This window comes from Ochotona curzoniae, unplaced genomic scaffold, assembly GCF_017591425.1.
Source record: "Ochotona curzoniae isolate NIBS_2020 unplaced genomic scaffold, NIBS_Ocur_1.0 contig_1, whole genome shotgun sequence".
Taxonomy (NCBI): Eukaryota; Metazoa; Chordata; class Mammalia; order Lagomorpha; family Ochotonidae; genus Ochotona; species Ochotona curzoniae.
In genome coordinates this window covers 27,541,764-27,660,006 of record NW_024464918.1, presented here as the reverse complement: position 1 = coordinate 27,660,006, position 118,243 = coordinate 27,541,764, and the positions used below count along the sequence as shown (strand labels likewise).

At 51.8% G+C, this 118,243-nt stretch overlaps 3 protein-coding genes and 1 long non-coding RNA gene across 12 annotated transcripts; 2 read left to right on the top strand and 2 right to left on the bottom strand.

Moving 5' to 3' along the window:
- Positions 1-7,757: 7,757 nt before the first annotated feature.
- Positions 7,758-17,881, bottom strand: LOC121147559. Of its 2 annotated transcripts, none has more exons than XR_005882416.1 (2): positions 17,808-17,881; positions 7,758-7,990 (listed from the first exon to the last, which is right to left on the bottom strand). It is a non-coding gene; the product is annotated as an uncharacterized LOC121147559 (long non-coding RNA). The 2 variants fall into 2 exon arrangements; XR_005882408.1 differs by lacking the exon at positions 17,808-17,881 and adding an exon at positions 16,017-16,378.
- Positions 16,397-55,713, top strand: ANXA6 (annexin A6). Of its 2 annotated transcripts, XM_040967328.1 has the most exons (26): positions 16,397-16,513; positions 24,666-24,709; positions 29,047-29,137; positions 30,094-30,188; positions 30,601-30,714; positions 31,596-31,686; positions 32,400-32,479; positions 34,472-34,528; positions 35,216-35,309; positions 35,700-35,795; positions 36,728-36,786; positions 37,596-37,718; positions 39,120-39,178; positions 40,542-40,620; positions 42,507-42,588; positions 43,823-43,917; positions 44,500-44,613; positions 44,704-44,794; positions 45,435-45,514; positions 45,892-45,945; positions 49,441-49,458; positions 50,119-50,212; positions 51,256-51,351; positions 52,886-52,944; positions 53,237-53,359; positions 54,971-55,713. In XM_040967328.1, exons 2-26 carry the CDS (start codon positions 24,692-24,694, stop codon positions 55,028-55,030), a joined length of 2,022 nt encoding a protein of 673 aa, XP_040823262.1. In that variant the 5' UTR covers positions 16,397-16,513; positions 24,666-24,691; the 3' UTR covers positions 55,031-55,713. The 2 variants fall into 2 exon arrangements, with proteins under 2 accessions (XP_040823262.1, XP_040823321.1); XM_040967387.1 differs by lacking the exon at positions 49,441-49,458 and having other exon boundaries at positions 16,415-16,513.
- A 7,244-nt stretch (positions 55,714-62,957) lies between these two features.
- TNIP1 (TNFAIP3 interacting protein 1) lies at positions 62,958-110,931 on the top strand. Of its 5 annotated transcripts, XM_040966736.1 has the most exons (19): positions 62,958-63,454; positions 67,549-67,633; positions 88,116-88,287; positions 89,332-89,454; positions 90,688-90,773; positions 92,164-92,247; positions 94,690-94,881; positions 95,911-96,005; positions 96,666-96,789; positions 99,908-99,997; positions 102,013-102,078; positions 102,266-102,397; positions 103,599-103,727; positions 105,629-105,760; positions 106,156-106,281; positions 106,810-106,875; positions 107,247-107,438; positions 108,556-108,646; positions 110,231-110,931. In XM_040966736.1, exons 3-19 carry the CDS (start codon positions 88,152-88,154, stop codon positions 110,263-110,265), a joined length of 1,899 nt encoding a protein of 632 aa, XP_040822670.1. In that variant the 5' UTR covers positions 62,958-63,454; positions 67,549-67,633; positions 88,116-88,151; the 3' UTR covers positions 110,266-110,931. The 5 variants fall into 5 exon arrangements, with proteins under 5 accessions (XP_040822670.1, XP_040822746.1, XP_040822831.1 ...); XM_040966812.1 differs by lacking the exon at positions 67,549-67,633; XM_040966649.1 differs by lacking the exons at positions 62,958-63,454; positions 67,549-67,633 and adding an exon at positions 72,433-72,791.
- Positions 110,932-111,553: 622 nt separating this feature from the next.
- On the bottom strand, positions 111,554-117,130 carry GPX3 (glutathione peroxidase 3). 3 transcript variants are annotated; one of them, XM_040967148.1, is made up of 6 exons: positions 117,035-117,130; positions 116,663-116,680; positions 114,090-114,243; positions 112,945-113,062; positions 112,668-112,767; positions 111,554-112,325 (listed from the first exon to the last, which is right to left on the bottom strand). In XM_040967148.1, the coding sequence occupies exons 1-6, from the start codon at positions 117,128-117,130 to the stop codon at positions 112,104-112,106; spliced, it is 708 nt and encodes a 235-aa protein (XP_040823082.1). In that variant the 3' UTR covers positions 111,554-112,103. The 3 variants fall into 3 exon arrangements, with proteins under 3 accessions (XP_040823082.1, XP_040823021.1, XP_040823156.1); XM_040967087.1 differs by lacking the exon at positions 116,663-116,680 and having other exon boundaries at positions 112,945-113,094; positions 114,044-114,243; positions 117,044-117,130; XM_040967222.1 differs by lacking the exon at positions 116,663-116,680 and having other exon boundaries at positions 117,044-117,130.
- Between the last annotated feature and the right edge of the window lie 1,113 nt (positions 117,131-118,243).

The following is a 118,243-nucleotide window of genomic DNA, read 5'->3' as shown; positions in this document are numbered from 1 at the left end:
AGCTGGACTAGATCAAGTGTGGGCATAACATCCCTCTGGGCAGGCCAGTTATGGAAACTAACAAGAACATGCTGAATCTTATTTATTTGGTTTCTATGTTTTTCTAGGAGAGGACTAAGAACTTCTGCCATTTGTTTTGTTTTGAATAAATCCTGGGGCCTCAGTGGCCTACCAGCAGTTCTGGGCTTCCTCCTCAGGGCCTGGAACCCAGCAGCCCTGGCCTTTTGCCTGAGGTTGGGAGAAGACCAGATGGAAACATGGCTTTCAGATGGGGTGGAGTGAGGCAGAGGATTCAGGGTTTGAATGAGAAGGTATTTACTGTTCTATGGGGGCACTGGAAATGCTGAGGTCCCTACAAGAACTGAACCCCTGCTCTAGCCAGGGAGTAATTTAGGAAGGCTCTGGGGAGTCCCTAGGGCTTTGAGTCACACAGACCTGGGTGGTGACTGATGCTGTGTCCTGCAGGTTGATGACCTAGCAGGTATAGATGCCATCATCCCTGGCTCGAGCCTCTTGCACATAAAGGGTTCTCCCTGTTACTTGCTGTACCTGGTCCTCCCAGTGGACCACATCAGACTACTCGCAGCTGTACAGGGGTCAGCCCAGCTCCCGGGGACCGAAATAACTGTCCATCAGGTGCCATCTCTGCCTTGGGTCCCAGCAGGTGAAAAGAACTGTGTATCCTTCCAGGGAGAGAGAAGTGACTTGCTCAAGGTCACGCTTTGTCCTAGTGCCAGAGCAAGCTTTCAGGGCCAAGTTCTTGGTAAAAAAAAATCTCTCAGCTTCTCAGGCCATGAAGCCTGCACATACACTTAAGCCTCATTTTCACGTGGCTGGGGTTAGCTTGAATGTTACCTAGGGGATGAGTTCCTGACCACACCATGTTGAGCAGATCTACCCATTGGCCTGTTCTGTCCTTACTGTAGCACTTTGCAATCCCTCTATTTTCCACTTCCTCTTCCCTGCTTAGACAGTCACTATGCAGATAACAAAAGCCATTTCTCATTTTGACTTAACTTTGTGACCTCAGTACCTGGTACGTGTCTAGCACGTGGTAGATGCTCCATACTTACTGTTCGATAAATGAGCAAAGGTCCCTCTTGGTTCTCCTTCTAGGTCCTCATTTCCACTTCCCTCTGCCAGCACACCAACACACCATAAACACAGGTGCATGCAGCCGCCTCTTACTTTCTGCCATGGGTATTCCTGTCTAAAGTCTACAGTGATCACCAACTCACCCAGAACTCTGCATGACACACTGAAGCTCTCTCCCTCAGTCAGAACAATGTTGTGGACACTTGGACAATGGGTTTGGAGGAGGAAGATGGGTCTACTGTGAATAAGCAGGAGGAGAAAATGTACACAAATGTATTGACCTCACTGTTAGAATGGTTGGACTGATGGCAGGTAGATAGAGGAAGGCAAGGAATTAATATAATGTTTAACTTGAGAGAGGATAAATGGATTAAGATGGCTGATTAGGATTTGTGGGTATGTGATTGAGTTTAGATAATTCGTGAAGGATGGATGGATAAGTGGATGGAATAGTTGGGCTTGGTTGAGAGCTGTTGGGTGAAAAGGCTGAGCTGACACAGGGGAGCGCTGTGGCTTATCTGCTGTCTGCCTGGACAAATGACTGACTACAATGGACTGTTGTTGAAAGTTGCTTGGGTTATGGGGCTTGAAACAACCACAGACTGCAAACCCAAGGTTCCCAGGGAGGTGTTTCTCCCTTCACCCTCCCATTCTGTGCCCACTCAGAGCCCACGGCCCACGCACAGTTGGATGTAGAGCAGCAGAGATTTGTGTCACACCATGCAGGCAGGCCAGGCAGAAAAGGGAGCTGGCTCGGGGGCAGTGGATGTTGAAACCCTTCTTCATATCAAAGAAGATGTCCATCTCATCCACTGGGACTTCCTCAGAGCAGAGTTCAGGGTGCAGCATCCCTCAGGCTAGGGGTTGGGCATCTGGCAGGGAAGTAGGGCTGGCTGATGGGTGCGCGGTAGAACCACCGCACAGTAATGCTGTTTAGGTACAAAGATCTGGGAATGAAGGAGAGAGAACTAAGCAGGCAACAAAGATTTGTTGCTTCTCTACACTTCCCAGGGGTAAGAGGAAATTGAAACCACACTTTGCTCATCCTCACACACTCTGCCAAGGGGTCCTAGACTAAGGATGCTAGAAGACAAACCTGCTCGCCTCAGCTCTGCTTTGGATGTCTGTGTGTTTTCTTTCTCTTTCCCCATTTCTAGTCTTCCTTGTGCACCATGAAGGATCCAGACTCTTGGGTCTCAAAGAGTCGTTCTGGGCAGCACACATTCCAGCAAACAGTGAATTGAAGTCCAGGTTTCTGGTTTGATTCCTAGTCCTGCCACCTACTTGCTATGAGATCTTCAACAACTCACTTTCTTCCGTGAGCCTTGGCTCTTTTCCTGTGTCACCTGGAAGCCATAATCCCATTCTGGCCTACTTTGCAGAACTGATAAGCAGCAAATGAGATATTGGATACAAGGCACCAGGTCCATGGGAAGCAAACATTCATCAGGTTCTTTCAAAGTGCTTTTTACGGGCCCAGCAGCGTGGTCTAGTGGCGTGGCCTAGTGGCTAAAGTCCTCGCCTTGAACGTGCCGGCATCCCATATGGGCGTCGGTTATAATCCCAGCAGCTCCACTTCCCATCCAGCTCCCTGCTGGTGGCCTGGGAAAGAAGTTTAGGACGGGCCCAAAGCTTTGGGACCCTGCACCCATGTGGCAGACCCGGAAGAAGTTCCTGGTTCCCAGCTTCGGATCGGCGCAGCACCGGCTGCTGCAGTCACTTGGGGAGTGAATCATTGGACGGAAGATCTTCCTCTCCGTCTCTCCTCCTCTCTGTATATCTGACTTTGTAATAAAAATAAATAAAATCTTAAAAAAAAAAAACAAAGTGCTTTTAACAAGACAATGTTGGGTCAGAGCCTTGCATGTGCAATGCTGCCATGAGCAAGAATTATCTGGGGCTGGGTTTGTAGAGCAGTTTTTCCCAATAGAACCTTCTGTGACAATGGAAATGTTCTGTATTTGTGTTGCCCAATAAGGAATCTGAGTCTACTCTCAGTCTGAAGCATATTTTCTAAGGTTTCCAAATACAAATACTATAAATATTTTTTTAAAGGAACAACAGGCACTTTTAATCATCTACATTTTCACTTTGGAATATGTTGTGGTTACCTTTCCAGGTCAATAAACACATGTGAACTGACATTTCCAATGACTTACGTGGTATTTTATGGTAAGGAAGTTCCATGATTAATCTCCTTACTGTGGAGTATATAGGTTAATTTACTGCCTTAGCGAAAATAAACAATTGTGGAGTAAACAGCCATGCATGAACCTTTAAGGAGATTCCATTCTGAGGAGGAGAACTGACTATGGCCTACGAAGGGGACTCTACACACTGTGCTATCCAAGCTACCCCTGATATTTAAAAACTTGCCTAGAACATGCTCTAAATTCCCCTTAAGATTCGATTCTCTAGTACATAAGATTCAATACTTAGCTACACCAAAGTTACCAGTGACAGTCTTACATTGCCATCCCTTCTGTTTCATCTCCCTATTTCAACCATTGAATACTGCAAAGTTAGGATTATTCTGATTCTTCCCATGTGGAAGTGGAGTTCCCCTCCCAAAGGTGCTGTCCCAAAGGTTCAGAGACCTAGCACATAGGTCTAGACCTGGAACATACAACATCAGGTCTGGCTGACTCTGGATTCCATGGGAATTCTTGAGCCTGTCCAGTGAAGAGTGACTCTGCCTGCCAAGAACTACTAGTGTAGAATAAGAGAGGAGCTGGGAGGCCCCCCTGATTGTATTGCTTGTTTGATTGTTCTAATTGCCAGGCTGTTGGAGCAGCTGTCAGGAGGAAGTCTCTGGACTCTAGTCACCTTCCTGCTTGGGACTGGAGTTGAAATCTGACCAAGGGTTGGCTTCCAGAGCTAGACCTATTCTAGCCCAGTTCTCACGGGGCCCACTGAAAACCCTGATTCACAAGTGTTGCTATAAATACACCTTCCTTAGAAGGTGGGGAGAAGGGTTCACCTTCTGTCACTGAGTGGCTATCAGGCCTTCTGGGAGCCATCACAAGACATCTCCAACTCTAATGCTCCCAGGTTATGACCACCTGGGCAAGCTTACATAAGGGGCCCAGTTTGGTCTCAAGCTGATGATGGATATGGTTATCACTGAACTCACTGGGCAGCCAGGCCCTGAGCAACATGCTGCCATGTATCATCGCATGCAGGAGTCACAGAGCCCCGTCTAGAAGCCTTCACTGAGTATCATGGCAGTTGTCATTGTCACCAAATCAGAAGCAATCCGTGGGATGCTACTGGCTCAGGTTTCAGTTTCCTCACATGTAAAATAAAAAGATTGAACTAAATCAGAGATTTTCAAGTCTAAAAATAAGCCAATCAGGGGCCTGGCGTGGTAGCCTAGTAGCTAAAGTCCTTGCCTTGCATGCACCAGGATCCCATTTGGGTTCCAGTTTGTATCCACTTCCCGTCTAGCTCTCTTCCTGTAGTTTGAGAAAGCAGTAGAGGACAGTCCAAAGCCTTGGGACTTTGCACCCATTTGGGAGACCCAGAAGAAGCTCCTGGCTCCTTGCTTTGGATCAGCTCAGCTCCAGCTGTTGTGGCCATTGGGGAGTGAACCAGCAGATGGAAGATCTTTCTCTGTCTCTCCTTGTCTCTGTAAATCTTCCTTTGCAATAAGAATAAATAAATCTTAAAAAAAAGTCAATCAGGGTTGATGCGGTAGCATTTCAGGTTAATCTTCCATCCATAGTGCCAGCATCTGATATGGTTACCAGATTGAGTCCCAGCTGCTGCAATTTGATCTACTTTGATCTCTGATCCCTGCTGGATCCCTGAAAGAGCAGTGGAAAATGGTCCAAGGCCTTTGGCCCCTGCACCCCTATAGGAGACCTGGAGGAAGCCCCTGGCTCTTGGCTTTGGACAAGCCCAGCTCTAGCTTTTGTGACCATGTAGGGGGTGAAATGGTGGATGGAAGATCTCTCTGTCTTTCCTTCTCTCTCTCTCTCTCTAACTGACTTTTAAGTAAAATAATACATCTTTTTTAAAAAGTAAAAACAAACACCAAGCCAATCAGTAGAGAGATTATGGATAGAAAAACCCTTCCTTGACATCCTGAAAAGTCAATGTTATTAAAAACAAGAAATGAGGAACAGGCATTGTGGGGCAGTGGGTTAAGCAGCCATGCCAGCACAGGTTCAAGTCCCAGCTATTCCACATCTGACTCAGTTCCCTGGGAATCTACCCACTATCAAGTGCTGGGCTACAAATCTTTCAAGCCCTTCCATAAGAAAGCCCTAAAATCATCCACTGTGGTTAGCAAAAGATGCTTCAAGTCCAAAAACCTAGGAATCAACACCCATTCTTAAGGGTATGTAACCTTAGAAGAATGGCCTCAGGATCTTTAACATCAAGGTCATAATGCGCCTTTTATCAAGTATGTATGGAGCAGGCTCTTTACACACACACACACACACACACGAACATTCCATCTATATAACTACCCTATAGGACCCAGTGTGATAGCTTGATTGGTTAATCCACCCCTTGCAAGTGCTGAGATCCAGTATGAGTACTGGTTTGTGTCCCAGCTGCTCCATTTCCTATCCAGCTCCCTGCTTATGACCTAGGGAAGCAGTAGAGGATAATCCAAAATCTTGGGATCCTGCACCCATTTGGGAGACCCAGAAGAAGCTCCTGGCTCCTCACTTTGGATCAGCTCAGCTCCAGCTGTTGTGGCCACCTGGGGAGTGAATCAACAGAGGGAAGATCTTTCTTTCTGTCAAGCCTGCCTTTCCAATAAAAAAAAAAAATACATATGTTTTTAAAAATTAAAAAACTACCCTATAATTTTGAAATTACTGTTTTCCCATTTTGCTCCCAAATAAACTGAGTCTTACAGACTTAGGCCTGTTAAATCTTCTCAGTAAGTGGAAGGGCCAGGATTTGTTCAATTCTCTTCCAAAGTTCCACTCTCTCCAAACCATGACATGAGTCCCAGCTGGATGGGCTTAAATGCTAGCCTTGATTTCCAGCTCAGAGAAGCCTTTTAGGTCTGCAAAAGCCTTAGAAGCACAACAAGCTATCTCACTGTACGAAGAGATCTTTGGCTTCCTTCCCAGGTGCCAACCCTGAGGTGGGGCAAGGGTGGGGTGGGGGGAGTCTCTGGGACTGAGACCTTGGGAATGAACAAGACTGATTGATTGTTTGCTTTTTCACTCATCACATATTGACTGAGCATTTACTCTGCCAAGAATGGGGTCATGAAGAAGACAGGCACGAGCAGAGGCCACCAATAAAAATATGATTACTACTTGGGAGCCGTGCCATAAGCGAAAAGAACAGGATTCCAGGCTGACCAAGACACAGGGTGGGCAGAGGGCAGATGAGAAAGGAATTTCTAGGAAATGCTTTTGAGGGAGAAAGCCACAGGAAGAGCTAGCAGGAGTGAGTCCAGCTTGGAGAAAGGACTTAGTTTCAGGCAGACAGAATTCCATGTGCAAATGGAATCTTTCAAGAGTGAGTCAGGCTGTCTTGGAATCCTAGAGCGTCTTATAGAACATTGAATCTTAATAGCCAAGAATATTAAAACCAGACACAGACTCCTCCATGGGTCAGTGGAACCTGAGGGTGCCAGAGACGCGGAACCCCTGCAGGGAGACCAAAGGGGACTGGGTGACATAGATCCCTCTTTCCTACTGTCCAGAGGCAAAGCTGAGCATGAGGTCCCAGAAGCCAGAACTAATCTCAGACCTTACTATGAATAAATGTGGACCCTTTCCATTTAGTTTATTTTTATTGTTTTGAGCTAGTTGCTATAAATGAGTGGGATCGGTGAAGCCCCACAGTAATCTCTTAAGACAGATACCTTTGGAAGTCTCCTGTAATATACCTGAGAAAATAGAAACTCACATTTCAAAAAAAGAAGCAAGCAGCAGTTCATGGTCACTCGGCTAGAATGCGGTAAAACCAGAAACCCCATGCTTTTTGTTTATTTGCTTCTTAATTTATAGACTGTGCTGTGAGATACTGTCTTCCCCTGGTTTTTCTAATGGCAGCAGCTTTCAGACCTGCAGTGTCACAGGGACCCCACCTGGCCTTTCCAGAACTTTTCTTATGGAGTTCAGGGTCAACTGTGGAACCAGAGCTCTGCCCGGAAGGTCACCCACATCCAGACAAACCCGTGAGAATCTCCATGTGCTATTAACGCTGAAGCAATGAGTTTGTTTGTGAGATTCAAGGGACAGCCTGATTTGGAGTCTGGAAACTCGAATTCCAGTTAGAGTTCAGGGCCATGCTACCGGGACAAGTCGTGGAGGCTCCCTGGGTTTAGCCTCCACATTTCTGAGATAAGATCGCAGGACCTGTCTGTACCCCTTGATTGTGAAGGAACAGTGGATGCTACCATGTGTCCTGGACCGTGGTAAACAGTCGCATACCACATGACAAAGGTGTGGTCAGCAGTGGGACGCAGGGGCAAGTCTGGTGGTGGGCCCCTTGGATGATAATGTACTGAAAAGCTCCTATCTCCCAGAGACGGCTGTGGCTGTCATCACATCACATCACGGGGCATTCCTCACGTGTCAGAGGCGACTCTGATGAGAACGAGCCTACTGCATTGCCAGACGTATAAAGGTCTGTCACGTGCAGTTACGCAGTGTTTGGTAATGATAATGAGCAACTGACTTTTGTATTTACTATATTGCATGTTTTATCCTCAGCACATACTCTTTCTACTTGTAAAAATAATTTGCTATAAAACAGGGTGCTATGTTAGCCAGCAGTCCTCTCATCCATTCTGTGCTTACTTTGTTTCTCGATTGCATCATCTTCTTCTTGTGCTGATTTAATCTTATGTTGCTTTGGTCATCACGGTCCCTGAGTGCACAAAAGCCACTGCAGATGTTGCCATCAGGAGGTTGACCTAGAAACAAAGTGAAAAAGTGATAAAGGCCCAGGAAGATTGGGAAATCCGCGAGGGGCTAAGGACGCACATCCCATTCCACCTTAGCCATAAGCTTGACCAACAAGATCAAGGTGACAAAAGCTGTTACAGGATCAGCATTACTGAGCAATGCAACTAGGAAACACTTGAGAAGGGGCTAGATGGGTACAGAGAACCTTCTGATGACCTAGATTAAAGACCAAACACAGAAACATCTCACTCCACTTTGCTCATCTTGGCCAAAGCAGAAGCTTGTGCCACTGAAAGAAAACTCTGGATGCAACCACGAACTGGAATTTACCACTAAGCTCTGAGTGGCTTCCACAATTCAAGAATCATGTTCCCCAGATAATGTGAAGAGACTGGCAAGTCTTTAGGGGCTGATGTAAAGCAGCCTTGCAGGGAAAAATTTCTCACTATAGCACATCTTCAGTACGGGTACAACCTCATCATCCAGGGAAATGGACATAGAAAACACAATGCCAGGTGCCAGCGTTGAGGGCAATTCAGCAGGCTGCAAAATGAAACCCTTTGTGACGTGGCACAGGGGACACCCAGGCAGAGACTTCAAGCATGTCACATGTCACACACTGCCTGTGCCTTACAGGAGCAACAAAACGTTGACCCAGCTCCTCCTCTAAGACGCCTTCCTGAATTGCTCTGCAGTTGAAGTGGAGAAATATTGCTTGGATGAGTATGTGTGTCCTGCTGTTGCCGACTGATCTGGCCTGCATCACCTCCCCTTGCTGGCAAGCTTCATGTCTACATCAAGCACTATTCCCCACTGCCACCCCCAAATACCATCTCTTTGATCCAACCCATGGATGACAGAGTTCCAGCAGCTTGTGAGGCCCAGTAGCTGAGGAGCACCTTGATTCAGGCTATTGGTACAAATGAGGAATGCATTGGTGCAATTCAGGAAGGATGAGAACATCCATGATTGCATGAAGAACACTGCCTGGGCTAGGGGTGATATCACCAAGGAATGTGTGAATGGGACTTAAAAGAAAACACTCAAGAGATATGCCTGCGACTTCAAAGGGCTGGCCGAGGGAGAGGCTGCAAAACCCAACAGAGCTGTCTGTAGCTGAGGTGGCAAACAACATGACCCTGGGTGTGCATGAACACCACACTGAAGCACTCCAGGAGGTGGACCCTAAGGAGCTGACAAGTGAGGGGCTGTGGGAACTAGAACAGGAAGCACAGCTGGAAAAGAGACGAGAGAAATGGAAACTGTAGCAGAAAGAAAAAGATGACTCTTCCGCCCCAACTTTGCCCTACTCTTAGAAAAATTCACAATGCAGTTGTTAGCAAGAACTTCACAGACTTCAATGAGTTCCTTACAAAGTTGGAAAATTTGGGGGCAAGCTTTGGTACAGCCATAAAGACACAGTAAACACATTAAAACATGGCTTGGGATGCCCAACTCCCACATCTCTGAGACTGAGGGTCTGACCCCTGCTCAGCTTATGACCCAGCTTCCTGATAATGGCACACCAGGGACAGAGTGGATGATGGCTCAAGCACTTGATGGCCATTCATATGAGACAGCCAGGTGGAAGTTTGGACTCCCGGCTTTGGCCTGGTCCAGCTCTGGCTGTTGTAGTCATCTGGTGAATCAACAGCTGGAAGATCTCTCAATGTGGCTATCTCTTTTCTTCTCTTTATCTCTCTTGCTCTCTTGGTCATTTTACCTTTCAAATCAATGTAATTTTTTTGTAGTTTGCAAACATAGACCTCAACACCAGAGAATGTTCATGGTGTATTATCTGCTTACCAGCAAATCTATCACTAAAAAAGAGGCAAATTAAGGGGCCAGCATTGTGACATAACAGGTAAAGTAGCTTCCTGAGTTGCTGGCATTTCATATGGACACCAGCTCCATCCCAGCCCCCTGCTAATGGCCCAGGAAAAGCAGTAGAAGATAGCTCAAGTGTTTGGGCACCTGCCATCCACATGGGAGACCTAGAAGAAGCTCTTGGCTTCTGACTTTGACCTGGCTCAACTCCAGAAAATTGATATCCCTCTTTTCTTCCGAAATTCTTTCAAAAAAAGGAGAAGGGGGAAAACAAGAATGAAGCAATACATTGTGTTACAATCCCCTATGGTATTCAGCACCATAACATGCCACAGAGGTTTGTAATCTAAGAACAATAAGGTGTGCCGCACGGCCTAGCTGTGTGACTGGCTACAGCATTTGGATTTGTGTTAGTACACTCCATGATGCTTGCACAATGATGGAATGCCCTGACAACACCTCTCTCAGAACGTATCACCATCATTAAGTGAGGCATGACTGCATCCTAGTGACTCAGAGTCAGTGACTTCCTCTTTACATTCAAATGAGCATAAAGCAATCTCCTGTCAGTGCAGGACAATTTGCTAGTATTTATCAAAATCTTAGGAACATACGTGACTATTGCATTTGGAATCCAGGGTTTAGGAAACAATCTCAAAACCTTGCTGATCTGTACAACCTAGATACTCCAAAACAGGCAAACGGAGAAATTAAATGTGCTATTTCCTTTCAATGGAAGTGGACAGCTATTTAAGATGCCTTGAAGAAGACCAAGGTTTTTCTTTTTTTTTTTTTTAACACAAAAAGGATGTTCATACTAAACAGTTGTTTAAAATACATTTATTTTAGGGTCCTGTGCGGTGGCCTAGTGGCTAAAGTCCTCACCTTGAATGCGCTGGGATCCCATATGAGTGCCGATTCTAATCCCGGCAGCCCTGCTTCCCATCCAGCTCCCTGCCTGGGAAAACAGTCAAAGACGGCCCAAGGCCTTGGAATCCTATACCCACATGGGAGACCTGGAAGAACCTTCTGGCTTCAGATCAGCTGAGCTCCAGCCATTTAAGTCATTTGGGAAGTGGATCATGGGACGGAAGATCTTCCTCTCTGTCTCTCCTCCTCTCTGTATACCTGATTTTCCAATAATATTTGAGAGGCAGAATGTGAGATAGAGAGAGAAAGACTGTGCATCTACTTGCTTACTGCTCAAATACCCAAACAGCTAGGACTTGGCCAGGGTGAAGACAAGAGCCCAGGAATTTCATCTGGAGCTTGCATGTGGGTTTCGGGAACCCAAGTATGTAGCCTCCTGGGCTCATTCATAGGAAGCTTGATCAGAAGTATAGAATAGAGGCTGGCAGCATGACACAGCAGGCTAAGCCTCTACCCTTGGCACTGGCATCTCATAGGGGCACCAGATCAAGTTCCAGCTGCAATCCTTCCCACCCTGCTCCTTGCTTATGGCCGGAGAAAGCAACAGAGGACAGTTCAAGTCCTTAGGCCCTGTACCCATGTGGGAGACCCGGAAGAAGCTCCTCAATCCTGGCTTCAGATTGTCTCAGCTCCAGCTGTTGTGGCCATTTGGGGAATGAACCAGTGGATGGAAGATCTTTCTTTCCGTAAAACCTACCTTTCAGGTGCAGAGTAGCTGGGGCTTGAACCAGGCACTGTGATATGGGGTGATATTAACCCAAGCACTGATTAATCCACTGGACCACAATGCCAGCCACAAAGTTAAGTTTTTAAATGACAAATTAATATTACCAATAACTTCCTATTTTTCTTTCTTCTGTAAATAAGAGTCTAAGCGTGCTGCTTCTATCATTGTTGATATTGTTATATAATTTAAAAATGATACATTAGCCAAGTGCTTTTGATGGTAGAATTACAGCTTTGTCATCCTTAAATTATCTACAGTGAAGGCTTACTATTTTTATAACATGGAGAACTATTTGAAATGTGGTTCTGTGATTTTTAAAAAAGGCTTATTTTATTTCTATTGCAAATTCAGATATAGAGAGAAAGGAGGAGAGACAGAGAGGGAGCTCTTCCGTCCGATGATTCACTCCCCAAGTGACTGCAATGGCTGGAGGTGCGCTGATCCAAAGCCAGGAGTTCCTTCCGGGTCTCCCACATGGGTGCAGGGTTCCAAGGCTTTGGGCCATCCTGGACTGCTTTCCCAGGACACAAGCAGGGAGCCGGATGGGAAGTAGAGCTGCACTCATATGGAATCCTGGCACCTTCAAGGTAAGGGCTTTTAGCCACTAGGCCACCGCGAAGGCCCAGTTGTGTAATTTTTTAAAGCATACTGCTTCTCCATCTGTCCACCCCCTTTTTATGTCAAAAATTAAGTGTCCCCAAATTGCTGAGACTGCTCCCTGCCGAGTGGTTGGAAATGCCTCATTTTCTCATGGTCCCAGAGGAATAAGGGCTTCCCGTGAGCAATAAGCCGAATCCCTTGGCGCTGCTTCCTCTGGGGAGCAGGAGCCCAAAGCCTTTCTCAGAGACAGTGCACACCTGTGGATGCAGGCCCCGTAGACCTACAGCCCGCCGATAGGTGGCAGTAGCTCACCATGTCCTGCTTTTCTAGAGTCTGCTTAGCAATTCTGAACCAGAACCAGAAACAGGAGGTGAACACACCGGAATCTCAGGCCCTTGACCTGCCTGAGTTATGATGTCACATCCTCTCTCCCTGCCCTTGATGTCCCCACCACACACTCACACAAAGACACCTCTGCAAGTGTCACTGTGTGGAGGATGGTGCCTGGGGCACTGCCAAAAAAGATGAAGTCATTGGAATGTTTGTTTTCCTGCAGGGTTATTCTTTACACAGGCAAGGAGGCCGTGGGACACCTGCTTACCTCCTATTCTACAACATGGCCTGTTTCCTTTTTGTACTTCAAATATGCAGTATTGGGCCTAGAGCTTTCTCTGAATTTCAAAATGTTTTCCTAGGACTGATTCCTAGAGGTGGGACCACCAGCTCCAAGAGCACAAGCAGTGTGCTTTATTCCTACTCACTACTGCGGCTCAGGGATTTAGGCCCCGGGCTTTGCTTTCAAGAGGGTCTGGGTTCCAGTTCACTCAGTCAGTTGGTTTAGAATTGAACAAAAGCAGTGATTTCTCTGAGCTTGAGTTACTTTCACTGCAAATTAAGAGTGCCAGCAGCTCCCATGCCCAAACACTAGACCCCATTCTCTTTCCAAATAGTGCCATAGTAACTCTCTCCTTTCTCTTATATATCCAATTTTCACTTTCCAGTTGGTCATTCCCATTAGCATACAAATAAACTGCTATCTCTTCCATCCTTGAAAAAATTATTTATTAGAGTTACAAAGAGAGAGAATCTTCCATCTGCTGATTCATACCCCAAATGGTTACAATGGCCAGGACTGTAGCAAGCTGAAGCCAAGAAAGAGTCCAGAGCTTCTTCCAGGTTTCCCACATGAGCGCAGTGGTACAACAAGACCTTGGGCCACCTTCCACTGCTTTCCCAGGCGCATTAGCAGGAAGCATCTGGGAGTCAGATCAGTGCCCATATGGGAAGCTTGTGTCACAGGCAGCCACTTTACCTGCTACACCATAGTGCTAATTCCAAATCAAGCACTTTTTTTTTTAACAAATCTTATCTAGAATACATAAGGAAATATTACAACTCAACAACACAAAAAGATAAGTAACTCAATTAAAAAATGAGGGAGGGACTTGAATAGATATTTATCCAAAGAAGATTACAAACCAGTGAATAAAACCAGGAAAAGATGTTCCATAACACTAGTCAGGAGGGAACCCAAACCACCGTTAGTTAGATACTCTTTCATAATGACTAGGACAGCAATAAACCAAAAAACTAAATTTGCATGTTGTCAAGGATGTGAAGAGATTAGAACCCCGTTAAGCTGTTGGTGGGAACACAAAATGGTGTTTCTACTGTGAAGAAGAGTTTGACAGCTACTTGAAGTCAAACTTGGAGTTAGCAAATGACCCTTTGCTAAATGTAATTCCACCCTTGCATACATACACAAGAGAACTTTGAGAAAACATTCTCAAACAAGTGTACACAGGAGTTTAGTCTTCACAACAGTCAAGACGCAGAGGTAAACTCAATGTCCACCAACAGGTGGCCGGATGAGGGCCACATACTCTGTGTGTCGGGGAAAGTCACTCAAGCCACTAAAGGAAAGGAAACGCTGACTCCCGGTGCAGTGGGTGAATGTCAGACGTGACGCCCAATGGAAGGAGTCAGACCCAGAGGACACAGAGGGTACGAGTTCCTTTACACGAAATGTTCACAACAGGCAAATCCACAGAGGCAGAAAGCAAGTCAGGGTGACCAAGGACTCAAGACAGTCCAAAGAGGCAGGGACTGCCTCACAGGCATGGGGTTCTCTTGGGGAGGGATGAAACAGGTTTGGTAGAGCCAGTGGCTGCACCGCGCTGAGGAGGCACTGGTCACAGCTCTCTGCTCAGCTCCCCGCCACGAGCCCCAAGGCCCCTCCCCACAGTGGAGCTTCCACTCCGGCTGTTTCTGTGGCTGAGCATTCTTTCCACAGATCGCTTTTCCTGCTAACTCCTAATTCCCTCCACATCTTTGCGAAGATTTTTACCATCCCAGTGAGACCTCTGCCAACAACCCATCATACAACCCCAACATAGAACTACAACCTCCGTCACTCTGGGACTCTGTCTGCTTTCACTTCTTGTGCACAGCATGGGTCGCTTAACATGGGAGGAGGCATCAACAAGTTTATGGAGCTCTCACATCATTTTCCTAGAAACACTTCTGGAAGCCCTCCCACCACCAGTGTCTTGCCCTACTATATGCCTGCTATTCATTTTTCATTTGCAAGAATGCAGACTGGGGCCCGGCGTGGTGGCGCAAGTGGTTAAGGTCCTCGCCTTGCACGCCCGGGATCCCATATGGGCGCCGGTTCTATCCCGGCGGCCCCGCTTCCCTTCCAGCTCCCTGCCTGTGGCCCGGGAAAGCAGCCGAGGACGGCCCAAAGCCTTGGGACCCTGCACCCGCGTGGGAGACCCGGAAGAGGCTCCTGGCTTCTGATCGGCATAGTATCGGCCATTGCGCTCACTTGGGGAGTGAATCATCGGACGGAAGATCTTCCTCTCTGTCTCTCCTCTCTGTATATCCGCCTTTCCAATAAAAAAATGATAAAAATAAATCTTTAAAAAAAAAAAAAAAGAATGCAGACTGCACGAGGGCAGAGATGTTTATTTCGTGTGCTGATAAGGCTCCTAAAATAGTGGCTGGGCCCAAAGTAGTTGCTGCATAAATATTTATTAAATGAACTGCGGGGATGAAATGCGGGCATTTCCAGGAACAGTGTCAGGTTCAAGGAGTGGCAGCTACTGTGGTGGTGCTGCAGGAGACTCCGCCCGCATCCACAGGTCCTGTCCTACCCCATGTCTGAAGCTATGGCTTTGACCCACGGCTGAGTTTCACTTAGGACAATCGTTTTCACTTCTTACTGTCCCACTACAGTCTTCACACCCTTTTGGCTACAACTCAACATCTCTCTGCTTCACAGGCCTGGGGTCCCCTAAGTCACTGCAGGGCCAGCCCTCTGAAGTCTCCACACACAACACCTGGAAACAGCCATCGGTCTCCCAGAGTAGAAGACCCGCCCCAGTTCCCACGTGTTCACTTCCATCCTCCTAGCTCAAGGGCTAGCTTACAGCAGGTGCTCAATAAATACTGGTTGGAAGAATGGAAGAGTGGAAGGACTGACCTTCCAATTATGAACCAGGGATAGGGTCCTAGGACAACCCGGAAGCAATTTCCAACATCCTGTCTTTCAATTAAGCAGACTGAAAATCAGAAGGGTCCCTTAGAACATCCTGAGACTCAGCAGTGAGGGGCAACCCCCTCCATCTGTGCCCCAAGTAACATTTCTGAGGTGCCAGAAACGGGACCTCTAGGGCAGCTTCTCCCCCCTCCAGGAAGTCTTACAAAACCCGAGCAACAATTCTGTATTCTCTGGATGCCAGAGAGCGCATCCTTTATCCTGACCACAACGGCTAGAGTCTGTTTGCCTGCCTGCCTCCAAGTGGCCCACCCATCTCCCTTCAGCAGCAGCTGAAATCACCAGGCCCACATTCACAGCTCCTCTCCGCGACCTACGACCCGTAACCTGGGTCAAGGAACTGGACTTCTCCAGGTTCTCTTCCAAAAAGTGAGAAAATAATGTCACTGACCTGACAGAGTTGTTGAGGAATGGAATTTGATCAGACAGATAAGTTGCCTGGGGCCTCAGTATTGGCAAGCTTAGATTTTCTGTTTCTCAACTAAGCTTTGGCAAGTTGTAGGAATTTGGAGGAGAAAGCAATCTGGAATTGGCGTCTGGAACTGAGAGCCCCGGCTTTTACCTCAGCGATAGCCACACGAGCTTGGCCAAACCTCCCTGTGCTCTCTCCAGTCTCAGGTCCGGGGTCTGAGGACACACGCAAGCAGCCCCGGCCTGGTGACATTCTAACATCCCGGGCGCCAAGGAACGCGGGGTGGGGGGCGGGGGAGAGGCGGCCGAGCGGGATTGGCCTGCGCGCGCCACGTGTCCGGCGTGGAGCCCACGACTGTCCGCCCGGCCCGCCCCTGCGCTGCGGCTGCTCCTGCTGCTCGGCTAACGGGCTGCGACCCAGCGAGCTGCGCGTCCGCGATCCGTGCGTCCGTCCGCCTCCAGGGCCTCCGCCGCGCGGTGAGTGCAGGGCCGGCGGGGAAAGGGGCTCGCCCCAAGGGCACCCTGCTCCCGGGGCTGCAGGGGAGCGGGGACGAGCGACCAACGCCCAGTCATCGGCTGGTCGCTGACCCCGGCCGGGTCCCGGGAAGGGGCTGCGGGTAGGTCGGGGCCCTCCGAGGCGCCGGAGCGCGCCGTCAGTCGAGGGTGTCGCGGGCTGGGTGTGTCTGGCGGCGCGCGGTGAAGCTCACCTCGGGCCGCCGACGGTCAGCGTCCTGGCTGGTTGGCGGGGGAAGGGAGGTGAGGGACAGCAGAGCCAAGGGGAGTCCCGCTTCCGCCGAGGGTGTGGTCGAGGGAAGGGGCTCCAGGGCAGCGGCCTGGTGGGCCCACTGAACAAACACTAAGGAGTTAAAGGCGCATTGAGGGCTGGACGTCGGGGCAAGGACCCTTAGGGAAGAATGACCATGGCCAAAGGTGGGGTCTGAAGAGCCGGCCCTCCAGTGGTGGCGTCCGTCCGACTTGGCTGGTGTGTGGTGCAGTGTTGGGGGAGTGTGCTATGTGTGCAGGACCACCTCCTTATGACTCTACTGAACACTGCTGGCCTGTGAGGGGCTCTTATGGGGATCCGGGGCCCCCTCTTCTTTCTGCCTCCTCCCAAGCACATTTCTATGCCTTGCCTAGACTTGGAGGCTTCAGTGTCCCCCAAACACTAGCACCTGAGTGAAGCACCCTGCATCCCAACTTTGGGGTGTGATCTTGAGCTGGTGGCTCTCTCTTATCTTTTTCCTCCTCTGAATCTAGAGCTGACCCTCCTCCCAACTCCCCAGGCCCCTTCCAGGGAATCAAGAATGGCTGTGGAGATGTATTTCCTTGTCAACCCCTTGGGAGGAGACCAGGTTTGGGAATGTTGATTACAGATTTGGGAATTTGGCTCCACCCTTGCAGGCCCTGCTTGGAGGGGTTGGGGAAAAGGATTCCTGGGCGTCCTCCCTCCCCCCTTTGTCTAAGCCCCCAGTGGGTCTTGCCTGACAATTCCAAATTTGGGCATATGGCTCCAGGGTTTGTCAAGGAGCACTACTTTCACCCTCGCATCTGCTCCTTTCCACTTCTTCCTTCCTTCTCTGCCCAAACATGCCTCAGATTGCGGGGACCCCACCCCACCAAGCCCCTGTGGAACCTGGCAGGCGCTTAGCCAGGCAGCAAGCCCTGGCCTGGGATCCTGTCCTCATGTTCCTAGGTGTGCAAGGATCCTTCAGCAAGCCTTTTACCTCTCCCAAGCCCTTGGTGATGACCGGTATCTAGCGGATCTGCTGACCTGGCTGCCGCTTGCACGTGGGGTTCAACTGGTAGGATTCTGGAAGCTGGGTGGGGCTGGAAGAAGGCGGGCCTGCAGAGGCTGCAGTGGCCGGTGCAGCTGAGCCTGTCACTCAGGCATCTTCCTCTGCCTTCTGCCCTTTGTTCGCAAGGCGCCACCAACCGCTAGGATAAAGAAAACAGTTGTGGTGTCAGGGGGAGGCCCACAGCTGTGGTCAGGTGGAATGTGGGTGTGTGGGTGCAGAAGAGGGGACTGTGGGTGGGAAGCCCAGGGCCTGGCTTCTTAGGGCTGCTGCCCTGGGGGTAGGGTAGGAGTGGGTGGGCCTCTGCAGTGCTGGGAAGCTGCCAGCGCCCAGAGCATCTGCAGTGCAGCACCCAGAGGGCGCCCTGGGACACTGGGCCCCAGCCCCAGGCTCTGCCCTGCCACTCACCAGCCAGGTGCCTGACCACACATGCTACCCCTCTAGGCCTTCTTTTCCTCCTCTTGTAAGGGATGAGACATGGGCTTGAGACACCTAGCTGGTAAATGGGTGTGTCTGGATAGCTCTTTGCACTATACTGTCCTAGCATCTTAGCTGCACCCTACCCAGCCTCTTTGAAGAGACTTCCTGGGTGGGGCAAAGCACAGGATGTGGTCCCTGCCTTGGTGCTGAGCAAGTGTGCCCCCACTCCCCTTAATTGCTGGCAAGCTTTTTGGTTGGGAGTACAGCTGTGTTCTCATTTCTCCCACCTACCCACCCCCCCACCCACCCACCACCAGAGTTGAGATCCCCTTGCCCAGAGACTGGTTATGAAAGGATGAAATCGTGAGCTCCTGGAGCTGTAGGGCCCCATCCATCAGCCAGGATGAGATTGACACCTCCCTGGGGTTGTGAGCTGCAGATGCAGGTGTGAGAAGGCCTTGCAAACTGTAGAGTACAGCTGGGGCTGCCCTTGTCATCTCAGAAGGGTGTGGTGCTGGGGGAGGCAGGCGACCCAAGTCTCAGGGTGCCTGTCTGTAAACTGGTTGTGCTCGCACTCCTTCCTGACCTTGCAATTTGTGAAAAGCTGTTATCACACCCATCTTGCAGATGGGGACACTACAGCCCTTAGACGTTTATAAACGCTTAGACAGTGCTGCCTAGGAATTGGGTGGCGTTTTGAGCACTGGACTCTTAGTTCTTTTCATCCTTGCTACAACTTCTGCGAGGCACATACATGGAGCATTTATCCCCATTTTACGTAATGAAGCAGCCACAGAGAGGTGACCTACTCTCCCGGAGCCACACAGTTGCTGCCAAGTACCTACAAGGAGCCTGACTCTGGCTGCATAGGTGAGACACTGCTCCCATATAAGTGGCCTAAATGGGGCTTGGATCCAGGACAGGCCACTTTCAGTCTTAGGGCAGCCATCTGGTCTCCTGGGGCCTTGTGCAGCCCTAGGATCAATGGTTCCAGGTCAAGAGCAGGGAAAGACACCGCTCTCTAAGAAACCCTAGTGCGGGGAGCTGGGGGGCGGGGTGTGTGTCCGGGCACATGGCCAGTGATGGCATTTACGCTGGCCGACTGGCCCAGAGTCGGCGCTCCTGGAGAGTGGTGGGGCTGGTGCTGGGAGTCTGACTGAGGGCTGTGGTCAGGGGAAATCAGCAAGAAACAGAGTTTGAAGACCACTAGGTTAGAAGCTTCCACTCATTCTGATTTTTCAAGAGTGTTGCTAAAGAGCTACTGGGTGCCTATACATGTCACTCAGCAGCCCCTATGAGCCACTGTGGCTGGGACTGCAACAAATGGTTCTAAAAAGCATAAAATCACAGCTCACAGAAAAATATTGTGTGTTAAAGATTTCATGCCACTCATTCGCCATTGACTAGGCCAGGCAGATGTTATTACCAAAACAGAGCCAAGAGACACCCTTTCATTGAAAGGAATGTTTGATCAGAGGCAAAACCGGTTTTTCTACCTGAAAGGGAGGGAGATAAGCTGGACCTTTACCAGACAGGACAAAATCGGCAGGTTTTAGAGTTACTTGGCATTGCAGTGGTTATGTGCAGCTTACCCAGCTGTGGGGTAGCCCCAAGGCATGAAAGCCACTGTCAGAAACCTCACAGGGAAGTTGGACCAAAGTACAGTCTTTTTCCCTGCAATACCTTGAAGATCATGCCAGACAAAAGAAGGTGGTGGCAGAGTACCCAGGGGATTCGGAGGAGGAAGGGGTCCCTTTTGGTTTCTTCGAAGAGCAGATAGCAGTGGCTCCCAGCCTCCACAGCCACACGTCGGAATCGCCGAGGAAAGTCTGTGGAAATTGCAAGAGCCCAGGCCTCACCCCAGAACAGCTGAGTCACCTACTCACTCACTGGGACTTGGCCTTGGGTGATTTGGGAAAACTCCCCAGGTCATGTTCTTGAAGCCACAACTGAAGTGCACTGCTTCTAGAAGACTGGCTAGGGCCTCGGAGAGGAAGAGTAGGGGAGTAGGGGAGAGAAGTAGGGGTCTTCCAGGGCCCCCAGTGCCGAGCTAGGAGGTCTGTGTTGGAATGTGCCTTTGGACGGCTGTGAGTGAAGGAGAGGTCACTGTTGGCCCTGTCCACACTAGCCTTTGACTAGCCTAGTTTGCAATGTCCTCCTCTCTGCCTGCTTTAGTCCATGAAATGAGTAGACAGTGTACAGACAAGCAGGTGGAAAAAAAAAAAAAACATACGGACTCAGACACTATCCAAAACGTGGGACCTAAAGAGGAGAAACTGACCCTTCCACAGACAGGGCTTGGGAGGAAGCAGGGTGGCGGAAGGTTGGGAAAGCAGGTGCACAGCAGCAAGGCTCTGTGCAGCAGCCAGCTGTGGTCATCTCTGTTGGGGTGGATATCAGACCCCCAAGTCTCCTGCTGGACAGAACAAGGGAGGAGAGAGAAAAGCTTCCTCTGCATCCACTGTGTCCTGGATGGATGCAGGAGGCCAAAGGGCTGCTTCCAGGGCCATTCCGGGACCTCTGATTCTGCAAAACCAGCTCCAAAGAAATGCATCTGAAGGGGATACTTTCATCTCCCACAGCAGTTGGGTAATTTCTCATCCTGTGTGATTTTCTAGCTTATTTCTTGATTTTTTTGAAATTATCCCCCACTTCCCACCTCTGGTTTCACTCCATTACACTCATGTTTTGACTTCCTCCCTGTGAAAGTGTGTTTTATCCCTCCAAAGCCACAGGTTACCTTCCATGGACAGAAATGCTTTCTCTGACACCGGCATTGCTGTTTTCCCTAGCAAACGTGTCCTCATTTCCTCTGCTGACTCCGCTTCTGATGGCGGGCTTTTGTCAGTTTCCATCTCCAAGTTGTGTGTTTTACCTTGTAATTTGTGCAGTGAACGTCAGAAAGGAGCTACCAGAAAGCATGATAGCCTTGTGAGGTGCCCAGTAGGCTGTCTGACCCTGCACCCCACTGCAGAGACCGTTACTGTTCTATCAATGTTGGGGATAACAGAAGTCACCATTGATGAAACATTTTGTACCAGCCCATGCTAAGTATTTTATCTGCCTGACTTCATTGAATTTTCACAAAAACCTTACGTTTATCAAGGCAAAGAGAAATTGCATAACTCAGCTAGGAATTTGCAATGTCAAGTTGGCTGCATGGCTTGTGTTCATGTCAAGGCCAGGCTTGTTCCACAGATTGTAGTCAGATTGTGATAATGAAAGTTACCATTTATTAAGGCTCCCCCCACAACCACCCCCGGCCCAGGCCCTGGGCTGAGGGCTTTACCTGGGTTATTTTCTTTATCTCTCAGTCCCAGTGGGTTATTTCTGGATACAGAACCTGGGCTTAGTTTAACCACACCTACGTTCCAGCCAGGTGGGGGTCAGCTGTGCCTCCCAGCCCATGCTTGCGAGTGAGCTGGATGAAACCCGACTACTCCCCAGCTCTCCAGTTGAGCAGGGGTGAGCTGCTCCCCACTTAGAGCCAACCCAAAGGGGAAGGAAGGAGACGGCCTGACCGCAGGCTGGGGGCAGCCACAGTTGCACGGAGCATCCTGGCTGCAGGACCAGGCTTTCTGAGATGATTAGCTGTGATGAGCCCGATGGGTCTCCAGGTTGCCTGGAAGGATAGAGGTCTGACCTAGAATGGCCATGTTTGCCAAGTCTTAAGCACCCATTTTAACCAAGATGGGGGGATTGCACACTGGGGATGAATCCTGTGGCCGGGGAAGAGCCCTCCTAGGACTGATAACTCTTTCTGAAATCTCTAAAAGCCTTCCACATCTGCTCTGGTCTTTCCCAACGAGAAAGTGATGTAGTATACCCACTTTTGGATGATGAAACTAAGGCCCAGGTAGGGAACCTGCTTATCAGAGGTGACCCAGGAGCAGATTGGAAACCTGAAGCCTGCTCTTCTTTGACTCCTCCTTGCAATGAGGACCCGCAAGGTAGAAGTGTTGACTGCTCTGCAAGCCCTAGAGGGTGGGGATGTTGACTGCTCTCCAGGTCTTGGAGGTTATGGGGACGGGGGTCACCTTTCCGCCCTGAAATGCTTTTACCACGTCTGAGGGGGCTTGGAGCATGGGGTGTGCCAGGTTGCTCTGGGATTTTGTGTATGGGGTAGAAAATGTTAAGCTGATTTTGCACAATAGGGGCTGGTTTGCTCCAGCAGGGCTAGAGCCCCCAACCCCTCCAAAAGGCAGAGCACACAGTGCACCTGCGCTTTTCAGAGCTTACCCGAGGCCCTGGGAGGGGCTGCTCGACTGGAGCCGCAGTCTGACCAGGTAGTGTTGGAGGAAGCTTGTCTGTACGTCCACACCACACACCACACCACACACACACACACACACACACACACACACACACACACACACACTCCAGAACTGCTCTCCAAAGGCTTGGAGCCCCTTCCTTGGGGCCATCCTTCCTTGGAAAGGGGCCCTACTCCAGATGGGCCTGGACTGCAGCCAGCAGCTGAAGTTTCCAGCAGCAAGGCCAAGAGAAAATGCTTTAAGGCTGGGAGGGTTGAGGGGACAGCTGCAGAGTGCATCCCCACTCTGTCAGCTGACTTCCTGTCCCTCACTCAGTCCCCTGATTCTCTGCTGGCCTTGGGGTTTCCTCACTCTCTGCCCCCACTGGCCACAGAGCCTGGGGAAGCCCAGAGCTGGCATCCAGCCCAGTTCTGGGGCAGATGTGGGTCCTCTTTCCTGAAACACACACTGGAAGGGGGTATTGAGAGGCCCCTCCCTGGTGGCCAGGAAACGGTTTCCTCCAGCAGCTCTGGGCTGTTTGTAGCGGCTGCAGACCCAATGCTTGCCCAGGCATTCAGGCACTGGAGACCCTGGTGGGCAGCTGACAACTCTGTCACCCTAGGGCAAGCAGTGCTGCCATCATAGCTTATAGCAGGTACCTGTGGTGGGAGGGCAAGTCCTGGTTTTGTGCTTGGAATGACTCTCATCTCAGAAGTGAGCCATGAGCCTGGTGGCTATTAGCTAGCTAGTGAGTGACAACGGTACCTTTGAATCCTAATCTGTCAGACTGCAGGTTCATGTTGTCTCCCGTGTGTAAGCCTGTCTCCAGCGACCCCCATGTGAGGGCTGGGTTGTGGACTGACTGACCTCTCCCAGACTTGTCTGCCTGTTTTCAGGGATAGAGAGTATTGGGGAGCCTGAAGTCAGAGGTGAGGCTAAGTCCCACGGATTTACTTTTACTTTGAAAAAGCAATATAAAGACATCTTAAAAGATCAAAGAGAAAGCAGTAGTCCTTTGTTCATCCTCTTTCAGCTCCAGGTCAGTGCCCAGCTTCCATTTTCACGTCTCTGCTGACAGTGCCCTCAGCCCAGCTCCCCTAGCCCCTTCTTATCCCCTTTCCAGGTTTATCACACCCCTTTTGCCATTGATTTTTAGGTGATGTCTCTGTATTCTTTGTTTCTTCACTATAGGCTTTGCCTCCGAGTAGCCCATGCCCCATTCTGTAGCCATCTTCCATGAGCTTGTCCTTTTTGCTCAGATCCCACACAGTGACCATGTTCCATCACAAAAATCCAGGCTTGGGAGCAGCCTCAGGCGCTGACTCCTGACCTCACATCTCCCAAGTTGTGTTACATCAGCCACTCTGAGTTCTGCTTGCTACCCCTTACTCACACGGTCCTAAGTGCCCCGGGGAGACCTGCCATCCACCTTGGATGGCACTTCATCACCCTTACAGGGCCAGTTTTGCTTTTTTCCTTCATTCTTGCCACAGCCCAGACCGCACTGACTATTCGTACCCTGATGGAGCTAGATCAGGAGAGCAAGATATTGCAACCTTGGGTCCTAGAGCATTGCTGACCCAGAGTGACTGCTACGTGAATGCCCGTTGATTTGTCTGGGATAGCCATCAGAGAGGGGAGGAAGGGTGGCTCAAGCCTTATCTGCAGACCAAAGTACCTGGCTGCAGCCCTAGACAGCATGGACTTCCAACTCTGGAAGTTGCTGACTTCAATTCTAAGGGCTGTGACCCGGGACCATATCAGCCTCTTTTGCCTCCTCTGTTAAAAAAAAAAAAAAAAAAAAAAAGGTGGGGCAAGGGGGAATCTGATGGTTGCAAGGATGGCCATGGGAGTGCAGGGAGCTGACACTAGGGCAGGTGCTCTGCACAGCCTGGAGGAGGTGTGTGGTCAGTGTGGTCATGCTCTCTACTTCTCCCTCTTCTACTCCAAGCCTGTTTCCCATCCTGCTGTGACTGACTGAACACCAGCCAGTCTTGCATTGTCCATTGGGAAAAACGTGCCTGACCTGACCCAGATCTTTGGGTGTGAGTTCTCCTGCAGGGCTGGAGACAGCTGGCCCCCAGCAGGTGATGGACTCTGGAGGAAGGCCAGTGAGACACCTAGTGTCCTAGAAAGCTCACAAGCTCTCTTTCTTCTCCACAGTGGTGTCTGCTGCAGAACCTGAGACCATGGCCAAACCAGCGCAGGTAAGGGGCTTTGTTTTCCTGACATGTGGGCTCTGGCTTCCCCAGGTCTGGGATGTTCCCTAAGGCCTGTTTGAAGCCCCTGGTGTCTTCAGTTTGAAAAGGGTGGGAGAGGTGCAGGGGCCTTATTGCTCATTGCTGTTACGAGGGACACTTCTTTGCACACAAGTCATCAATGACAACACACAGCAGCCCAAGCAAAAAGGCTTATCTGTTAGCTGTTGCATCCGGGGATCCAAGGAGAGTCCCAGGACTCTGCCTCTATGGGCTGGCTTTGGGGTGGATTTCTTGTTGAGAAGTTTCTTGCTTCCCTTGGTGTGCTGGCTACCAGGAGCCTCCAGGCTTTTGGGTGGCTGCCTTGGGAGCACAGAGCAAGGCAGTGGGACTTCTTCTCATTGGTTCCAGGGGAAGCCCCAAGTTTGGTTTTCCTGGGCTGAGCCGGGGTCATGTGCCCAGTTTTAGAACCAGCAGGTGGAGTTCGTTCCACCTGAATTGCATGGTCCAAGAGTGGTTCTCCGAAAAGGGGAACAGACAGTGGGACAGGCAAAAAAGAGAGTGGAGAGGCCTCCATATTCTGACGGTGCAAGAGTTATCTGGCACAACCTTTGGGGATTACATTTCCAAGCCTTGTTTGCATATGCTATCCTGCACTGTCTGACTTTGCTGGGAAGTAGGAGTTGAGATGTTATCAGTGCATTTATTCCCCACCGTACACCTGCTGGCAGAGTTGAGGGGAGGATCCCTCTCTGATGGAGTTTGCTGAAAGTGATCCCAATCAGCCGGCCCTCCAGAAAGAAGCACGGTCCGTGTGACAGTGGCGACAGAAGGGGAGAGAGTGAGAGATGCCCGCTGCAGCCCCTTTAGTCCTTTCCTCCAACTGTGGAACAAATGGCCCAGAACACAGACACAGGGCAGTGAGCATTCTCTTTTGGGTCTCATTTCTGCCTAGGAAAGCAGTAAAACTCAGTGATGACTAAAGCTATCCCTGTTCTCGTGACTTGCTGGGCCTGAAGGGTATTCACAAGTTTTTAAGAGCACAGAGTGTTATGTGATGCAGGATCAGACCCTCAAAACAAATAACTATTAGAAAACTAAAGCAAAAAACCCTACCCAGCTCTGGCCTTCTTGCAGCTGCCGAGATCCACACTTTGCACAGTGGCCTCGCTGGTAGGAGGAGAGAGTGTTAGTGGTTATGGCAGCAATCCAAGGCGGAACTTGGCTTGTGCCCCATTTCCTAGGTCCGCTATATCAGGGCGGCTTCCTGAGAGGCTTTGGAGGTGCTGGATTCTAGATGACTCAAGTGGACAGGCCAGGCCCTGGGAAAACAGCGAAGCCCTGGACCTAGGGAAAGATCATTGAACTTCTGGTCCACGGTTCTCAGGCCATGCCATCTGCCTGCCTGCTCAGTGGTTTCTTGTCATGGCAAATCGGGGGTAGGACGCCCTGCAACCTGCAAGCCCATCTCAGGGTTGGCTCCCTCCTCCAGCACTGTGAGATGGAGTGGCCCATGCACAGTGCTGTGGTGGGGACATTCAAGAGGGCAGCCCACCCAGGTTGGGAGAGTGGCAGATACTGCCTGTGAAATAAAGTGCTGGGAGGTGGGGGATGGGAAACAAGGGGTTGAGATTTGGTCAAGGTGAGCAGAGCTGGCCCAGAAGGTCAGGAGGTGAGGGAGAAAGTAGTGTGCTCATTCACCAAGTAAAGGTGAAATGTGTTGTACAAGGGATGGGGGAGCAGAGGAGGTTAGAGAAGATGATACCCAACAAGTGAGAGAGAGGTCTTGCGTCTGCAGAGCTGGAATCTGTTTGCTGCTTTCAGTTACACAAGTCCTTCCACCCTCCCACATGCACACATACACTGTGTGTGCACACACTATGCAAACACCATGCACACACATACCTGTGCGTGGCACACACACACTGAACACACACTAAGCAAATACACACGCACACAGCCAGCAACTCCCTCATCTCTGGTCCCATCACCCCCAGTTCCTTCCTCTGTACAGACTGTACTGTTCTCTCCATTTCTCTCTCTAAAAGAAGGGAAGTTGAGGTCCAAAGACATGAGGAGATAGTTTGGTGTCACAAGAGGTTGCAGGAGGAATGGCTCTGTGGTCTCAGTTCCCACAGGGATGTTCTGGGGCAGGGCAAGAGGGGCAGGTGTTTGCCTGGAACCCCTGGAAACTGCAGAGGCGAGACCTGGGGCAGTGCTACAAAAGGCCTCCTTGCTGCAGAGTCCTGCTCAGGAAGCCTTTGCTAGGGGAGTGGCTGCCTCAGCACCAGGGAGGCCCCAGGACTCCTGCCTCAGCAACAGCCTGGGTGGGGCCCAAGACCACAGCGCCCCAGGGCCTGGGCTGATCCCCAGCTGGCACCTGGGCCTGCTAAATATTTCAGGGTGGAAAGTCCCCTCTCTGTTGTTCCCTCCCTTGACCTTGGGTACCTGCAGCCAGGAACCTATCTGCTGAGGTGCAGCAGGCAGTCAGGGAGAGGGGGCAGTTGTGCAAGTGGCCCTTAGAGATGTTCCATTGCCGATGCAGGTGTAAGAATGACTGACGGAGGGGGATGCGGGCCTAACAAATAAGAGCCGCCTTTGTGTCGCTAAAGAGGACAGGGTACCCATCACTGACCTGTATTTCTAGAGGCAGGGACCACCTGGAGAACTAAGGTGGCAGGAAATCACACTTGGATAATATTACGATCTTTGTGCTAAGCATCATACGAGACCCTGGCTTATAGTGTCTCTGAGCTTGTCTCCCTGTGGACATTTTGCTGTGTATAGCTCATTAGACAGTCTTTCCCAGAAGGCTTTGCCCTGCCTTCCATCAGCCTCAGCCCCTTCCCCCTGCAGCAGCGCCCTCAAAGTAGTCCTCAGAGCCCTCTCAGCTCCTGCTTCTTCGGCCAGCCCAGAAGCTGACCTCATCTGCTCTGCCTTTCCCATGGGGCTGGCCTGAGGGAATCTAGAGGGAGGCAAAAGGGTTTGCAAGACCCCTATGGACCACCTATAACTCTTCCTTCCTGTACTTTCAGTCACCCTGGCTTGGAGCCTCCTGTGTTGTGTATGAGCAGTGAGCAAGGAGGGCCTACGACTTGCGCTTGGGGCTCCCAGATCAACCTGCCGGCCTGGGGCGGAGTCCCCCATGGGCCTCACTCAGACCACCGCCTCTCTGGTCTGCAGGGAGGCTGGTCTGGGGGAGCTGTGGCAGGCCAGCTGCTGCCTTGTGCTCGTTCTGCCGCTCGCAAGATTCAGCCTGCGTTATTACCCTTTCTTTCTCTGCCCAGGGCTGAGATCGAGTTGCAGGACATTCACCCGTGGCGGGGACGAGGGCTGTGTCCCTTTTCTGCTCACCCGCCTGAGAGAGCTTTAAATAGCAGTTCCACACCCACGCCTGCATACCTCAGAGGAACCGGCCTCTGCAGACATAAACTAAGAAGTGCCCAGCTGTCTGCCAGGGCCTGCAGTGCAGGCAGCAGGTGGCATGGGAGAACCACTGCCAACTTCTGTCTTAGGGTGTCTGCGGTAGACTCCCCGGTAATCTGAATGCTTTCACACCCCAGCAGGTCAGGGGAGAAGGTCTGTTTCTCTTTCTCGCTTAGCCTGCAGCCCTGAGCTCTGCTATATGCTTGGTGTCTGGCTGTGGCGTGCACAGCTCTCCTGGACCCCGCACCTGTCAGGGCCATATGGCTGACCCACATCTGACTTCTCTGTGAACCAGCCCCATTGTGCTTTCAGGTTCAAGCTCAATATCTCAGATCCTCTGGCTGTCTGCCCCTTCTTTGCTTCCCTGCAGAGAACAAGCCAGCATGTCCTCAGACACAGTTCACAGCTCAGAGTACTGGGCCCCCAGGGCAGTGTTGTGTGCCTGTGTTCAACCTGAGGCTGGCCCGAGAACCCACTCTCAGTAGCTGGCAGCTGCCAGGAAAGTGGAGCCGGGGAGGTACCTGGTTCTCATGACCAAGCCTTGCAAGCCACTTTCCTTCTCCAGGGCTTAGCCTCCTCACCTCTGCCCTGGAGGTGCTTCTAGAAATTGCTGGAAAAAACCACCTTGGTAGAAGAGCCATAAAGCATGAGGGGCTCTGGTTCTCCTTCTAGGGGGCACTTCTGTTCCCTCCACTCAGCCAGGCTGTCAGATCCTGTCCGGGGTCCCCTAGGGCAGAGCCCAGAGCCTTGGCCAGACCTCAGAGAACAGGGAACAGTCCTATCGCAGGTGGATGGGTGTGTCATCCAGCCACAGGAGCTCAGCCTGGACTGGTGTTAGGTGTCTGGCCTGAGTCTGGGGCTGGGGACCTGGCTGAGGCCCAGGGCCAGCAGCTCACCCTCCTCTGCTCTTCCCTCCACAGGGTGCCAAGTACCGGGGCTCTGTGCACGACTTCCCAGACTTTGACCCCAACCAGGATGCTGAAGCTCTGTACACTGCCATGAAGGGCATCGGTGGGTGTCAAGCTTCAGGGTGCAGGTAGTAGGTGGGAGGGTCCCCAGGGGGTGCTGGGGTATTTCTGCCTGTGGGCTCACTGCCCTTCTCATGGGATGTGAGTGCACTTGTTCTGTTTTTTTTTTTTAATCTCTTTATTATTTCTCATTTTAAAAAATATTTTTATAAGATTTATTTTTATTGGAAACTCAGATATACAGAGGAGGAGAGACAGAGAGGAAGATCTTCTGTCCATTGATTCACTCCCCAAGCAGTTGTAATGGCTGGAGCTGTGCTGAACCAAACCTAGGAGCCTGGAGCCTCTTCAGGTCTCCCGAGTGGGTGCAGGGTCCCAATCTTTGAGCCACCCTTGACTGCTTTCCCAGGCCACACATAGCAGGGAGCTGGATAGGATGTGGGGCTGCTGGGATCAGCGCCCATAGGGGATCCCAGCCTGTGCAAGGCGAAGACTTTAGCCACTAGGCTACTGTGCCAGACCCTATTTCTCATTTTATCAGAACATATTTCAGACCAATAAAAAGGCATCAAGAATATTAAAGCTTTCAAAACTCCAGGCCTTCCAGCCTACAGAAGACAGTGTATTTGGTGCGTGTTAGCTGAGGTCTACTTAGCAGGTTCTCTACCCACGGCCTCACTCCCTGCCTGTGGTGCTTGCTGCTCACTTTCAGCCTGTGGATGAGCAGGTCCCCATTCTAGAGATGGGGACGCTTGGGTTTCCCCACCCAGGCTCACTGGAAGACCTTGGTAAACCCATGCCCCTTGCTGCAGCTTCTGTTGCTGATTTGTGCAGTGAGCAGCTGGATCAGGGTGCCCATAGGCCCTCCACCTGGCACCACCCCCCTGGGAGCAGAAGACTGAGTGGAGCCTTGCAGGGAACTTCTGGTCTGTATGTGAGGGAGGAGCCAGTCATGGAGGGCATCCTGGAAGCAGGGTGATAGACACCTCCCTTTTGCAGGCAGTGACAAGGAGGCCATCCTGGAGCTGATCACCTCCCGAAGCAACAGGCAGAGGCAGGAGATCTGCCAGAGCTATAAATCGCTCTACGGCAAGGTAACCATGGCAACCCTTGGCAGGTGGGGCAAGATGGGGCTGATCATTCACTTGTAGGGTAGGTCATTCTGGGTGTTTCCTGCGTGGTGGGCCTACTCTTCCTGCTTTTGTAGCCTCAGTTATGTCTAGGACAGCACCTGCCCAGTTCTGGGCTCCATGAAAGCTGTTAGGGCTAGGCTGCATTACATGGTGGGACCCATGTAATGTAGACACGCATTTGGAGGAGAGACCGTGGCAGGGGAGGGGTTAGTGCTAACTGCGCAGACAACAGCGCCTGCCTCCCAGAGTGGCAGCAGCGTGGCATTGCTTAGCCAGGTACCTCAGAGCAAGCACTCATTGCATGGGATCCTCATGGTTGTGACAAAACCCCCTCCCCTTCGTGCTCTACCGCCTCCTCTCCCCAACCCCTCAGGACCTCATTGCCGACTTGAAGTATGAACTGACAGGGAAGTTCGAGCGGCTCATCGTGGGCCTGATGAGGCCACTTGCCTATTGTGATGCCAAAGAAATTAAAGACGCTGTCTCGGTAAGATGGACAAGTATGTCCCTATGTGTGTGTGTGTGATGTGTGGTGGCGGAATGGTTCATGGGAAGCTTGCAGGCTTCATAGCCAGCAGCCCCATCCAGCAAATGTGTCTCTCTTCAAGAGGCACCAAACCCAAACCCTACCCGGGACCACCACCCCGATTTCCTGCAGACACAGATGAAGGATGGATGTGAGCATGAAGCAGACCCCATGCCAGGGGCTCATAGTTCAGCCCTTACACTGAAGCCTTCTACGCTCTAAGAAGCAGGAGGCAGGGATGTGGAGACGAATTTTGTCCAACAGGGCAGAGGCCAAGGGTACAATAAAGAGATCAACAGGGCATGATTCAGGCCCAGGTGGCTTTCAAGGGCGCAGTGAAAGGTGGAGAATCAAATGGAGCCCAAAAACTTGAAGAAGATTCAATGGCTGGGCATATGGAAGTCACTCTGGGGAGGCAGAATGGCAGGAAGAGTGGAGGGGTGATCCCAGGGTGTAGGGAGCAGGTTGGGCTGATTGAGGCCAAGAGGTGCTCTCTAGGAGGAAGGGGCAAATGAAAGCCTGGGAGTGTAGCCAGCACTTGACCGGTCTCAGTGTGCCATGTGACCTTTGCTTCTGACAAGCTCTCCTGTGTGAACCCATTTCCTAAATGGATGTACTTGGCAGCGTGAGAGGCTCCTCCTTCCTCACTCTTCCTGGGAGTTTGGTGGAACAACTGATAACATCTCTGATCTCGCAGATGAGAACACTGATGCCGCAGGCAGATGCAGATGTGTTTTGGGGTCTCAGGGCAGCAACTCCTGATGGATACCAGGGAGCTGCTGAGGGACCACCCTGAGCCCTGGCTGGGGGGCTCATGTGCCATATTTCTTCTCTTCACCCAGGGCATCGGCACAGATGAGAAGTGCCTCATTGAGATCTTGGCATCCCGGACAAATGAGCAGATCCACCAGCTGGTGGCAGCCTACAAGGATGGTGAGCCTGCCAGTCAGGTCCTGTGGTGTAGGAACTGAGGATGGCCACCAGCCTGTCCAGCCTGCGTCCTCCCTCCTACCCCTCAGCCTGCTCATCTGTCTGGCCAAAAAACACCTGCTGTGTGCAGGCCAGTGCTCTGAGCACTGGGGCTGTGGGAATGGCGCCCCATGCCCCAAGCGCAAAGATAAATGAAATAGATGGGTAATAGGTAGGGGGATGTGGTGATGACCTTAGCAGCACAGTGAAGCTGGTTTTAGACACGTGGTCAAGGTAAGCATGTCTTGGGGGAAGAAGTCAGGAGCCAGTTCTGAAAGGAGGCTCTGGCAGAGGGAATGGCAGATCTGAGTGCTAGGGGCAGGGTTGGCTCCCATAGCCAGTGTGAGAAGCACAAGTCGGAAGCATCTCCCAGGATCCCATGTGCACTGAGAAGAAGGGGTGTTGTGTCTCGAACTGGGGCTGGTAGTTAGCCACGCTTGCTGCTTTGGTGGGAAGGAGGTGGCAGTAGAAGGTGGTGTCTACCATACTGGGATGGCATAGAGTAGGGAAGAGGATGAGTTCAGTTATGCCCAGCTACTAGGTTTTTGCCATAGTGGCCACATACTGGGTTTTGGAGAAATTGTCACAGTGTCTGATTTTTCGGGAACAGCAGGGCCTCTTATGCTGGATCCTTGAGGTCCCGGGGGAGGAAACAAGCCCTTGTATTCCTTCTACAGCCTATGAGCGGGACCTGGAGTCTGACATCATTGGCGACACCTCTGGCCATTTCCAGAAAATGCTCGTGGTCCTGCTGCAGGTTGGTCCCCTGGGGCTGTAGCTCAGGGTGCATGCTTGTCAAAAGGATAAACTATGAGGGGTTCCTTGGTAGATTCTCAGGTCTAACATCCTCCCAGAGCACACTTTCTCTCCCCTTCTTGTTGCCAATGCCCACTTTGTCTCCTGCAGCATGGATGGTCCTGTGTGGCTTGCCTGGGTGTAGAATCTGAGAGGCCAGGGCACTGGAAGTTTCCCTGGGTTGCATGGGCAGGTACATCCAGGTGGCATGCCTTTTGCTCGACTCTTGTGCCCAAGAACACCCTCGGCTGTGCCTTGGTTCCTCCATGCACACTCCTGCCTTCTCTCTGGGGCCTCCTCCTCCTCCTGCTACGGTGTCTCCAGCCACAGCACATGCTAGCTGGAAGCTGGCAGTGTCAGAGCTGTCTGCATGGCATCATTATGGCCAAGCCCTGCTCTCTCCAACCTGTGCAAGGGCTCTGTCAACAAAATACCCTCAACACGCTGCAGACTAAGGTCCCTGTTGAATTCAGATGCCATATTGCATGTTTCTGTTTTATTTTCCTATTTGATGTGTCTTGTTTGTGAACTTCTTATTTATTTTATTTATTTGCTTCAGAGGCAGAAAGAGAGAAAAGCAATGGGGAGAAATTTCCCAGCCTCTGGCTTCTTCCCTAAATGCCCACAAGAGCTGAGGCTCAGTCAGTCTGAAGCCAGTAGGTACGAACTCCATGTTGGTCTCCCACATGGGTGGCAGGGACCCAAGTGCTTGCACCATCACCTGTTGCCTTCTAGGATGCACATGAATAGGTAGCTGGAATCAGGAGTGGAGCTGGGACTGGAACCCAGGCACTCCAGTTTGGGAGGCAGGCATCGCCTGTGCACCACACTCCCCTCCCGTATTTAAATAGCAAAATTGACTTGATTGGTGACATTTTAAAATAGGGGGGTTTTGCCCAAATCCCAGATTTCTAAGAGTCTTTTTGTTAGTTCAAAATTCTGTCAACAACCTGCATTCTGAGCACACATCTGTCCCACCCATGCCCACCCCACCATGCACTTTCTCTGCCCTACCCCAAGGGAATCTCTGTGTTCCCTGTCCGCCCCCCCAGGGGACTGCCACTGGGATGTCCGAGCCGTCTCCAGCCACTTTCACCTTTGTGAAGCTTTGTAGATACATTAAGCCACCTACTCCCCACCCCCCTGTTCTCCTTCCCCATATTTTTGGGAAGTTCTTCTCCCATTACTGAAACAGCCCACACCCCCATTCAACAGCTGGGGAAAGATCAGGAGTGGGAGTGTATGCCCTTTGCCCCATTTCCAGGCTGCTGCTTCTGAAGAGGAAGGGTCCCACCCCCATGTCCTAGACTCCAGAGTGCTGCCTCCCCAGCACCTAGTAAGGGAGCCACAGTGAGTACAGAGTGCAAGCCCGCCTTATGCTCAACCCCAAAGCGAGCCAGCACTTCCCCATAAAAGGGGAGGGCATACACTGCAAACCTCTGCTCACATAGGAACAAAGTCCTGTGCGACTTGCCTCTGTCACTGTGAGTAGCCTCCTACTTTTCGTGCCCCTCCCACCAGAGGGGCCATAGGAAATAGCAGTAGCACATGGTGCTGTCACAACTCACTAGTGAATTCCTTGGGCTGAAGTACGAGAGGCCCTGTAAGAATGCCAGCATGTAGCCTTCTTACCCCTCTTGCCCAATGTCAGGCCCTGTGGCAAGGGCCACCTAGAGCCCAGCATCCTGTACCCAGAGATATCTTCAGTACCTGGCTCTCAGGTGGGGACCCAGGAGGGTTTTGATTAGTCTCAAGATCCCCTGTTTGGATCCAGTCCCAAGGATGCAGGGAGGAGCCTGTGACTCCCTACACAATGGGTGCCTCAGTCCTAGCACAGAGCAGCTGTCAGTCACTGCTCCCGGCCACCTGCTGGCCAGGAGGCTCCCCAAGACTTCCACATGTCCACTATGACATCCAAACGATGTGTTGGCTCACATCCTTTGTCTCTGCCCAGGGCACCAGGGAGGAGGACGACGTGGTGAGTGAGGACTTGGTACAGCAGGATGTGCAGGTAAGCAAGCACTGATGCCAGCCTCCAGGGCACAGCACTGAAATCTTGAGAGAAGGGTGCAGCTGGGGGCCTGCCATGTTATGGCCATCGTTCATGCAGCACTTGCTTGCAGAGATTGAAGTTTCCTTTCACAGGTGCATTGCACATGTTGACTTCAGTGAGATGTACTTTGGAGCTTCCATTCTTTTTTGAGCCCCTTGGTTATTACAAGTCACTGAAGCCGAACACCTATGGTATGTCAGGCACCCTGCCGAACACTGGGGAATCACTGACAAATTCAGACAGTACTAGGAGAGACAGGCATTCATTCATGACCCAGACATTTCCCTGTCATCGTACTGTTTATTCCAGGTGTTTGGAGCCCCTGCTTTGTGCCGGGAATACTGCAGGGATAAATACAGAGAGTGTTGTGCATGATTTGCAATAGTGGGCAAACTTAGAAGAAATCATATGAAACAATACAGCAGAGAATATCAAAGTTACAAAGAAGCAGAAAGCTGAACAGAACTCTAATGCCTCAGGGAAGACTTCAAGGGGAGAAATAGGACAGTGATTCTGGGCCATGAAGATGGAGCAGGGGCCTTCCCATAAGGAAGGGAAGAAGGTTGCCAGTATTTTGGAGGATCAAGCAGAATTCTCTCCCCTGTGGCTTCCCATCCCAGCTGAGTCCCACCTCTTCCCCTCTAGGACCTGTACGAGGCAGGGGAACTGAAATGGGGAACAGATGAAGCACAGTTCATTTACATCTTGGGAAATCGCAGCAAGCAGCATCTTCGCCTCGGTAAGTTCCAGAGAGGACCCACACTCTCCCCCAGGAGGTTGTGCTTTCTCTCCTCTTTAGGGCAAAGATAATGCGGCAGCTGCCATGTCCTCAGCCCAAACAGGACTCCCATCCCATTAGACAGTGCTTTGCACAGTCCAGGGCTGGAGAGAGACTTTCCCACACCTGGTGTATGTCCTGACACAGTCAAGAACAGGAGCAGAGGCATGTGGTCTCTGCCCAGTGAAGGCAGATGACTACCCCGGGGTAGCCATGCAAGCAACGGAGCACCCACGCAGCTTCCTGTCGGGAAATCAGGGGCCGACCCTGTGTCCTCTCCTCCTGAAGTCTCAGCCATCCCCCTGCTGTTATGGGGACGTTCTGAGATCTCCCATCTCTGTGTCTGGCCAGTGTTTGATGAGTACCTCAAGACCACAGGGAAGCCGATTGAGGCTAGCATCCGAGGCGAGCTCTCCGGGGACTTTGAGAAGCTGATGCTGGCTGTGGGTACGTGCTGACCCTGCATTCCCAGGGGGACTGTGAGGGATTCTGGGCTTCCGGCCTAGGAGCAAAGGCCTGGGAGTGGGAAAGAGGAATTCCATGGAGTGGAATTGGGAAGGAGCAAGCCAGGCAGACTGGAAGTCCTGCAGGTTGAGATGGGGCAACATGGCCAAGGCTCTGGTGCTGCTGTCCACTCCCTGCTCCTGAGTGAGTGGGGAAAGACTGCTGGGAACTTGGTATTAGGGTGATAAGCTCATGCTGGTGGGCATGAGTGGAGCCTCCTCTGTTCCACCTTCCAGGCACTGTGCTGAGTGCTTAATCATTTAAAAAATGACACAGGAGTTGCTGTTGTCTTACACCCATTTCACAGATGAGGAAACTGAGCCACATGCTAAAAGGGTAGCTTGGACGTAGGTTAGAGAGATTGTGAATGTGAGAGATGCCAGGAGCTGACTGAAGACCTGTGCCTCAGGTTACTCATCCATTGAGTGGGAGGCAAGAAGGAGGGGGCTGTATGAAGCTGAGTTATTTGCAAACCTGTTGTTGCAAGAGTCAGCGTGGCTAGGTCAGGGTTAGGCTGTGCAGCTGGAGGGGGAAGGCAAGAAGTCAGGCTGTTTCTGCTCTGCCAGCGGGATCCCAAGTGAGTCAGCAGCCAGTCCCTCCCCTTATGGGGTTGCAGATCCCAGAGGAAGAATTCAGATGGTGTTAACCCCATGCCCAGCCTAGTGCAGCTCCCAGTGGAATCCACATTGGCCAGAGCGGTGGGGTGGGTCTCAAGCAGGCTCACTTACTCTTTATCCCCGGGCCAAGTGGGTGAACGTGAGATGCCCTGGGGTGTAGGCGGCCCCCACGGATGTAAAAGAAGACAGAGGGTCAGGCATGCTCCGTCCCTCCCCCACCGTGGCAGAGCTGACTCTGCCTCTGCTCTGCCTTCACAGTAAAATGTGTCCGCAGCACCCCGGAGTATTTTGCTGAGAGGCTCTTTAAGGCCATGAAGGTAAGTGGTGGGGCTGCTGGGAGAGGGGTTAGGGGAATGGAGTGAGGTTAGTGGGGTTCCAGCAAATCCTGGTCTAAGGAGGGCTCTCAGGGATGGCCACAGGCCAGACCCTGACGCAGCTCGTTGCTGTGGCCATGTTGAACTTCAGTGGCTAGAGTGCTGCCTGGCCCCACCCACAGACTGCCAGTGTTTCCACGCAGCACACACAGACAAAGCCACTTATGCCAAAAGCTTGTGCGCCTCAGCCTGTGACCACAGTTCCACTCTGCGTGTGCACCTGGGAACCATGTTTCTCACCTGGCATTTTACACATGTGACATGTGGAGAATGTAGTTATTTGTGGCCAGAGGCCCATGGCCTCGAGCTCAGGCCTTCCTGGTCCTGCTTGGCCATCTGCTTCTCTGCCTACTCTCTGGGCCACAGAGAGGCGCTGGGAAGCTGTCTGCAGTGTTCATAAAATGCTCAGAATAGTACAGTCTGTGCTAGGGGAAAACCGAGAACAGCCCAGCCTTTCATCAAGAAAAAATAACAGCCAGAGGTGTACCTGCAGAGTTCTAAAATGCACACCACCGAATGCACTGGGGGGAGTTAGGAAGTGACGGTGAAGGGTAAGAAGAAGCAGTTCTGGGACTGACTTTCAGAGGTAGAAGGTGGGGCTCGTGAGAACAAGAGTGGCACCCTGGGAGCTTCCAAAGCAGCCACAGCAGCTGCAGCTTCCATTACAAAAACGGGTGTTTGCAGCTAGGCTGGGGACCGTCCGCATGGTGCCTCCACTCACCCACCATTCCCCAAATCTGCTGTTCTTTTAGGGCCTGGGGACTCGAGACAACACCCTGATCCGCATCATGGTCACCCGCAGTGAGTTGGACATGCTGGACATCCGGGAGATCTTCCGTACCAAGTATGAGAAATCTCTGTACAGCATGATCAAGGTCAGTGGTGTGGGATTGGGAACACCTCCCAAGAGGAAGGGCTGTATCCTGGGAAACAGAGGTCCCTTGGGAATTCTGGGAGCTTAGTGGAACTCACAGATGGAATTCCAGGAAAGTCAGTGAAAGAGCCAATGTCAGGAGTGCCTGTGGGAGGGGAGGCAAAGGACCAGGCAGTTGGAGGTAAGGATGAAGGCTGCGACCCAGGGCTGCAGGAGGTTAGTCTCCTGGAGGAAGGGATCTCAAATGACAGTCAACCGGAAATCCCCAACCTTTGGCAAGCAATGCTGATCCGGGGTGTCCAGCCAGGGGCCTCTTCAAGAGACAGATGTTAAGTCAGGATGTTTTCCTCCGTTTGTTCTTTGTTTGTTTTTTTGGATGAATTGGATAAGGAGTAACAGGGTAAGATAGCCAAGACGTGTTCCACCAAGCAGCTGTCCAAAGAGGAATTCTTGTAGATGTTTATAGGCGCAGTGTCCAATGAGAAAAGAAGGGACAAACACTGAGACAGAATTTGTCCAAACTGCAAATGTCTGAAGTCTGTTACGAAGCCTCAAGAGGGGCATAGCAGGTGTCATCTGTATCAGGACGTGTGTGTGTGTGAGCTCTGTAGAGTTCCAGTCTTGGCATTTGGCACTGTTCCTGTTCATAGAGCCATGCTTTCCTGTCATGTTCTACTTGGGAAGGCTGGGCAGGGCCTGTCAGGTGGCAGTGACAGCTGTACTGTGGTGCCTTGACAGCGCCAGCCACCTCTTCTCAGCTCCAAGGTCAGACAAGAGTCATGATGATTGCGTGGTGGCTTGAGATTGTCTGCTGTGCAATGAATTTGCACCACAAAAATTGGCAAATGCTGTTGATCAGAGCATTCTCTGTCCTCCCCCCCCCCATTTTTTTAAGATTTATTTTTTATTTTGATTGGAAACTCAGATATAAAGAGAGGAGAGACAGAGAGGAAGATCTTCCATTCATTGATTCACTCCCCAAGCAGCCGCAACAGCTCAAGCTGAGTTGATTCAAAACCAGGAGCCTGGAGCCTCTTCCGGGTCTCCCACGTGGGTGCAGGGTTCCAAGGCTTTGGGCCATCCTCAACTGTTTTCCCAGGCCACAAGCAGGGAGCTTGATGGGAAACACGCCACTGGGATTAGAATCGGTGCCCATATGGGATTCCAGCATGTGCAAGGCAAGGATTTAAGCCGCTAGGCTACCGCGCAGCAACCCCCTCATTTTTCCCCTGTTCTTCCCCAGAGGGCCCACAGTTAAATATGTACCAGCAGACAGGTGGAGAACCAGGACTGCTGTGGAGAATGCACAGCGTTCCCTATGGGCGAATGTGGCACCTGGCCTGCCTACTGAGGTATACCCTGGCTGGAGCACAAGTAACCACTCTACTTTCATTCTTCCCAGAACGACACCTCTGGCGAGTACAAGAAGGCGCTACTGAAGCTGTGTGGTGGAGACGATGAGTAAGTAGCTGAAAGCAGTGGTCATAGGTGGCCAGCGGGGACCCCCTGGCTCCTGTCCTCATAGAGGGATGGGGAGAGTTGGAGACTCTCGGAAGTCCCTTGAGCCAGGAGATCTGCACCAGTGAACAGTGGCCTCTGCCGGTGCCTTGTGGGGTGGAGCCGATGGGTCTGTGTGTTGGAATGTGTGTGTCTGAGTGTGAGTGTGGTTAGCCAGACATGAGGATGGCTTCTGGTGAGCTACCAAACTCTGTGTGGGGCGATGGGCTGGGAATCAGAGAGTCTGAGCCCCACTGCTCAATGGCTATTTCTGTTTCCATCTCTTGCTATGTGAGTGAACGCAGATCCCAGCTCTGCCTCCTCCATGGCTCAGCATGTCTGTGTGCAGCTCCATCCAGGAGCAGCCCAGATGGCACGCTGAACCATGAGCCAGGGCCATGCGGTCCTGCAGGTGGAGCGCAGCTGCACAGCCACAGCCTGTGTGCGAGAGCACGCGTGTGCATGCTGACTGACTCAGGCAGGTTGTTTGTAGGTGCTAAGGTTTGGCTGAGTTGGAGGTGAAGAGGGCGTCTGGGGATTCCATGCGATAACCCAGAGATGGGCAGGATGCCCCAGTTCACAGACATGACCAAAGTTGCCCCTTTAGAGCAGCACCAGGGAGAGACATGAAGCAGAGACGTGGCCAGAACCTGGGGACCTCTTCACAGAGTAGCGAACTGGACTGGAATGGTTCCGCTGTCTTTCTCAGGGGCAGAGCTTACAAGGACACAGTGAAAGAAGGGCTAGGAAAGCCTCCTGTTAACCTTAGGGGAGCATCTGGAGCTGATGCCCTCAGGCCGTCTCCTGAGCACCCCATGATGTGTCCAGGTGCTTTGCCAGGATGATGTGGCTGTAGAGAAGACTTAGACAGAAATCACTCATGGTCCAAGGAAGAAGGGGAAGGGTGCAAATTGAAGAAATCCTGGCCCCCGTGGGCTGTGCAGGCAGGAGGGCTGCTGGAAAGACAGGGTCCCGAGGGTCTGAGGGTGGGCATTCTCAGAGATGCAGGGAGAGCTTGGGTGAGGGGCTGCAGCGTAGGCTGCGGGAAAGCAAAGCCAATGTGTGGGTGTAGGTGTGTGTATTGTATGTATATGTTTGTATTATATGTATATGTGTGTGCATGATTGTGGGGGATGGTGGCTGTGTATGCACATGTTGTATATGCATACATGTGTGGATGTATGCACGTGTTATGTGTATGTGTGAGTCATGCATGTGCTGTATATTTGTATTGTGTTTGTGTTTATGTTCATGTGTGCTCTGTGTATAAGGGTGGGGTCTTCCCACAATGACATTCCCTCCTGTCCCCCAACCCCCTCCGTTCCAGTGCTGCTGGCCAGTTTTTCCCGGAGGCTGCGCAGGTGGCCTATCAGATGTGGGAGCTTAGTGCAGTGGCCCGAGTAGAGGTCAGACCCTCCCCACCTCCTGCTTGACCCCTGGCCACAAGCTTCCACTGCTCTGCTCGCACCTTCCTGCTCCTCGGGTGGGCCCCCAGCTGACCCCTGGCGGCCCACCCGAGGCCATGACTCTCCAGTCTGAAGCTGCCTCTGTCCCCTTGGAGTGACGAATAGCAGTCTTGGGCACTGTGGTGGGCGCCTTGGGTTCCTGCAGTAACATCTAACATGCTGGAAAGTGTCTGGGCCGCTCACTACTAACAGGGCATGCTGGAAAAGAGATCTAGCTGGTTTGGGGAGAGGAAGGGGGGTGACTGTCCCATCCCAGGTCCTATGGGGGGGCCAGAGCGGAAGCTTTCAGAGAGGAACTGGGGCAAGGCACGTTGGAGGCTGCAGCAACTGCTCCCCACCAGGAAGCCTGGCATTCTGGAATCTAACACTTGGCACACTGCCCCTTGGTGGGCACCCCCTTCCACTCTCCGAGCCTCCACATCTCTATCTCTAAAATGAGGGGTTAGATATGGCTATCTTGGGGACCTGCACTTGCACTCTTGAGCCCTGATGTTCTAGAATGGCGTTCCCTAAATGATATCAATGTTTGTACATGGTTTTACTGAGTAATGAAGGAAGACTGAATGTAGTATGGGAAGCTCCTTGGCTGTAGATGCCGCTGAACCTCCAAGTGAGGGAACAAACTCCATTTCAATGTCATCAGCCTTCCTGATGATGTCAGCAGCCTTCCTGATGAGATCAGAAGGACTGACCCGATTGGGTGTGGCATCTCCGCACCACGTGCTGATTGTCACTTTGCACAGAAAGCCCTGGGTTTAGTCACATGTTGAATGTGATCACATCAAACACATCTCATTTCAGGGGCTGTTGTCTCTTTTTTTTTTTTTTTTTTTTAAAGATTTATTTTTTATTATTTTTTCATTGGAAAGGCGGATATACAGAGAGGAGAGACAGAGAGGAAGATCTTCCGTCCGATGATTCACTCCCCAAGTGAGCGCAACGGGCCGATACTATGCCGATCCGAAGCCAGGAGCCTCTTCCGGGTCTCCCGCGCGGGTGCAGGGTCCCAAAGCTTTGGGCCGTCCTGACTGCTTTCCCAGGCCACAGGCAGGGAGCTGGAAGGGAAGCGGGGCTGCCGGGATTAGAACCGGCGCCCATATGGGATCCCGGGCGTGCGAGGCGAGGACCTTTAACCACTTGCGCCACCGCGCCGGGCCCTGCTGTTGTCTCTTGATGACACATGATACTGACTTCCTGGTGTGCAGCACCAGTAGGGAAGTCGGTGGCATTCAGTGACTGTTGTAACCAGTGTTTCCTGAGTGCCCCTGTGAGCACTGGGCAGAATCAAAGGGAACGGCAGACCCAAAGCCCTGCTCTGAAGGAGGATTCCAGTGCACTGCAAAGCAAATGCTTTAAAGCAGAGCAGAGAAGCAGCTTGGGGCGAGCAACACTGTGGAAGACATGACTGGGGTCTAGGGCACTCAGCCTGGGGGTTCAGGACATTTCTGCTGCCTCTTCATGGGAGGGCTCTTTCAGAGCAGGGGCTGGGCTCAGGGTGATTCTGAAGGATGGGGGAACCCCAGTGGCATAAGGTACCCTGGACGAGCTCGGGCAGAGCTGAGTGCCACAGCAGGAGCCTGGCCCTATCTCCTGTAACCAGCAGTTGTCCCACCCCCAGGCCTGAGGTTCGTTTCTGTCTTTCTCTCTCAGCTCTTAGCAGGGCCTGTCTGCTGTGCCTTCGCCCTCTGCCCCTGCCTCTCCCCCCGCCTGACCTGCTTGGTATGGGGCTGAGGTACAAGCCACCCCCTCATCCCCGCATGCATCTCTCTTGGCCTGGTCCCCTGGGACCTCCAGACACCTGCTGATGTACCTTCTGCATCTCACAGCTGAAGGGAACCGTGTGTCCTGCTGGGGACTTCAACCCTGACGCTGATGCCAAGGCACTGCGGAAAGCCATGAAGGGGCTCGGTAAGGGGGCGTGAGAGCACAGCAGGTGTGGCAGGGGAGTAGGTGGGAAGAAAGGGCGAGGCCTCAAACGGGGGGGGGGTCTGTGGGGTGAGAAGGACTGGACCCTAATCTCCATCCTTATTTGCCATGCTCTCAAGCCTAGGAAGGAGGGTATTTGCAAAACACTTGGCAGAGTCCCTCCATGGGTATCGAGGTGTCCCCTACCCCTTGGGAGCAGTATCCTGTTGTGAAAGAAAGTTTTTGGTCAGGAGACCTGCCTTTTGGTCCTGCTGACTCAATCAAAGTGGCCCTGAGGGAATCAGAGGTGGCCTGGGAACCTTCTGACCCCTGCCCCAGAGCCCAATTCCGGAGTGCAAGCGCCCCCTGCTGTCAGCTCTTCCAGGCCTGCATTTGGCACCTATGGAAGAGCCCCTGGGTGAATGGTGTCGATTCTGCCCCCAGATGGGATTGTCAGGAAGTGCAGCCCAGGACTGGACATCTGGGTTTGATTTTTGCTGTTTTCTCCATTCTCTCCCCATCCTTCACCCAACAGCAACTCATAGGGGCTTTAGGATAAGTCCTTGTTGGACTGGACCGCATGTCCATTTGTCTCCTGGGAATGAAACTTACTGAGCATGTTTAGGGCTGTCAGACTGGAGATGGAAAAATGTTTTGGAACAGGGTCCCCCCCACCAGATGATTGGGAGGCTGGGTGTGGCTTCTCCCATTATCTCTCCCCTCCTCTAGATACAGGCAGGAAAAAAAGAGAATGTCAAAACAACAGTCTCACCCACTTTCCTCTAGCCCTGACCCTTAGCACCCTAATCAGATATGTAAAAATTATCAAAAATGAAATTTATACAATTAAAAAAAGAAAGAAAGAGGGTACCCTGCCAGAAGGCAGGGATCAGAGAGCAGGAAGTACACTCCTACTGCCTGCCTGGGCTTATCTACTGGGGTCACCAGGCCCTGAGGTCCAGCTCTCAGGGGGCTGGGGAGACCGTGACCTCCAGCTCCTTGGTGTCCTGTGCTCTTAGTGACGTGACACAAGGAAGGGTAAGGAGGAGTCCAGGGCAAGTCAGCGGTGTGGGCAACAGGCAGGGTGCTACAGGTGTTCAGGACACATGGCTGCCCGGCCAGGCTCCTACCCTGCTGCACGCTGGCTGGGACCAACATTGAGGGGGCCCTGGGAAACCCTGGGGTGGAGGAGCTGAGCCGGAGTCTTCCACTGAGACCTGTGTCTTTGGTGACCCAGGCACCGACGAAGACACCATCATTGACATCATCACCCATCGCAGCAATGCGCAGCGACAGCAGATCCGCCAGACCTTCAAGTCTCACTTTGGCCGGGTAAGGGGCTCCACCTGGGCCTTGCCAGTGCAGCTCAACCTTTCACCTTCAACTCCAGGGTCTCCACAGTGCAGTGGGAGACTCCATGAGGCCACACTTTCCCGAGATGTCTCTGGCATTGGTTGGGGCTACTGCAGGCATGCCTCTATTGCCCCACTCCTTGTGATGAGCGACAATGTGTGTGGTGCGGCTCAGAGGGGCCCAGAGCTGTTTTCTGCTGGTGCTTTGGGCGTCTTGCGATTTCTCTACAGAGAGGGCTATTCCAAGCCTATAGTGGTTGGTTTGAGTAGCATTTGCTTCAGGCTGATGGGTCTACCCCAAGGTGGAAGTGAGATCTTTCAGCATTGCCCTCCTCCCTTATTAGCCCCTGCCTCCAAGGACAGTGGATCTTCCTCCTGGTTGCTTTTGTCCCTGCCATCTTTGGTCTCATCTAAGTACCCATCCCAGGGTCAGCAAGGACCCACGCAGGCTCCTGTGGTCCCTCCTACTCCACCCATTTCCTTGTCTCATGTCTCCCCCATCCCAGCTCACATGTGGGCAGGCGCGGATGTTGGCCTGACCAAGGACCCCTGGCTTTTGCAGGACTTGATGGCTGATCTGAAGTCGGAGATCTCTGGAGATCTTGCCAGGCTGATCCTGGGGCTTATGATGCCCCCAGCCCATTATGATGCCAAGCAGCTGAAGAAGGCCATGGAGGTATGAAGTGTGGGCACCACAGGAACGGCATCTGGTAGGGGTGAGGGTGGGATGGTGGCCGAGATGGCCTTCATTTGGACCTCATCCTAGGGAGCCGGCACAGATGAAAAGGCTCTCATCGAAATCCTGGCCACTCGGACCAACGCCGAAATCCGCGCCATCAACGAGGCCTACAAAGAGGGTGAGTCGGGGGTAGCTCCCTACACGGCTCTGCCTGTCTCCTCTCCTTCCACAAGGCTGTTCTGTGTCCCTTGGGTGGGCCCAACCCCATGTCTGGGAAAGAGAGTGACCCAGAAGGACAAAGGCCTAAGGGTCAGAGAGATTGGTCAGAAGTGGAAAGAGTGCATTCTTCAAACTGGAGAGGGGAGGTTGATTCCCAGGGTGTGGCGCAAGGGCAGAATGGCCTTCAACTTGGCTGCTGTCTTGAAATTTTGCATTGTTAAGCAATAGACTCTGTTGCCGTTCAGAAGAACCTTGACTATTGGTCACGAGTTGGGACACTTGATCTCTTGTGAGCAGGGGTGTGGCAGTGTCAGAGCTGTGTCTTTGGTAATAGTTGCCATGCAAATGGGAGACAGAAATAACAGTACAGGGGGATGAGGAGGATACCAGAGGTTGCTGGGAAATGCGGTACCAGTTGTTGCACAGAATCTGCAGGAGGATGGCTGGATGCCCCTGGGGGCCAGCCACACATTCTTGTCTCCCCCTCCATCTGCCAGTCCTGCTCTGGCTCAGGTCAAGTCTGGCACCTTGGACCCCTCTATAACCAGTGTCTCTGAGCTGGCCACTGGCCGCTGCCCACACCCCTGTCTCTGTCTCAGACTATCACAAATCCCTGGAGGATGCTCTGAGCTCTGACACATCCGGCCACTTCAGGAGGATCCTTATTTCCCTGGCCACGGTAAGCAATGACCCGTGGGAAGACACGGCGGGGCCCCTTAATGGAAGAGCAAGTGTCCTCCACTTACCTCCTGGGAACCCCTACTGTTCCCTTTACAAGGCTGGCTTAGTGCCACCTTTTCCAGGCAGTCCTCCATGACAGCCCTCAGCTCACAGGATATAGCCTCAGGGCGACCCTCTCCCTTGTTACCCTTGCTGTGTTTCGAGTTCCTATAACCCAGAACCCAGGCCTTAATCCACAGCTGTTGGGAGCTCACTGAGGTGCTGGGCTCCACACCTTGCTGAGGGCCTCACGTGACAACCCTGACAGCTGCCCCCATGAAAGCAGGGGTTGGGATTCATTCTGGAAACTGACATTTCTTGCTGGTCCTGCTGCAGGGGAACCGTGAGGAAGGAGGCGAAAACCGGGACCAGGCCCGGGAAGATGCCCAGGTGAGTCCCACGAGCCCACTCCTGCTAGCCAGTGCTGGGTTCCACACAACGCACCTCCCCAGGAGGGTAGAGCAGTCTGTCTGGTTTGGTCAGTTGGCACTCACACTGCAGCCCTCCTTGTCTCCAGAGAAGCAAACTTTTCAGTGTTGTCAGGATGAGACTTAGAAGTGCAGTGCTGGTCTCGGTGGTGTTTCCCACCAAGAACAACCACATACTTGGAGCTGGAAGGCAGGTCCAACCCCTCACATTACAGTAGAGTGAACACAGCATGGCACTGGCCCAGGGATTTCAGACCCAGAGGGAGCCAGGTCTTGAAAGTTGGTGGAAAGAGGACCTCAGTTCTGGGTGTCTCAGGCCAAGGCCGAAAGGGTGATCCTGGGAGTAGCTTAGGAGGTTAGGTCCTCAAGGGAGAGATCTTTATTGAGCCGTATGATGTACCCAGCATGCCAGTGATCAGTGCTCTGTAGATGGTTGTTCAATGAATAGATGGAGGGGGTGGCCCTCTAAGGACTCTCGGCTGCTCAGCTTCGCCCTGCTCCTTAGGCTGGGGAGCTTGAGAACTGGCAATGACTTTTCCTGGTGGCTGGATAGCCCTATGCTTTCCCTGATGGTCCATGTAGCTTGGCAGTCTGAAGCCATTGGCCCTCTATTTCATCCCTTGCTGGTACAGTTGAGTTGGGAAAAGGCTAATGGGGACAAAGTCGGGGATGATCCCAGCCCCACCTGCAGAAGTGTGGGGCATCTCAAAGGTATCTGAACTGAAACCTGGCAGTGAGGCGCTTGTTATCAGCATGCTCAGAGTGTGTGCTGCACGCTGAGCCCAAGGGGGCAGGGTCTGATGTGTCAGTGCCTGACTCCCAAGTCAGCTCTCAGCACCATCAAATGGCCTCCAGGGCCTAGTGGGGCCCCTACCTGTTCAAACCAGTGGCCTGTGCTGTGCACTGGTCCAGTCCTCACTTGTCAAAAGCTGCAGGAGTCCATTGACATGCAAGCTGGTGCCCACTGGGGTGGCTTGCTGATGCCATGCATTTCATGCATGAATTCAGTAGGTAGTCATTAAGTATTGCTCTGAGCAACCACATTGTAGTCTTAGCTCTCACCCCACACCCATCCCCCATCCCAAATCTCATCTTCCTGCAAATGCTTCTGTTCGGTATCTGGTCTGCAGTTGAGGCTCTGCTTCCAGTTGCCGCTAGCAGGGGGCAGTGATGGGTCTTGCTGGCTGCTGCTTTGCTGGGGAGAAGGAGGAAGAAGGGGAGAGAGAGAACCCTGAGAGAAAACAACCTAGGAACGCTTGCACCAGAGCCCTGCCCAACTCAGCTGCTCGGCAAGTTTGGGATGTGAGACCCTGATCTTGGCCCTGACTCATTCTCATAAACGTTCTGTTCTCAAGTGGTATATGTTCTCTTGAACTTTCAGAACGCAGACATAAACAAAAAGAATCCATAACCTAATATCATATCCTATTTGTTTATGTATATGTGAATGGATTCCTAACTTACAGCAAAGTGTAAGTCGTTGAATGGCCATATACTCTTTCATATTCAAGCCCACTGTTTTTTATTTGAGCAGCTCTCTTCCTACTAGCAAATGCTATCACACTCAGAGGTTTTTCTTTAGATTAGATTTGGGAGGTGGAATGGGAAGGCTAGAGCAGCATGTGTGTGCTAGTTGGCAAGGGTTGCTAGGCAGAGCCGCGTGTTTCCCTTAGAAAGGTAACGGGCAGGGGTGCCTGCTCAGCCACTGATGCTCGCTGTTCCACTGCGTCCTTCCCAGTCTCTCACTCTGGGTGTCTGAAGCATCCGTGTGCTCTGGCAAGTCTCAGCTTATATTTTTTATATGTATTTGTTTATTTTATTTATGAGACAGAGGCAAGAAAGAGAGATCACACTCCCATCTGCTAGTTTATTCTCCAAGTGCTTGGGAGCCAGGAACTCAATCTGGGTCTCCCACATGGGGTGGCGGAGCCCAAGCACTTGAGCCATCTTTTGCTGCCTTCTCAGGCATATTAGCAGGAAGCTGGCTCACAAGTGGAGCAGCCAGGACACAAACAGGTGGTGACTTAACCCACTGAGACGCAGTGCCGGCCTTGTCACCTGCTGCTTCCCAGGGTGCACATTAGCAGGAAGTAAGAGCAGCACTTGGACCCCAGTACTCAGGTAGGAATTCAGATGTTCCCAGCAGTGTCTTTGCTGCCAGGCCACACACCTCTCCTGGGTGGTGGGAACCATATGTGCAGGTTGCATATTATCTTTGTTAGCAATGAGTGTTTTACCAGCTTCCCTTTCACTCTGTATTTCATTTTAAACAACATGTGGCAGACACAGCTCGACTATAATAGACTCACAGTGAAAGGAGAAGTGTGGTCATTTTTACAGAATCAATTCCTAGATTTTAAAAAATATAACAGCTTTGTTGAAATCCAACTCATTTGCCCTACTCTTGGGCCTGATTAAATGTACGATTCAGTGTTTGGTTTTACAATCATCCCAGTCTTGTGTGACCAGCAGGACAGTCAATTTTTTAAAACATTTCCTTACTCCGGGAAAGAATTCATGTACATTAGGAGTCACTCTCCACTGCTCCTGAAGCCCCCAGCTCCAGGCAAGCAGTGATGTACTCTCTGTCTCTAGATTTGCTTGACTATAGGGTCAACTATAGGGTCGCTATATGTAAATGCAATCAATTTTACACCGTGCAACCTTTGTGACTGCCTTCCACTTACCCCATGTTTTCACCTGGGAAAAGGATTCCAAGGGCTGCAGTGTGTTTCTAGGGCATGGTTTCCGTCTACCCAGGGACAGGTTTCAGGGAACGGCACAGGCCTGGCAGGGTACTGAAGGCTGGCTCTGCCATGTCCTCAGGCACTCCCAGTCATACTACTCCTCTAGAAGCCTACATCCTCTGCTCTGCACAGCATCTTGCCCCTTGCAGAGCGCAGGGATTCCCATTTAAGTGCCTTTCCCACCTCTGCTTGGCTGTGTGCCCCCAAGCAAACCCCCCTGCTCTGCAGGTTGTCCCCTCGTTCCTGCCTGGACTGGACTCTCTGGCCCCCTCCCAACTCTGAGCATGCTAAAGGGTGCAGCAAGTCACAGCCCATTCACTTTGCCCCTCAGTCAATGGTTCTGTGTGGGCAAGGCATGACATTTAGTGCCTCTTCCCCTTCCAGACCAGTACACGGGCCTGGGCCCAAAAGCTCAAGTCCTCTGCTTCTGTGTCCTTCTGTATCTCAGGCTAGTGTGTTTCTAGTTCTTCCCAGGCCTCTCCCTCGTCTTTAGCTCTAGTTCTAGAAGTCAGATAAAGGTCTGTCTTTCCCCTTGCCCTGACTCGCATTTTGAGGTCCTGAGTTCTCTTTTGTTTGTTTTGGCGGTGGGGTGGAAAACAAGAAGGGTGTCTCTCAGGGTCTTGGCCACTCCTGGCCAGGACTCCCAAAGCCGGCATCTTCTGACTGTTGCTTCCCCTCTCTCCCTCCTGTCTCTCCACCCCTGCTCTCAGGTGGCTGCTGAGATCTTGGTGAGTGTGTCTGGCTCCCTCCCTGCCCTTCAACAGCTTCTCTGAGTTGGGCTGGGCCCAAGGGGGCACAATTGGGCTGTGACTGGGGGCCTCACTGCTCTGTGGCTTCTCTCTCTCCCCTTCAGGGCTCCTTAAGGACCCTGCAGGGCCAAACTGGGCCAGGCCAGTGTTCCCCAAATATGAGGCCATTTTTTTTGTCTCTGGCATGATTCATACTGCATAGCTACCAGCTCTCCCATTAACTTGCTTTTTAAAACCTGAAATGGCTGATTTAAAAGGCAGTGCAGGGACTGGGAGCAGCAGAGCTTGCGGCTGGCCAGAGGGTGACTGTCAATATGCGGCCCTGTGGTGGCTTCAGTGATACTTGCCCATGACCCTGGCGATGCACATCCACCTTTCTGTAGGGACTATTGCAGAGGTGGGAGGCTGGGGGTATGTTGCAGATCTGCAGGCCCACAGCAAGGATGGTCTATGTCAGGGTCTTGGGCCCTGGAGTGGGGAATGAAGAGGCCCTCAGGTTGGAGGCTAAGGAAGCAAGAAGGAGCCAGCTCCAGGCATAGGCGTAGCTAGGGCTGCTTCTGCTCAGCAGCGATCTGGAAAGCGGGTGATAATCACGGCTTTCTGGTATCCCTCCTCCCCGTTCTACACCTGGCCCTGCAGGAGATAGCCGACACACCCAGTGGAGACAAAACTTCCTTAGAGACTCGCTTCATGACGATCCTGTGTACACGGAGCTACCCACACCTCCGGAGAGGTGAGGCCTGACTCGCTGCCCTATATCCTTAGCAGGAAGAACCCCAAATCCAGTGGGTGAGCCTCTCACCCTGGACCAGAGAGGCCTGTTGCCCACTGCATCCTTACCCTAGCAGTAGAGTCTTTCGTGGCTGACAGAGTCTTAAGGTCTAAATTCTAGTCTGGACACTGCCTTTAACTCATTGTTCAGCTGCATCTTTCCATCAACCTCCATGGGGGATGACAGTGGGTTTCAGCTTCAAGGTTCCCTCTCATAGGTTGGTGGTAACTGCCTGGAATGCTGTGTGCAGAAGGATTCTGAGGTTTAGCATCAGGATCCATTTGTTGGCAGTGTCTTCCACAACACCAAATACTCAGCTTGGAACCATAGCTGCCACAGGCACACGGCACACCTGCGTGCAGAGATCTTAATGTTGGGACATCATGATATGCCTATTCCAGCAAGAAATTTACATTTTGATATGCACTTCATTGGCACTGTTTGGTACCTGATGTGCTTAAAGTGTGGCTGCGGAAATTGTAGCTCCTTGCTTTTAACCCTGGACAGGTTGCTAAGTCTGTGTTCTGTTACCCAGGAAGTGAGATTTTAGTTCTAGTTCACATGAAAACTCTGAGGGCACAAAAATTCCCACATACCAAGTGCTTGGCCCCAGTGCCTCATGCGTGGTCAGTACTTGCTGAGTGCTGGAATGTGTGTGGTTACTGCCCCAACTTGACACAGGAGTGAAGAGGAAGCCAGAAAGGGGAAGAGATAAGCTAAGGTCAGAGCCAGAACTAGGTCCCCTCTGTTTTACTACTCCACTTAGCTTCCTGGAGCTTGGCCAAGGCTCTGGGGGGCTCTTGCTTGGCACAGATGTGGCTCTGAGGTCAGGACTGGCCTGTCCATGGATATTGCCTAGAGCCTCCACCTGGGGCCTACTGTGCTTTCCAGCCACAGCCTGTGGGCCAGGCCATGTGGGAAGTGGTGGGGGTTTGGGGAGGTGCTGTTTCACTGCGCTCAAAACTGAAGCTCACCCCCTCCTCTGGGGTTTCTCTTGGGGCCAGTGTTCCAGGAGTTTGTGAAGATGACCAACTATGACGTGGAGCATGTGATCAAGAAGGAGATGTCCGGTGATGTCCGGGATGCCTTTGTGGCCATCGGTAACTGGCGGGGACTGTGGGAGGAGGCGGAGGCACTGGGCATTTGGCCAGATTCCCTGCTGTGGTAGCTTCCGAAGCCACTGGACTCGAAAGTAAACACTACCCCAAGTCATCTGCTGGGCTCCAGCCAAATGTGTGATGATTGGGGATGTCAGAGGATATGTTGTTAGTAGCAGCAGGACAGGGTGAGGGACAGACCAGGAAAGTGTCATGTATTAGTCACACACTGTGCATGTAGCCCACATGACACATTATATACATGCACACTACACACACACACCCGCCTTCCAGCACCTGCTTTTCTTTGCTCACTTTTGTTTCTTTTCTTTCTTTCTTTCTTTCTTTCTTTCTTTCTTTCTTTCTTTCTTTCTTTCTTTCTTTCTTTCTTTCTTTCTTTCTTTCTTTCTTTCTTTCTTTCTTTCTCATTCTCATTTTCATTTTATTTGAAAGCTAGAGAGCTGAAGACCAACAGAGAAAGATCTTCCATCCATTTGTTTACTCCCCCATATGCCTGCAATAGTCAGAGCTGGGTCAGGACGAACCCAGGAACCCAGTACTCATTTCAGATCTTACACACATGTGGCAAGAACCCAGCTACTTGAACCTTCATCTGTTGACTCCCAGGGTGCATGTTAGGAGGCAGGTGGATTGGAGGAGAAGTAGTAAGGGCTTGAACCAGGTACTCCAGTATGATAGCCAGCACTGCAGGCAGTGATCTAATCATTGCACCACCACGTGCCTCCCCAAGTTACTCTTTACTCATATCATTTGAATTCTTGACTTTGAAAATGTCATTTGCTTGTATATCTCAGTTTCTCCAAGTGTAAAAATTAATGAGGAGATATGAGCAAGGGTTAGACTTACATATTTTGTTTTTTTCTACCAGGAGGTGGCAGTGAAAGGTTATTCACATCATTGTTGTCAGTTGTTAACTGCACCTTAATTTCAGAGATGTTGAAATGCAGGGCAAAGATGTTTTAGAATAGATGAGAGAGAAGTATTGTTGCTGTTACTGTTGTTTAGCATGGAATGGGCCTTTGCTTCCTAGACTCAGCAGCAAGAGACGGGAGATTCTGGTAGTTACAAGCATGAACTCCAGTTTGAGTCTGCGCCTCGCCAGCTTCTCGCTATACATTGTTGGTCAAGGCCCAAAGCCTCTGATTCAGTGTCTTCCTTTCAAACTGGAGATGGCAATGGTACCCAGTGCATATGGCGGATTTTGAGATCCAGCTGGGTTAACTACACAGGGTCTTTATGGCACATGGCACACACTGGACAGACAGTCACTTTTAGTATGATTTCCTGCCAGGCCCTTGCAAAGTTCAAGGCCATGGTTTGGGTTTGCAGTGGGGAAAGAAGGCACCCAGGCACTGGGAGCCAAGCTTTCAGATGAGCCGCAGGAAAAGGCGTGACCCCGAGGTTGGCAATGTTCTGCTGTCCCAGGCTGCAGGAAAAGGAGGTGGGGCAAAATGCTGCCCAGGGTGTGGGCACAGTCTCTGACCAAGTTCCTTGTGTCTCTTCCCCTTCCCATCAGTTCAAAGTGTCAAGAACAAGCCTCTCTTCTTTGCCGACAAACTTTACAAAGCCATGAAGGTAAGAAAACATGCTCAGGTCCCATTTCCAAGCAGGGGACTGACTGACAGGTGCATGGAAACACACCAGAACCTCTTCACAAATCAGTCACGTTCTGAGGTTCCTGGTGGACATGAAGGCTGCTGGGACACTATGCAACCCATAGGAGCCCAGTCCTAGACACAGGGGCCAGGGGGTCAGGCCAGGCTGAAGAGACTGGAGTATCCCACCCTGGTTCTGGAGCCAAGTGGGGAGGAAGGCAGGTGACACCTGCTGATTCTTGCCTCAGCCGGCTCTGTCCATCCTGCCCCAGGGTGCTGGCACTGATGAGAAGACCCTCACCAGGATCATGGTCTCCCGGAGTGAGATTGACCTGCTCAACATCCGCTGGGAGTTCATTGAGAAGTATGACAAGTCTCTTCACCAAGCCATTGAGGTGAGGCAGAGTGAGAGGTCACAGGGTCGGGCCTGAGGGCAAGATGTAGCTTCTGCCAAGGAGTCTTTTTATTTCCATGGGATTTTTCACAGCAGATGATCTTTTAAAACAGCCAGGATTTTGCTCAATGAAAAAAAAAATTGTTCTGGAATTACCTTGTTGTTTATACCAAAATAAATTTCAGATTTCCAAATAAAATACCCCACCCCATCTATTATTTTTTTTGGCTTTTTAAAAAACAACTTAATTGAAGTTTTACCTATAGACCATGAAATCGACCTGTTGTAAGCTTCAGTATCTTTTAGTTTTGCAAACATCATCACAATCCAGTTTCCAGAGATTTCTGTCATCCATGGAGATCCCTCATGCTTATTTACCTAGTTCCAGCCCCGGGCTTGGGTAACCACATGCTACTTTGTGTCACTACCTATTTTCCTATCCTAGATATGTCACATAAATGTAATCATGTAATACAGGACCTTTTGTGTCTGGCTTCTTTGAATTATGGAGCCCTTTTTTTTAGTCTTTGAGTTTGGCCAAGATCTTAAAGTTTGATGCTGTCTATATTTGGTTGACAGAACAAGAGGTATCCCTGGGCTGTCTGCTACAGATTTGATGGGAAAAGTAGTTAATTTCAGAATGTAAAATGCATGCGAGGGATGTGGTCATTCTGCGGGTAGTAATTTATCCTGTAGACACTGCTGTATATGCTCTAAAGACATGTAAGAGAACATCTGCCAGCGCCGGGTATAGTAGCAGAAGATTGAAAGCCCTCCAATAGAACTAGTCACATCAATGAATATATGCACATGAAGGAATATCATACAGCCATGAAATGACATGAGAAGTTTCTGTACTAATCTAGAATCTTCTCTCAAGTCAGAAACATACATCTCTGGACAGGCTATGTATCTGTATTAGAAAAGCAATGTTATATATATATTTGTATATACACAGACTATTGCCTGTATATACTATATGTTAACAGCTACTTCTTGATTGGGAGAAGTAAGGGATGGGGAGAGAGACTTTCCTTATGTAATCTTTCCTTTCTTGTGAATTGCTTATAATAGTATTTTTTACACTTGATCTTAGCCAAAAGCGCAAGAAACAAGAATAGTATTTTTTAAATCGTGTATATATGTTTAAATCTTGAAAGTCACGAATTTTAGAATGGATGGGAGGCCCTCTGAAAGGTTTCTGTGTGCCATGTGGAGGAAGGCTGGCTTCTTCCAGGCCGACTATGTCCTAGGCCACCGCAGTGCATGGTAAACCCTGTGATATTCAGACACATCCCCAACAGCAGCCTGGGCTGTCAGTACTTAGTGGTGTTTGTCCAAATGAGGGGTCACATAGCTCAAGGTGGACATGGGACTGAGTTGTGCCCAGACAGGGATGGTGATGATGCTAAGGAACTCTGCAGGGGGCTTGAAGCCAGACCAAGACACATTCTCCTGGGAGACATAGAAGCCCTTGCAGGAGACCCCTCTGTCCCTGTGTCCTTTGTTCAGCCCCCCATGGGTGACTCCCTAGGCTGATGGGCCACTGGAAGGAGGGGACATTGAGGTCTGAAGAGTATTTATTCACTTTGTTCTCCCCTGTTCTTGCCAGAGTGAAACCTCCGGAGACTTCCTGAAGGCCTTGCTGGCTGTCTGCGGTGGAGAGGACTAGACACTGGCGGAGGCAGGCCCCTCTGCCAAGCAGCGGGCAGCAGTACCAGCCACCACGACCAAGCTGTTGTTCCAGCTCCAGAAACCGAGGGAAGGGTGGGGTGGGGGCAGGGCTGGGGTTGGGTTCTTGTCTTTTCCTGGGGTTGGGGAAAGGTTTCCACCTGCATGGGCCATGGAGCACCCAGCACAGTTCCCACCAATCCCAGCCTGAGGCTGGGGAGCTGTGGCTCCATACCCCATCATTCATCCACTTCTGTCTCCGTAGTCCTTTTCAGCTTCTGTCCCTGGCCACAGTCCCTGCCCCAGTTTGGGTTTTTTCACAGAAAGATTTTGGAATCTGTCTGTAAGTTGAGTGACTTGTGTACTTTGAGTGGTAGGACGTGGTGGCAAGTACTCATGGACTGCGCTGGTTGTGGGGAAGAGGGCAAGAATTGGGGCACGTTGACAATCTGCCCCAACTGTCTCCCCCTGGGCCAAAAAGAGGCAGGAGGAATAGATACCACCCATGCCTGCTACACATTCAGCTTTCTGACCTTGGCTGATCCTCTTTGCCTCCCAGAATCTCCATTCTAAGTTGGAAAAAAAAAAAAAACCCTTACCTTCTAATATTGACATCCTAAATTGTGTCTCTAGTTCATTCCCTTGCCACTTTGTCTTTGGAAATAAAGAGCGACACACCAACACATAAACCTGTTCCCAGCGGGGTCTCCTGTCCTGTCCTGATATCCCACAGCCCAGATCTCCCTCCTGAGAGCTGGAGGCTCTTTGGCGTGCTCAGCAGCGAGCCACACTTTGAACCCTCCCCAGGAACTTCTTGGGGCGCTCCCAGGGGTCCGAGTGCCTTAACTGAGACTCTGAGCTTGCTTTGATGAAGGCCGGGAAGGTGGCCTGGACCTGCTCGGTGTTTCAGTCCCCTTTCCGTGCTTGGATGTTTTCTAAGTGTGCCATTCATCCATCGCAGCCAAACCTGAACTTCCTCTTTTGATGTGTTCAGGGACACCAGATGCAATGATAATCTGGGGAGACCATGGAAAGTTTCCACTTTGTGAAAATTGTGACAAGCAAGTAGGCTTGATTGCTTTCTGAACTCCCCTCCCTGCACTTCTCCCCACATCTATGCACCGGCCTCCCCCGTCTCACCTCCCTCAGTCCTTTGATGTTGTGACTGGATCTGTGATTTTGACAGGAGGCTGCCTGCTGGGTCCAATCTTGTTGCTCTCTTACTGTGTCACCACAAACCAGCCTTTGCTCTCACTGGCCCTCTTGTTTTGCCACTTGTACCTGGAGGGGTCAGATGCAACCTCATTGAAGGAAGCTTTCCGTGTCTGACGTGGTGAGTCTGACGTGAAAAGATGACCTTGTCTTCTTCCTCTCCCCAGGCTGGGAGTCCAGCTGCCTAGACTGTCAGCTGAGAGTTGTTGGGGTGCTTGCCAGTTTAACTGTTACTGAAAGACAAATCCACAAGCCCTTTGTCACTGACTTTAGGCATCTCAGATCCTCAGTTTACTGATCTATAAAATGGGACTGCAAATGCCACCAACCTTGTGGGAGTAAAAGGAGATAATGTGTGCAAGAATTAAGCATGGTGCCAACTCGACCTAGAGCAGTCACCACCTGCCTTGAACCAGGCTCCACTGTAGGAGCTGAGAGGTGGATCCCATGGTGTGTCCCGAGCTTTGATTTCAGAAGATGTAGATCCCAGAGGCATCCAAAGCTCAAAAAGAGACATAACCCAGGGAGTACATGAACTGAAGCTGGAGCTAAGGAATGTGGAATAGCAAGAAACTCTGGGGAACCTTTGAAAGATGTAGCTTAAGTAGGAAGAATATACCTGAAGCTTTGCATTTTATTTACTTATTTTTTGGTTTGAAAGATGGAGACAGAGATCTTCCATCTACTGGTTCTCTTGCCAAATGTGCACAATAGCCAGGGCTGAACCAAGCCAGTACTAGGAGCCCAGAACTCCATCCAGGTCTCCCACAGGCACCCAAGTACTTAAACCATCACATGTCACCTCCTCCCGAGAGTGTGCATTTGCAGGAAGAAGTAGAACCAGAGCCAGGAACCAAGCCCAGACACTCCTGAAAGAGATACGGGCCATCCAAGTAACATCTTGACCTCTGTGCCAAATGCTCACCCTAGTAGCTACACAACTTTTTAAAATGTAGGAAGGAGGGCCCAGCGCTGTGGCCTGGTGGCTAAAGTCCTCACTTTGAGTGTGTTGGGATCCCATATGGGCATCGGTTCTAATCCCGGCTGCTCCACTTCCCATCCAACTCCCTGCTTGTGGCCTGGGAAAGCAGTCGAGGACAGCCCAAAGCCTTGGGACCCTGCACTCGAGTGGGAGACCTGGAGGAGGTTCCTGGATTCTGGCTTCGGATCGGCGCAGCGCTGGCTGTTGCAGTCACTTGGGGAGTGAATCATCGGACAGAAGATCTTCTCCCTCCTCCTCTCTGTATATCTGACTTTGCAATAAAAATAAATATATCTTTTTTTAAAAATGTAGGAAGGAAGGGTAGCCAATATGGAAGTTATTGCAACAACTTTGCCAAGACCCGAGTGCCCACAGAATCCATCTGTTAACTTGGGAGTTGTGACAGGGGATGAATCCCAGGAAGTGCCAATTCATTAGATTCACTCACTTGCCCACTCATGCATGCAGCTTATGCCAGAGTGTCCATGCTAGGTGCTAAGGAGCTGATGTAGCATGAGCCCTGAAGAAACCTGCACCCAACTCCCTGCAAAGCAACCCTGGAGATGGATCCTGCAGCCAAAGACCAGCAGGGGGAAAGGTCAAAATTAAAACTGAAAGGAAAGAGAAAGAAACAGCACAAACCACTTCTGATGCCAAGACCAGGAGGATGACTGTGATGTTCAGAGTGTGAGAGGGGGCCTTCAGAAGGCTTCTCCTCCTTCTCTCAGCTCCGGAGACAATTGTCACTTCCACAAAGATGGTGCCATGGCCTGGGGACCACCCCACACAGCAGCAGCAGGCACCACCAGGACTGTGCCCACTCAGAGCACCCTATGCCTTCTTCCTGCCCATGTGCCTCTCCGCATCTCCTCGTTGCTCCCTTTTGCTTTGCACCAAAGGGCTACCCCTTTTCAGCAGCTTTCTGTCCTGGCATGAGCTGCCTCTCGGGGACCACAAGTTCCCATCTGAAGGAAGTGGATTTACAAGGGGGTGGCCCTTCAGCCTCACCAGGGAGCAGCTCTTTGGGATTGCTGTGTTCACGCTTCTGGCTAGGGCAGTGCAGGGTGGGGAGTGGTGGCTATTAAAACAAAAAGCCCTGGTCTTGGTAGGGCCCCAGTTTGATTGAGATAATTAATTACTGTGATCCCACTGGTGCAGTTTCACCTTTGCAGCTCCTAGCTCCTTTGTAGTAGTGCAGGGGTGAACAGTCCCATAGCTACAGAGATGAGACAAGCTCCAAGGGGCTAAAGAATTGGCCTGAGGAGATGGACAACATGCCATGAGTTGACAGCTGCACGTGGTCCTAGATACACCCCAAACAGCCTTACTGTTCTGACTTTCACGGGACTGTGAACATGGATTAGTACTGGCTGTATCTGGGCCTTGGGCTCTAGGTCCCACTCTTTGAACTGGAACTTCTGCCTCCTCACTGATGATAGAAGCCCAAGCTGAGAGCTGGAGGGAGAGATGCCAAGTGGCCCATGTGGATTTCTGAACCCTGCGGGGACAGATGGATTGGTTAGGTATCCTGAGAGACTTCTTGCTCTTACCGTTAGGGTGAGGCAAGTGGGGAGTTCTGGTTATATAACAGCTGGCCGCTCTGTGGTTAGGTCTGTGCAGGCAGCTGAACCTGGAATTGAGTCCCAGCCGAGCACTGGGAAATAGGTCACTGGGCTATGTTAATCTTGATTTTCTCATCTGTAGAATGGGAGTGACGGTTTCACTCTCATGGGACTGCTGTGAAGATGAAACTAGTCCGTATCTGTGTCTCTGGGCATGCTGTCCCGGACATGGGGAGAACCTGATGACTATCGGTTCACCATTCATCATGGACGGGAGAATAAACAGGCTCAGGAGGATGACATGGAGGGAAGAAGTTGGAGCAGCAAGAAAAGGGCTCCAACCTGCTATGGAGAGGGAGCATAGGAGGGGCAAGTATGAAAGCAGGGGACAGGGAGGGCTTTTTTTTTTTAATTTATTTATTTTTATTGGAAAGTCAGATTTACAAAGAGGAGAGACAGGAAGATCTTCCATCCTCTGGCTCACTCCCCAAGTGGCTACAACAGCCAGAGCTAAGCTGATCTGAAGCCAGGAGCTTCTTCCAGGTCTCCCACATGGGAGCGGGGTCCCAAGGCTTTAGGTGGACCTCTGCTACTTTCCCAGGCCATAAGCAGGGAGCTGGATGGGAAATGGGGCAACCAGGATATGGACCAGGGCCTACAAGGGATCCCGGCAGATGCAAGGCAAGGACTTTAGCCACTAGGCTATCGGGAAGGGCTTTTAAGGGGCCCTCGTGCAGGCTGTCTTACTGGCTTTTGGTCAGCCAGCAAGGACTGATAGAGCCCTAAACCAGAGCTCCCTGGGAATGGGCCTGACCCCCGGGCCCGCTGCTTTCCAAAGCACAGGTCTACCCCTTCCTGTCCACTACAGTCACTTGCCAGTTGTGCCGCCAGCTGCCTTGAGAGCCCCATACCTGGAGACAGCCAGGGATTTTGCCCTGGGAGGGCCTTATCAAAACCCGCAGGTGAGGAATTGCCATCGCCGCTCCTAGTCTCCCTCATACCTCGTAGCTACTCAGTCCCTAAGCCCCGCTCATCACACCCACAGAATTCCGAATCTCCAGCGCATGCTCCCTCAGGGACACATGAAGGCTGTCTGGTGTTTTGTGCCCCCTAAGATTTCCCATATCTAGTGTGACAGTGTTGAGGTAGGGAGGCCTTTAAGAGCTGGAGCCTGGTGAGAAGCAGTTAGATCACTGGGGATGCTGCCCATAATGAGATTAATAGAGTGGCTCTGGTGAGCACCCAGTTCCCATGAGGGCAGACTGTTCTAGAAGAGCAAGGCTGTCTCCTCCTGGCTTCCTGTTACCACACAATCCCTCTCTCACATGCCTTTACCATGAAGGCCTTCTATCATGAAGGTCTTACCAGAGGCCAAATGGGGCTTCCTCATCTTGAACTTGGCAGTCTTCAAGACTGTGCAGAAAATGGACCACTTTCCTTTATCAAGAACACAAAGAAAAAGTGTTAGGCCCACAAGTACACTGCTGGTAACAACCAGGAATGCAGACCTTGTAGCCCAGCACTGGGCACAGGAGACATGCCTCAAACAGTACTAAAGCATGTGCTGTGCTCAGTCTGTGTTCTGCACACAGCTGCAGTGAATCAGAGGTGACTGTTCATGTGTGAGCTTGCTCATAGGAGGAGAAACAGCCCCTAGCAGGCCGAATCAGAGCCGAATGGCCCTAATGTGAGCTCTGGTCCTGCCTGGTGTCCTTCTCTGGGGAGACAAGTCAGCTCCCTTAAACCTTGGAAAAGGATTGGAATCTCCAGGAAAGGCTTCCTGGAGGTGATGAAATTTAAAGAGGCAGGAAAGAGATTCCCCTTCAAAAGCATGGTCCCCATTCCACAGCATTTGCCAAGAGTATCCTCAGAGCAGTGATGAAGTTAACAATGCCAGCCACCTCCAAGGGGCTGGGATTTGCCCCAGGTGAGTCAGGGTCATTACCTTCCTGGTGCCTTTTGGCTGTTCCCAGGATAAAATTCCCCCCTGTGGGTGAGATGGAAACCCAAAATGAAACTTAGCTGGACTTCCTGGACTCGAGTGTCATCCGTGTCTGTTGTCAGCAGCAGCTGCAGCATGACCAGGTCCAACCTCATCACCACCACCATCATCATCACCTCTCCCGGAGGCCTGGTCTGCTCTTGGGGTTAGAATGCCCTACTTTCTGGTGGGCAGTGTGTTTTGTGACTGGGCTTTTGGGCACCCTATTTTCCTACAATGGGGGTAGTATTTGGGGGGACCAAATGAGACTAGATGAACTAGGTAACTGGTGCAAGGCCTGGTACCCTGTGGGGCTGGGGTCCTGTTCCCTGCCCTTCCCCTCCTGTCTTTCTTAGATTCCTTCTGTGTCTTCTCCCCGCTGCTATCCTAGAGTCCAGGCTCATTGGAGTGCAGCATTTGCATAGAGATGAGACCTCCCCCCCGGGGAAATTCCCCGTGGTGACCAGGCTTCCTTTCTGAGGTCAGGCCACATCAGCAGATACTTCTCCTTCCTCTCTGGCTTGCCCCAGCCACCGGCTGACTGTAGCCCCTCTGCTATGTAGATGTAGGCCTGGGCACCCAGGTTGAGTCTCATCCTTTGACTCTGAGTGCTGTCTAGAAGGTGATGTGGAGGCCGGATGAGGGACCTGGATAAAAAGCAGTGCAGTGATCCTCCCTAAGGGGCAGAGGGTAGTATAACAGGAAGTAGGTGGTCAGAAGCCTGCATTGTAACATGAGATCATTAACTACGCCCTCCCTATGCCTTAGTTTCCCCTTCTGTCCACTGAGAAGATTGATCAAGATAATCTCCACCCTTAGCTACAGATCTGATAGACTAAGAAGTTACTTCCTTTAGCAGCATGGTTTTGCAACATTTGTTCTTGGATCTTTGCTTTTGACAAGAATCTTGCAACATACTTCCCTAAATATGTTTCCTTGGGAACTACAACTTTGCAAAACACACCCCTGAATCCCGTTTTTCAAATTTTTTTTTCAGATTTATTTTTATTGGAAAGGCATATTTATGGAAAAAAGGAGATAGAAGGATTTTCCATCTGCTGGTTCACTCTCCAAGTGGCTGCAACAGCCAGAGTTTTAGCCCATCCAAAGCCAGGAGCCAGGAGCTTCCTCCAGGTCTCCCATGCAGGTGCAGGATCCCAAGGCTTTGGGCTGCCCTCATTTTCTCAGACCACAAGCGGGGAGCTAGATGGAAAGTGGAACAACCAGGACAGGAACTGGCACCCACATGGGATCCCAGCACTTGTAAGATGAGCATTTAGCCACTGAGCCATCATACAGGACATTTGCTGTTGAAATTCTGACAGAATTACACATGCTTCCTCTTCTCTCAGTGACTTAATCTGAATTTTTGTTTTGTGTTTTGCCTCCACCACAAATGATATTCTGTAATCCACAAACTGATACAAGGAACTCTTATCCCTTCATATTCTAAGATCTATAGCCCTCAGTCTCTGTCCGGGTACTGAACAGGTATCGTCCCTGCTACCTAAAGGGAAATAAGTTGGGGGAGCTCTGTGCCCCAAGAAAAGTGAGGTCCTGAGGCTACCTGCACCAGAACCAACTGCTAGGAGGCCAGGAGTCATAACTTTGCACCTTAGAAACACTGAGGAGCTTTGTACATGCCTGTGCCCAGGCCACACCCTCAAATATCTAATTTAACTGGTCTGGAGAATAGCCTGGGCATTTGTGTCTTTTTAGAGCTCTCCAGGTGTGTCCAGTATGTGGGCAGGACTAGGAACCACTGATCCGAGACCTCCATTGTATAATCACTTCAAAGGCCATGGATGCTGACAAGCTTCTTGCTGTAATATTCTTTCAAAAACCATCGTATGGGCCTGGCTCAGTAGCCTAGCGGCTAAAGTCCTGGCCTTGCACGTGCAGGGATCCCATATGGGCACCAGTTTTAATCCCAGCAGCCCCACTTCCCATCCAGCTCCCTGCTTGTGGCCTGGGAAAGCGGTCGAGGACAACCCAAAGCCTTGGGACCCTGCTCCCATGTAGAAAACCTGGAGGAGGCTCCAGACTCCTAGCTTTGGATCAGCTCACCTCCAGCCTTTGTGGACATTTAGGGAGTGACTCAATGAATGGAAGATCTTCCCTTCTTTCTCTCCTCCTCTCTGTATATCTGACTTTCCAATAAAAATAGATAAATTTTTTAAAAGAGAGAGAACCATCGTAACAGGTGCCTCTTTTAGGCATACAGTAATTGCCGGTGTCACAGACAATGAGCTTTGACTTCCTTCGTAGATGAGGAAGGTGAGAGACAGAGAGGAAACCTCTGATGAGGTCATCTAGTGACTTAGTTCCCTCAGTGGGCCTGGCACCTAGCAGGGAGATGCAGACGCGAATCATTTTGTAAATATCTGTCCGTGTATCCCTCATCTGGAAAAGTTGCTGTCGGCTCCTCAGACAATTATTTACAATCAGGATTATTCAATGTGTGTCAGAAAGAGAGGGAGAGCTTTCTTGTTTGTGGATTCAGGACAGGGTCCATCACTAACAAGCCCGTGTCTTTTCTCAAGACCTACTTCCCACTGTGCCCGACTGTCTTCCTAAGGTGCCGCTTGGATCAGCTCATTTGCAGCCTCAAGAACCTGTCATCAGTGGAAGCAAAGCCTTCCATAGTTCCCTGTCACAGAGTGAAGGCAAAAATGTTCAAGGCTCCAGGTTTGTCTCTAACCTTCTTAGTCGTACCTGTCTCCGTGTGTGCTCCCCCAGTCTCCCACTCTCCCTAATCTCGGAGACTTTCTTCTTTTCCCTCCAGCATTTCATTATCCATCCCCCCTCCTCCTCCTTGCCTTTCCTCCCACCCACCTTCTTTCCATTCATTGATTGCCTGCTGTGTGTGAGGTACTCGGGAGCTAGTGAAAATCAAGGTGAACTTGTCCCTGGACACCTGGGGCTTGTCCTCCAGCACAAGGCTTCTTTGTTGACATGCCACAAGGCCAACCCTGTTACCTGTGCAGCCAGATATGTTTCGCTGAGGGGATCTGACCTGTGTGTTGCAGGCTGTTTAGCAGCACTCTGGCTGCTGCCCACTGAAAGCCGGAGGAGGTGTATTTTAGCTGAGACAGAAGAAATAAGTAGACATTGGCAAGGTGAGAAGGCTCGTGACTGGGAGAGTGCTACCGCAGAGGCCAAGGTTAAGTGTCAGGAGTACAAAAGGAGGGGAAAGTACCTGCCACATTTAAGGAACCCCCAAACCATCAGGCTGTGGCTGGAATGGGGCTGGGAGTAGATGATGAACAGAGGTCAAACATGAAAAGGCCTTGTATGAGTTTGTCTGCCATGGATGGGCAGTCATCAGACCTAAGTGAGCTATATGTCATGGACAGCTGACTGATAATGTGCAGGGCTGCCTGTGCAGTAGTGAGCTCCCCATCACTGGAAGTATGTTATTAGAATGTGTGTGACTGTCTGCCAGTGGGTGTGTTAGGGAGGACGCACTTGCTCTGGATGGGCTATTGAAACAGCAGACATCTGAAAATTCTTGGCTCTGACTGTTCCAGCTGCCTATCTTCAAAGTTGAGATCAAAAGCTAACTACCGGCTTGAAGGGACTTTGCAAAAGCCTTGGATTGATGCTTATGTTGCTCAGAGAGGTGGGAGCACACCCACAACCTTGCACTGGCTTGTGACTGCGAGTTCTCCTGGGCCACCTGCACATGGGCAGATGCATTGCAGTTCAGAGAGCTTCCCAAAATGCTACTGAGTGTCAAGGTCACACTTGGAAATTAATTAAAAAGACAGATTCTCAGACCATCCTTCTCCCCTCTTCCCAATGACTCTGATTGCTCAGGCCTGTGGTCGGGCCTAGCAATCTGCCAACCCTCAGTGGGGGGCCTAGGCGCAAGAGGACTTTCTGTCCTTGGGGAATTTTCAGGAAAGTTGATGATGCAGCAAATCCATAGAGTCAAATCCATCCATTCCTTCAGTGGGTGGCAAGAGGCTGTTGTGAGGCTGGTGCAACGTCTGCTCTCATAGCACTAGCACTAAGAGTGGGGCTGGGTAATCCCAGGTGGAGAGTGGTGCTGGGCATCGCCCTGTGCACCCACCTCCTGTGGTGCAGTCTGAGTCTCACTCCTGCAGGTGCTTTCTGGAAGCACCGCAGTGGTTTCAGCATTTATGTGGGAGTGGTGCCAGGACCCTCTGCAGATACCAACATTTGCAGGTGCTCAAATTCCCTGGCATGGCACCTGCCCATCACTTGTGCACATCCTCCTGTGCACTTGGATCCCCTCTTGATGACTTACAACACCTAAGACAATGCAAAGGCTGTGTCTGTTGTTTTTAGACTGCATTGTTGTTGCAGGAAGAACAGTAAAGGAAAGAAGTCTGTGCACATTCAGCAAAGACACAGCCTTATCTTCCCAGTTTCCACCCACGGAAGTGGAAACTGTGGATATGGTGGGTCAACTCTGCCTGGGTTTGAATTCCAGCCAAGTTACCTATTAGGAGTCGCCTAAAACCGCAAGAATTCTGTTTCCTTATTTGTGAAACAGTGGAACCAGACTCCAAATGCTTCCATGAGGAACCCCAGCAATAATTCATCCACAGCACTGAGTATTGACCCAGCACCACAGGAGTTTTCATGCTCAGTGTTGGCGCTCTGATCACCTGACTCTCCGGTCCCCACCCCCTGATGTCTCCTTCTTCTGACCTTCTGGACTTCCTTTTAGCATCCGAGTGGAAGCTCCCTGGTGGCCATCTAGTCTGATTCTTTCACATCACAGAAGGAGAAGCTGAGAACTGAGAGGGGAAAGGCACTTGCCCAGAGACTCCACCCAGCAGAGTCATCATTCATCCAGCTCTCCTGAGGCCCAACTCAAGGGTCTCATCTTCTGATATGCATCCCACAGCTTGGACAAGAAATGTGATTTCAGAGAATGCCAGCCAGGCTGGAAGAGGGATACTGTGGTGAAGTTGGAGATGCTGATTGCTTTTAGTGTTTCAACAGACAAAGGCCAGAGCTGATGTGCCCCTAGTCAGGAAGATGAGGGTCCTTGAGCCTCCTCCATCCTTCAAACTTCCTCTGTTACTTGAGACTCCGTGCACAGGAACCAGCCTGAGCCAGGCTTGGGAAACAACAGAGGATCTGTGATTATTGCGCTTGGAAAGGCCACATATTCCTGCTCCCTACAGAGAGAGGGGTCCATGAATGGGAATATGTTTCATCTTTTTGCCCTGGTCATTTGTCCAGTAGCACTCTCTGTGGTGCTGGGCTTGTCTGTGCTGCTAGAAGGGTAGCCACACACCACATGAACTATGGAATCCTTGTAAAGTAGCCCGTGCTGCTGAGGGGCTGGGTGTGGTGTAGGGAGGAGCACTGGATTAGGAGTCAGGAAGTTCCCTCCCTTTACTCACTTGGAAAGTCACTTCCCCTGTCTGCCTTCACTTCCTCTTCTCCACTGTGAGGTCTCTGAGCAAGGAGGTCTCTCTAGTATCTCCCTATACAATCGCCATTTGAAGATCACAGAGCCATTAGGACTGGGCTCTTGGTGGACTTTTCCCCACTCCAAACCCCTGCCAGTGCTGCATGTGGCTGCTTGTGCCTTGGCCCTGTTTATTTCTTCCGGTGCACCTTTGATAACACTGCCCTCATGTGCTTCAATCCATGCCCCATTCATAGCAAACCATTTCTAGTTCTCTTTACACATTCTAGTCCCCTTGCTAAGCACACCCTTGCAGGTCTTGGCTGAGATGTCGCTTCCTCCAGGAAGATCTCTCCAATCCCCAGATTCTAACCAGACACTCTTGTCCAGGCTTCATAGCTCCTTGCATTTCTCCTGCCCAAATACAGCTCTGTCACACTTGATTAAAATTCCCTATTCATTCGCACAAAGCCATCCTGTGGGATAAAATCATCTATGATGATGGATGTTCTGGAAACATGCGGTTGTGTATGGTAGTCACACGCAGTCCCTGAGCCTTGAAAGGTGGCTAGTGCTACTGAGGGACTGAATGTTTTGTTGAAATGTAGTCCAATCATGTTTAAAGATCCATGTGTGGCTAATGGCCACTCTTGGACAATGCTTCCCCAGAGTCTGTGAGCTCTGAGAGGACAGGAAACAGGTCTAGTTTGTCCATCTCTGTGTCCTCAGGATGAGCAGAAAAGATGAGCTTATCCAGATCACTTTGGCGCCTGCTTCCTTAGCATCTTTGTGGCAGAGGAACTGAGACCTTATACTGATGCCGAGGCTGACTGTAAACTGTTGTTTTACTTTACCTTCACATGGTGCAGACAGAGGTACAGCATGGCTTATTGTCCCCGTTGTACAGCAGGGGATCACTGAGGCTCGGGATAAGGGAGAGCTTGCTCAGCCTCTGCAGCTGCGAGTGCAGCATTGGGCTACTCCTTGGGCTGTAGCTGGAAGTATCTTTGGCATTATTTGACATGCACATACGACAGACAGGGCAGTAAAGTGGACACGGATGGCATTGGAATGGGGCAGGAAGATGTGGGCTGGCCACAGAGATCTTTCTCAGAGCCCTGAGCTCTGGAATCCCCCATCCCCAGAAGAAGAGAAAACAGAGGCCCTGCCCCTGCGCCTGTTCCCAAAGATTTCAGCTCTTTCTCAGTACCCACTCCCCGCCCTGGAATTCACAGCCAGTGACAGCCAGTCTGGGAAGTGACAGGTGGAGACCGAGAAGAGAAGGGCCCTGAGCCTTGCCAGGGGGCGGGATGGGGCTGCCTGGCTCCTCCGTACTGGGGAATTCCCCTCTTTGCCTGCAGTCAGCTCAGCCCAGCCCTCCTTCCTGCAGACACACAGAGAGCCTAGCGCGAGCGGCTGCCCAGGGGACGTTAGCCCCCCGCGGAACACACCTTCACCTCTCCTGACTTTTCCAGGTAAGTGACCCGGGACAGGGGAAAGGGCTCAGGGGACAAGGGTGCTGGAGCCAAAAGACCTCCTCATGCCCAGTTCTCTACAAGGAACTACCTTGCCCCCTCTTCCTGCCAGTTGGGCTCCATGGGTCCCCAGTTCAGGTTGCTCTGTAACCTGGTCCACTCCGACCCCCACGTCTTAAGCTTTGGCCTTTGCTCCTTGCCTGGTCCTCTTCTCCCATCTTCTTACTTCTTCTCCTCTCTTCCTGCCCTCCTTTCCTTGCCCTGCCTTCTCAAACTTGTCTTCTCTCCAGTCGCTGAAACCTTCTCCAAAGACAAGGGAAAGAAAGACCTATTCTGGTCTTAGGGCTCCCCCCTGAGAAGGGAGTCAGGGTGCCAGCATGAATGTGACCATGTGTATCTCTGTGTGAGAGCGTGTCAGATCTGCCTGGGTGTATGAGTAGGGCCATGAAAGCCCATTACTGAGCTTGCTGTGTATACAGTCTGGGTAAGTGTGTGAGAGGGAAGACGTGAGTGTGTGTTGAACATATTGGAAGCACAGAGCCAGCTAGCAGTAAACCCAGTGGGGCTTATACCACCCCTACCCTGTGCCTTTTTGGACAGCATGCCAGAGCTGGGACTCCTGAACACTAGGGTTAAGGGGGATCTCTCCTGTCTCTTGCCTGCCTTATTCCTGGGGTTGCTGGACCCTTCTAAGGGGGAACCCTTAGCCTAGAGCCTGAGGTGCTGGGAGTAGGCCAGCGCTGGCAGGCAAAGTGGTGAGGCAGTCTCCTCTTTGAATACAAGCAGTCCAGACTTTCCAAAGCCAGTCAGAGGCCCAGCCCAGGGAAGTCCCTGGCCAGCAGGAGTGAGGAGTGCAGGCCATGGCTCCTGGGAGTTTCTGTGTTGCCGAGTAGAGAGAGAAAAGGGAGTGGAGAGGAGCCATGTGGGACTGAAAGAGAGGCTTGCTCTTCGGGCCCTGTCAGGGCTTCCCGGGATTGGGAAATACTTCCCGATTGTGTGGATCTGCCTCCCAAAGGGGCTGAGCTGGGCACTGATCTCTTCCTACTTCCAGGAGAGGGACAAGAGGCAAGCTCAGGCTCGAGCCTATATCCAGCTGATACCTTGAACTGATGCCAGGAAGGTCAGAGGAAAAGAAGCTGGAGCAGAGGAGACCCAGGACCCCTAGGAAGGAACTGTGGGAGGAGTCTGACTGGGCTACAGAGGTGACAAGGCCGGGAATTTCCCCCAGTGTCACTTTGCTTTTTCTTCTCCTCCAGCAGGGCCCTAGAAACTAAAGAGGCACAGGCTAGCACAGGGATGGGAGAAAAACAACTGGGATGGAGAAAGATGCAAACAGGAAGGCGCCTGCAGTAAAGGTCAGCAGGAATGCCCTCCAGCCAGGCGTCTCCTCCCACAACATTCTGTGAGGTCTAGGGCAAGTTGCCTCTCAGCACTGGGCCCTGGGATTCTGGGAGTGGGGCATGGGGGAGGAGGCAGAGAAAGGGAAACAGCTCCTACTGTCTATCCCTGAGGCCAAGCCATGTGATCTTAATCCTTATTGCCTTTCCTTGCAAACCAAGCACCATTATAATCTTCAAGAATGTTAAGGAGGCACTGAGCTGAAGGTATCTGGACTGTGTTGGAAGCCCAGGGCTGTTTTGACTCCAGACCCATACCTTAACCTACCACCCCGCATGACGTATCTCCTGGAAAAGGGGCAAGTTGTGGGCATCAGATGATTTCATCTGCCTTAGGATTGCAAATGAACGGGTGCAGCCATGACTGTCTTAACTCTCTCATGCAGTTGCTTAGCAAGTAGGGACGAAAGAGTTTAAGATGCTTTTGTGAACTAAAAGAGGGAAGCTGGGGCCATACACTTGGCCTGTTTTACTTAACTTCTTAGTGAAAGAATGTACCTGGTATAGTGGTGGTTAGTCTCATGTGCTTGAAGTATATTATCTCATTTAACTATCACCCGGATATCTCTTTAATGTACATACACATCAATGCCAAAAAGTACCTAGAACCACTGTAGGGGTTTACATTCCTAAGATGTGTAGATAAGGAAGAAACCCTTGGCCTAGTTCACTAGCTCTATGCCTTAAGTTCCACTCACACCTAGCAGCCTCCCAAGGGAAGGGGGCCTGTACTTGTCCAATGGAAAAACTCCATGTCCCATTGAGTTAGGAGCATAAGCCTGGAGTCCCCAGCTCAAATTCTCAAACTCCACTTGAGACCTGGAGACTTCTGCCCTTCTCTGGCCCTAGGTGTGGCTTCAGCTTTCTGAGGAAGTGGTTGAGTCTGATCACTTCTAAAGGCCCTTGCATGGTGCCAGCTCTTGCTGTGCTCCAGGTCTTGCTTGCTGGCAAATTCCTAGCACGATGCTTAAGAGCAGTGGGTTTATGAGGCCATACTTCCGTGGTCCAGATGCTTGCTGCTCTGTGAGACTGTGGGCACTCAAAGGTGGTTGAGAGATACCTCATGTGTAGGTATGAGCTCCTCACCCAGCAAACATTCCATAAACACTACCTCTTGATGCCTTCCAAGTGCAGCCTGCCACTATCTTCTGGAACTTTATTTAGAGATAAATTGATGACAGGTGGATTTCTTGGTGTGCTGTTTATGTCTTTCAACTGTGTTTTTGGGTCTGATTTTGGAGCCACATCAATAGAGATGGTGGAGGAGGAAGGTGGGGTGGGAAGGAGATTGGGAAGTTGTGTGCTTTGAAACATAACACAACACAGCACGGGACCTGTTGTCACTCTGGAAAAGCAAGAGGCTGCCACCCACTTGAGTCACTCACCTGCTAGCATCAGGCCCAGATTCCTGACTTGGAAATCCCCTTGCAGGCCCAGGGATGGGCTTGGGTGCCTGTCTTTCATTCCTGCCACACCCTCAGAGACTGCAGGGTTCCACAGGGAACATGGATGGTGAGACGGAGCCTGGTGAAGTTGTATCAACAGCAGAGTTTTCCTCACTGCAGACTACATGTGCCATTCTCATATCTCACCAGCCTTCTGTGAGCTGAGCTTGTCTTATGCTCACAATCACCTGAAGGGCAGGTACAGTTATCCTGTTTGTAGAGAGGAACCGAAAGCTTAGAGAGGCTAGTCAGGTGCTAAGAGGTTGAGTGGGGATTGGAACCCCATCTGTGAGATCCGCAGCCTGCTGGCTTTCTCAGGTGCACTAGCAGGGTGCTGGATGGCAAGTGGACCAGCCAGGACTGGAACTGAGATGGTGGAGTTGCTAGTGGTGGTTTAAACTGTTGTACCACCATGTTGGCCCCTTCTTTTTCATAAGTATAATGAGTAACAGAATATTGTTCTGAGAATCTCATATCACCTTTGAAATAACTGAAGGCGCCCTAGGACATCACAGAGCCTGACAGAGAATCCTATGTTTAGGGGAAGGACTCTGGGTGCTGACCAAGTTACCGTTGACTGACCATGTGTCCTTACTGTAAAATTAGAGTATATATGAAATAGTCTCCCTAATCCTCTCTGAGAATCCTTTCTGAGGACAACAGTCTGCCATTGATTAAATTTTGAACATCAATTCCCAGGGGGTTGGGAGTCTCATGTATCATGTCTCTGCTAAAGCTACTGTGGCAGCCCCCCCCCCGGCTTGCAGTAGAGTAGACAAATCACTCACACCCAATGGTGAAAGAGAGTTTATTTTTTAAAAAAGGATTTATTTGTTTTCAGGGCTGAGCAATAGAGATGGAGAGACAGGGTCTTTACTTTGCAACTTGCAAAGCAAGAAGTGGGAAGGCAAAGTCTCAATTCCTAAATTACCTGAGGGCTCCAGGGCGGTGAGGTGATCCAGATTACAGTTAGGTTTGAGCCAGGACAGGTCAGTTTGTGCCTGGAGACCTTCCTGTGATTGGTCAGCAGTGAGAGGCTGCAGTGTTTTCTAGATGACTGCCTAGCAGAGTTGGGTCTGCCCTGTCTGTGGTCTCTGGATGGATTAGGTATTGTTCCATTGGGTCAGGGCTTGGGGTTCATGTGACACTCTCAGAAAAGAGTCCAACGTCTGGATGTTAACCAGGAAGGGGGTGACTGAATTCTGAGATGGTCTTAGGGTCTCATGGGTCTGTGTGATTCCCTTAACTTGGAGGGAGGGAGCCAGGATTCTGACATTAGGGGTGTTAGGGATGGAGGTACCATGCCATTGCTCAGCTCTGCGTGCAAGAGCTGTTCTCCACCCAAAGGCCCTACTGCCCAGGGGCACTGCTACCCTTTTGGAATGGGCACCTCTCTGAAATAAAATAATGGGCTTACCGAAAAGATAGCTTCACTAGAAAGTAAGTTATCGTTCCCTAACTGATCTAGTACATTCCACTGCCTGCTGGGATACACTCTGTGATTATATTTAGAGCTTGTGACTAGATTTGGAGCTTGGTTTAGCCCCCGGGAGCTTAATTAATCTCCCTGTGCCTAGCCTCATCCACATTTTAGGGTGGCTGAGTGAACAAAATAATGCCCGAAGTGTTCACCATGTCTGGAGCAGTGAGTGGGGAACTCAACAGAATGCTTTAAGCTGGGGATCTGGCTGCAGATCTGCTAGGAGCAGCCCAGGAGTGCCCAGAGGCGCCGGCTTTGGCCCAGCTCCGCACGCTGACTGCCTTCTGGCAAGTCCCCTCGCGCCCAGGCTGCGGCCCGCCGGCCACCAGCGGGAAGGGCCTCGGTGGTCTCCGCGGCTCTCGCCTCCGCTCTGAAATTCCGGCTTTTAAGCTGACCTCAGGTCTCGGCCCGGGACTTCCGGCGAGGGGAGTGTCGCGCGGCGCCGTGCCGACGCTCACGGCGGCGTCCGGTCTGGGAAGCCGCTGCGGGAGGCGAAGGCTGCGGAGGGACACCGCTCGGGAAGCCCGCGACCACCCCGCCGGCTCTGGGCTCCGGTGGAGCCCGGCGGCCGCTGTTTACCTCGCGACGCCCCACCCCCGGCAGCCGCAGGCCGCTCGGAGCGCGCGGCGCCATTGGGCCGGCGGCCTGTCAGTCGCCGGGGACTTTCCCAGAGGTGGGGCGGCCCGGTCCGGGAACTTCCTTGTCCTCCGACCTGTACCCCTGCCCTGGCCCGGGAGCCGAGAGGGCTGCTGCGGGGCCTGAGCCTCACCTTGGGCTCTGTCCGATTACTGGAGCCGGAGACGGGGTTACTGTCCCCTTCCAGACACCGCCCTCAGGTACGTCGGCCCGCCTGGGTCAGGGATGGAGGGGGAGGAAGGGAGGCCGGGATCGGGGAGGATCCGAGCCTCGGCGGTGACGTGGCATCCGAGGGAGGTCTGGCCGGGACCCCACAGTCCCTCTGGTAGCTGCGTCCCCGCTGCGTGAGCTCCCGGGCCGGCGGGGCGCGCGTGCGCACTGCGCGCCGGGAGCCGTGCGGGGCAGCGCGCTCGGCTGGCCGACCCTCCCGCGGCGGCAAGTGGCTGGGAACCGGCGCACACGTCACTAGTTTCGTGTAAAGTTTTGGAAGCAGTGTGTACAACAAGTAACGAAAGGGAAAATGATGATAATAACTTATTGGGCGCTTTCCAGGTGCTGATCTCAAGGCGTTGTGTGTGTTAATCCCTTTTAATGGCCACCTCCATTTTAAATGTGATCATTCTTCTTATCTCCGCTTTTTTTTTTTTTAAATAATGTAGAAAACCAGGTCACTTGGAGCCTCGTGGCCAGCTGTAGTGAGCTGCTGAATTGGGTTGTAATCCAGACATGTTTTTTCAGAGGGCACTTGGCACTTTGTTGGAGAGTGTGTGTGTGTGTGTGTGTGTGTGTGTGTGAGAGAGAGAGAGAGAGAGAGAGAGAGAAATAACGTGTGGAACAGTTGCATTACACACTCATGAATTGTATGCACGGGAGTGGGTGGGAATTTTGTGGGGCTGGGTGAGAAGCTGTGTTTTGGTGGGAGGAGGGAGGGTTTTTTGTGGATGTTGCGGAAGAGTCAGCGGCCCCAGCTGCAGCCAGTTGCTTGCAGACGGACAGTGTCGAGTAATGTGTGGATTCCTGCTACATCATTTTAATCTCACAGCATCGTCAGAATGGCATTTCATCAGCACTTACTCACTTTCCAAACGTTGCGTTGTGGTAGAGGGGAATTTGGCATCTCATGAGAGGTCAGAAAAAGGGACATTCACGACTTTCTGAAATTCTGGACGGTGTGCTTGTCAGGAGGATGGAATGTTGATCAACCCTAACTCAGAGCACTCCTGCAGCTCTTCTTCAGAGCAGGGAGAACTGAGCCGCCGAAACACCATGGTGATCATTCTGCTAGCCTGCTGTTTGTGCACACTGACCCCATGCCCTGCATACCACGTTATAGTCAGTGTCTTACTTAACCTTTCCAGCAGTGGTCCTAGTAGGCTCAAGTCTTACATGAGCAAAGTGAAAACCCAGAGCTAGTAAGGCACAACCCCTGAGGCCTGTTGCCTTTCCACTGTCCTCAACTCCTAGGCTGGCTCAGTCCTGAGCCAGTGATGTGGCTTAGGACTGGCATTTGGTGGCCACTGTCGATCAGGCCCCTCGGGAAGCTGCGGGCAAAGCATCCAGGGTTCTGTGCACTCCAGTGACCGTGGTGGTCCTGCTCACTGCCATGGGCGTCCTGTGCATGTGGCATGACGCTTTTGCTCAGGTCTGGCCCCTACCCCGAAATACCCATAACAGCAGGTCTTTTGGGGCCCCAGGAAGCAGTGGGGTCTGACTCACCCCCTCAGCCCCCACCTCCGTGCTGCCTGTGACTTGGGGCCCGGATGTTCTTGTAGGGTCAGACAGACTTGATTTGAACGTGGCCGTTTTATAGGAAGGTGTTTGCCTCCCTCACTGGGTGCTTTTCCTCCTGTACTTGCCGTGATTGAGCCATGCTCAGCTGCTTGTTGTCACGCCGGGGCCCTCCGTGAGTTCCGTCTGCTCAGAGCTCCTCTCCCCAGCTCTTCCCATGGCTGGTTTTTCCTTATCTGTCAAGTCTCAACTCAAATGTCACCTCCTCCGAGGGGCCTTCCCTGACCTTTCTATGCAAAGTAACCCCTTTTTTCACTTTCTGTCATATTACTTTAAAAAAAATATACACTCATGATGCTCTGAAATAATCTCTTATTTGCAAGTAAGAAAGTAGAAATTCAGAACTTTGCAGCTGTCATATAGTTACTTTTAGTATTTTTATTATTGTCTCTCCTTTCCTGGACTGTAAGAATGAGAGCAGGGTCCTGTTTAGTCTTCACATCTAAGTCCCTGACCCCTGGAGGAGAGTGTCTGGGCTAAGGATCTGCTGGCTTTGTGTAATGAAGTGAAGAAACTGGAATAATGGTGCCTTCCGCAGAGGAGGAGGCTGAGGTGTGGCGTTGGTAGGGCAGAGGGAGGCCCAGCCTCTGTCGTCCCCTGGCATTTGCACCCCCTGAGGTTAGCAGACACTTCCTGCAGGTTCCCGGTGCTCAATACTGAGTGGTGTGTGAGATGCACAGGTGCGTTAGGGACTGCTCTGCCCTCCAGGAACTCGTAGTCAAAAGGGGAGAAGGGTGCTACGAGCACTGCCTGGAAGGCATTGTGTGCCAGGAATGCATCTGACCTGCAGTGTGTGGAATACCTCAGGGGCACAGGTGCTAGGGGCCAAAGGAGGGAGGTGACCCAAGGGCGTGCAGGTGGGGGAGTGTGGCCCTCATCTGGAATGCAATCCTTAGGCCGAAGACTGCTTGAGCTGAGAAATATCCTGAAAGGTCTTGATCCTAGGCGTAGCTGGGTCTGTTTTCTAGACTGGCAGGGGCTGGGATGCACCCCCAGAACATCTGATCCGGTGGATGGAGGAGGGCTGATAGCACTCCTTGAGAGCCCTGGTACAGACAGACCGAGAGCTCCCATGTTTGACAGACCCAGCTGGGGACTGCCTCTGCCACTTTGGGCCTCCACTTCCTAAACTCAATGCCATGCTCATGCTACTTCTTAGAGGTGCTAGAATTCACTGCAGGACGGTTAGTGCCCAGCGCCCAGCCCAGCCCCCATGGCGAGTGCTCAGGGAGTGCCAGCACCTGCCTTTTAAAGATAGTGAGGCTATAGAAGGATCCAGTGGGAGGGACATGATGAAGATGAGCTCATCTCTTATGCCGTCAACTCTCTACTGCCTGTGGACCCTACTGAGTCCTCTCTGGAGGGGTGGTCCTTTGTTCTGTCTCAAACGTGTGTCCCTGTTTGGAGTAGTTCAAGATGTGGCTTAAGTTCTGTGGCAGCATCCAGTACCCCTCTGCCTGACCCCGGGCTCAGGGAGCCTTTCTGATGTGGCAGACATCCTTTTTTGTGCCTGTCACAGTCTGAGTTCTTCCTTTCCCACCTCTTTCTTGCTTGCTGGACCACTTGGGGGCAGGGGAGCAGTAGTACAGAGTGATAAGAGGGTGCAGGGGTCTGGGTTGTAACACCCCTTGGTGTATTGCAGCCCTTGGCCAGCTTCTGTGTCCCCAAAAAACTGTGCTCATTGGCATTTCGAGGCGTTCCTTCCCAGCTCTGCTCTTAAGAGCACCAGCCAGCCAGTGACTGGATGGCCTCTCTGGCTCCAGCAGCTCCTCATGTCTTCCCACTGGGCCAGGCCTTGCTATGCTCACTACTCGTGCTGCTGTCCTTGTCTGCCTACAGGGCCTGTTTGGCTGCCCCTGTGCATCCGTGTTGGGAGGCTATTGGGGTGGGGTGAGGGGGCACTCTGTAGAGCTGCCAGAGGAAGACCTAGGCAGGTAAGCTGAGAGTAACCCCACCCCTGTGCTGGGGTGAAGCATAGCTCCCAACCTTCTCCAAACCCCCAGACCTTGGCAGTCACCATGGCCAGTGTTTCTCCTGTGACTGGCTCAGGACACTCACTCTTTGGATTGGAAGGAATGACTGGTGAGGAACAGCTGACTCTCGCCCTACAGCTGTTGACTGAGAGGCAGGAACCTATTGTCCCTGTGCACTTGCGTAATAGGCAGACCAGGCAGTGCAGGCAGGTATGAGTGTGTGCATGTGTGTGTGTGTGCTCTGTGTGTCACGTCAGCAAGCTCAGAGGCCAGCGCTGGTATTTTTAGGGCAGATGTGGGGGTATCCTGTGAGTCAGGGACCTTTGGTTTGGCCTCCACCCACTCTCCCAAGTGCTTGCTCACTCTCCACTGGCCTTCAGGTTACTTGGCATGGATCTTCCTCACGGCCAGCTTTGCCGGTACTTGAGGAGCCCAGGTCGCTCTGCATTCTTATATCTGCCTCTACAATTATTTTGCTACCTGATCCTGACCTGTAGATTGGCCACACTGACTTTAGAAGCTATCAAGAATCTTCAGTAGGTGATCTGGAGACAGGGGTACCATCAGCAAATTAAGAGCTAACACATGTTTTGCACACCTGAAATTTCTCCCTGATCAACTCTCCCCTCAAGAAGAAACAAATATTTTCTTTTTTTTTTTTTTTAAAGATTTGTTTTTATTGGAAAGTCAGATATACAGAGAGGAGAGACAGAGAGAAAGATTTTCCATTCGATGATTCACTCCCCAAGTGACCGTAACGGCCAGTGCTATCCCGATCCAAAGCCAGAATCCAGGGACTTCTTCCAGGTCTCCCACATGGGTGCAGGGTCCCAAGGCTTTGGGCTGTCCTCGACTGCTTTCCCAGGCCACAAGCAGGGAGCTGGATGGGAAGTGGAGCTGCCAGGATTAGAACCGGTGCCCATGTGGGATCCTGGTACGTTCAAGGCGAGGACTTTAGCCACTAGGCCATTGTGCTGGACCCGAAACAAATATTTTCAAGTTAGTGTTTATTATTCTCTGGCATTTCTTTATAGTTTTATTATAAATGGGTGTGCCTCTGAACAGTATGTAGTATTGTTTTGTGTATTGTGAAATGTTACTTAAACACAGTCCCTGTCTCCTCTGTGCCTTGCTTTGGTTCATATTCTATGCAGTTCATTCAGGTTTATATCTCTGGCTCTGGTTTGTTCATTTCACTGCCTCAGGTATTTGTTGATGTGAAAATACCACAATGCATTTGCTTTCCTCTTCATTGAGATAGTTTTTGGCCTTTATATGTCACAACACAGTATGTTTAACAATTTGAAAACTATGTAATAGTAGATGTGGCATCTTTTGCTTTAATGGGAGTATCTTATCTTATGTTCAGCTTTCCCTTCCTAGCCCTTCGATAGTCTCACTCCTGCTTGGGTAGCACTTTAAGGCTGAGGAGTTCTATGGTTCCTACTTGGTCGTCACAACATTTCCATAGGGAGAAGCAGTAAATGTGAGGTTAACTGAGGTCACTCAGGGAGGCAGCCGAGCCCAGCTTTGAAGCCATAAGCTCTCTCCCACAACATATTCAAAATTCAGCTTTTTCCGTTATTGAGCATAGAGTTACAGGGTAGGTCAGTCCGTCATTGGATAAGTCAGCTCTGGGGTTGGAAATTGGCAGATGAACAGAAAGCTGTTCATCCCTTTTGTTTCAGGATTGGGATTCATTCCCAGTTGAGTGTCCTTGTAGTTGATAGAAGCCCAGCAGGGAGGCAACTGGGTTCCCAGGCTCCTGGGCAGGAGCTGCCCTTTGGTCTGGAGTCCAGGGCTGCGCCTGCTTGGTCTCAGCTGCCTCACCAGCAGAGCTGGAGTCAGGCCAAGTCTGAGCATCACAGGCAGCGGCTGGGGAAGCTCTTGCTCTGAGGTTGTGCCCGGCTGAATACAGTTCCCCATGGTCTGGTGCATCTATGTCGGTCTCCTCAAGGTCAGGGCTGACCTCCTTAAGCCAGATCCTTTGTGGCAGGCTCCAGGTTGAAGTCCTCCTCTATGGTTTCTAACTCTCAAAAACACCGGGTTCCTCACACAGGCATACTTGATTTTTCTCCAGCCCCATGGCTTTGCCTGCCATAGGAAGTAGGCACCCACCCTGTGCTCCCCTCCAACCCTGTGTGGTTCCAACTCAGGTGGACCTTCTTGCTGTTCTGACCCTGTTGGGTCACTTATATATTTTTTTAAACAAAAATCATTTAAAAATATTTTTAAAAATTACAGAATGACACATATTTCTTGGAGAAAACCTCAAGCCACATGAAAGCCATAAAAGTACACGTGGTGTACTCTCCCTGGCCCCTCCTTGTCCCCTAGATGTTTAAAAATTAATTTTTCAATTACATAAGAATAACACTAGATTTACTATGTAAAGAATCAAAATATTGTTGGTTAAAAAAAAAAAGAGAAGTTCCTTTTGTAGGTTTCCACCCAAGGTTCTTCAGTGGAGCTGTGTCCTCGAAACTGGGCATGTATCTTCCAGATCTTCTGTGCACATTTCAAATTTTACACACACACACATACACAGAGTTTTATGTTTTGTTTTTTAAGATTTTTTTTTTTTATTTGAAAGGCAGAATTATAGACAGGAAAGACAGAGCTCTTCCATCTTCTGATTCACTTCCTAAATGGCCACAGCAGCCAGAGCTGGGCTGGCCCCAAACTGGGACTCAGGAGTTTCTTCTGTCTCCCACATGGGTGCAGGGGCCCAAGAACTTGTGCTGTCCTGTACTGCACCGTTCTCCCAAGCACATTAGCATAAAGTTAGATTGGAAGTGTAACAGTCAGGTCTTGAACTGGTGCCCATTTGGGATGCCAGCCTTCTAAGCAGAGGCCTAGCCTATTATTCCATGGCACCAACTCCTGTGTATTTTTTAAGAACATAGGTCCTATTACAAACATATAAATCGTGCTTTTTTTAAAAAATTTTGTGAGAATCTTTGATTGCAATGTAATTTACTCCATTTTTTTGATAGCTACGCAGTTTTTCATTGGATCACTATGTCATTTTTTTTAAACTAGCACCCCCTTTTTTCCTGATTAATTAATTGGAGAGAGAGCTCCAATTTGATGGTTCACTCTCCAGATGCCCCCAACAGTCAGGACTGAGCCAAGCTGAAGTTGGGATCTGAAAACTCATTCAGAGCAGTATTGCTGCATCAGCAGGCAAGGGGCATGAGGAGCAAAGCCAAGACTTGGCTTACAGGTCCTGCAGTGTGGTATGTGGGCATCTTCGTTGGTGTCTTAACTGCCAGGCCACATGCCTGCCCCTCACCAGCCCTTCCGGGTGAACATTCAGAATATTTTTTTTTCCCTCAAAATGCATGTGACAGTGCATTTCTTTGTCCAATCCCTGTGGACATTAATGCCAAGACCTCTAGACTCCCTGATGGTATTATTGAACCTGTCAGTCACTCTTACTTATGTAATTGAAACCTCCCCAGGCACACCTTTCTACAAAAACAACTGTCCTCTTTCCTTCAGGCACAAGCACAGGATGTTAGGAAGGATGCTGTGGGCCACCCAGCTATGAGAAAAGCAACTATATAGCAAGGCCACATGGGTGAAAATGTACCTGAAGGGGTAGAGGTGGAAATCAAGCAAACCACAACTGGAGTGTCATGTTCACTTCCAGGACCTGTGCAGATCAGCTTCAAGGGAATGCTCTACATCTCTAAGGTTGATGTGGAGAGGAGGGGGTATCTTGTTCCTAGTTTTGGGAACTCCAGAAGCCAGAGCAAGAATCAGCAGATCTTGGAGCTGTGTAACTATAGCCAGCCAGGGAGTCATCTTGGGAGGGCATTGTGAGCTGAACTGTTGTCCCAGGCGGTTTTGCAGATTGGATCAGCACGGGAAGGAATTTGCCCTGAGCTTCCTCACAGTGTGAGATGCTATTCCCTGGTGACTGTAGGTGATCAGAGGCACGCTGGGTCCTGGAACCATAGTGTTAAGAGACATGTGAAGGCATGTGGGGAGAGCTGCGTGCAGACCTGACTCCCTTCCTGGGTTTCAGCCTCCTGCCTCTCTGGACAGTGCGAGGTAACGGAAGGAGCACTGATGAGTCTGGCGGATTGAGGCTAGAGCTTTTTGTTTTTCCACTGTGTCCTTAGGCAAATGACTTGACCTCTATGAGCCTGCCTCTCCATATGAAAAACAGAAAATGCTCTCTCGCCAGGGGTTTTGCTTTCCCTGATGTAAAACCAGGGTGAGAATTTTCATGTCTGTGTGGTGAGAAGAAAATGAGGTACTTGTGGCTATTGGTGCAGCCCAGGGCTTGGTCTGTGGTAGTGCCTAACAGACAAGCTGCCATGCCCTCTGTGGCCTTATGTTAGTGCCCCATAGTCCTCTCCTGCAGGATTTCTAGCCAACCAGTGTCCCTGGTGCAACCCCAGTGCCAGACCCAGGCTGCACTGGCCCAGGTGTCTGGCAGTGCTGTGTAGCCTGGTCTTGCAGGCTGAGGGAGACAATATGGACTCCTCTGGGTGGTGCAGCAGAGGGTGTAGGAAGGGCACAGGGAAAGTGTGTGCCTAACATGAAAGACAGTGTGGCTGAGGACCGGGTGCCTGGCGAGGCAGAGGGAAGAACCTGGTGATGGGCTGTAGACTTCAGGCAAGGATATTTGACTGCTTTGGGGGTAGTAACAACACCTCAAAACACTCTTATGGATCAGGGAAACCCAACTGGACCTTAGCAGGGATGGAGCTGAGGATGGTAGCCATCTTAAGTCAGGAAGGTTCTGGATAGTGTTAGCAGGAAGTTGCAGATTCTGAAATGTTAGGATCAAAGGGGACCGTGAGATGGGCCTGTTGGCCTCTGTGTCATTGCTGTTGTAGTGATCCCTCTTGAGGCACTTTGCCTGACTTGCACGGTCCTGAGTCCCAATTCTTTTGATATAGGTGCTGTCTTCAGTGCTATCTGAGCCTGGCAGTCAGCAACTGGGATTGGCTCAGTTCTCTAGTAGTAGTAGTAGTAGTAGTAGTAGTAGTAGTAGTAGTAGTAGTAGTATTTAATTTTGTGAGGGCAGTTGAGGGATCAAAGCAGTGCTGGGAGGAAGGTACAGAGGTGCTCTGTATGCTTCTGCATAGCCTGCGTCACTGGCAGCATCTCCTACAGAGGGGAAAATATGTCCCCATGGCTGCATCTGCACTGGCAGATCATCCCCCAGCACTCATAGTTTACATTAGGGTTCACTCCTGGCCATGTATCTCCTATGTCTTCGGAAGGATGAATAGTGACAGCTATCCACCATCTCACTGTCATAGTAATCCTGCTGTGCTTTGATGGATGGACCTGGGGCCACTGTTTCCCTGACTTTGACATTGGCAAAGCAAACTAGAAGACATCATTGGAATGGGGATGTGGATGGCTTTTTTGCTTTTGTTTGCACTGCAGTTTCACAGTGGTTCATCCCCTTTCTTCTTTCTTGACAACCATGAAACTGAGGCTTAGTGATCGCACTCCCTCATGAGCCTGTCATCATGTTCCATGGACTTCTCCATCGACTTGTTTGCTAGATACAGTGTTGTACCCCAGGACTCTGCCAGGGCCAGCAGTCAAATGAGGATTTGCAAGTTACTTAGAAATTGTATGGAAGCCACATCTTAGTTTACCAAGCTGACAGAAGAGAATGAAACACTGTTAGGAGAGAGAATACATGGAGGAAAGGAGAAAAGCCTTGGCCTTTACATCAGCTGGTTATATTTGTGGGGTTACCTCTGCCTTTTGCTGAACATCTACTGTGTGCGAAGCAATGAGCTGGATATTCATCATTGTTTTAAAATTTCTGTGTCTATTTGAAAGGGAGGGGGAGAAAGAGAGAGAGAGAGAGAGAGAGAGGTATCACTTATCCAGTAGCTACTTCAGTTGAAACAGTTGGGCTGAAATCAGAAACAAGGAGCTCAGAATAGGTCTCCCACATGGGTAGCAGGGACCCACAGACTGGAGCTATCATCTGCTTTCCAAGGTGCCTTTTGGCAGGAAAGTAGAATCAAAAGCAGAGCTGAGTCTTGCATTCTCATCCAGGATGCATTATCCCAAGTGGTGGCTTAACCACTGGGCCAAACAGCTGCCTCCATTCATCATTATTATTTTGGAAATTTTATTGTAAAATGAATATAGGAAGGGTCTTCGAAAAGTCATGGAAAATACATATTATGAAAAATATCATGTATATATTTCAATTTTTACATCAAAATAAACTTATCTTTTAATTTCATTTTTTTATAAACTTATTGAAGTATCCTCTGTATGCTTCTTTTTAAGTAAATCAGATAATCAACAAATAGAAAGTAAGAATTCCCTACCAACTGAACATGAGTTATTTAATTTAATTTCTTCCATCTTGTACCAACCGGGCTCTACAATTATTCCTGTTCTGCAGATGAGACAGCTGAGGCTCTGAAAAGGGGAGTGACTAACCTAGTGTCCCCCAGGCTGCAAAGATGGTCAGAGTTGGGGCTATGGGGCTCCCCCAGTGGCAGCATTTGAGAAGGACTTGCCCTTAGGCTTGCATCCAGGCGCCACCTTCAGTGCTGCTCCTTGCTTGTCCCCACCCTGTTCAGATCCCTTCTTCCTGATGCCAGGGCTGTGTGTTCTCCAGTGTGTGGATCCCTTCCCTTCCTTTACTTGGTGTTAGCTTCCCACAGTTGGAGAGGTTTCCGTCCTCAAGCCTACATTAACACACTACATTAACATGATGACATTAACACATTGCATTAACACACATTGTGTGTTTCAGTCTTTCTTCCTTCCTTTCTACCCTCCTTCCTTCCTTTTTGCTTTCCTTTCCTTTCCTTTTTCTCCCTCCTCTCATCTTCCCTCCCTTCCCCTTCCCAGAGCAGACATTAGGACAAGCCTTTCTGACCTCTGCTCATGCACTTGCTTTCCTGGAGACAGGTCCCTTCCCCATTGTGCCATCCCCAGGCACTGGCATCAAGGGCAACATCAGCAGCCATGACTTCCTGGCCCAGTGCAGAGCTCTCAGTGGCCTTCTCCTCTTGGGCCAGGGAGAGCCCCATTTCTTCTTCCAGTTCCGGGAGGTAGGTAGTAACCAGAGGTTTACCTAGGGGCCTCAATTTCCTTGTTTGATAGACCTGCACCCTGCCTCTTGCCAGGATGGCTATAACCGAAGAATAGTGCCCAGTGATCCCCAGTTTGGTTGGTGTTGCTGGCTGTGCAGGGCAGCATCCTCGGGGAGCTAGGAAGCCCTCCTTTGCAGCCTCCAGAGACTGGGCACCCACAGCATCATGCCAGAGCTGACCCTTTCCAGGCACCTGCTGTGTATACATGTCATCTTGAGTCAGCCTTGTTTACCCTTCCCCTTCATGCCAAGGTTGAGTTGAGCCCGTGCTCTGTCCCCCACACAGCTCATCTGCTCGCATGCCAGTGACCCTGGCAGTTTCAGCAGCATCGCTTCTACCTGTCTGACCTGCCGAAACCTCCCACCTTTCTGAACTGGGTCTTTCTGGCAGGCAGTCCCAGGGCCCCTCCAGGGCAGGCTGTAGGATGTTCTGCCCCCAGTCAGGGTCTTACTTTGGAAGGATTGTGCTGGCTGCCTCCTACCTGCCAGTTACTTCTGGTACAGGCAGAATATTGGTGTCTTATTCTTGGTGGGTCACCAGCTGATTGTAGCTTCTGCAGTCAGGCCCAGTGGGTACAGAGTCTGGAGCCAGAACCAGCAGGAGGGCAGCTGGGGGTAGGGGTGCTGGTTTCAGTGGAGTTGCAGCACAGGGATGAAGATGAGAGTGTGGAGCTATAGGTAGACTGGAGAGGGAACAGTGACATTCTGGTTCCTGCTGCACCCTGACTTCATGGTGTCTTTGGCCTTCTCTGCCCTGCTTGTGCTATGAGCTCCTGCCCCACAACTCCGGGCTCCGAAGTCTGCTCCTGCCCCACATGAGTGATGTGGTCAGTACATCCTTTGCCCCTTTTTGATGTTACTGTGTTCCCATCACCAGATCTCTCTCAGTTGGTGACACAGAGATTGGCTCATTGTCCCTGGAGAGTCCCTGTGCATGGTGTCCGTCCCCGGGAGAGCCCATCCACCCGTCACTGCCCAGTGCAGGAGGAGAGTTCCCGTTGGCCCCACAGTCATCCTGACCACCTGGGCATGAGGTCAGCGGGGCCTGGAAACTCCCTGCTTGACTTTGTCTTCTTTCCTCCCAAAGTCTAGGCTCTGCTGCAGGTGGCTCCTCTGCTCTCCCAAGAGGGTTTTCCCACCAACTACTCTTCCCCAGCCTCCTTGCCCAGGACCTGGCAGCCAGGTCTCTGCACTGAGGCCTGAATGAGGCAAGATAGCCCTCTCCCTGACCCGCCTTTTGCTCTCCAGAAATCCCCTTTCCCATTTCTGCTCAGGGCTGAAGTAGACCAGGCGTTGCAGAGTTGGGAGGATGGGATTTATTGCTGTGGCCTACATCCTACTCTGACACTTGGTCTTATGTCTGAGCATCTCTGTGCTAGCTGTTGCAGGTTTGTATCCAGGCTGTTTGGTCAGGCTCTCCCTGGGATGCCTGCACATGGTCCCACAACTGGTGAATCAGGTCAAGGGCTCTGTCCTTGGAGGTCTGTGGTGGCCCTGCTCTGTATTGATTCTCTGCTATACAAAGTGGGACATCAGCCCTGCTCCCATGGGGTTTCTGGCTGACCAGGTCAGCCCACCAAGAAGTCACAGGTAACCCAAGTCATAGCATGATGTCAGTTCTGAGTTTGATGTAGGCAAAAGTGAATGAGGGGCAGGAGCCTTTCTTGCTGCCACTGTCCCCTCCAGGTGACTCCAAGTCCCTGGCTGCCCTCATTTCAGCTGACCCTGGGCTGATGACAGGCAGGCAGGCAGAGCTGGGGAAAGCTTTCTCTGGCCTCAGAAGTCCTTAACCAGGTGGGCAAATGCTGATGCTGGTCAGATGCATGCCAGCTGGGGTGATCAGGTGCATGAAGAGGAGGACAAGCCGACAGGAAGCCCCCTCCATCCTGCCCCCCCATAACATCTTGGAGCACCTTTCTGAATGTGCAACATTGTGCAATTGCTTTTCCCACATGGTCTCTGTTGATTGAGTGGATGCATTTGTGCTTTGTCTTGCTGCTGAGGGACATTGACCTTTCAAGTTAAAAGCAGGTCTCACCACTAAGCAAGCAATGACTTTTGTGCTGGGTATGTGGGTAGCTGTCCTTTGCCCCACAGGGCACTTTGTAGGGCGTGGGTGCCCCCTGCAGTGTGTGTTCCTCTGGTGTTCATCAACCTTTGGTGGAGGGCCCCCTGCTCATCAGAACTTTGCATTCCTGGACCCACCCATCTGCAACGGCTTGTTAGTTCACAGGTTTGCTATGGGGTAGGAGAAGCAGCCCCAGGGTGATCTGAAAGCTTAGGAGGGCACCCTTCACACAGATGTGGACTCCCTCCCTGTCATTACGGCCTATGTGCTATGGCGGGATCCCTGAGTCCCGAGCATAGCCAGAGGCTCGAGTCTCAGCCTTGGGTGGCAGGCAGGTCTAGCTTTGCTGTGATTATGCCTCAGTGTCTTCCTTGAACCTCGGACGTCTGCCCTAGAAGGCCAGGGTCTCAGAGCAGTTTTGCACCCTGAGATAATGCACCTATAGCTTTTCATGCAGTACTTGGAGAATAGCTGGTTACTGGATGGTAGTATTGCTGGTCTTTGCTTTCCATGATTGTCGTGTGTGTTTGAAGCAGCCTTGGAGGATTCTTGTTGGAATTAGTGGTGCTTTTGAAGTGGTTATCTTGGCAGGGAGGTTTTAGGATCAAATCCTAATGAAACCTTTCAGAAGAGGCCTGGTTGCTGAGCTCTTTTTCAGGCTGATGGCTGCATCTTTTTCAGCCCCAGGGCCCTTGCCCCTGCTGTTCGTGCATAGTGTATTCTTCCCCAGTTATCTTCCTGGCTAGTTTATTCACCCATCTCAATCTTCACCAAGTTAGCTCCATCTCCATGGGGTCTCTCCTATCTACTCCTCTTAAAATGAAAGTCCCTGCCCCTTCCTTCCCTGCCAAATTTTAGTCTATAGACTTTTTAAAAAGCATTATTTATTTATTATTGGAAAGTCAGATATACGGAGAGAAGGAGAAACAGAGAAAGATCTTCCATCTGCTGACTCATCCCCCAAGTGGCTGCAAGGACTGGAGCTGAGTCAATCCAAAGTCCGGAGCCAGGAGCTTCTTCCAGATCTCCCTCATGGTTGGAGGTTCCCAAGACTTTGGGCTGCTCTCAACTGCTTCCCAGGCCACAAGCAAGGAGCTGAATGGGAAGTAGAGCAGCCAAGACACGAACACATGGGATGCCCATATAGGACCCCAATGCATGCAAGGCGAGGACTTTAGCCACCAGGCTACCATGCCAGGTCCTAGTCCGTAGGCTTTTTAAAATGTTTTTATTTGTTTATTTGAAAGGCAGAGTTAAAGAGAGAAAGGAAAAGACAGAAGGAAAGAGACATCTTACATTCCTTGGTTTATTCCTCAAGTGGCTGTAAAAGGCCGGGCCAGGCTGAAGCCAAGAGGCAGAAGCTTCATCCACATCCCTCATGTTGGTCACAGAAGCCCAAACAGTCCAGCTGTCTTCCCCCACCTTCTTTGCCATATTAGCAGAGAGCTGGATTGGAAGTGGAGAATCTGGGACTCAAACCAGGCGTTCTGATGGGATGCTGATACTGCAGGTGGCAGTTTAAGCCACTGAGGCACAACATTGGTCCCATCCAGACTTATTTTTTATCACCTGAAAGACTGCCTTCTACTGTACCCACCATGCCTCTACCACCAAAACAGGACTTCCCTGGAGGATTTTTGTCAGTTAGGCTTGCTAACAACTGCTCAGCACCCAGACTAGCTCCTGTACCAGGTGGGAATTCAGCAAATTATTTTTGAGTGTAGGCATACATAAATGAATGAATGGAGAGTTTCTCTTTGAAGCCACTGAAGCAGGATTCTCAAATCCCTCAGCAGGGTGGTTTCCAATGAAATAAAGCGGATGTGATTGAGCAGATTAATGTAGAGAACCTGCTACATGAATAGAGAATGGCCTGATGGAAAATTCATCTGTTCATCAGAACTGGCCGGGCCAGACCATGCGTGAGCCAAGACCAAAGGAGGAAGCTGCAGGGTATTAAATATTAGTCAGGGTTTTTTTTTTCCTTCCTCTTTTTGTTTCAGAAGTCTACATATACGCGTACCTTTTGATGGGATTGACTTGCTAAGCCCTCAGGGTACAAGCGTTTCACTTTAAAGATCACTGATTTACTTTCATACTTTCATTTCCCATCCTCTGGGAGGGGAAGGGACTGCCCAGCACCCACAGTGGGTTCTCAGCCCAGCCTCTGTTCACTCGGTGAATGTGCTTACTGGGAACTTGCTAGGCTCTGAGGAACCAGAGATGGGAGAACAAAGTCTCTGTCCTGTTGGCCTGACAGGACATGTGTTCAGGCTTCTGGGATCTAAACCCAGGTTTTGTCCTATAGCTTATTCCACACTGTGCTGATGATTGCCATTAAGATGAACCAGCAGTGCAGTGAGGCTGCTGGAAGAAGTGGATGCCACTCTTGAGTTGCATTAAAGAGAACAAAGTGTCCAGGTCCCTGGAGGTGACTGTCCTGGCCAGCTGTACTGCAGTCAGAGTGGCCCAGGGCACTGTCTTCCATCCTGGGTTGTGGGTTCTGTCCTTCGGAGCACTGACAGACTAGAGAGTCCCCAGAAGGACTCCCAGTGGCCTGGCCAGCCCCCCTGATGTGCCGCTGTTGTCCTTACAGCCTGGTGGGCGCCACAGCAGGGGTTGAGCCACCCTGATGGAAGGGAGAGGACCGTACCGGATCTACGACCCTGGGGGCAGCGTGCCTCCAGGAGAGGCATCCACAGCTTTTGAGCGTCTAGTGGAGGAGAATTCCCGACTGAAGGAACAAATGCAAGGGATAAAGATGTTAGGTAAAGCAGCCCCTGCACCTCCCTGCAAGCTCCCTGCCTTGCAGCCTGCAATGCCGGCCCCTCTGCCCGACAGCACCAGAGGGCACTGCCTCTGGCCTTGACATCCCTCTGACACTGCTGGCCCACTGCTGGGTGCCACCCCACAGCTGTGTCCTGGTGCACATTTGTAGCTTGGTGAACAGACTCCCAGCCCTGACTTTAAAGGCTACCCTGAGTGGCCAAGAGAGAGATGAAGGAGAGGGAGCTGGAAGACCTCATCTCCCCTGAGGCTCCAGACAGGGGGAGAGCCAGTATCGCCAGGGCAACCAGGTCACTGAGTCACCAGGGGCCAGCTGCAGCACTTGGTTTGCATCAAGTGGCAGTGGGGCCCTCAATTTCTCTTTTCCTTTCTGCTCATGGTGTTCCTAGTGGCTCTGTGGGACTGAGTGGTCCCTGTGCACCAGTACTCAGCTTGCATGCCCGCCCCTCCTTCACGTGAAGTTCTTCTGATGTCCTTTTTGTTGCTCCTCAGCTCTTGCCCTGCCCTGTTGCTATCTCCTCTGGGCTTGGGGCTGCAGGCAAGCCTGGCCCCTGGGCTTCTCTGTGCTTCCTCCTGGCTGGCAGACCCAAGCTTGGGGTGGTAGCTGGGGAGGAAGATACAAAGTTCCCCAAAATCCAGAGACCTGTGGGTGTGGTCCAGGGTCTCTGGCCCATGGTTTCTGTGTGCCATGGTGGTAGAGCCCCCTTGTTCTCTGGGGGGTGGGAGAGTCTCCTGGCAGGGTGGGGAGGGTGTAGGGCAGGAAGAGGGTGCCAGGCACCAGGAGTTCCTCCCAGTTCCTCTCCACTTCCCCGAATGCCAGGTCTTCTTCCTTAACCACAGCCTGGTTCTAGAGGCGGGTCAGGGTAGGCTTTGTCCTACCCAACCCACCAAGTGATGGTAGGAGTAGAGTGCTAAGCCTGGTGCCTGGTGAGCCAGGCAGTGTCAGGCAGTGTCAGGATGAGGGTATGAGGTGGGGAGCGGTGGGGCCCCAAACTGAGTCAATCCTTTTTGCCTTGCCTCTCCAGGGGAGCTTCTGGAAGAGTCCCAGATGGAAGCATCCAGGCTCCGACAGAAGGCAGAGGAGCTGGTCAAGGACAATGAGCTGCTCCAACCACCTAGCTCCTTTGACCACCTGGCTGAATTCACAGGTACCCCAGGCTGCCTAACCCTTAGCAGTGAGCTCCCGTTTCTGAGACAAGAATATCCTTGGGCCATAGACCATTCCCCGATCTGTGCTGTGGCTGCAGTACCTACCTCTCCAGAGAGAGAAGTCAGATGTGGAAGGGACTCCAGAAGACTTGTTAACAGTGACCAGGGATTCAGCAGTGCTGAGACCCTGCAGCTTTAGGTCACAAAAAGCCACTGTCCCTCAGGGTCTTCATCAACAAATTGGCCGTCACATGTTTACTGAGCAGCAAATGCCTGCCAGGTAGAGTGCTCCAGACAGCTATCACCTGTCACTCGGAGTTGGCACAGGAAGGAAAGCTCTTTGGTCCTGTCCCTCTCCCTTCACTTTATAATTAGGGAAGTTGACACCCAAGGGAGGACCTGGGCGTGCCTGCCAGCCTGCTGCAGTGTAGTTAGTTCAGATGCAGCAACCTGTGTTACATGGTAAAGGCAAAGGTAGTTGTTGCTAAGGTGGTAGCCCTGTGTGTGGTGGCCATGCCTTCCTCAGGCATGCTTCCAAGTCCAGGACAAGTCAGGGCCTAGGAAGGAGGAGCCCTCACACGCAGGACTCAGGGACCCTCTGCCCAGCTCTGCCTTTGGGTCTCCTCCCAGGCCTGCGAGGCAGCCTTCTGTTTGCAGAATAGACAAGCAGAGAGAGGTAGCCAGGGGGAGTCTCCAGCCTCCCTCCCCTTGTCCACTCTGCGGCACTTTTGCATCCCCCACCTGGTGTCAGGCCCAACCCAGAGCTAGACAGGGAGCCTTCCTCAAGGGCTTTCTGCAGCCAGGGCACCAGGGGCCTGGGGTGGGAGAGCCAACTCTGGCCCTGGTTTTGTGGTTGCTCGCCGTGACTATGGACATACAGTCACCTTACTAAGCCTCCATTTCCTTGCCTTTACAATCAGGGTGTGAGAATGTACAGAGAAACCAGCATCTTTGTCATTGTTGCAGTAGCTCCAAAGTAGCAAGGAACAGTGGCTCCTGGGGCTTTTCCCACAGAGTCCATTGCCCAGGATCTGTCAGGATCTGTCCCCAGTCACCCCAGGGCCAATTGTCGCCCTGGGCCACCTGGTGCCAATGGAATCCCTTCCATTTTCCCCAAACTCAAGTGGAGAACTCCTCAAAAGATCTCTTCTGTCAGGGCCTGTCCTTGACAAGAGTGTCGTCTGGGCCTCTGCTCTACCTGTCTGTTGATTCATGCTCTCTTGATTCTCCAGGGAAGGACACCCAAATCCCCACACCTTCTGCTGCACCTGCGTGCACCAGTGACAAGCCAGCTCCAGTCCCCAAACCTCCATCCAGTGTAAGTTGTATTTGGAGTCATAACTAGAGGTTGGGCCCACCTCAGGATCCTTCTGGCAGATCCAGAAAAAGTGAAGAGAGAGGGTTGGGGTCAGATGCTGACTCCTCGGTGACATTGGCACAGTTTGGGACCTCAGTCCCCATTTTGAAATGAAAGTTGTGGTTAAAATTTACCAGGAAGGCACTGGTCCATACCAGGACTTCTCACTGAGTGTTGCACCCAGTGTGCACTGATTCTGCCTGGTGCGGGGGGAAGATGAACCATGTAGTGTTCATTCTCAAAGAGCGCTTGGAAGCCGCCTTCCGCAGATCTGACCCCAGGGGTTATGCTGGTGTCCTGGGGCTAGAAAGGATTCTAGTGCTTCCGGCTTCATCCTTACAGGCCAGGTTCCCAGAGAAAGGCCTCTTGCAAAATCACACAGATAATGCCTAGCAGGAAAGGAAGCCTCTCTGGGGCAAAATTGGGACCCAGAGTTCTCAATGGCGTGAAGCTCAGCTGGAAGCCAAGCACAGAGCTCTCCCACTCATCCTGACCTGAGCCAAGGTGAGGGAAGGCTCAACCAGTCCTTAGAGTTGTAACCCAGGGGAAGTGGCTGTCTCAGTTGGACTGCCAGCCCCGTTGGCTGGTTGAACAACTTGTGAGTTGTCCTAGGAAGGCACAAGAGGTGTGAGAAAGCCTGGGGTTGCTGGGCTGCCTGGATTTGGGTGAATCCTACAAAGGCTCCACGTTTGTTGAGCCATCTGTAGAGCTTTCCTCAGATTCTTCTCCTCCTCTGGGATCCCCCAGACTAGGGTGGTAAGGCTGGCACAGGACCTTGCTTGGTGGTGGCACTGACAGCTGCTGTCTGTATGGCCTGAATGGGATGGGCAGAGGCATCTGGGCCTAGGAGACAATTTTGGGGCTGTGGGAGGAATGGTGGCTCTGTGGGGTTGGGCTGGGTCCTTGCTTTCATGTTCCCTAACTCTAAGACCTCAGTTTCCTCGACACTCTGAAGGTGCTAAATCTCTCCAACCCTCTTCATGGGTTGTCTTGGGAGACAGTAGAGTGCCTGGAAATGTTTGAAATGTACAGGATTTTTAAAAAGCACATCCCTGAAGTGCTGGTGATTCGTGGTCAGCTGGGCGGGGTCCCCCTTTTGCAAATGAGGAGATTGGCTGTTGTGGGGATGTGCCTTATAATCACACCAAAGGTTATGGCATACTTGCTGGCACACTGCCTCGGGAACTGGGGAGGTTTATCTGGACAGTTGCCCCTGCAGGGTGGGCTGCCCTGAGGAGCTGGGTTCCTGCCTGGCTCCGCCCTCCTTATGCAGCTCTCTGCTATAGGCCTTCCCGCCCCCTCTTGCTGGGGGTTTTTCTCCTGTGCAGCCACTGACTTCCCTTCTGCACAGGGCACCTCCTCTGAGTTTGAAGTTGTCCCCGCCGATGAGCAGAGTTCTCCGCCTGAGAGCAGCGCCTGCCCTAGAAACACGGTGGTGAGTGGAGAGCGTGGCCCCGGGCACACCCCCCACCCTCCTTCCTCTCCAACTCAGTCACCTGCTCCTGTGTGAGAGGCACAGTCAGTGCCCCTGGGGAACCTGGGGTCACGTGGAGACCCTGAGGGGCTGGACCAGGGGTGTGCTTCTCGCTCACGTATGTAAATCCTGGGCTGGTGACTTCCCCAAGTCAGGGCACGTCGGCATCCGCAGCTTGTGAAAGCCTGGGCACTTGACCAGCTCTGCTGGCCTCTACCAATGAGCTGGACACCTCCACGCACTGTGACTCAGCTCCTAGCCTGGGAAGTAGAAGGGCCCAAAAGGCCCAGAGCCACCTAAAGCAGAAGGGTTAACTCCAGGGCAGGCTCTTGGTTCCTCTCAGGCTTCCCCCTCCTGTGCGGCACACACATGTGCACATGCACACACATGTATACACATGTACAAGTACATTCATTCTCTCCCTCTCTCTCTCTCTCTCTCTCTCTCTCTCTCTCTCTCTCTCTCTCTCTCTCACACACACACACACACACACACACACACACACACACACACACACACACACGGAGTCTTCCAGCTCTGGAGATCCACTTTCTCATTCTATATCTTACAATGCATGCTGCCTTTATCCCAGTCGTGTCTTCCTTCTGTTTCTCCTTAAAATGACCAGAGATTTTCAATAATCACTGTGGAAGGTCTGGACGATTCTTCCCAGATCTTAAATTCCTATGTTCCTGTCTCCCTTCCCAGTTTGAGCATTGTTGTTGTTATGTGAGCAGCAACGTTTGCTCATTTATGATTCTCATCTACTTGAGAGGCAGTAGGGCAGGCGTCTAACCCATCACTGACACTGTTGTCCTTCTCCTGTTCATTTCATGAAAGGTTTGAGAGGTCTCAGACCTTCCTCTTTGCTCACTGACTGCCTCTTGTGTCTGAGATTCCGGGGGCGAGGTCCGCAACCTTGACTGTGTAGCTTGTACTTGAATTCCCCTGGTGAGGAGAGGCTTGTCTTGTGCAGGGCAGTCCTGGATGTCTCCTGGGACCTGCCCTGGCCCCCTGGGATGCTGGCTCGGGAGGTCAGGTTTCTTGTAGGAGAAGGCTCCTGTGTTTGGCTCTGTGACTTTGTGTTTCTTCTTCACCCTCCTGAGTGAGGGTGCTGAGACCAGACGAGACCACCTCCCTGCCCTCTGCAGCCTGAAATCAGAGGGTTTGAAATGCGCCTGGGACATTACACTGATTGGGTCGCACTGTCATCTCAGACCCTTGGTGGAGGGAGACAGTGGGGACTGAAGGCAGAACTGGGAAAACACCATTGTCTCTTGTGAGAAGGAGGCATTGACAGTATGAAAAAGCATTCACTAAAGGCTAGGTTGCTACAGAATTCGGGGGAGCCACAGGGCAGCCCAACAGAGCACTGGATCATGAGTCAGGCAGGCCAGTTCCAGCCCTCACTCAGCAGTGACTCACCAGATAGCTGTGGGCGAGTTCCTCCGCCCTGCACCTTGGTTTCCTAGTCTGAGCCCTGAAGTCCCAGAAGTGCTTATGTCTCTTGGGTCCCATGGATGCTTCAGGGATGTCCTATGGAGGGGCTAAGCCATAGGCAGTAAGCAGAATGGGAAGCAGGCCTTAATAGGGGCAAGGGAGGGACCCTGTGGAGAGGAAACCCAGAGGGACATGGCAGCTCAGGCAGGGAGGGTGGGGAACCCAGCTGGCTGCTGCTGTCCAGGAGAACCCTGCTGTGGGCCTTCACACCTGGCTGGGGCACTGCACTTGAGCTCATGAGCAGTAAGGGACCACTGTGGGCCCTTGGGTGTGGTGGTGGCTTAACTAAGGCAGTGCCTTTGGTAGGAGTATTCTAGATTAATTGGGGGTTGGAACGGAGATGCCAATAAGCTCCATTCCTACCCAGTTTACTAACTGGGATTCTCAGCCTGTTTTGAGTCTTGGGTGCTCCAAGAAACTGGTAAAAGCTTGGATCTGTAAGACCTGAGGTGTGGCTGCCCAGTTGAGGTTCCCTGGGCTTCAGAAATGGATAGATCTGCTGGAGTCCCTTTCCTGGGCTTGCTACTCTCATGTGCATCTCTCCTCATGAGACTGCCAGGTGCAAAGGAGGCCAGGGAGGATGCACACCTCTAGTGGATGAGGATGCTGAGGTCCTGTAGCTAGTCATGCACCCCAGGCATGCCACAGGGCCAGCGTGTGGGAGGAAGGTGGCCCTGCTGCTGTGAAGCCAGCCAGCAGCCTAGGCATCCTGGGTCCTGCCCCATGAGTCAGCCTCAAACAGGGAACCTGTGTAACTAGAGAAGTCCCCTGAGCTGAGCTGAAGCCACAGGGAAACTGAGTCATGAAGAATGGGGAAGCAGAAGACAAATGGGGTGGCACACCTCCTCATCCCTGGGTGACAAGTGGTCTCTGTCCCCATCGCCCACCCCTCTCTCCCTCCAGGAGCTGGGCCCCCTGCCCCATGAGGACAGCAACCTGATGCTGCACCTGCAGCGGCTGGAAACCACCCTGAGCGTGTGCGCTGAGGAGCCCGACCACAACCAGCTCTTCACCCACCTGGGCCGCATGGCCCTCGAGTTCAACCGGCTGGCCTCCAAGGTGCACAAGAACGAGCAGCGCACCTCCATCCTGCAGGTGGGTCAGGCCCTGCGGCTTTGCCAGAGCCACTTCCTCCCTGTGCCCCAGCTTTTCTCAGGGCCCAGGGCCACCATGGGGACTTCCAAGGGCTGTGTGGCAGACAGACTCTGGGGTTCTAATCAGAGCGGTCAGGAGGGTAAGGAAGTTGTGGGAAGGGATGGAGGAAGAGGAAGGAAATGGGGAAATACAGGGTAGGCAATGCAAATCATGTGGTTGGGGATGCCCTTGAGGCTGAGGTTGGGAACAGGGGTGTGGCCCTGCCTTTAATCTTCAGGTGCAAGGTTGGGGAGAGGGGACAAACAGCCAGTCCTGGAGTGTTCCTGGCTCTGCCCTGGGGAGGAGCATCACCATCTCCATGTCACAGCTGGGGAACCGACTTTCCGAGGTGACTGCTCTTGGCCCAGGGTCACCCTGCTGGTCTGTGGTGGCACTGCATCTGGAACCTCAGTGTGGTGGAATCCAAAGCCATGCCCTTCAGCATCATCCCCAGCTGCCTTCCTGATTGAATCCATTCAGCAGCTTTACCGTGGTATGGAAATGGTCAGGGTGTCCATGTTAGATCAGGCCAGGCCTGGCAGTTATGTGCTTGTCAGTTGCAATAGGGATTGACCTTACGTCTCTTCTCCCATTTGAGCCTCACTGTTCCTCATGGTACTGCTCTGCTAAGTGGAGAAGCTAGGTCCCTGAAGAAGCTATCTCAATTTAGAGCATAGTAAGTTCTGGAAGAGTGGTCACCATTAGGGCTTTATGATGTTGGGTATCCATAGTGGACAGAAGGTTTTGGTCTTAAAGGCTTTGGAGGGTGCAAAGGGTTCACTTAGGATTGGTGACCATTCCAAAGGTGGTGTAACTGAGGCCCTGGCAGGACCTCCTTGGGGTCCAAGCACCTGCTGCTGTAGTGTGCCAACCACGTGGCTTGAAGTCTGTCCCTTCCTAAAGTACCTGACCCTGGGTCAGCCGGTCCTCACTGCAGTCACAGCTTGCGTTCAGTGTCCCCTCTTGACATCCCCCTAATCTGCCCTGCAGACCCTTTGTGAGCAGCTTAGGAAGGAGAACGAGGCCCTGAAGGCCAAGCTGGACAAGGGCCTGGAGCAGCGGGACCAGGCTGCTGAGAAGCTACGGTGAGTCTAGGCCCCTGGGAGAAGAGCAAGGACCTTAGAGATCAGGGCTTGGGCCTCTGATCCCTGCGCAGTGTGTATTTACGGAGTGCCCTGAGGGACAGAGGAAGGTCAGTTCAGGCCGCACCCTTCCTGGAGAACTTGCCTCCTTGGCTTGTCAGCAGTTGTCCTGCCAGCTGGGAGACAGTGCACAGACCCTGCTGATCACTGCTGGTTGCTGCCCTGTGCTACTCTATTCCCTGACCTCTTTCCTGGACCCTCAGCTTAGGGCCACGGATGGCATTCCAAGTTGGCACTCCTGCCCTGCCTCCTTGTGAGACACTGAGTTGGTGATTTTGAAGTGAGGTCTGGGGTACTGCGATACCACATCTCCCTGAGAGGCTTGGAGAAGCACTGGCCCTCAAAGGGCCCCCTGCACTTATGCAGGCCACATCCCTCTGTCCAGCGGAACCCTGCTATTGGGGGCTAGAGACTTCTTAGGGAGTCCTGGCTTGGCAGCAGGCTGGCTGTGAGAGGCCCTCTCTGGTTCTCTTGGCCTTAGGCAAGGTCTTACCTTATGTCCCTGGACTCAGCTGGACCTGCTAGGACAGTGGGTCTGGAGTCTGCAGGCTCTGTATTTTAAGGCCAGCATTGTGACTTGTTTACCTGTCTGCTTCAATACAGGGAGGAAAATATGGAACTCAGGAAGCTGTTGATGAGCAGTGGACACAGAGAGGGCACCTTGGGACAGCCAGGCTCCCCAAAGGTGGAAGGTGCTGGCAAGAAGGTGGTGGCTGGGCTGCAGCAGGTAAGTGGTCACGCAGCCACACTTCAGACTCTAATGGTGGGCTCGTCCCCCGGCCCAGGCTCTTCCACTGGCAGGAGGTGCTGGCGGTTAGCTGGCCCCATGGCTACACCCTTGGGGCTCCCCCTCCTCAGCCTTTATTCTGCATCCTGTTCCCTGGAACAGCCACAGCTGCTGCCCTCACACGGCTCCGTGACCTTTGCTCAGAGCAGGTGGTGCTGCGGCCTTTGTGTGGGAGCATTTTCTCCACGCCTCCTTGTTTTCCCATGTCAGTGTAAGAGGTCAGCTCTCGGCCCAGAATGGGAGTGTGAGTGAGGCTGAGCAAGCTCCTCGGGATTTGACTAAGCACTAGTGATCACACTTGGGGAGCTCTGAGATGGAGAGCAGAGGATGCTGGTCAGGATGGACAAGGTCTGCAGTGCCCAGGCCAGCCTCTTCCCTGGCCTGCACAGCCAGCCCTGCCTCACCTGCAGGTCCCAAGGCAGTGCTGCCTTCATTCCCCAGGGCCAGTCTTTGCCACTGCCATCTCTGCTGACCTGAGTGCCAATTCTGAGCCAACAGGTTTTTCTTCCCTTAAATGTGGTTTAACAGCTGCACAGTGGGGCTCAGTGACTCTCACAACCCAACAACTGTGTAACATCGTAACTCCCCACATAGCTCAGTCCTTCCATGGTTTGCCCAGGGCTTGCTGTCTGCTGCTGTAAGGTGGCAGCTGGGACTGCTCCATTTCACAGCGATGGCATAGGTTTGGGAGCCACTCAACATGATGTCATCAAGATCCTCGCATCGCTTGTTGTCAAGCAGATGGGCCCGTAAGTGGCAAGCGTCTGCTCATCCCTTGTCCACTAAACCTTGGCCCACAGAGGCCTTCCCATCCTCCATTCACCTCTCAATCAGATCCTGCCTTGTCTGCCTTCTCGTAGAGGTCACGTACGGCTTCCCTGACCACTTGGAGTGTGGGGCTCCATGCACCAGGCCTCTTTGCTTTTCCAAAGTCTCTTTCCTGTCCACTCACTTTGCTGGGCTGCCCCAGAGGCTCAGCCAGTGCAAATGACTTCCCAGGCAGCCTGGTGTTGCCAGCCCCGCCAGAGCCAGCATGTATTCCAGAGAAATCTCTGACTAGTACCGCAGCCTGGAACAGGCACCCTGACCCTCTGGACCTCAGTCTCCTCTTCTATAAATGGGGACAGTAGCACCACTAGGGTCACTTCTGATTGTAAAATCACTTGAGACTTACACAGGAATTGTAGGAGCGTTCCCACAACCCCATCCTGTAATGCTGATACTTTTTTTTCAACACTTATTTTTATTTGAAAGGCAGATTTTACAGAGAAGGAAAGATAGAGAAATATTTCCTCCATTGGCTCACTCTTCAGATGGCCACAATGACCAGAGCTGAGCTGATCAGGAGCCAGGAGCTTCCTCCATTCTCCCACGTGGGTGCAAGGGGCCAAGGATTTAAGCCATCCTCCACTGCTTTCCCAGGACATAAGCAGAAAGCTGGATTGGCAGTGAAACAGCAGGGACATAGACTGGTTCCCAAATGGGAAGCTAGCACCATGGGATTGAGGGTTAGCTTGCTGTGCCACTATGCTAGCTGCTAATGTTGACATCTTTGTGCAGTTTTATGGTCAAAGGTAGGAATTCACAATGGCACCATACAACTAACTAAGCTTTCAGAAACTTCTTTCACTAATCACCAGGTTTGTATACATGCCCTCTCTCTGTGCTGGGATCTCCTGCTGCCATAAATAGTTGGAAGGACCCAGGGATGGTACCATGCTCGCAAAGCAGGCTTAGCACAGCAAATGGGGACCCTCAGCTGTTGGGTTTTCCTAAATGGCGGATGGACCGACTCCCTAGCTGTTTCTTCCGTCTCCACACTGAACCCTCTGTGAAGGCTCAGCACGCAGCACCAGGAGCTAACAGGCCTCTTCTCCTTCTCCCAAAGCAACTTGACTTTCATGGCTGTGAGATAGCAGGCTTCCCTGGGCCTTGTTCCCAGGTACCATGGTGTACCTCCAAGCTGTGGCCTGTAGGTGGCACTAGCGCTCCACAGAATCTGTCTGAGACAGTGGTAACAGCTGGCGGGGGGGGGGGGGGGGGTCCCCACCAGCACTGTCCTGCCAGCGTCAGATTTCACCAGCATTTTGCTCATGCGCCTTTCCTGAACCAGCAGTGGATCCAGGGCTCTCCACTGCATGAAGCTGTCTGCATTTCTGGCTCCCATCAATCTGGCAGTTCCTGACGGGTCCTCCACTTCTGGGACCTTGGCTCTCTCCAGTTATTCTGGACAGCTGACTCCTTGAGTGTTCCCCAGTGGGGGCTCATCCGATGTCTTCTCCTGGTTTAACCACAGCAGTGCCATCCCATGTGTGCCTGAGTGCACAGAGGGTCAGCATGCCCCATGTCCATGTGTCTCAGGGCTGCTAACCTTGGCCGTGAAGGTGGCATCTGTCGAGTCTCTCCGCAGTGAAGTGATTTACACTCACTTTGTGACAGATGAGCATTTACTGTTGAGGAGAGACAGACCATGCAAATAAGCCGTCACTTACCATCGGTGAATCCCACCTGCAGCTGTCATTACTGTAGTGTTCTCATGGGGATTTTTTTTTTCTCATGGGGATTTTAATAGTCTCTCCTTCTTTGTGTACTTAGCAATTGGGATTCTTTAAGCAACAGCTGTCCCTTCCTCCTCGGTTATTGATTTATTAATTTTTTTTAAGTCAGTGTATGCATACATATTCTTACTTATTTGTGTCTTTCTAAAAATGGATTTTAAATAACTTGTTCTAAAACAGTAGAAAATATCTTAGTCTTACTCTGGTGGCCAGGGGACTGCAGTGTGGCTGCTGTGTGTGTAGCAGGGGTAAGGTGGAGACTAGGCAGGAAGGTGGCTGTCCCAAGGGGTGCCAAGGGGAGGGGCGGCGTCCAGCAGCCACGATGAGTCTCGGTGGGGAGCCACCTCTTAATGGATGGCCAGAAGGGGGAGCAGTCATTACCAGCGTGGTGCCTGGCAGCTGAGAGGAGTAATGATATCTGGGGGGGTGCTGAGCTGAGCAAAGAGTGAGCGAGAGAACGTGTGCTGGTGCTTTAGGAATGCCTCTGTGTTTCTCCCCAGACTGGCGTGGCAGCCGGTAAGCTCCCAGACACGGGGGCCTTGTCCTCAGCCGAGAAGAAGGTGAAGATGCTGGAGCAGCAGCGCACAGAGGTGAGAGGCAGGGGTGTGGCAGTTCCTCTCTGCTACACCTGTGGGTCCTTGTCACCCTGGGGAGTTGCCATGGCAACCACTGAACCATCTTCCTGAGGAAGATCTGCTGCTTTTCTCTGAGATCCGGAAGTGGCATGTGGGGCAGGACCCAGACTCGTTGGGGCTGGCAGGTGGAGTATAGGCAGGCTCCCATGTAAATAAACCCTGGGTGGTGGGACGTGGTGGTGTTGTTAGGCAGGTTTTGGCACTGGGGAGGGGCTATGAGGAAGGAGAGGATCCCACACCCTCTTAAAACATATTGATTTATTTATTTGAAAGGCAGAGTTACAGAGAGAGAGGGAGAGACCGAGAATACAGACATTTTCCATTCACTGATTCACTCCCCAGATGATTGCAACAGCCAGGGCTGGGCCAGGCTGAAGCCAGTGGCCAAGAAGATCATCTGGGTCTCATGTGGTTGTAGGGCCCAAGCCCTTGGACCATTGTCCACTGCTTTTCCAGGCACATTAGCAGAACTCCCCACAGCCCAGTTCCTCCTTTGTGGGTGGTGGTTCTGCCTGCCCCCCTCACTATCACCCACCCCGATCCCACCTTTCTGCCCACAGTGGTCCTTCAGCACTCTTTTTGTGTTGTTTCAAATGTTTCTTGGTTTCAAAAATAATGCAGTGAGCATGATAAAAAGTTACAAATCTTCCCTCCTAGAGATACCCACAGTTGATCACAGTTCGTTGCATGTTCTTCAGCATTTTAGGGCAGAAAAATAAAATAGTGTCATAATTCTGCTCTATATTTTCCCTTCGTTCTTCTTTTAAAATGAACTGTCTTTGAGAATATTTATTCATGCCAATAGCACATACCATCATCCTTCAATTTTTAGTACTTTTTGTCATGCACCAGGGTACTTCAGAAGTTCCTGCAACAGTGGAATTAAAAGATAAGTTCATTTCATTCTAAAATAGTTATGAAAACGGATGTTGTGGCACAGTAGCACAAGCCTGCAGCACATAACCAAGTGCCAGATCAAGTTCTGGTTGCTCTGCTTCCAGTCTAGCTTCCTGCTAGTGTTTTCTGAGAGGCAAGCAGATGAGGTCCAACTGCTTGGGCCTGTGCTGTCCACGTGGCTGACCCAAATGGACTTCCGGGCTCGTGCCTTTGGCCCAGTCCAGCCCTGGCTGTTGCAGACATCTGGGGAATAGAGTGGTAAATGGTACTTTCTCTCTCTCTCTCCCCCCTCCCCATCCCCTCTCTCTCCACCTTTGTAGCTCTACCTCCCAATTAGATGAAAATAAATAAACATTTTTTAAAAAGAAAAACTACATTTTTTCATGATATGCATTTTCTGTGAGCTTTTCCAAGACCCCTTGTGTAATTTTTTCTTGTGTTGCATGACCCTCTCCCATTGTTTTATTGATTTAATGATGTGATGTTTTTCTTCCCCAAGAAATTATTACAGCAAGGGTATGGCCAATAATTAGTGTAATCTGAGAACTAAGGAAATGGAGTAGCTGCCTTGTTTACTCAATGGGTACCCATTAGCCGCTTATACTGTAATTTCCCTAACCTACTGGCTTACCTGCTTAGGGCAGCCTCTGGAGGTTTTTGTAATATAAACATTGCTGAGATGATCTGCTTCCTGTGTATTTGCTCACTTGTCTAAGTGTCCCTGTCAGTTACATCTTTCAGAGTAGAAATAGGGGGTTGAAAACAGTGAAAGCATGAAATTGGAAGACAGGGTCCCAAGCTGTCCTCAGAGGCGTGTGCTCCGTAATTGCATAGTTTTGTGTCTTACAGTTAAGCTCATTTCCTTGCCTAGCAAACAGTGTAGCGTTGGACACTGGTGAATGTCTTGGAAGAGCTTGGAGTTAGTGAGAAGTGAGACACTGAGGCAGCAGCTGCAGCCTCGCCTGGACATGTGCCACATGCACCAGGGGAAACTGGTGTGCAAGGGCAGTGAGCTGGCACTGCTTGTTTTTCTCCACTTCTCTCTCTCTCTAACCCCAAGCCTCTCCCTGCAGCTGCTGGAAGTCAACAAGCAGTGGGACCAGCACTTCCGGTCCATGAAGCAGCAGTACGAGCAGAAGGTAACCCCGGGGGGCTCCTGGCTCAGGGTACCCGACTCTTCATCTCTTTGCTTCCTTCTTGGTAGAGCTTGGAGAATGCCCGGGCTGAGCTCTGACCTGGCCGCACATGAGCCGTGGGGCCCTGCATGTTTGCTGGGAGCATCCTGCATCCCTGCCCTCACATCCCCCTCCTGACCTCCCCGCCCAGATCACTGAGCTGCGGCAGAAGCTGGCAGACCTGCAGAAGCAGGTGACGGACCTGGAGGCCGAGCGGGAGCAGAAGCAGCGCGACTTTGACCGCAAGCTCCTCCTGGCCAAGTCCAAGATTGAAATGGAGGAGGTGAGTATGACCCTGGTGCACCACAGTTTTAACACTCCCTTCCCCGTAGCCCAGAGTTCAATGTTGTGAACAAGCCAGGGGTGGGAGGTGGGAAATCAAGAGTTCCAGCTGTGGCTTTTCAAATACTCTTCACACAGAACTTAGTTAAAACCTCAGAGCCCAATACAGGGAAGCCACAAGCCACGAACATTCAGGAGCCTCAGGCAGGCCTGCTGCATGGCACTTGATGGGGTGGAGTTCCGCTAAGTATGCGGAATGGTGATTATGACTTGTGACATTGAAAAGCTCTACTCATCCTTTCCTTCTTTCCTTCCTTCCTTCATTGTCATCAGAGCTAACAGCTAGTTAGCAGAGGCAGACAAGTCAAAGTAGGGCAAGTGTGACCAGGAAGTTGCAGGGACTAGATTTAGTGGCAGTTGCTGTCCCTGTTCCCTTCCCACACGTGTACACACACACACACACACACACACACACGTTGCTGTGACCTGTAACCAGACACCTGGGCTCTTTGGTCCCTTCCCCATCGCCAAGCCAGAGGAGAGCAGAATGGGCCTCTGGTGTCTGGCTGTTCTGCCTGTGGCTGTCAAGAGGTGCCCTGGTGGTGGGTGTGGGAGCTGCGCCTCTGCCTTGAAGCCCTCTCTGGTTTCCTCTTAGTTGAAATAATTCACAATTCTTGCAGAGGAATATTTTCTGCCGCATGCTGCTTTTGTTTCTTTGTTCTCTGGCCCTTAGGGTCAGCAACTCTAAAAGCTGAAAAGTCCTTTGGACCTCACCATAGTTTGTCACCTTCACAGGTCACAGGAGACCCCGTGAGACTCCAGCGGAAACCATGATTTTCCTTTCTAGAAATTGCATAGAGTTGGGGGTTCCCAGCCCTCCTGGGGCTCTTCTGTCACTCACTTGAAGAATTCTGTACCATGGCAAATCATTAAGCTCAGATAGGAAAGAGCCGTGGCAGTGCCCAGGGCCCCAGCTGGCTGTAGGAGGAGCTAGCGTCAGCCTCCAGATGTTATGTCTCCATGAGGACACCTCTTCCTGGAGGATGGGACATTCTGGGCATGGCTGTGATGGCCACAGGGACCGAGATGCTGGCTGGGAGAGAGGGGGGAGGCCCGCCTAGAGTGAGGGCTGAACCAGCAGGGCAGGGAGTCCCCAACCTCCCAAAGAGGCTTGCTGTTTACCAGTCCTGTGCTCCCTGCAGACCGACAAGGAACAGCTGACGGCAGAGGCCAAGGAGCTGCGCCAGAAGGTCAAGCACCTGCAGGAGCAGCTGAACCCGCTCACCAGGCAACGCGAGTACCAGGAGAAGGAGATCCAACGTCTCAACAAGGTGGGTACTGTGACTGGTCCTGCAATGCTGCCTTGAATGGGCAAGGCTTCCCTGAGCCCAGCACCCAGTGGCCACCCCATCGCTGTTGCCTGCACCCCTTCAGCTGGGGAGAGGTGACTGCTTGAGCCCTGAATTGGTGTCACTGTTGCACCCTCTCTACAGCCAGAGCATGCCACCCTGGGAAGAGCCTGGGCTCACATCCTCTGCACCAACCCCTCATGCCCCTGCACCTGCTGCCTCCTCTGGCAGTGTTGCCTCCCCTTGACCTCCATGGCTACCTGTGCTTGTCACTTGGGTTGAGATTTAACCTCTCATTCCCAGCTAAGTGTCCCCACTTCTCATTCATGTTGCTCCTTTGTGTGCTCCTAGAGTGCCACCACTCCATTCATATGCCTTCTCGGGGGCCCTGGGCCCTTGGCCCTAAATTCTGTGCCTTCCATCTGAGTAGTGAACATTGGGAGGTGTGCCAATCCCAGTACCTGGTCCCAGCACATGTTCAGGAAATGTGGAGGGGAATAGCTGAAGCCCAGGGTCCTGCCCTTGCAAAGAGGGATGTGGGCAGGGAGTCCCAAGGCTGAGTAACTCGGAAACCCTCTGCTCTGAGCCCAGGCGAGTGGCCGTGGGGTGAGCCAGGCCTGGGAACCTGATTCCATCCTGGCCTGGCCACTCTTCCCTCTCTGGGCCTCAATTTCGCCATCTGTACTCTGGCTGGAATCATTCTGGCCCTCACCACCTCCCACCCCAAGGGTTAAAGAAACGAGCAAGTGGAGGCAGCTTGCAAAGGAAGCATGCAAGGCCTGGGAAATTTGTGTCTCAGCTTTTCCCTATTTCCCTCAACATCCTCACCCCTGGCCCCAGTGGGCTGTGGCACAAGTTCAGCATTGACTGGGCCCCAGGCCTGCTAGGGCAAAGCTTTCTGCTTGGTACTTGTGTTGGCTGGACCCCTTGGGACCCAGAGAAAACAATGATCTGCGGTGAGCTGGAGGAGTTGGGTCTGGATCTGAGCAGAATTTGTCCTTGTTAGTGATAATGAGAATGACCCTGTAGGGGTTATGGGGACAGACAGGCCATCTGGAGGAGTGAGGCAAGGCAGATGGCCTGCTTTGCTTATGGGTCCCTTTGGGGTACAGCGAGCAGAGTCCCTGCTGTTGGGGGGCATTAAAGTCCAGATGGTGGTGAGGGTGGCCAGTCCAGGAGGTGTCCATAGGTCTGAGGTAACATGTCAGCAGGGTTCCGGGGGGAGACAGTTAATGACAACCTCCTGAGACTTGCGAGCACCCTGTTTGCACAGAAGGAGGAAAGCAAACTTGAGAGAGTAAGGGTGCCTTCCTCTTGGTCTTTTCCAAGTGCTGTTGGTTGGCATTTTATGTCATTGCAGTGTCAGAAGGTAAAAGATTACAGAAGTGGAAGCTACACTGCTGTCTCATCTAACTGCAGAAGGGCTGGCGGAGTGGGGAGAGGCTGGGGGGATCCAGTGGAGGGATCCAGTGGAGGTTGAAGAATCCCAGGGCAGGGGTTATCAAGGACACAGGAGTGGCCCCTAAAGGACGTCTACTCTCCTGGGTTTGGGTGCCAAGAGCCAAGCCACACCTGCTCAGAGAAGGGAGCATGCCTCCTGCACAGGAGCATCCCCACCTGGCCTGCTGGTTAAGAGCATGCGCTGCTGTGTGACTTTAGACAAATCAAGCCAGGTGTCTGAGCCTGACTTTTGACAGCTGTATGATGCAGGTGACGGTCAGCCTTTCCCTCACAGTACTGGGCACTGATGTAAGTAGGATAGCATTTATGAAATATTCCTGATCGTGGCAGTGATTGTGATCTGGAAGGGGGATCCCTGAGGAAAGACTCCTGCAGAGTCCTCACCCTGCTGATGGTCCTATTTGCTCTCTCGCTAATCCCAGGCCCTGGAGGAAGCCCTGAGCATACAGGCCTCCCCGTCCTCTCCAGCAACAGCGTTCGGAAGCCCGGAAGCAGCAGCAGGCCATCTAAGGAAGCAGGAGCTGGTCACACAGAATGAGCTGCTGAAACAGCAGGTAAGGCGCCCAGGAGGAAGTCATGGAGGATGAGTGGTCAGCTGGGAACCTGTCAAGGGAAGTCCTCTTCCTGCTGGCTGTTTGACCGGGCTGCTGGCTGGCTAAAGGCTTCTCCTTCCCAGCAGTGTATTCCCAGCTGAAGTTGTTCCTCAGCCACTTTTGTGACATAGCTACCCAGGTGCCCACCTGTGCTGCAGTCTACCTTGGGCCACCCTGCTCTCTCCCTTCTCTCTGCCTCCAGGGGGGACTAGGTCCAAGATCCCCTGCAGAAACCGAAATCCCAAGTGCTCAAGGACCTGCTGTCCAAGGACTTCATTTTGGCATAGAAGCTATGCACAGGAGGGGCTTCTACTTGGGCTGCCCTGTCCCCTCACTCCACCTATCGGCCCCTCCAGGTCAAGATTTTTGAGGAGGACTTCCAAAGGGAGCGCAGCGACCGAGAGCGCATGAATGAGGAGAAGGAGGAGCTCAAGAAGCAGGTGGAGAAGCTGCAGGCCCAGGTCACCATGTCTAATGCTCAGGTGAGGGCAGCTGGGCCAGGGAGGGGTACTAGCCCAACCTCATGGGGACAGGTTGGCTGGGTTAGAGGATCCCCGATGAGCCTGGGAGCCTGGATATCCAGATACTTACCGGTTCTCCTTCCAGCCCTGGTGCCCAACATTTCTCTGTGACCTGGAAAAATCCATGCCTGCCTCTGGCTCCCTGTGCAAGTTTAACTCTCAGATGTCTCCCACTGACTTTGCACATCACTTTTGATGTCTTAGAGGCACAAAGTAGCAAACTGCCCCAAGCCATTCCGAGAATGGAAGTGAAAGACTTGATTGTGGAAGCATAGAGTAGCCCAGGCTCACCAGACCCTCTGCCTTGGCTGCAGACTATCCATGATGTGGGGCGTTCACCTGCCACTCACTGCTCCAGGTGCAAAAGCACACACTGGTAACCTGGCATAAGTCCATCCACCCTCTGAGCAGGGTGAACCTAGATTCAGGCCTGGCCAGGAGGCACTGTGCATCAATCTTCTCTCCCCACCATCCCTCCTCCATCTGCAGCTAAAAGCACTCAAAGATGAGGAGAAGGCGAAAGAAGTCGTCAGACAGCAGAAGAGGAAAGCAAAGGTGAGAGCTTGAGGGAGGAGGCAGCATTGGCTTCGCCTTGCCTTCTTCAAGGAACTGCAGTCTGATGGGAGAGACAGTGTGTGCTCGGGTGCTGACGCTCCTGCCAGCTCACTGAGGGACACAGGTAAAGGCTCTGAGCCGTCATCACGCTGCCTTGGTGCTCAGGACGTGCTCGCTATGTTCATTGTGGAGATTCTCAGCCCCTACAGTCACTTTCCATGTGTGTTCCCACCTTGCCATGCCTCTACCATGCTTGTGTGCCTCCCTTCCAGGCTGTGTGCCAGCTGTCAGAGAGCTAAGTTGCTAGGTGGAGGGCGTTACGTGGATGTCCCTGGGGGGTGGCCTGAGGTAAACGAGAGCCTTTCTTGCAGGCCTCGGGAGAGCGCTATCACATGGAACCCCACCCGGAGCACCTGTGCGGGGCCTACCCCTACGCCTACCCTCCAATGCCAGCCAGGGTACCACACCATGGCTTCGATGACTGGTCCCAGATCCGCTACCCTCCACCTGCCATGGCCATGGAACAGCCGCCCCCGCTCCCAAACTCACGTCTCTTCCACTTGGTGAGTCTGTGTTCTCCTTCCCTCCAAGACACACGCACATATTGCACCCACTTTGTAGGGAGGAACGTCAAATGAGCAGGGCAGAAATGTGGCTTTGGAGATGCCTGAGTGGCACAGGCAGGTGTCTGGGGCCTGGTTCTTTCCTGGTATCCTGAGGGTGAAGACTACGCAGCCCCAAGCAGTCAGGGTCACCAGGGGGGAGGGGTTAGGATGGAGAAGGCCGAATCAGAATGCAGGGCAGGAAGGAGGCGTTCCTGTGAACCCCAGCCAGGGCTAGCCAAGTTTGGCCTTGACTTCTTACACCACTCACATGTAACCTGGCTCCAGAGCTTCACCTAGTCCTCTCCTTTTGGCTCCTCTCTCTCTTCTTCTTCTTTTTTTTTTTTTCCTTGCCTTAAGATTTATTTTATTTTAATTAGAAAGGCAGATATACAGAGAGGAGGAGGAGGAGAGACAGATCTTCTACCCACTGGTTCACTCCCCAAGTGGCCCCAACAGCTGAAGCTGAGCCAATCTGAAGCCAGGAGCCTGGAGCTTCTTCCGGGTCTCCCATGTGGAAGCAGGGTCCCAAGGCTTTGGCCTGTCCTCTACTGCTTTCCTAGGCCACAAGCAGGGAACTGAATGGGAAGTAGAGCAGCTGGATACGAACCAGCAGCTGTTATGGGATCCCAGGGCTGATGCAAGGTGAGGATTTAGCCACTAGGCTACTGTACCAGGCCCAGCTTTTCTCTCTTTCTGTTCTCATTCGCTTATTTTATTTGCCCTTCTTATTATTCTTTCTCTAAAGAGTTGCTGTCACCTTCTCCAGTCCTGCCACAGCCTCTCCTCGGTCTCCCCCCGGGCAGTGGCCAGCCTCTGCTCCTTTGACCATTTTCCATAGATGCCTTAAACCCTAGACTGGAATGTGGCACCTGGAGATTGGCTCTGAAGTTGCAGAAGCCTGGATTCAGGTTTAAGCCTGTCCACTTTTCAACAAGTCAGCTAACCCCCCTGAGCCACATCTCTCTTCCCATACCTGGGTCAGTTGCTCCATGTTGAATTTGGCCCTGGCACGGTGGTTCTGCCGTGCCTTTCCAGCATGGCTATTGATTGTTAAGTACCAGTTTTGTCACCACAGCCAGAATACACCTGGTTTCCAGCCTGTGGAGCCTTGCGGAACCACGGTTCCCAAGTAATGGATCCGCCTGCAGCCAGGCCGGCAGAACAAGGTGAGCATGGTCCGTGGGCCCCAAAAGAGGGGACTCATGTATTAGAAGGGCCCCCCAAGTGGGGCAGGATGTTGTCACTTGGATCTTGATGGAGGAGGGGCCCAGCTTTCTGCCACAGTGTGATGGGAAGGGGAGTGACAGGAACTGTAGGCCAAGGGACTAAAACCATTCATTCATTTACCCTAGTAAAACACACCAGGCATCGTACCAGCTGCTTGGGATGCCAAAAGAGCAGAAGGGCAGGTCCCTGGAGAGGAGAGCAGGGACACTTGACCCAGACCAGGTGCTTAGGAAAGCTGCCCCCCGAGATGATGACATGAGACCCTCAGAATGGGTGGCATTCACCAGGTGGGGGAGGAGGGGAGTGACAGATGCAAGGTAGGAGGGAGGGTAGGGACCAATATGAGGAGCCAAGGGAAGGCCAATCGGGCAGGAGCTGAGAGCGAGGTGGGGAAAGAGACAGGGACACGGCAAAGTTAGAAGGTATGTAGATCCAGACAGTACAGGGCCCTCAGATCAGAGTAGGAGAGGAGAGCTGGCTGTGTCCTAGGCTGCTGAACATGGATGGAGCTCTTCGGCATTTTTAAAGCAGAGTGGCATGGCCAGTCTTGTGTTTTGAGAAGCCCCTTCTGGCCCTGAAAAGTGGAAGACACTGCAGCTATGTCTGCCACTCAAAAGGAGGCTCCAGGCCCAGGGACCAGCCTTACTCCCTGCAGAGCACTTGGGGGTGCAGAGCCTGCTGCCCCTCCTGTAGAACTTCTGGGACCAGAATCATAGGAGTCCCAGGAAGGCTACATTCATCTTGGCCTGCAGAAGTCTTCCTGGGGGTCTCAGGTGTGCAGAAATGGAGCTAACCCTGTCAGGCCATTGGAGCAGGGCTGCAGCACACACACTTCAGAGGGGGTGAGGCGTGGAGGATCTGGTGGCTGCTGCCTCATTTCCCAACAGTCCCTACAGAGCCTCGTGGTCCTGTGGTGCCCTGGAGGCTGCTTGGGTGAGTGGCAGCAGTAGCCTGGTAGGTAGGGCTGACATGCTGCCTAGAACTGCTCCATTCCTGGGCTCAGGGCTCACCTCCCAGCTCTGCCTCTTCCAGATCTGGGACTTTGAGCAAATCACTTTAAAATCTGCTGCATCCAGATTCTACCTACACAGTGGGTAAAAGCTGCCTGCTCACAAGGTTGGGTGAGGGCCATGGCACAGAAATGCCAGCCATGCCAGCCATACTGCCCCCCACCCCCAGACCTGGCTCTCAGCAGCACTCCAGACCTCCACGTAGGTACTCGGGAAGTTTATAGAAATATGGAATTAGAAGACAAGTTTATTTTGGTATTTAAAAAATGAAATCTTACATAATTGTTATGATAGGCATTTTACACAAAAGTTTTAAAGATATTTTTATATCCACAGATTTCAGATATTTTTTTGCACCAGAATAAACTTACCATTTAACTTCATTCCTCATGAAATTCTTTGAAGTATTCTCAGAGCGATTATAATTGCTATTACTATATCAGTTTCCATATAAGACTTTTGAATTTATTGTTCCATGTCACCTTTAAATCTTCAAAATTTCTGTTTATTTAGGGTCCACAAAAAATGACCGCGAGGGGCCTCAGTGAGAGCAGGCTGTGTCATCTGGCTCCATCACCACCTTCCAGCGCCAGCTGACCCCAGGTTATGGGAAAACTTCACACCATGTGTTCTGTGTGGCAAGAGCCTCAGCTGGGTGGAAGGCCAAGATGGGAGGCATTGGGTGCTCCCAGTCCACCCGAAACTCTTCCTAAGACCAAGGATGCTCCACCCACAAGGCTCCTATGGGTACCGCCAGGAGAAACTCAGCACCCTGCCCCAGTGGAGAGAAGTGATGCCCAACTAACTGCTATCCCTGGCTGAAGCCAGCAGGGGACGTCAGTCCTAAGAAGGGGATGTGGCCAGGATTCCCTTCCTTGCTAAGTCTTCCCAGGAGTGGTGCCCAACTCATGTGCGTGTTTCACTTTTGCTTCAAGTGCCATAGCAGGACTTGTCCCACATCCATGCCTGCCGCTCTGTGCAGAGCTGTGGGAGAGTAGGTTTGTCGCCAGAGCAGATGCGCACATCACGGTGTTGCCCTGCCACTGGGCCCGCTGCACTGCAGTAGCCTTGCCAGAGCCATTGCTGCCAGTCAAAGGCCAGGCCCTTGGCCCCATAGCTAGAGGCCTATGGTGGCAGAAGTCAGGAGTGGCAGCTGTCCTTCCCTGGGCAGCTGTTTGCACAAACCTTGGACATAAATCCAGGTTGGATGGAGATTAGCATTCTGTGATGGGTGTTCTTTTCTGTCCTGTCTGGCAATCCTCTCAGCCAGTAGGAGTGCTATGTCCCTTGTCCCCATTCCAGTCACCTTCCCCCATTTTCTGATAACCCCTAAGAGCATGGCATCCAAGAGCCCAAGCTCAGAGTCACAGGTCCTCAGCTTCAAATCCTGGCTCTCACTCATCAGGAGAACACGAGCAAGACCTGGCCCTTCTGCAAGCCTCGGTTTCCTCATCTGTCAAGTAGAACACCTCATGTCATTCGAGTACTATGAGAGCACAAGAGGCAATGTGAGCTGGTTTTAGAAACCCCAGCTGCTGAGTGAGCCTAGGTGGAAGCCAAAATCAGGATCCCAAAGCTCACCTTCATTCCTTTTCTCCCCATTCCACACCTGTCTCCCGCCCCTGCCCGCAGTGGGGGTGACCACTTGGGGGGATGCACCACAGGAGGCTCAGCTGCTGCAGAAAGGCCTTTACTGAGAGACGGAGCATGAGTCTGATGCCAGAGGCCAGGGTGGAGGGAAAGGGCACATCCTCTGAGGAGCAGGGAGTGGTGTCTCTGCCGGGGGCTCAGCCTGAATGCACTAAGGGCTGGCCCCTCACACAGGCTCAGGGGAGGTCCGCCCACATGGGCTTTGGACCCCTCCCTCATGGAGACACCATCCCTGACATGGGGTGTGTGGCCTGCCCTCTCACATCTGCCTTGGCTGTTCTCGGGTAGCACTATGGGATGGGGGTGGGAAGCTGAATGGGGTCGGGGGCACCTTCAGGAAGGAGGAGGTGGGCTGGGTCGCGTGGTAGACTCTGATTTGCTGGATGGTATTTGGAGGCACTGGGAGGTGAAGGCCTCAGGGTCGAGGTTCAGGTTACAGTAAAGAGAATTGGACACATAAATGGTTTTCCTTCAAGGACAGAAGAGCTGGAGAGAAGGAGATATCTCCATCTCTCCACACAGCACCCAGCTGGTAGTTTCCAGGCTGGATGTCCCTCCAGGGAGACACACATGTGCGCACACACACACACAAATGTGTCACGTGTATATATGTCAGGCTGGGGTCTTGTTAGTAGGAGATGGGGCTGTGGTGGGTATGTGGTATGATTAGAAATGTGGATTCCTTCCTGAACAGAGCCCCCAGTCTTGGCAGGATGGACGGGAGGGCAGCTGTCAGTTACTTCCCCCTGGCCCCCAAGGCTGCCTGTCGCCTCATGTAAGTCAGGATGTCCAACTTGACATTGCTGATCGTGGTCCGGTGGTGCCAGCGCATGATGGGTACACCATCTGGCCCCACCAGGAACTTCTCGAAGTTCCAGCGGATGTCATGGTTCTTCATGGGGTCCCAGAAGAGGCTGCTATGTGAGCCCAGGAGCTCCGAGGTGGGGGGACAGGAGTTCTGGGGAAGGGTAAGGACAACAGTATCAAGCTGGTCTCCCCACCCAATACAAACACACACACCTCCCCTGCAGGCTGTGGGAAGAAGGCAACCTGACACTGAGACAGAAGCACCAACTGGGAGCCAGAAGACTGCCAGGCCCAGCTGTCTGGCCCACCTGGGGCCCTCTCAGGGACCAGAGCTGCAACAATAGTGTGACACCCAGAAACTCTCGCAGAAGCCTAGGAACGGGGGGGGGGGGGTGGCTGGCATGGATATTGCTTCTGGGTGGGCTGGAGCTGGGAGCAGCCACAGCTCTGTCCAGTGGGCAGAGAGGCTCCAATGCAGGGACCGCTGACTCACCTTCAGGAAAGTGTAGACCTTCTGCTCTTTGTCACCATTCACATCCCCTTTCTCAAAGAGCTGGAAGTTGGGGACAAAACCCCCACCTGGCCGGACATACCTACAGGAAACATTCCTAGATGAGTCCCAGCAAGGTGGGCACACAGCCAAGCAGTGGAGTGAAAGGACACAGAATAGAAGGGAGGGTTTAGAATTGCAGTTGCCTAGCAGTGGGCAATGGGAGCCAGTGATGGTTGGAGGAGCATGGGCATAATGTGGGTCCTGAGGGAGCACTCACTTGAGAGCAGGTAGGATCTCCGAGTTAGTCCCTGGTTCCTGTTTTCCAAATTGGTTGCAGGGGAAGCCCAGAATGACCAGACCAAATGGTGCAAACTCCTCTTGTAGTGCATTCAGTTCTGGGACAAGGAGAGAGCAGAGATGGTGTGGTCTGGTGAGCCCTGCCTCATCCATTCACCCCTCTCTGCTTACCCAATGTACAGCTGAAATCACTGAGGCCTGGGAAGGGACAGCACTGAGAGTCAAGTCCCATCCATGGCCAAGAGACCCACTTGGGCCTGTTGGCTGTGTGCTCTTTAGAGCTCTTAAGAGTAATTTTTCTGGAGCAAGAACCGTCCCTCCCTTGGAAAAAGGCAGAGAATTTCCTTGGAGGGGTGGAAAGCTTGACAATCCTTCTACCTTCTTCCTAGAAGGTCCTGGCATAGCTCCCCACTTTTCTCAGTGCTCCCAACCTCGTGTGCTATGCTAGCACCTAGCCAGCCTCCCATACCCAATGCTTTGTTGCAAGGATTAGTTAGACATTCTGGGCATGGTACTCACTGCCAGGGGGCCAGCTAGCCATCCTGCCTCCACTTTAGAAATTGGCTTGCAATCGCCAGGCCAAACATTCAGGGTCACATCACCCTTGCTTACCCCTAGCTCCTGCTAGCCAGCCAGCGGCATCAGTCCCTGCCACCCACTATGCTCAGATTTCCCCACCCTAGGCTTCTTCCCCAAATGCTGGCAGGTGCCTTTGGCCTGGATGCTCCCTCAGGCTCTTGAGAACAGGAGAAGATGTAACCAGAATGGACCTGAAAAATGTAGCCCTTTCCCCACCAACAACCCTCCTCCAAAATCTCAGGCTCTGTTTTCTAGAAGCTCCAAGGCAGATGGGACTGATGGGAAAGGAAATGGTCTTGGAACAGAAAGCTGCAAGCACAAACCCAGTCACCCTCATCCCAGTGTTTGAAGGGGACCAAGGTGCATAGGAACAAGGCAGGGTGCTCAGGGCCTTGCTAGAGTATATCAGACTGTCTGAGTTCATGATTATTTAATCATCACACCTAAGCCATGGGGTACAGTGAGTTAAGACATGGGTCGACCCCATAATTACAGTGTACCTCAGAAACAGCCCAAGTAGAGCCGGGGAAGAAGGCGGGTGCTTACCCACATATTGGCCCGTCAGACCTCAGTAGGTGGCCACGTTGACAAAGAGGACGTATTTGCCAGCGTACTGCTTAAAGGGAATGTACTCCTCCCCATCGATGGTGAGGGCTCCATAATCGTAGATGGTGCCGCTCATGCCACCATGGCAGTCTGTCTGGAAGAAAGAAAGTGCAGCCCCACAGACTGTTAGAGCCAGAAGGGGACCTGGGTATCTGTGCTCTCAAGTTACCACAAGGTCCCCAGGAGGAGAGTGGCTGGTCCTGGACAATACTGTGCACTGTGTTTGGACTAGAGTCACACATTTCTGAGGCCTTGCAGAAGATGATGGTGGTAAACCCACTTCATAACCGCCTAGCTAGCACTTGGCATCCACAGTAGGCTGCACAACCTTGTAAATGACCAACTGTTAATCACCTCCACCTCACGTGTCAATTCCAGAACATTGACAGGCTCCAAGGCAGTGCCCTGACGCTCACTGCAGGCTTGGTCACTGGAAGACAGGGCTGAGGCAGCCTGCGTGGGTGACAAGTAGACAGTGAGGGCTGAAGCAGGCCATGGTGAAAGGCGAATTGGATGGAAAGGAGGAAGTGTCAAATGGAGAGTGTTGCCTGGAAAGGTTTAAAACAGGGGTACAGGTTGGTGAGTTGGGAAGGGAGAAGAGCCTGTTGTGAGGATAGCAAGGAATGGGGAGGGTAAAGCAACTGTGCCTGGTATACAGGATATGTCACAAAGCGGGGAAACAGTTTAAAATAGGTTTATTTGGGGTCAGGAACTTTTGAAACCATTTATAGTTTTTAATAATATGTAAGCATTGCCTGGGACTTTCGGAAGATCCCTCATATGTTGGCTATTTTGTATGAGTGATGTGACAATGACATTGTTCCTTCCCTTCTGCTGCCCCTCAGTCAATCCCAGGACGAGGAGAAATGGAAAATGCTACACTGTGGGTTGGGAGACCTGGTCCCATATCCTGGCATGTCACTTGCTCTTTGTGGTGTTGGACTGGCCCTTTTTCTTTCCTGGGCCTCAGTTTTCTTATTGAGAAAATGAGAACCCTGAACTGGGTCAGCTGTATTAACTCAGTTGGCTTGGCATGATGACCATTAGTGAGAAAGGTGGGAGTGGGTTGACTGCTGGAGTGGGGATGGCTACGAGGACCCTATTGTCCCCCCACCTCCATCCTGACCCAGACTACAGAACAATTTGCTCTGTCAAAGCTGCCATTGCATCAAGGTCACAGTTCAACAAGTGGACTGGTCATGATGGGAAAGAACTGGGAGCCACTGATGTGGAAGGTCCTTTCTGGCTGTAGAGGTTCAAAGACCAGAAGTAAAAAGAGTGTAAAGTAGCATTAGAGATTAAGAGAGGGCAGAGATGGGTGCTGGAGTTAGAGAAGCAACTTCATGTGCTCCCTTTGTATTAATTCTGGAAAACTGCCTGTTAAGGCGTGGTACTCGGGCCTCACTTGGTGAAGGAAGCCATCCAGGTTGACAGGGTGTGGCCCTAGCTGGGTGCAGAAGACAGGCAGGACTCCCTGCAGTAGGCCCTGCTTTGGCATCTATCCTTCCCCACCCTGTAAAAAAACATGTAGCTAGGGTGAGTTATTCACAGGGTCCCCCTGCCCATTCTTACTTCAGCCTTCCCAAGGCAGAGCCAGATCACCACTTCTCTGGCTTGCTGAATGCTGAGAGCATGGGGCGAACTCCATGGGGCTGACCTTCCCCAGCCCACCTCCAACCTCTATTCCACACCCCACTTTTGAAACTCAGCCTGCACCCACCTTGAGTTGATTGTGAACAGAGTAGAACAGAACAAGGGGCTTTTAGGAAAGCAGGTGGAGGAGTCTTGGAAACAGCATCATGGACTTGTAAGACCCTGGAATAAAGACCTAGAGAAACTGCGGAACGTAAGCTTAAACCTTGATTGAGCCCACACAAGCTTAAACCTTGAGCCCACAGAAGCATGCTGGAAAGTGTGTGTGTGTGTGTGTGTGTGTGTGTGTGTGTGTGTGTGTGTGTGTGTGTGTGTGCGAGAGACTGGTGGGAGGCTGGAGACAGAAATCTGTCTCTTCGGGTCTATCCACTACTGTTTCTGTCTTCTCAACCTGGACGCATCCCTTCAATGCCATCTAAAGAGAAAAGCATGTCCACTCATTGCCACTTCAACTCAGGGTCACACACCCTTGCTGGGGGGAGAGGGGCACAGGAAACAGAAGTACCGAAGAATTTTGCCTCTCCTGAGCTGGCAACCCCCAGCTTTCTCCACCTACTGGGTTTTCCTAGGCCAACACTGACTAGGGACTGGGAATAGTGAGACTGTCCAGTAGCTGGAAAGTCTTCTGAGAAGAGCCTATGGATGCGGTGCCCCGCTCCCATTTCCTGCAGATGGAGAAAGCGAGGTTAGGAAAGGAGTAGGGACTTGGCATCCTGCAGGTGCTGCTCTGCCAGTGCAAACCTCCCTCCGGACATACCTCCACCTCTCTGCAAACATCCTGGCCTCCGAGTGGGTCCTGCAGCCTGCGCTTATGTTTTCAGGGCAGGAAAAGTCCCAGAGCAATACAACACCAAGCCCACCAGTATGTTTCCCACCTGCTGGCCTCCAGGCAAAGCTGCATAGTCAACCCAGAGACCAAGTCTCCAGGCTTTTTTCAGTTCTCCGCCCTCTCCAGAGGGGAGCAGATGGGGTATAGAGGTGAGTGCAGCATCGTGACCCCTCCTCCTCGCCCCCTGCGTACCCTGTCCCACCAGGCAGTCATGGAAGAGAATAAGTGTGGGAAGGCAAGTCCTCCTCCCCTAACCATTCTGCGTACCTGTAAACCCCGACACAGGAAAGGGACCGATGGTCATGGGGTGGGGTTCGGGCAGAGTGGGTGGCAAACGGCGTCACAGGCAGCCCTCCACCTGTGAGCCCGACCAGAAGGGTTCCTTCCTCTGTCCCCGCCCCACGAGGCTCACCTTAGACTTGTCTTGTCCCCGGCTGGGAGGGATGAAGCCAGCCAGGAGCAGGGACAGAAGGCAGGATGCCCGGAGCAGCCGGGCCATGGCGGACTGGGTGTGAGTCGCAGGCTCGCCTCGACGCGGCAGATCCCTGGCTACCCTCCGTCTGAGGTGTCCGACTCTCCAAGCCACCTTTCAAGCGCACGGCGGAACCAATCCCTAACCAGACAGGGGTCCTTGGAGCCAATCGCAGGGCGGCTAGAGCTCCAGGACAAGTTGTGCCCGCCCTCAGCGCTCCCCCTGCCCGGCCCCGGGGCGACGGTGACATAAGCAAGTCCGGGAAGAGAGATGGGAGTGAAGAGCGTGGGGACGCGGTGGGAAGAGGCCCCCTCCTCTTTGGGCTCCAAAGGCCAGGAAGAGGCGGATGCTGCGGATCTAGCACAGCCAGGACAAGGGGTCTACAGAGCCAGGCTCTCTGTGCGCGAGTGTTTAGAAACACCCCCGAGGCTATCCTTGCTTTGATGTTAGGGTGGAAAATGTCAGTGACATCTGAACTTAGACACTTAAACTGATATGCAGTCAGATACTTGTATCTTTGGGCAAATATAAACCTCAAAAGACAACAGAACATGCAGAGTTTGAACATATCACTTTTCCTCCTTCTCCCAGCCTCAGTTTCCCCTTCTGTGTAATGATGGGATGAGTTCATGAGCTCTAAGGTCGTTCCTGTTCTGGCTCTGACATTCTTCTAAAATGAAGAGAAAACCTCACCTTGAGCGTCCCGGGGGTAGGAGCCAGGGTCACCACCTGACATGGGGCCAGCACACACAACAAACCTTTAAGGTTTGCTGAACTAATCAAACACGGAGTCTGTTGCTTTGTCTGGAGTGAACCAATAGGCCTGACATGAGGAACTCCACGTTGAAATGGGCTCCATCTTAGGAAAGGTACCCCCCCAACACACACACCCCAACCCAGATTCTTGCTTTACAAGAATCCTTGAGCCTCTGGCTAAGCTGTTCAAGCACGACTAGGAGAAATATGAGTTTCACCTGGTTCTGCAAAAGTTTGCAAAATTAGGATTTCTCATCCCTAAGGTAGTTCCGCATTAGCTTAGTCTCCTATCCCCACCCCTCAACCCCTTCAGGTTTGTGGATTTTGCCTTTATAAACCCTATTACTCTGAAATTTGGGACCAAGAGATCTTTGGGACATGAGC

Bases quoted from the DNA above. Each gene is read 5' to 3' on its own strand.
- TNIP1 (XM_040966812.1), top strand. From the start codon at position 88,152: ATGGAAGGGAGAGGACCGTACCGGATCTACGACCCTGGGGGCAGCGTG. The intron at 90,774-92,163 runs GTAAGTTGTATT...CCTTCTGCACAG, and splicing joins TCCCCAAACCTCCATCCAGT to GGCACCTCCTCTGAGTTTGA. The intron at 99,998-102,012 runs GTGAGAGGCAGG...CTCTCCCTGCAG, and splicing joins TGGAGCAGCAGCGCACAGAG to CTGCTGGAAGTCAACAAGCA.
- ANXA6 (XM_040967328.1), top strand. The intron at 30,189-30,600 runs GTAACCATGGCA...CCAACCCCTCAG, and splicing joins ATAAATCGCTCTACGGCAAG to GACCTCATTGCCGACTTGAA. The intron at 53,360-54,970 runs GTGAGGCAGAGT...TGTTCTTGCCAG, and splicing joins CTCTTCACCAAGCCATTGAG to AGTGAAACCTCCGGAGACTT.